A 133,805-nucleotide genomic window follows, 5' to 3' on the forward strand; every position below is an offset into this window, starting at 1 on the left:
TAGTGAGTGCAGAGTAGTGAGTAGTGAGTGCAGAGTAGTGAGTAGTGAGTGCAGAGTAGTGAGTAGTGAGTGCAGAGTAGTGAGTAGTGAGTGCAGAGTAGTGAGTAGTGAGTAGTGAGTGCAGAGTAGTGAGTAGTGAGTGCAGAGTAGTGAGTAGTGAGTGAAGAGTAGTGAGTAGTGAGTGCAGAGTAGTGAGTAGTGAGTAGTGAGTGCAGAGTAGCGAGTGCAGAGTGCAGAGTAGTGAGTGCAGAGTGGTGAGTGCAGAGTAGTGAGTGCAGAGTAGTGAGTAGTGAGTGCAGAGTAGTGAGTGCAGAGTAGTGAGTAGTGAGTGCAGAGTAGTGAGTAGTAAGTAGTGAGTGCAGAGTAGTGAGTAGTGAGTGCAAAGTAGTGAGTGCAGAGTAGTGAGTAGTGATTGCAGAGTAGTGAGTGCAGAGTAATGAGTGCAGAGTAGTGAGTGCAGAGTAGTGAACGCAGAGTAGAGAGTAGTGAGTGCAGAGTAGTGAGTAGTGAGTGCAGAGTAGTGAGTGCAGAGTAGTGAGTGCAGAGTAGTGAGTAGTGAGTGCAGAGTAGTGAGTGCAGAGTAGCGAGTAGTGAGTGCAGAGTAGTGAGTGCAGAGTAGTGAGTGCAGAGTAGTGAGTAGTGAGTGCAGAGTAGTGAGTGGAGAGTAGTGAGTGCAGAGTAGTGAGTAGTGAGTGCAGAGTAGTGAATAGTGAGTGCAGAGTAGTGAGTGCAGAGTAGTGAGTAGTGAGTGCAGAGTAGTGAGTAGTGAGTGCAGAGTAGTGAGTGCAGAGTAGTGAGTGCAGAGTAGTGAGTAGTGAGTGCAGAGTAGTGAGTAGTGAGTGCAGAGTAGTGAGTAGTGAGTGCAGAGTAGTGAGTGCAGAGTAGTGAGTGCAGAGTAGTGCGTAATGAGTGCTGAGTAGTGAGTAGTGAGTGCAGAGTAGTGAGTAGTGAGTAGTGAGTGCAGAGTAGTGAGTAGTGAGTGCAGAGTAGTGAGTAGTGAGTGCAGAGTAGTGAGTGCAGAGTAGTGAGTGCAGAGTAGTGAGTAGTGAGTGCAGAGTAGTGAGTAGTGAGTGCAGAGTAGTGAGTGCAGAGTGCAGAGTAGTGAGTAGTGAGTAGTGAGTGCAGAGTAGTGAGTAGTGAGTGCAGAGTAGTGAGTAGTGAGTGCAGAGTAGTGAGTGCAGAGTAGTGAGTGCAGAGTAGTGAGTAGTGAGTGCAGAATAGTGAGTAGTGAGTGCAGAGTAGTGAGTAGTGAGTAGTGAGTGCAGAGTAGTGAGTGCAGAGTGCAGAGTAGTGAGTGCAGAGTAGTGAGTGCAGGGTAGTGAGTGCAGAGTAGTGAGTGCAGAGTAGTGAGTAGTGAGTGCAGAGTAGTGAGTGCAGAGTAGTGAGTAGTGAGTGCAGAGTAGTGAGTAGTAAGTAGTGAGTGCAGAGTAGTGAGTAGTGAGTGCAGAGTAGTGAATGCAGAGTAGTGAGTGCAGAGTAGTGAGAGCAGAGTAGTGAGTGCAGAGTAGTGAGTGCAGAGTAGTGAGTGCAGAGTAGTGAGTAGTGATTGCAGAGTAGTGAGTGCAGAGTAATGAGTGCAGAGTAGTGAGTGCAGAGTAGTGAACGCAGAGTAGAGAGTGCAGAGTTGTGAGTGCAGAGTAGTGAGTGCAGAGTTTTGAGTGTGTAGAGTAGTGAGTGCACAGTGCAGAGTAGTGAGTGCAGAGTAGTGAGTGCAGAGTAGTGAGTAGTGAGTGCAGAGTAGTGAGTAGTGAGTGCAGAGTAGTGAGTAGTGAGTGCAGAGTAGTGGGTAGTGAGTAGTGAGTGCAGAGTAGTGAGTGCAGAGTAGTGAGTAGTGAGTGCAGAGTAGTGAGTGCAGAGTAGTGAGTGCAGAGGAGTGAGTGCAGAGTAGTGCGTACTGAGTGCTGAGTAGTGAGTAGTGAGTGCAGAGTAGTGAGTAGTGAGTGCAGAGTAGTGAGTAGTGAGTGCAGAGTAGTGAGTAGTGAGTGCAGAGTAGTGAGTAGTGAGTGCAGAGTAGTGAGTAGTGAGTAGTGAGTACAGAGTAGTGAGTGCAGAGTGCAGAGTAGTGAGTAGTGAGTAGTGAGTGCAGAGTAGTGAGTAGTGAGTGCAGAGTAGTGAGTAGTGAGTGCAGAGTAGTGAGTGCAGAGTAGTGAGTGCAGAGTAGTGAGTAGTGAGTACAGAGTAGTGGGTAGTGAGTGCAGAGTAGTGAGTAGTGAGTGCAGAGTAGTGAGTAGTGAGTGCAGAGTAGTGAGTGCAGAGTAGTGAGTGCAGAGTAGTGAGTAGTGAGTGCAGAGTAGTGAGTGGAGAGTAGTGAGTGCAGAGTTCTGAGTAGTGAGTGCAGAGTAGTGAGTGCAGAGTAGTGAGTGCAGAGTAGTGAGTAGTGAGTGCAGAGTAGTGAGTAGTGAGTGCAGAGTAGTGAGTAGTGAGTGCAGAGTAGTGAGTGCAGAGTAGTGAGTAGTGAGTGCAGAGTAGTGAATAGTGAGTGCAGAGTAGTGAGTGCAGAGTAGTGAGTAGTGAGTGCACAGTAGTGAGTAGTGAGTGCAGAGTAGTGAGTGCAGAGTAGTGAGTAGTGAGTGCAGAGTAGTGAGTAGTGAGTGCAGAGTAGTGAGTAGTGAGTGCAGAGTAGTGAGTAGTGAGTGCAGAGTAGTGAGTGTGGAGTAGTGAGTGCAGAGTAGTGAGTGCAGAGTAGTGAGTGCAGAGTAGTGAGTAGTGAGTGCAGAGTAGTGGGTAGTGAGTGCAGAGTAGTGAGTAGTGAGTGCAGAATAGTGAGTGCAGAGTAGTGAGTAGTGAGTGCAGAGTAGTGAGTAGTGAGTGCAGAGTAGTGAGTGCAGAGTAGTGAGTAGTGAGTGCAGAGTAGTGAGTGCAGAGTAGTGAGTGCAGAGTAGTGAGTGCAGAGTGCAGAGTAGTGAGTGCAGAGTAGTGAGTGCAGGGTAGTGAGTGCAGAGTAGTGAGTGCAGAGTAGTGAGTAGTGAGTGCAGAGTAGTGAGTGCAGAGTAGTGAGTAGTGAGTGCAGAGTAGTGAGTAGTAAGTAGTGAGTGCAGAGTAGTGAGTAGTGAGTGCAGAGTAGTGAATGCAGATTAGTGAGTGCAGAGTAGTGAGAGCAGAGTAGTGAGTGCAGAGTAGTGAGTGCAGAGTAGTGGGTAGTGAGTGCAGAGTAGTGAGTAGTGAGTGCAGAGTAGTGAGTAGTGAGTGCAGAGTAGTGAGTGCAGAGTAGTGAGTGCAGAGTAGTGCGTAATGAGTGCTGAGTAGTGAGTAGTGAGTGCAGAGTAGTGAGTAGTGAGTAGTGAGTGCAGAGTAGTGAGTAGTGAGTGCAGAGTAGTGAGTGCAGAGTAGTGAGTGCAGAGTAGTGAGTGCAGAGTAGTGAGTGCAGAGTAGTGAGTAGTGAGTGCAGAGTAGTGAGTAGTGAGTGCAGAGTAGTGAGTGCAGAGTGCAGAGTAGTGAGTAGTGAGTAGTGAGTGCAGAGTAGTGAGTAGTGAGTGCAGAGTAGTGAGTAGTGAGTGCAGAGTAGTGAGTGCAGAGTAGTGAGTGCAGAGTAGTGAGTGCAGAGTAGTGAGTAGTGAGTGCAGAATAGTGAGTAGTGAGTGCAGAGTAGTGAGTAGTGAGTAGTGAGTGCAGAGTAGTGAGTGCAGAGTGCAGAGTAGTGAGTGCAGAGTAGTGAGTGCAGGGTAGTGAGTGCAGAGTAGTGAGTGCAGAGTAGTGAGTAGTGAGTGCAGAGTAGTGAGTAGTGAGTGCAGAGTAGTGAGTAGTAAGTAGTGAGTGCAGAGTAGTGAGTAGTGAGTGCAGAGTAGTGAATGCAGAGTAGTGAGTGCAGAGTAGTGAGAGCAGAGTAGTGAGTGCAGAGTAGTGAGTGCAGAGTAGTGAGTGCAGAGTAGTGAGTAGTGATTGCAGAGTAGTGAGTGCAGAGTAATGAGTGCAGAGTAGTGAGTGCAGAGTAGTGAACGCAGAGTAGAGAGTGCAGAGTTGTGAGTGCAGAGTAGTGAGTGCAGAGTTTTGAGTGTGTAGAGTAGTGAGTGCACAGTGCAGAGTAGTGAGTGCAGAGTAGTGAGTGCAGAGTAGTGAGTAGTGAGTGCAGAGTAGTGAGTAGTGAGTGCAGAGTAGTGAGTAGTGAGTGCAGAGTAGTGGGTAGTGAGTAGTGAGTGCAGAGTAGTGAGTGCAGAGTAGTGAGTAGTGAGTGCAGAGTAGTGAGTGCAGAGTAGTGAGTGCAGAGGAGTGAGTGCAGAGTAGTGCGTACTGAGTGCTGAGTAGTGAGTAGTGAGTGCAGAGTAGTGAGTAGTGAGTGCAGAGTAGTGAGTAGTGAGTGCAGAGTAGTGAGTAGTGAGTGCAGAGTAGTGAGTAGTGAGTAGTGAGTACAGAGTAGTGAGTGCAGAGTGCAGAGTAGTGAGTAGTGAGTAGTGAGTGCAGAGTAGTGAGTAGTGAGTGCAGAGTAGTGAGTAGTGAGTGCAGAGTAGTGAGTGCAGAGTAGTGAGTGCAGAGTAGTGAGTAGTGAGTACAGAGTAGTGGGTAGTGAGTGCAGAGTAGTGAGTAGTGAGTGCAGAGTAGTGAGTAGTGAGTGCAGAGTAGTGAGTGCAGAGTAGTGAGTGCAGAGTAGTGAGTAGTGAGTGCAGAGTAGTGAGTGGAGAGTAGTGAGTGCAGAGTTCTGAGTAGTGAGTGCAGAGTAGTGAGTGCAGAGTAGTGAGTGCAGAGTAGTGAGTAGTGAGTGCAGAGTAGTGAGTAGTGAGTGCAGAGTAGTGAGTAGTGAGTGCAGAGTAGTGAGTGCAGAGTAGTGAGTAGTGAGTGCAGAGTAGTGAATAGTGAGTGCAGAGTAGTGAGTGCAGAGTAGTGAGTAGTGAGTGCACAGTAGTGAGTAGTGAGTGCAGAGTAGTGAGTGCAGAGTAGTGAGTAGTGAGTGCAGAGTAGTGAGTAGTGAGTGCAGAGTAGTGAGTAGTGAGTGCAGAGTAGTGAGTGTGGAGTAGTGAGTGCAGAGTAGTGAGTGCAGAGTAGTGAGTGCAGAGTAGTGAGTAGTGAGTGCAGGGTAGTGGGTAGTGAGTGCAGAGTAGTGAGTAGTGAGTGCAGAATAGTGAGTGCAGAGTAGTGAGTAGTGAGTGCAGAGTAGTGAGTAGTGAGTGCAGAGTAGTGAGTGCAGAGTAGTGAGTAGTGAGTGCAGAGTAGTGAGTGCAGAGTAGTGAGTGCAGAGTAGTGAGTGCAGAGTAGTGAGTAGTGAGTGCAGAGTAGTGAGTAGTGAGTGCAGAGTAGTGAGTAGTGAGTGCAGAGTAGTGAGTGCAGAGTAGTGAGTGCAGAGTAGTGCGTAATGAGTGCTGAGTAGTGAGTAGTGAGTGCAGAGTAGTGAGTAGTGAGTAGTGAGTGCAGAGTAGTGAGTAGTGAGTGCAGAGTAGTGAGTAGTGAGTGCAGAGTAGTGAGTGCAGAGTAGTGAGTGCAGAGTAGTGAGTGCAGAGTAGTGAGTAGTGAGTGCAGAGTAGTGAGTAGTGAGTGCAGAGTAGTGAGTGCAGAGTGCAGAGTAGTGAGTAGTGAGTAGTGAGTGCAGAGTAGTGAGTAGTGAGTGCAGAGTAGTGAGTAGTGAGTGCAGAGTAGTGAGTGCAGAGTAGTGAGTGCAGAGTAGTGAGTAGTGAGTGCAGAATAGTGAGTAGTGAGTGCAGAGTAGTGAGTAGTGAGTAGTGAGTGCAGAGTAGTGAGTGCAGAGTGCAGAGTAGTGAGTGCAGAGTAGTGAGTGCAGGGTAGTGAGTGCAGAATAGTGAGTGCAGAGTAGTGAGTAGTGAGTGCAGAGTAGTGAGTGCAGAGTAGTGAGTAGTGAGTGCAGAGTAGTGAGTAGTAAGTAGTGAGTGCAGAGTAGTGAGTAGTGAGTGCAGAGTAGTGAATGCAGATTAGTGAGTGCAGAGTAGTGAGTGCAGAGTAGTGAGTGCAGAGTAGTGAGTGCAGAGTAGTGAGTGCAGAGTAGTGAGTAGTGATTGCAGAGTAGTGAGTGCAGAGTAATGAGTGCAGAGTAGTGAGTGCAGAGTAGTGAACGCAGAGTAGAGAGTGCAGAGTTGTGAGTGCAGAGTAGTGAGTGCAGAGTTTTGAGTGTGTAGAGTAGTGAGTGCACAGTGCAGAGTAGTGAGTGCAGAGTAGTGAGTGCAGAGTAGTGAGTAGTGAGTGCAGAGTAGTGAGTAGTGAGTGCAGAGTAGTGAGTAGTGAGTGCAGAGTAGTGGGTAGTGAGTAGTGAGTGCAGAGTAGTGAGTGCAGAGTAGTGAGTAGTGAGTGCAGAGTAGTGAGTGCAGAGTAGTGAGTGCAGAGTAGTGAGTGCAGAGTAGTGCGTACTGAGTGCTGAGTAGTGAGTAGTGAGTGCAGAGTAGTGAGTAGTGAGTGCAGAGTAGTGAGTAGTGAGTGCAGAGTAGTGAGTAGTGAGTGCAGAGTAGTGAGTAGTGAGTGCAGAGTAGTGAGTAGTGAGTAGTGAGTACAGAGTAGTGAGTGCAGAGTGCAGAGTAGTGAGTAGTGAGTAGTGAGTGCAGAGTAGTGAGTAGTGAGTGCAGAGTAGTGAGTAGTGAGTGCAGAGTAGTGAGTGCAGAGTAGTGAGTGCAGAGTAGTGAGTAGTGAGTACAGAGTAGTGGGTAGTGAGTGCAGAGTAGTGAGTAGTGAGTGCAGAGTAGTGAGTACAGAGTAGTGAGTGCAGAGTAGTGAGTGCAGAGTAGTGAGTAGTGAGTGCAGAGTAGTGAGTAGTGAGTGCAGAGTAGTGAGTAGTGAGTGCAGAGTAGTGAGTGCAGAGTAGTGAGTAGTGAGTGCAGAGTAGTGAATAGTGAGTGCAGAGTAGTGAGTGCAGAGTAGTGAGTAGTGAGTGCACAGTAGTGAGTAGTGAGTGCAGAGTAGTGAGTGCAGAGTAGTGAGTAGTGAGTGCAGAGTAGTGAGTAGTGAGTGCAGAGTAGTGAGTAGTGAGTGCAGAGTAGTGAGTGTGGAGTAGTGAGTGCAGAGTAGTGAGTGCAGAGTAGTGAGTGCAGAGTAGTGAGTAGTGAGTGCAGAGTAGTGGGTAGTGAGTGCAGAGTAGTGAGTAGTGAGTGCAGAATAGTGAGTGCAGAGTAGTGAGTAGTGAGTGCAGAGTAGTGAGTAGTGAGTGCAGAGTAGTGAGTGCAGAGTAGTGAGTAGTGAGTGCAGAGTAGTGAGTGGAGAGTAGTGAGTGCAGAGTAGTGAGTGCAGAGTAGTGAGTGCAGAGTAGTGAGTGCAGAGAAGTGAGTAGTGAGTGCAGAGTAGTGAGTGGAGAGTAGTGAGTGCAGAGTAGTGAGTAGTGAGTGCAGAGTAGTGAGTGCAGAGTAGTGAGTGCAGAGTAGTGAGTAGTGAGTGCAGAGTAGTGAGTAGTGAGTGCAGAGTAGTGAGTAGTGAGTGCAGAGTAGTGAGTAGTGAGTGCAGAGTAGTGGGTAGTGAGTAGTGAGTGCAGAGTAGTGAGTGCAGAGTAGTGAGTAGTGAGTGCAGAGTAGTGAGTGCAGAGTAGTGAGTGCAGAGGAGTGAGTGCAGAGTAGTGCGTACTGAGTGCTGAGTAGTGAGTAGTGAGTGCAGAGTAGTGAGTAGTGAGTGCAGAGTAGTGAGTAGTGAGTGCAGAGTAGTGAGTAGTGAGTGCAGAGTAGTGAGTAGTGAGTGCAGAGTAGTGAGTAGTGAGTAGTGAGTACAGAGTAGTGAGTGCAGAGTGCAGAGTAGTGAGTAGTGAGTAGTGAGTGCAGAGTAGTGAGTAGTGAGTGCAGAGTAGTGAGTAGTGAGTGCAGAGTAGTGAGTGCAGAGTAGTGAGTGCAGAGTAGTGAGTAGTGAGTACAGAGTAGTGGGTAGTGAGTGCAGAGTAGTGAGTAGTGAGTGCAGAGTAGTGAGTAGTGAGTGCAGAGTAGTGAGTGCAGAGTAGTGAGTGCAGAGTAGTGAGTAGTGAGTGCAGAGTAGTGAGTGGAGAGTAGTGAGTGCAGAGTTCTGAGTAGTGAGTGCAGAGTAGTGAGTGCAGAGTAGTGAGTGCCGAGTAGTGAGTAGTGAGTGCAGAGTAGTGAGTAGTGAGTGCAGAGTAGTGAGTAGTGAGTGCAGAGTAGTGAGTGCAGAGTAGTGAGTAGTGAGTGCAGAGTAGTGAATAGTGAGTGCAGAGTAGTGAGTGCAGAGTAGTGAGTAGTGAGTGCACAGTAGTGAGTAGTGAGTGCAGAGTAGTGAGTGCAGAGTAGTGAGTAGTGAGTGCAGAGTAGTGAGTAGTGAGTGCAGAGTAGTGAGTAGTGAGTGCAGAGTAGTGAGTGTGGAGTAGTGAGTGCAGAGTAGTGAGTGCAGAGTAGTGAGTGCAGAGTAGTGAGTGCAGAGTAGTGAGTAGTGAGTGCAGGGTAGTGGGTAGTGAGTGCAGAGTAGTGAGTAGTGAGTGCAGAATAGTGAGTGCAGAGTAGTGAGTAGTGAGTGCAGAGTAGTGAGTAGTGAGTGCAGAGTAGTGAGTGCAGAGTAGTGAGTAGTGAGTGCAGAGTAGTGAATAGTGAGTGCAGAGTAGTGAGTGCAGAGTAGTGAGTAGTGAGTGCACAGTAGTGAGTAGTGAGTGCAGAGTAGTGAGTGCAGAGTAGTGAGTAGTGAGTGCAGAGTAGTGAGTAGTGAGTGCAGAGTAGTGAGTAGTGAGTGCAGAGTAGTGAGTGTGGAGTAGTGAGTGCAGAGTAGTGAGTGCAGAGTAGTGAGTGCAGAGTAGTGAGTAGTGAGTGCAGGGTAGTGGGTAGTGAGTGCAGAGTAGTGAGTAGTGAGTGCAGAATAGTGAGTGCAGAGTAGTGAGTAGTGAGTGCAGAGTAGTGAGTAGTGAGTGCAGAGTAGTGAGTGCAGAGTAGTGAGTAGTGAGTGCAGAGTAGTGAGTGCAGAGTAGTGAGTGCAGAGTAGTGAGTGCAGAGTAGTGAGTAGTGAGTGCAGAGTAGTGAGTAGTGAGTGCAGAGTAGTGAGTAGTGAGTGCAGAGTAGTGAGTGCAGAGTAGTGAGTGCAGAGTAGTGCGTAATGAGTGCTGAGTAGTGAGTAGTGAGTGCAGAGTAGTGAGTAGTGAGTAGTGAGTGCAGAGTAGTGAGTAGTGAGTGCAGAGTAGTGAGTAGTGAGTGCAGAGTAGTGAGTGCAGAGTAGTGAGTGCAGAGTAGTGAGTGCAGAGTAGTGAGTAGTGAGTGCAGAGTAGTGAGTAGTGAGTGCAGAGTAGTGAGTGCAGAGTGCAGAGTAGTGAGTAGTGAGTAGTGAGTGCAGAGTAGTGAGTAGTGAGTGCAGAGTAGTGAGTAGTGAGTGCAGAGTAGTGAGTGCAGAGTAGTGAGTGCAGAGTAGTGAGTAGTGAGTGCAGAATAGTGAGTAGTGAGTGCAGAGTAGTGAGTAGTGAGTAGTGAGTGCAGAGTAGTGAGTGCAGAGTGCAGAGTAGTGAGTGCAGAGTAGTGAGTGCAGGGTAGTGAGTGCAGAATAGTGAGTGCAGAGTAGTGAGTAGTGAGTGCAGAGTAGTGAGTGCAGAGTAGTGAGTAGTGAGTGCAGAGTAGTGAGTAGTAAGTAGTGAGTGCAGAGTAGTGAGTAGTGAGTGCAGAGTAGTGAATGCAGATTAGTGAGTGCAGAGTAGTGAGAGCAGAGTAGTGAGTGCAGAGTAGTGAGTGCAGAGTAGTGAGTGCAGAGTAGTGAGTAGTGATTGCAGAGTAGTGAGTGCAGAGTAATGAGTGCAGAGTAGTGAGTGCAGAGTAGTGAACGCAGAGTAGAGAGTGCAGAGTTGTGAGTGCAGAGTAGTGAGTGCAGAGTTTTGAGTGTGTAGAGTAGTGAGTGCACAGTGCAGAGTAGTGAGTGCAGAGTAGTGAGTGCAGAGTAGTGAGTAGTGAGTGCAGAGTAGTGAGTAGTGAGTGCAGAGTAGTGAGTAGTGAGTGCAGAGTAGTGGGTAGTGAGTAGTGAGTGCAGAGTAGTGAGTGCAGAGTAGTGAGTAGTGAGTGCAGAGTAGTGAGTGCAGAGTAGTGAGTGCAGAGTAGTGAGTGCAGAGTAGTGCGTACTGAGTGCTGAGTAGTGAGTAGTGAGTGCAGAGTAGTGAGTAGTGAGTGCAGAGTAGTGAGTAGTGAGTGCAGAGTAGTGAGTAGTGAGTGCAGAGTAGTGAGTAGTGAGTAGTGAGTACAGAGTAGTGAGTGCAGAGTGCAGAGTAGTGAGTAGTGAGTAGTGAGTGCAGAGTAGTGAGTAGTGAGTGCAGAGTAGTGAGTAGTGAGTGCAGAGTAGTGAGTGCAGAGTAGTGAGTGCAGAGTAGTGAGTAGTGAGTACAGAGTAGTGGGTAGTGAGTGCAGAGTAGTGAGTAGTGAGTGCAGAGTAGTGAGTACAGAGTAGTGAGTGCAGAGTAGTGAGTGCAGAGTAGTGAGTAGTGAGTGCAGAGTAGTGAGTAGTGAGTGCAGAGTAGTGAGTAGTGAGTACAGAGTAGTGAGTGCAGAGTAGTGAGTAGTGAGTGCAGAGTAGTGAATAGTGAGTGCAGAGTAGTGAGTAGTGAGTGCACAGTAGTGAGTAGTGAGTGCAGAGTAGTGAGTGCAGAGTAGTGAGTAGTGAGTGCAGAGTAGTGAGTAGTGAGTGCAGAGTAGTGAGTAGTGAGTGCAGAGTAGTGAGTGTGGAGTAGTGAGTGCAGAGTAGTGAGTGCAGAGTAGTGAGTGCAGAGTAGTGAGTAGTGAGTGCAGAGTAGTGGGTAGTGAGTGCAGAGTAGTGAGTAGTGAGTGCAGAATAGTGAGTGCAGAGTAGTGAGTAGTGAGTGCAGAGTAGTGAGTAGTGAGTGCAGAGTAGTGAGTGCAGAGTAGTGAGTAGTGAGTGCAGAGTAGTGAGTGGAGAGTAGTGAGTGCAGAGTAGTGAGTGCAGAGTAGTGAGTGCAGAGTAGTGAGTGCAGAGAAGTGAGTAGTGAGTGCAGAGTAGTGAGTGGAGAGTAGTGAGTGCAGAGTAGTGAGTAGTGAGTGCAGAGTAGTGAGTGCAGAGTAGTGAGTGCAGAGTAGTGAGTAGTGAGTGCAGAGTAGTGAGTAGTGAGTGCAGAGTAGTGAGTAGTGAGTGCAGAGTAGTGAGTAGTGAGTGCAGAGTAGTGAGTGCAGAGTAGTGAGTGCAGAGTAGTGAGTATTGAGTGCAGAGTAGTGAATAGTGAGTGCAGAGTAGTGAGTGCAGAGTAGTGAGTAGTGAGTGCAGAGTAGTGAGTAGTGAGTGCAGAGTAGTGAGTGCAGAGTAGTGAGTGCAGAGTAGTGAGTGCAGAGTAGTGCGTACTGAGTGCTGAGTAGTGAGTAGTGAGTGCAGAGTAGTGAGTAGTGAGTGCAGAGTAGTGAGTAGTGAGTGCAGAGTAGTGAGTGCAGAGTAGTGCGTGCAGAGTAGTGAGTGCAGAGTAGTGAGTAGTGAGTGCAGAGTAGTGAGTAGTGAGTAGTGAGTGCAGAGTAGTGAGTGCAGAGTGCAGAGTAGTGAGTAGTGAGTAGTGAGTGCAGAGTAGTGAGTAGTGAGTGCTGAGTAGTGAGTAGTGAGTGCAGAGTAGTGAGTAGTGAGTGCAGAGTAGTGAGTAGTGAGTGCAGAGTAGTGAGTGCAGAGTAGTGAGTGCAGAGTAGTGAGTGCAGAGTAGTGAGTGCAGAGTAGTGAGTAGTGAGTGCAGAGTAGTGAGTAGTGAGTAGTGAGTGCAGAGTAGTGAGTGCAGAGTGCAGAGTAGTGAGTAGTGAGTAGTGAGTGCAGAGTAGTGAGTAGTGAGTGCAGAGTAGTGAGTAGTGAGTGCAGAGTAGTGAGTGCAGAGTAGTGAGTGCAGAGTAGTGAGTAGTGAGTACAGAGTAGTGGGTAGTGAGTGCAGAGTAGTGAGTAGTGAGTGCAGAGTAGTGAGTAGTGAGTGCAGAGTAGTGAGTGCAGAGTAGTGAGTAGTGAGTGCAGAGTAGTGAGTGGAGAGTAGTGAGTGCAGAGTAGTGAGTAGTGAGTGCAGAGTAGTGAGTGCAGAGTAGTGAGTGCAGAGTAGTGAGTGCAGAGTAGTGAGTAGTGAGTGCAGAGTAGTGAGTAGTGAGTGCAGAGTAGTGAGTGCAGAGTAGTGAGTGCAGAGTAGTGAGTAGTGAGTGCAGAGTAGTGAATAGTGAGTGCAGAGTAGTGAGTGCAGAGTAGTGAGTAGTGAGTGCACAGTAGTGAGTAGTGAGTGCAGAGTAGTGAGTAGTGAGTGCAGAGTAGTGAGTAGTGAGTGCAGAGTAGTGAGTAGTGAGTGCAGAGTAGTGAGTAGTGAGTGCAGAGTAGTGAGTGTGGAGTAGTGAGTGCAGAGTAGTGAGTGCAGAGTAGTGAGTGCAGAGTAGTGAGTAGTGAGTGCAGAGTAGTGGGTAGTGAGTGCAGAGTAGTGAGTAGTGAGTGCAGAATAGTGAGTGCAGAGTAGTGAGTAGTGAGTGCAGAGTAGTGAGTAGTGAGTGCAGAGTAGTGAGTGCAGAGTAGTGAATGCAGAGTAGTGAGTAGTGAGTGCAGAGTAGTGAGTGGAGAGTTGTGAGTGCAGAGTAGTGAGTAGTGAGTGCAGAGTAGTGAGTGCAGAGTAGTGAGTGCAGAGTAGTGAGTAGTGAGTGCAGAGTAGTGAGTGGAGAGTAGTGAGTGCAGAGTAGTGAGTAGTGAGTGCAGAGTAGTGAGTGCAGAGTAGTGAGTGCAGAGTAGTGAGTAATGAGTGCAGAGTAGTGAGTAGTGAGTGCAGAGTAGTGAGTAGTGAGTGCAGAGTAGTGAGTAGTGAGTGCAGAGTAGTGAGTAGTGAGTAGTGAGTGCAGAGTAGTGAGTAGTGAGTGCAGAGTAGTGAGTGCAGAGTAGTGAGTGCAGAGTAGTGAGTATTGAGTGCAGAGTAGTGAATAGTGAGTGCAGAGTAGTGAGTGCAGAGTAGTGAGTAGTGAGTGCAGAGTAGTGAGTAGTGAGTGCAGAGTAGTGAGTGCAGAGTAGTGAGTGCAGAGTAGTGAGTGCAGAGTAGTGCGTACTGAGTGCTGAGTAGTGAGTAGTGAGTGCAGAGTAGTGAGTAGTGAGTGCAGAGTAGTGAGTAGTGAGTGCAGAGTAGTGAGTGCAGAGTAGTGAGTGCAGAGTAGTGAGTGCAGAGTAGTGAGTGCAGAGTAGTGAGTAGTGAGTGCAGAGTAGTGAGTAGTGAGTAGTGAGTGCAGAGTAGTGAGTGCAGAGTGCAGAGTAGTGAGTAGTGAGTAGTGAGTGCAGAGTAGTGAGTAGTGAGTGCAGAGTAGTGAGCAGTGAGTGCAGAGTAGTGAGTAGTGAGTGCAGAGTAGTGAGTGCAGATTAGTGAGTGCAGAGTAGTGAGTGCAGAGTAGTGAGTAGTGAGTGCAGAGTAGTGAGTAGTGAGTGCAGAGTAGTGAGTGCAGAGTAGTGAGTAGTGAGTGCACAGTAGTGAGTAGTGAGTGCAGAGTAGTGAGTGCAGAGTAGTGAGTAGTGAGTGCAGAGTAGTGAGTAGTGAGTGCAGAGTAGTGAGTAGTGAGTGCAGAGTAGTGAGTGTGGAGTAGTGAGTGCAGAGTAGTGAGTGCAGAGTAGTGAGTGCAGAGTAGTGAGTAGTGAGTGCAGGGTAGTGGGTTGTGAGTGCAGAGTAGTGAGTAGTGAGTGCAGAATAGTGAGTGCAGAGTAGTGAGTAGTGAGTGCAGAGTAGTGAGTAGTGAGTGCAGAGTAGTGAGTGCAGAGTAGTGAGTAGTGAGTGCAGAGTAGTGAGTGCAGAGTAGTGAGTGCAGAGTAGTGAGTGCAGAGTAGTGAGTAGTGAGTGCAGAGTAGTGAGTAGTGAGTGCAGAGTAGTGAGTAGTGAGTGCAGAGTAGTGAGTGCAGAGTAGTGAGTGCAGAGTAGTGCGTAATGAGTGCTGAGTAGTGAGTAGTGAGTGCAGAGTAGTGAGTAGTGAGTAGTGAGTGCAGAGTAGTGAGTAGTGAGTGCAGAGTAGTGAGTAGTGAGTGCAGAGTAGTGAGTGCAGAGTAGTGAGTGCAGAGTAGTGAGTGCAGAGTAGTGAGTAGTGAGTGCAGAGTAGTGAGTAGTGAGTGCAGAGTAGTGAGTGCAGAGTGCAGAGTAGTGAGTAGTGAGTAGTGAGTGCAGAGTAGTGAGTAGTGAGTGCAGAGTAGTGAGTAGTGAGTGCAGAGTAGTGAGTGCAGAGTAGTGAGTGCAGAGTAGTGAGTAGTGAGTGCAGAATAGTGAGTAGTGAGTGCAGAGTAGTGAGTAGTGAGTAGTGAGTGCAGAGTAGTGAGTGCAGAGTGCAGAGTAGTGAGTGCAGAGTAGTGAGTGCAGGGTAGTGAGTGCAGAATAGTGAGTGCAGAGTAGTGAGTAGTGAGTGCAGAGTAGTGAGTGCAGAGTAGTGAGTAGTGAGTGCAGAGTAGTGAGTAGTAAGTAGTGAGTGCAGAGTAGTGAGTAGTGAGTGCAGAGTAGTGAATGCAGATTAGTGAGTGCAGAGTAGTGAGAGCAGAGTAGTGAGTGCAGAGTAGTGAGTGCAGAGTAGTGAGTAGTGATTGCAGAGTAGTGAGTGCAGAGTAATGAGTGCAGAGTAGTGAGTGCAGAGTAGTGAACGCAGAGTAGAGAGTGCAGAGTTGTGAGTGCAGAGTAGTGAGTGCAGAGTTTTGAGTGTGTAGAGTAGTGAGTGCACAGTGCAGAGTAGTGAGTGCAGAGTAGTGAGTGCAGAGTAGTGAGTAGTGAGTGCAGAGTAGTGAGTAGTGAGTGCAGAGTAGTGAGTAGTGAGTGCAGAGTAGTGGGTAGTGAGTAGTGAGTGCAGAGTAGTGAGTGCAGAGTAGTGAGTAGTGAGTGCAGAGTAGTGAGTGCAGAGTAGTGAGTGCAGAGTAGTGAGTGCAGAGTAGTGCGTACTGAGTGCTGAGTAGTGAGTAGTGAGTGCAGAGTAGTGAGTAGTGAGTGCAGAGTAGTGAGTAGTGAGTGCAGAGTAGTGAGTAGTGAGTGCAGAGTAGTGAAGAGTAGTGAGTAGTGAGTGCAGAGTAGTGAGTAGTGAGTGCAGAGTAGTGAGTAGTGAGTGCAGAGTAGTGAGTAGTGAGTAGTGAGTACAGAGTAGTGAGTGCAGAGTGCAGAGTAGTGAGTAGTGAGTAGTGAGTGCAGAGTAGTGAGTAGTGAGTGCAGAGTAGTGAGTAGTGAGTGCAGAGTAGTGAGTGCAGAGTAGTGAGTGCAGAGTAGTGAGTAGTAAGTACAGAGTAGTGGGTAGTGAGTGCAGAGTAGTGAGTAGTGAGTGCAGAGTAGTGAGTACAGAGTAGTGAGTGCAGAGTAGTGAGTGCAGAGTAGTGAGTAGTGAGTGCAGAGTAGTGAGTAGTGAGTGCAGAGTAGTGAGTAGTGAGTGCAGAGTAGTGAGTGCAGAGTAGTGAGTAGTGAGTGCAGAGTAGTGAATAGTGAGTGCAGAGTAGTGAGTGCAGAGTAGTGAGTAGTGAGTGCACAGTAGTGAGTAGTGAGTGCAGAGTAGTGAGTGCAGAGTAGTGAGTAGTGAGTGCAGAGTAGTGAGTAGTGAGTGCAGAGTAGTGAGTAGTGAGTGCAGAGTAGTGAGTGTGGAGTAGTGAGTGCAGAGTAGTGAGTGCAGAGTAGTGAGTGCAGAGTAGTGAGTAGTGAGTGCAGAGTAGTGGGTAGTGAGTGCAGAGTAGTGAGTAGTGAGTGCAGAGTAGTGAGTAGTGAGTGCAGAGTAGTGAGTGCAGAGTAGTGAGTAGTGAGTGCAGAGTAGTGAGTGGAGAGTAGTGAGTGCAGAGTAGTGAGTAGTGAGTGCAGAGTAGTGAGTGCAGAGTAGTGAGTGCAGAGTAGTGAGTGCAGAGTAGTGAGTAGTGAGTGCAGAGTAGTGAGTAGTGAGTGCAGAGTAGTGAGTGCAGAGTAGTGAGTGCAGAGTAGTGAGTAGTGAGTGCAGAGTAGTGAATAGTGAGTAGTGAGTGGTGAGTAGTGAGTGCACAGTAGTGAGTAGTGAGTGCAGAGTAGTGAGTGCAGAGTAGTGAGTAGTGAGTGCAGAGTAGTGAGTAGTGAGTGCAGAGTAGTGAGTAGTGAGTGCAGAGTAGTGAGTAGTGAGTGCAGAGTAGTGAGTGTGGAGTAGTGAGTGCAGAGTAGTGAGTGCAGAGTAGTGAGTGCAGAGTAGTGAGTAGTGAGTGCAGAGTAGTGGGTAGTGAGTGCAGAGTAGTGAGTAGTGAGTGCAGAATAGTGAGTGCAGAGTAGTGAGTAGTGAGTGCAGAGTAGTGAGTAGTGAGTGCAGAGTAGTGAGTGCAGAGTAGTGAATGCAGAGTAGTGAGTAGTGAGTGCAGAGTAGTGAGTGGAGAGTTGTGAGTGCAGAGTAGTGAGTAGTGAGTGCAGAGTAGTGAGTGCAGAGTAGTGAGTGCAGAGTAGTGAGTAGTGAGTGCAGAGTAGTGAGTGGAGAGTAGTGAGTGCAGAGTAGTGAGTAGTGAGTGCAGAGTAGTGAGTGCAGAGTAGTGAGTGCAGAGTAGTGAGTAGTGAGTGCAGAGTAGTGAGTAGTGAGTGCAGAGTAGTGAGTAGTGAGTGCAGAGTAGTGAGTAGTGAGTGCAGAGTAGTGAGTAGTGAGTAGTGAGTGCAGAGTAGTGAGTAGTGAGTGCAGAGTAGTGAGTGCAGAGTAGTGAGTGCAGAGTAGTGAGTATTGAGTGCAGAGTAGTGAATAGTGAGTGCAGAGTAGTGAGTGCAGAGTAGTGAGTAGTGAGTGCAGAGTAGTGAGTAGTGAGTGCAGAGTAGTGAGTGCAGAGTAGTGAGTGCAGAGTAGTGAGTGCAGAGTAGTGCGTACTGAGTGCTGAGTAGTGAGTAGTGAGTGCAGAGTAGTGAGTAGTGAGTGCAGAGTAGTGAGTAGTGAGTGCAGAGTAGTGAGTGCAGAGTAGTGAGTGCAGAGTAGTGAGTGCAGAGTAGTGAGTGCAGAGTAGTGAGTAGTGAGTGCAGAGTAGTGAGTAGTGAGTAGTGAGTGCAGAGTAGTGAGTGCAGAGTGCAGAGTAGTGAGTAGTGAGTAGTGAGTGCAGAGTAGTGAGTAGTGAGTGCAGAGTAGTGAGCAGTGAGTGCAGAGTAGTGAGTAGTGAGTGCAGAGTAGTGAGTGCAGATTAGTGAGTGCAGAGTAGTGAGTGCAGAGTAGTGAGTAGTGAGTGCAGAGTAGTGAGTAGTGAGTGCAGAGTAGTGAGTGCAGAGTAGTGAGTAGTGAGTGCACAGTAGTGAGTAGTGAGTGCAGAGTAGTGAGTGCAGAGTAGTGAGTAGTGAGTGCAGAGTAGTGAGTAGTGAGTGCAGAGTAGTGAGTAGTGAGTGCAGAGTAGTGAGTGTGGAGTAGTGAGTGCAGAGTAGTGAGTGCAGAGTAGTGAGTGCAGAGTAGTGAGTAGTGAGTGCAGGGTAGTGGGTAGTGAGTGCAGAGTAGTGAGTAGTGAGTGCAGAATAGTGAGTGCAGAGTAGTGAGTAGTGAGTGCAGAGTAGTGAGTAGTGAGTGCAGAGTAGTGAGTGCAGAGTAGTGAGTAGTGAGTGCAGAGTAGTGAGTGCAGAGTAGTGAGTGCAGAGTAGTGAGTGCAGAGTAGTGAGTAGTGAGTGCAGAGTAGTGAGTAGTGAGTGCAGAGTAGTGAGTAGTGAGTGCAGAGTAGTGAGTGCAGAGTAGTGAGTGCAGAGTAGTGCGTAATGAGTGCTGAGTAGTGAGTAGTGAGTGCAGAGTAGTGAGTAGTGAGTAGTGAGTGCAGAGTAGTGAGTAGTGAGTGCAGAGTAGTGAGTAGTGAGTGCAGAGTAGTGAGTGCAGAGTAGTGAGTGCAGAGTAGTGAGTGCAGAGTAGTGAGTAGTGAGTGCAGAGTAGTGAGTAGTGAGTGCAGAGTAGTGAGTGCAGAGTGCAGAGTAGTGAGTAGTGAGTAGTGAGTGCAGAGTAGTGAGTAGTGAGTGCAGAGTAGTGAGTAGTGAGTGCAGAGTAGTGAGTGCAGAGTAGTGAGTGCAGAGTAGTGAGTAGTGAGTGCAGAATAGTGAGTAGTGAGTGCAGAGTAGTGAGTAGTGAGTAGTGAGTGCAGAGTAGTGAGTGCAGAGTGCAGAGTAGTGAGTGCAGAGTAGTGAGTGCAGGGTAGTGAGTGCAGAATAGTGAGTGCAGAGTAGTGAGTAGTGAGTGCAGAGTAGTGAGTGCAGAGTAGTGAGTAGTGAGTGCAGAGTAGTGAGTAGTAAGTAGTGAGTGCAGAGTAGTGAGTAGTGAGTGCAGAGTAGTGAATGCAGATTAGTGAGTGCAGAGTAGTGAGAGCAGAGTAGTGAGTGCAGAGTAGTGAGTGCAGAGTAGTGAGTGCAGAGTAGTGAGTAGTGATTGCAGAGTAGTGAGTGCAGAGTAATGAGTGCAGAGTAGTGAGTGCAGAGTAGTGAACGCAGAGTAGAGAGTGCAGAGTTGTGAGTGCAGAGTAGTGAGTGCAGAGTTTTGAGTGTGTAGAGTAGTGAGTGCACAGTGCAGAGTAGTGAGTGCAGAGTAGTGAGTGCAGAGTAGTGAGTAGTGAGTGCAGAGTAGTGAGTAGTGAGTGCAGAGTAGTGAGTAGTGAGTGCAGAGTAGTGGGTAGTGAGTAGTGAGTGCAGAGTAGTGAGTGCAGAGTAGTGAGTAGTGAGTGCAGAGTAGTGAGTGCAGAGTAGTGAGTGCAGAGTAGTGAGTGCAGAGTAGTGCGTACTGAGTGCTGAGTAGTGAGTAGTGAGTGCAGAGTAGTGAGTAGTGAGTGCAGAGTAGTGAGTAGTGAGTGCAGAGTAGTGAGTAGTGAGTGCGGAGTAGTGAAGAGTAGTGAGTAGTGAGTGCAGAGTAGTGAGTAGTGAGTGCAGAGTAGTGAGTAGTGAGTGCAGAGTAGTGAGTAGTGAGTAGTGAGTACAGAGTAGTGAGTGCAGAGTGCAGAGTAGTGAGTAGTGAGTAGTGAGTGCAGAGTAGTGAGTAGTGAGTGCAGAGTAGTGAGTAGTGAGTGCAGAGTAGTGAGTGCAGAGTAGTGAGTGCAGAGTAGTGAGTAGTGAGTACAGAGTAGTGGGTAGTGAGTGCAGAGTAGTGAGTAGTGAGTGCAGAGTAGTGAGTACAGAGTAGTGAGTGCAGAGTAGTGAGTGCAGAGTAGTGAGTAGTGAGTGCAGAGTAGTGAGTAGTGAGTGCAGAGTAGTGAGTAGTGAGTGCAGAGTAGTGAGTGCAGAGTAGTGAGTAGTGAGTGCAGAGTAGTGAATAGTGAGTGCAGAGTAGTGAGTGCAGAGTAGTGAGTAGTGAGTGCACAGTAGTGAGTAGTGAGTGCAGAGTAGTGAGTGCAGAGTAGTGAGTAGTGAGTGCAGAGTAGTGAGTAGTGAGTGCAGAGTAGTGAGTAGTGAGTGCAGAGTAGTGAGTGTGGAGTAGTGAGTGCAGAGTAGTGAGTGCAGAGTAGTGAGTGCAGAGTAGTGAGTAGTGAGTGCAGAGTAGTGGGTAGTGAGTGCAGAGTAGTGAGTAGTGAGTGCAGAATAGTGAGTGCAGAGTAGTGAGTAGTGAGTGCAGAGTAGTGAGTAGTGAGTGCAGAGTAGTGAGTGCAGAGTAGTGAGTAGTGAGTGCAGAGTAGTGAGTGGAGAGTAGTGAGTGCAGAGTAGTGAGTGCAGAGTAGTGAGTGCAGAGTAGTGAGTGCAGAGAAGTGAGTAGTGAGTGCAGAGTAGTGAGTGGAGAGTAGTGAGTGCAGAGTAGTGAGTAGTGAGTGCAGAGTAGTGAGTGCAGAGTAGTGAGTGCAGAGTAGTGAGTAGTGAGTGCAGAGTAGTGAGTAGTGAGTGCAGAGTAGTGAGTAGTGAGTGCAGAGTAGTGAGTAGTGAGTGCAGAGTAGTGGGTAGTGAGTAGTGAGTGCAGAGTAGTGAGTGCAGAGTAGTGAGTAGTGAGTGCAGAGTAGTGAGTGCAGAGTAGTGAGTGCAGAGGAGTAAGTGCAGAGTAGTGCGTACTGAGTGCTGAGTAGTGAGTAGTGAGTGCAGAGTAGTGAGTAGTGAGTGCAGAGTAGTGAGTAGTGAGTGCAGAGTAGTGAGTAGTGAGTGCAGAGTAGTGAGTAGTGAGTGCAGAGTAGTGAGTAGTGAGTAGTGAGTACAGAGTAGTGAGTGCAGAGTGCAGAGTAGTGAGTAGTGAGTAGTGAGTGCAGAGTAGTGAGTAGTGAGTGCAGAGTAGTGAGTAGTGAGTGCAGAGTAGTGAGTGCAGAGTAGTGAGTGCAGAGTAGTGAGCAGTGAGTACAGAGTAGTGGGTAGTGAGTGCAGAGTAGTGAGTAGTGAGTGCAGAGTAGTGAGTAGTGAGTGCAGAGTAGTGAGTGCAGAGTAGTGAGTGCAGAGTAGTGAGTAGTGAGTGCAGAGTAGTGAGTGGAGAGTAGTGAGTGCAGAGTTCTGAGTAGTGAGTGCAGAGTAGTGAGTGCAGAGTAGTGAGTGCAGAGTAGTGAGTAGTGAGTGCAGAGTAGTGAGTAGTGAGTGCAGAGTAGTGAGAAGTGAGTGCAGAGTAGTGAGTGCAGAGTAGTGAGTAGTGAGTGCAGAGTAGTGAATAGTGAGTGCAGAGTAGTGAGTGCAGAGTAGTGAGTAGTGAGTGCACAGTAGTGAGTAGTGAGTGCAGAGTAGTGAGTGCAGAGTAGTGAGTAGTGAGTGCAGAGTAGTGAGTAGTGAGTGCAGAGTAGTGAGTAGTGAGTGCAGAGTAGTGAGTGTGGAGTAGTGAGTGCAGAGTAGTGAGTGCAGAGTAGTGAGTGCAGAGTAGTGAGTAGTGAGTGCAGGGTAGTGGGTAGTGAGTGCAGAGTAGTGAGTAGTGAGTGCAGAATAGTGAGTGCAGAGTAGTGAGTAGTGAGTGCAGAGTAGTGAGTAGTGAGTGCAGAGTAGTGAGTGCAGAGTAGTGAGTAGTGAGTGCAGAGTAGTGAGTGCAGAGTAGTGAGTGCAGAGTAGTGAGCGCAGAGTAGTGAGTAGTGAGTGCAGAGTAGTGAGTAGTGAGTGCAGAGTAGTGAGTAGTGAGTGCAGAGTAGTGAGTGCAGAGTAGTGAGTGCAGAGTAGTGCGTAATGAGTGCTGAGTAGTGAGTAGTGAGTGCAGAGTAGTGAGTAGTGAGTAGTGAGTGCAGAGTAGTGAGTAGTGAGTGCAGAGTAGTGAGTAGTGAGTGCAGAGTAGTGAGTGCAGAGTAGTGAGTGCAGAGTAGTGAGTGCAGAGTAGTGAGTAGTGCGTGCAGAGTAGTGAGTAGTGAGTGCAGAGTAGTGAGTGCAGAGTGCAGAGTAGTGAGTAGTGAGTAGTGAGTGCAGAGTAGTGAGTAGTGAGTGCAGAGTAGTGAGTAGTGAGTGCAGAGTAGTGAGTGCAGAGTAGTGAGTGCAGAGTAGTGAGTAGTGAGTGCAGAATAGTGAGTAGTGAGTGCAGAGTAGTGAGTAGTGAGTAGTGAGTGCAGAGTAGTGAGTGCAGAGTGCAGAGTAGTGAGTGCAGAGTAGTGAGTGCAGGGTAGTGAGTGCAGAATAGTGAGTGCAGAGTAGTGAGTAGTGAGTGCAGAGTAGTGAGTGCAGAGTAGTGAGTAGTGAGTGCAGAGTAGTGAGTAGTAAGTAGTGAGTGCAGAGTAGTGAGTAGTGAGTGCAGAGTAGTGAATGCAGATTAGTGAGTGCAGAGTAGTGAGAGCAGAGTAGTGAGTGCAGAGTAGTGAGTGCAGAGTAGTGAGTGCAGAGTAGTGAGTAGTGATTGCAGAGTAGTGAGTGCAGAGTAATGAGTGCAGAGTAGTGAGTGCAGAGTAGTGAACGCAGAGTAGAGAGTGCAGAGTTGTGAGTGCAGAGTAGTGAGTGCAGAGTTTTGAGTGTGTAGAGTAGTGAGTGCACAGTGCAGAGTAGTGAGTGCAGAGTAGTGAGTGCAGAGTAGTGAGTAGTGAGTGCAGAGTAGTGAGTAGTGAGTGCAGAGTAGTGAGTAGTGAGTGCAGAGTAGTGGGTAGTGAGTAGTGAGTGCAGAGTAGTGAGTGCAGAGTAGTGAGTAGTGAGTGCAGAGTAGTGAGTGCAGAGTAGTGAGTGCAGAGTAGTGAGTGCAGAGTAGTGCGTACTGAGTGCTGAGTAGTGAGTAGTGAGTGCAGAGTAGTGAGTAGTGAGTGCAGAGTAGTGAGTAGTGAGTGCAGAGTAGTGAGTAGTGAGTGCAGAGTAGTGAGTAGTGAGTAGTGAGTACAGAGTAGTGAGTGCAGAGTGCAGAGTAGTGAGTAGTGAGTAGTGAGTGCAGAGTAGTGAGTAGTGAGTGCAGAGTAGTGAGTAGTGAGTGCAGAGTAGTGAGTGCAGAGTAGTGAGTGCAGAGTAGTGAGTAGTGAGTACAGAGTAGTGGGTAGTGAGTGCAGAGTAGTGAGTAGTGAGTGCAGAGTAGTGAGTACAGAGTAGTGAGTGCAGAGTAGTGAGTGCAGAGTAGTGAGTAGTGAGTGCAGAGTAGTGAGTAGTGAGTGCAGAGTAGTGAGTAGTGAGTGCAGAGTAGTGAGTGCAGAGTAGTGAGTAGTGAGTGCAGAGTAGTGAATAGTGAGTGCAGAGTAGTGAGTGCAGAGTAGTGAGTAGTGAGTGCACAGTAGTGAGTAGTGAGTGCAGAGTAGTGAGTGCAGAGTAGTGAGTAGTGAGTGCAGAGTAGTGAGTAGTGAGTGCAGAGTAGTGAGTAGTGAGTGCAGAGTAGTGAGTGTGGAGTAGTGAGTGCAGAGTAGTGAGTGCAGAGTAGTGAGTGCAGAGTAGTGAGTAGTGAGTGCAGAGTAGTGGGTAGTGAGTGCAGAGTAGTGAGTAGTGAGTGCAGAATAGTGAGTGCAGAGTAGTGAGTAGTGAGTGCAGAGTAGTGAGTAGTGAGTGCAGAGTAGTGAGTGCAGAGTAGTGAGTAGTGAGTGCAGAGTAGTGAGTGGAGAGTAGTGAGTGCAGAGTAGTGAGTGCAGAGTAGTGAGTGCAGAGTAGTGAGTGCAGAGAAGTGAGTAGTGAGTGCAGAGTAGTGAGTGGAGAGTAGTGAGTGCAGAGTAGTGAGTAGTGAGTGCAGAGTAGTGAGTGCAGAGTAGTGAGTGCAGAGTAGTGAGTAGTGAGTGCAGAGTAGTGAGTAGTGAGTGCAGAGTAGTGAGTAGTGAGTACAGAGTAGTGAGTAGTGAGTGCAGAGTAGTGAGTGCAGAGTAGTGAGTGCAGAGTAGTGAGTATTGAGTGCAGAGTAGTGAATAGTGAGTGCAGAGTAGTGAGTGCAGAGTAGTGAGTAGTGAGTGCAGAGTAGTGAGTAGTGAGTGCAGAGTAGTGAGTGCAGAGTAGTGAGTGCAGAGTAGTGAGTGCAGAGTAGTGCGTACTGAGTGCTGAGTAGTGAGTAGTGAGTGCAGAGTAGTGAGTAGTGAGTGCAGAGTAGTGAGTAGTGAGTGCAGAGTAGTGAGTGCAGAGTAGTGCGTGCAGAGTAGTGAGTGCAGAGTAGTGAGTAGTGAGTGCAGAGTAGTGAGTAGTGAGTAGTGAGTGCAGAGTAGTGAGTGCAGAGTGCAGAGTAGTGAGTAGTGAGTAGTGAGTGCAGAGTAGTGAGTAGTGAGTGCTGAGTAGTGAGTAGTGAGTGCAGAGTAGTGAGTAGTGAGTGCAGAGTAGTGAGTAGTGAGTGCAGAGTAGTGAGTGCAGAGTAGTGAGTGCAGAGTAGTGAGTGCAGAGTAGTGAGTGCAGAGTAGTGAGTAGTGAGTGCAGAGTAGTGAGTAGTGAGTAGTGAGTGCAGAGTAGTGAGTGCAGAGTGCAGAGTAGTGAGTAGTGAGTAGTGAGTGCAGAGTAGTGAGTAGTGAGTGCAGAGTAGTGAGTAGTGAGTGCAGAGTAGTGAGTGCAGAGTAGTGAGTGCAGAGTAGTGAGTAGTGAGTACAGAGTAGTGGGTAGTGAGTGCAGAGTAGTGAGTAGTGAGTGCAGAGTAGTGAGTAGTGAGTGCAGAGTAGTGAGTGCAGAGTAGTGAGTAGTGAGTGCAGAGTAGTGAGTGGAGAGTAGTGAGTGCAGAGTAGTGAGTAGTGAGTGCAGAGTAGTGAGTGCAGAGTAGTGAGTGCAGAGTAGTGAGTGCAGAGTAGTGAGTAGTGAGTGCAGAGTAGTGAGTAGTGAGTGCAGAGTAGTGAGTGCAGAGTAGTGAGTGCAGAGTAGTGAGTAGTGAGTGCAGAGTAGTGAATAGTGAGTGCAGAGTAGTGAGTGCAGAGTAGTGAGTAGTGAGTGCACAGTAGTGAGTAGTGAGTGCAGAGTAGTGAGTGCAGAGTAGTGAGTAGTGAGTGCAGAGTAGTGAGTAGTGAGTGCAGAGTAGTGAGTAGTGAGTGCAGAGTAGTGAGTAGTGAGTGCAGAGTAGTGAGTGTGGAGTAGTGAGTGCAGAGTAGTGAGTGCAGAGTAGTGAGTGCAGAGTAGTGAGTAGTGAGTGCAGAGTAGTGGGTAGTGAGTGCAGAGTAGTGAGTAGTGAGTGCAGAATAGTGAGTGCAGAGTAGTGAGTAGTGAGTGCAGAGTAGTGAGTAGTGAGTGCAGAGTAGTGAGTGCAGAGTAGTGAATGCAGAGTAGTGAGTAGTGAGTGCAGAGTAGTGAGTGGAGAGTTGTGAGTGCAGAGTAGTGAGTAGTGAGTGCAGAGTAGTGAGTGCAGAGTAGTGAGTGCAGAGTAGTGAGTAGTGAGTGCAGAGTAGTGAGTGGAGAGTAGTGAGTGCAGAGTAGTGAGTAGTGAGTGCAGAGTAGTGAGTGCAGAGTAGTGAGTGCAGAGTAGTGAGTAGTGAGTGCAGAGTAGTGAGTAGTGAGTGCAGAGTAGTGAGTAGTGAGTGCAGAGTAGTGAGTAGTGAGTGCAGAGTAGTGAGTAGTGAGTAGTGAGTGCAGAGTAGTGAGTAGTGAGTGCAGAGTAGTGAGTGCAGAGTAGTGAGTGCAGAGTAGTGAGTATTGAGTGCAGAGTAGTGAATAGTGAGTGCAGAGTAGTGAGTGCAGAGTAGTGAGTAGTGAGTGCAGAGTAGTGAGTAGTGAGTGCAGAGTAGTGAGTGCAGAGTAGTGAGTGCAGAGTAGTGAGTGCAGAGTAGTGCGTACTGAGTGCTGAGTAGTGAGTAGTGAGTGCAGAGTAGTGAGTAGTGAGTGCAGAGTAGTGAGTAGTGAGTGCAGAGTAGTGAGTGCAGAGTAGTGAGTGCAGAGTAGTGAGTGCAGAGTAGTGAGTGCAGAGTAGTGAGTAGTGAGTGCAGAGTAGTGAGTAGTGAGTAGTGAGTGCAGAGTAGTGAGTGCAGAGTGCAGAGTAGTGAGTAGTGAGTAGTGAGTGCAGAGTAGTGAGTAGTGAGTGCAGAGTAGTGAGCAGTGAGTGCAGAGTAGTGAGTAGTGAGTGCAGAGTAGTGAGTGCAGATTAGTGAGTGCAGAGTAGTGAGTGCAGAGTAGTGAGTAGTGAGTGCAGAGTAGTGAGTAGTGAGTGCAGAGTAGTGAGTGCAGAGTAGTTAGTAGTAAGTGCAGAGTAGTGAATAGTGAGTGCAGAGTAGTGAGTGCAGAGTAGTGAGTAGTGAGTGCACAGTAGTGAGTAGTGAGTGCAGAGTAGTGAGTAGTGAGTGCAGAGTAGTGAGTAGTGAGTGCAGAGTAGTGAGTAGTGAGTGCAGAGTAGTGAGTAGTGAGTGCAGAGTAGTGAGTAGTGAGTAGTGAGTGCAGAGTAGTGAGTAGTGAGTGCAGAGTAGTGAGTAGTGAGTGAAGAGTAGTGAGTGCAGAGTAGTGAGTAGTGAGTAGTGAGTGCAGAGTAGTGAGTGCAGAGTGCAGAGTAGTGAGTGCAGAGTGGTGAGTGCAGAGTAGTGAGTGCAGAGTAGTGAGTAGTGAGTGCAGAGTAGTGAGTGCAGAGTAGTGAGTAGTGAGTGCAGAGTAGTGAGTAGTAAGTAGTGAGTGCAGAGTAGTGAGTAGTGAGTGCAGAGTAGTGAGTGCAGAGTAGTGAGTGCAGAGTAGTGAGTAGTGATTGCAGAGTAGTGAGTGCAGAGTAATGAGTACAGAGTAGTGAGTGCAGAGTAGTGAACGCAGAGTAGAGAGTAGTGAGTGCAGAGTAGTGAGTAGTGAGTGCAGAGTAGTGAGTGCAGAGTAGTGAGTGCAGAGTAGTGAGTAGTGAGTGCAGAGTAGTGAGTGCAGAGTAGCGAGTAGTGAGTGCAGAGTAGTGAGTGCAGAGTAGTGAGTGCAGAGTAGTGAGTAGTGATTGCAGAGTAGTGAGTGGAGAGTAGTGAGTGCAGAGTAGTGAGTAGTGAGTGCAGAGTAGTGAGTGCAGAGTAGTGAGTGCAGAGTAGTGAGTGCAGAGTAGTGAGTAGTGAGTGCAGAGTAGTGAGTGCAGAGTAGTGAGTAGTGAGTGCAGAGTAGTGAGTGCAGAGTAGTGAGTGCAGAGTAGTGAGTGCAGAGTAGTGAGTGCAGAGTAGTGAGTAGTGAGTGCAGAGTAGTGAGTGCAGAGTAGTGAGTGCAGAGTAGTGAGTAGTGAGTGCAGAGTAGTGAGTGCAGAGTAGTGAGTAGTGAGTGCAGAGTAGTGAGTAGTAAGTAGTGAGTGCAGAGTAGTGAGTAGTGAGTGCAGAGTAGTGAATGCAGAGTAGTGAGTGCAGAGTAGTGAGAGCAGAGTAGTGAGTGCAGAGTAGTGAGTGCAGAGTAGTGAGTGCAGAGTAGTGAGTAGTGATTGCAGAGTAGTGAGTGCAGAGTAATGAGTGCAGAGTAGTGAGTGCAGAGTAGTGAACGCAGAGTAGAGAGTGCAGAGTTGTGAGTGCAGAGTAGTGAGTGCAGAGTTTTGAGTGTGTAGAGTAGTGAGTGCACAGTGCAGAGTAGTGAGTGCAGAGAAGTGAGTGCAGAGTAGTGAGTAGTGAGTGCAGAGTAGTGAGTAGTGAGTGCAGAGTAGTGAGTGCAGAGTAGTGGGTAGTGAGTAGTGAGTGCAGAGTAGTGAGTGCAGAGTAGTGAGTAGTGAGTGCAGAGTAGTGAGTGCAGAGTAGTGAGTGCAGAGTAGTGAGTGCAGAGTAGTGCGTACTGAGTGCTGAGTAGTGAGTAGTGAGTGCAGAGTAGTGAGTAGTGAGTGCAGAGTAGTGAGTAGTGAGTGCAGAGTAGTGAGTAGTGAGTGCAGAGTAGTGAGTAGTGAGTGCAGAGTAGTGAGTAGTGAGTAGTGAGTACAGAGTAGTGAGTGCAGAGTGCAGAGTAGTGAGTAGTGAGTAGTGAGTGCAGAGTAGTGAGTAGTGAGTGCAGAGTAGTGAGTAGTGAGTGCAGAGTAGTGAGTGCAGAGTAGTGAGTGCAGAGTAGTGAGTAGTGAGTAGTGAGTGCAGAGTAGTGAGTAGTGAGTGCAGAGTAGTGAGTGTGGAGTAGTGAGTGCAGAGTAGTGAGTGCAGAGTAGTGAGTGCAGAGTAGTGAGTAGTGAGTGCAGAGTAGTGGGTAGTGAGTGCAGAGTAGTGAGTAGTGAGTGCAGAGTAGTGAGTGCAGAGTAGTGAGTAGTGAGTGCAGAGTAGTGAGTAGTGAGTGCAGAGTAGTGAGTGCAGAGTAGTGAGTGCAGAGTAGTGAGTAGTGAGTGCAGAGTAGTGAGTGGAGAGTAGTGAGTGCAGAGTAGTGAGTAGTGAGTGCAGAGTAGTGAGTGCAGAGTAGTGAGTGCAGAGTAGTGAGTGCAGAGTAGTGAGTAGTGAGTGCAGAGTAGTGAGTAGTGAGTGCAGAGTAGTGAGTAGTGAGTGCAGAGTAGTGAGTGCAGAGTAGTGAGTAGTGAGTGCAGAGTAGTGAATAGTGAGTGCAGAGTAGTGAGTGCAGAGTAGTGAGTAGTGAGTGCACAGTAGTGAGTAGTGAGTGCAGAGTAGTGAGTGCAGAGTAGTGAGTAGTGAGTGCAGAGTAGTGAGTAGTGAGTGCAGAGTAGTGAGTATTGAGTGCAGAGTAGTGAGTGCAGAGTAGTGAGTGTGGAGTAGTGAGTGCAGAGTAGTGAGTGCAGAGTAGTGAGTGCAGAGTAGTGAGTAGTGAGTGCAGAGTAGTGGGTAGTGAGTGCAGAGTAGTGAGTAGTGAGTGCAGAGTAGTGAGTGCAGAGTAGTGAGTAGTGAGTGCAGAGTAGTGAGTAGTGAGTGCAGAGTAGTGAGTGCAGAGTAGTGAGTGCAGAGTAGTGAGTAGTGAGTGCAGAGTAGTGAGTGGAGAGTAGTGAGTGCAGAGTAGTGAGTAGTGAGTGCAGAGTAGTGAGTGCAGAGTAGTGAGTGCAGAGTAGTGAGTAGTGAGTGCAGAGTAGTGAGTGGAGAGTAGTGAGTGCAGAGTAGTGAGTAGTGAGTGCAGAGTAGTGAGTGCAGAGTAGTGAGTGCTGAGTAGTGAGTAGTGAGTGCAGAGTAGTGAGTGCAGAGTAGTGAGTGCAGAGTAGTGAGTAGTGAGTGCAGAGTAGTGAGTGGAGAGTAGTGAGTGCAGAGTAGTGAGTAGTGAGTGCAGAGTAGTGAGTGCAGAGTAGTGAGTGCAGAGTAGTGAGTAGTGAGTGCAGAGTAGTGAGTAGTGAGTGCAGAGTAGTGAGTAGTGAGTGCAGAGTAGTGAGTAGTGAGTGCAGAGTAGTGAGTAGTGAGTAGTGAGTGCAGAGTAGTGAGTAATGAGTGCAGAGTAGTCAGTGCAGAGTAGTGAGTGCAGAGTAGTGAGTGCAGAGTAGTGAGTATTGAGTGCAGAGTAGTGAATAGTGAGTGCAGAGTAGTGAGTGCAGAGTAGTGAGTAGTGAGTGCAGAGTAGTGAGTAGTGAGTGCAGAGTAGTGAGTGCAGAGTAGTGAGTGCAGAGTAGTGAGTGCAGAGTAGTGCGTACTGAGTGCTGAGTAGTGAATAGTGAGTGCAGAGTAGTGAGTAGTGAGTGCAGAGTAGTGAGTAGTGAGTGCAGAGTAGTGAGTAGTGAGTGCAGAGTAGTGAGTGCAGAGTAGTGAGTGCAGAGTAGTGAGTGCAAAGTAGTGAGTGCAGAGTAGTGAGTAGTGAGTGCAGAGTAGTGAGTAGTGAGTGGTGAGTGCAGAGTAGTGAGTGCAGAGTAGTGAGTAGTGAGTAGTGAGTGCAGAGTAGTGAGTAGTGAGTGCAGAGTAGTGAGTAGTGAGTGCAGAGTAGTGAGTAGTGAGTGCAGAGTAGTGAGTGCAGAGTAGTGAGTGCAGAGTAGTGAGTGCAGAGTAGTGAGTGCAGAGTAGTGAGTGCAGAGTTGTGAGTAGTGAGTGCAGAGTAGTGAGTAGTGAGTGCAGAGTAGTGAGTGCAGAGTAGTGAGTAGTGAGTGCAGAGTAGTGAATAGTGAGTGCAGAGTAGTGAGTGCAGAGTAGTGAGTAGTGAGTGCACAGTAGTGAGTAGTGAGTGCAGAGTAGTGAGTGCAGAGTAGTGAGTAGTGAGTGCAGAGTAGTGAGTAGTGAGTGCAGAGTAGTGAGTAGTGAGTGCAGAGTAGTGAGTAGTGAGTGCAGAGTAGTGAGTAGTGAGTAGTGAGTGCAGAGTAGTGAGTAGTGAGTGCAGAGTAGTGAGTAGTGAGTGAAGAGTAGTGAGTAGTGAGTGCAGAGTAGTGAGTAGTGAGTGCAGAGTAGTGAGTGCAGAGTAGTGAGTAGTGAGTGCAGAGTAGTGAGTAGTAAGTAGTGAGTGCAGAGTAGTGAGTAGTGAGTGCAGAGTAGTGAGTGCAGAGTAGTGAGTAGTGATTGCAGAGTAGTGAGTGCAGAGTAATGAGTGCAGAGTAGTGAGTGCAGAGTAGTGAACGCAGAGTAGAGAGTAGTGAGTGCAGAGTAGTGAGTAGTGAGTGCAGAGTAGTGAGTGCAGAGTAGTGAGTGCAGAGTAGTGAGTAGTGAGTGCAGAGTAGTGAGTGCAGAGTAGCGAGTAGTGAGTGCAGAGTAGTGAGTGCAGAGTAGTGAGTGCAGAGTAGTGAGTAGTGAGTGCAGAGTAGTGAGTGGAGAGTAGTGAGTGCAGAGTAGTGAGTAGTGAGTGCAGAGTAGTGAATAGTGAGTGCAGAGTAGTGAGTGCAGAGTAGTGAGTAGTGAGTGCAGAGTAGTGAGTAGTGAGTGCAGAGTAGTGAGTGCAGAGTAGTGAGTGCAGAGTAGTGAGTAGTGAGTGCAGAGTAGTGAGTAGTGAGTGCAGAGTAGTGAGTAGTGAGTGCAGAGTAGTGAGTGCAGAGTAGTGAGTGCAGAGTAGTGCGTAATGAGTGCTGAGTAGTGAGTAGTGAGTGCAGAGTAGTGAGTAGTGAGTAGTGAGTGCAGAGTAGTGAGTAGTGAGTGCAGAGTAGTGAGTAGTGAGTGCAGAGTAGTGAGTGCAGAGTAGTGAGTGCAGAGTAGTGAGTGCAGAGTAGTGAGTAGTGAGTGCAGAGTAGTGAGTAGTGAGTGCAGAGTAGTGAGTGCAGAGTGCAGAGTAGTGAGTAGTGAGTAGTGAGTGCAGAGTAGTGAGTAGTGAGTGCAGAGTAGTGAGTAGTGAGTGCAGAGTAGTGAGTGCAGAGTAGTGAGTGCAGAGTAGTGAGTGCAGAGTAGTGAGTAGTGAGTGCAGAATAGTGAGTAGTGAGTGCAGAGTAGTGAGTAGTGAGTAGTGAGTGCAGAGTAGTGAGTGCAGAGTAGTGAGTGCAGAGTAGTGAGTGCAGGGTAGTGAGTGCAGAGTAGTGAGTGCAGAGTAGTGAGTAGTGAGTGCAGAGTAGTGAGTGCAGAGTAGTGAGTAGTGAGTGCAGAGTAGTGAGTAGTAAGTAGTGAGTGCAGAGTAGTGAGTAGTGAGTGCAGAGTAGTGAATGCAGAGTAGTGAGTGCAGAGTAGTGAGAGCAGAGTAGTGAGTGCAGAGTAGTGAGTGCAGAGTAGTGAGTGCAGAGTAGTGAGTAGTGATTGCAGAGTAGTGAGTGCAGAGTAATGAGTGCAGAGTAGTGAGTGCAGAGTAGTGAATGCAGAGTAGAGAGTGCAGAGTTGTGAGTGCAGAGTAGTGAGTGCAGAGTTTTGAGTGTGTAGAGTAGTGAGTGCACAGTGCAGAGTAGTGAGTGCAGAGTAGTGAGTGCAGAGTAGTGAGTAGTGAGTGCAGAGTAGTGAGTAGTGAGTGCAGAGTAGTGAGTAGTGAGTGCAGAGTAGTGGGTAGTGAGTAGTGAGTGCAGAGTAGTGAGTGCAGAGTAGTGAGTAGTGAGTGCAGAGTAGTGAGTGCAGAGTAGTGAGTGCAGAGGAGTGAGTGCAGAGTAGTGCGTACTGAGTGCTGAGTAGTGAGTAGTGAGTGCAGAGTAGTGAGTAGTGAGTGCAGAGTAGTGAGTAGTGAGTGCAGAGTAGTGAGTAGTGAGTGCAGAGTAGTGAGTAGTGAGTGCAGAGTAGTGAGTAGTGAGTAGTGAGTACAGAGTAGTGAGTGCAGAGTGCAGAGTAGTGAGTAGTGAGTAGTGAGTGCAGAGTAGTGAGTAGTGAGTGCAGAGTAGTGAGTAGTGAGTGCAGAGTAGTGAGTGCAGAGTAGTGAGTGCAGAGTAGTGAGTAGTGAGTACAGAGTAGTGGGTAGTGAGTGCAGAGTAGTGAGTAGTGAGTGCAGAGTAGTGAGTAGTGAGTGCAGAGTAGTGAGTGCAGAGTAGTGAGTAGTGAGTGCAGAGTAGTGAGTGGAGAGTAGTGAGTGCAGAGTTCTGAGTAGTGAGTGCAGAGTAGTGAGTGCAGAGTAGTGAGTGCAGAGTAGTGAGTAGTGAGTGCAGAGTAGTGAGTAGTGAGTGCAGAGTAGTGAGTAGTGAGTGCAGAGTAGTGAGTGCAGAGTAGTGAGTAGTGAGTGCAGAGTAGTGAATAGTGAGTGCAGAGTAGTGAGTGCAGAGTAGTGAGTAGTGAGTGCACAGTAGTGAGTAGTGAGTGCAGAGTAGTGAGTGCAGAGTAGTGAGTAGTGAGTGCAGAGTAGTGAGTAGTGAGTGCAGAGTAGTGAGTAGTGAGTGCAGAGTAGTGAGTAGTGAGTGCAGCGTAGTGAGTGTGGAGTAGTGAGTGCAGAGTAGTGAGTGCAGAGTAGTGAGTGCAGAGTAGTGAGTAGTGAGTGCAGAGTAGTGGGTAGTGAGTGCAGAGTAGTGAGTAGTGAGTGCAGAACAGTGAGTGCAGAGTAGTGAGTAGTGAGTGCAGAGTAGTGAGTAGTGAGTGCAGAGTAGTGAGTAGTGAGTGCAGAGTAGTGAGTAGTGAGTGCAGAGTAGTGAGTGCAGAGTAGTGAGTAGTGAGTGCAGAGTAGTGAATAGTGAGTGCAGAGTAGTGAGTGCAGAGTAGTGAGTAGTGAGTGCACAGTAGTGAGTAGTGAGTGCAGAGTAGTGAGTGCAGAGTAGTGAGTAGTGAGTGCAGAGTAGTGAGTAGTGAGTGCAGAGTAGTGAGTAGTGAGTGCAGAGTAGTGAGTAGTGAGTGCAGAGTAGTGAGTGTGGAGTAGTGAGTGCAGAGTAGTGAGTGCAGAGTAGTGAGTTCAGAGTAGTGAGTAGTGAGTGCAGAGTAGTGGGTAGTGAGTGCAGAGTAGTGAGTAGTGAGTGCAGAACAGTGAGTGCAGAGTAGTGAGTAGTGAGTGCAGAGTAGTGAGTAGTGAGTGCAGAGTAGTGAGTGCAGAGTAGTGAGTAGTGAGTGCAGAGTAGTGAGTGCAGAGTAGTGAGTGCAGAGTAGTGAGTGCAGAGTAGTGAGTAGTGAGTGCAGAGTAGTGAGTGCAGAGTAGTGAGTGCAGAGTAGTGCGTAATGAGTGCTGAGTAGTGAGTAGTGAGTGCAGAGTAGTGAGTAGTGAGTAGTGAGTGCAGAGTAGTGAGTAGTGAGTGCAGAGAAGTGAGTGCAGAGTAGTGAGTGCAGAGTAGTGAGTGCAGAGTAGTGAGTAGTGAGTGCAGAGTAGTGAGTAGTGAGTGCAGAGTAGTGAGTGCAGAGTGCAGAGTAGTGAGTAGTGAGTAGTGAGTGCAGAGTAGTGAGTAGTGAGTGCAGAGTAGTGAGTAGTGAGTGCAGAGTAGTGAGTGCAGAGTAGTGAGTGCAGAGTAGTGAGTGCAGAGTAGTGAGTAGTGAGTGCAGAATAGTGAGTAGTGAGTGCAGAGTAGTGAGTGCAGAGTAGTGAGTGCAGAGTGCAGAGTAGTGAGTGCAGAGTAGTGAGTGCAGGGTAGTGAGTGCAGAGTAGTGAGTGCAGAGTAGTGAGTAGTGAGTGCAGAGTAGTGAGTGCAGAGTAGTGAGTAGTGAGTGCAGAGTAGTGAGTAGTAAGTAGTGAGTGCAGAGTAGTGAGTAGTGAGTGCAGAGTAGTGAATGCAGAGTAGTGAGTGCAGAGTAGTGAGAGCAGAGTAGTGAGTGCAGAGTAGTGAGTGCAGAGTAGTGAGTGCAGAGTAGTGAGTAGTGATTGCAGAGTAGTGAGTGCAGAGTAATGAGTGCAGAGTAGTGAGTGCAGAGTAGTGAACGCAGAGTAGAGAGTGCAGAGTTGTGAGTGCAGAGTAGTGAGTGCAGAGTTTTGAGTGTGTAGAGTAGTGAGTGCACAGTGCAGAGTAGTGAGTGCAGAGTAGTGAGTGCAGAGTAGTGAGTAGTGAGTGCAGAGTAGTGAGTAGTGAGTGCAGAGTAGTGAGTAGTGAGTGCAGAGTAGTGGGTAGTGAGTAGTGAGTGCAGAGTAGTGAGTGCAGAGTAGTGAGTAGTGAGTGCAGAGTAGTGAGTGCAGAGTAGTGAGTGCAGAGTAGTGAGTGCAGAGTAGTGCGTACTGAGTGCTGAGTAGTGAGTAGTGAGTGCAGAGTAGTGAGTAGTGAGTGCAGAGTAGTGAGTAGTGAGTGCAGAGTAGTGAGTAGTGAGTGCACAGTAGTGAGTAGTGAGTGCAGAGTAGTGAGTAGTGAGTAGTGAGTACAGAGTAGTGAGTGCAGAGTGCAGAGTAGTGAGTAGTGAGTAGTGAGTGCAGAGTAGTGAGTAGTGAGTGCAGAGTAGTGAGTAGTGAGTGCAGAGTAGTGAGTGCAGAGTAGTGAGTGCAGAGTAGTGAGTAGTGAGTACAGAGTAGTGGGTAGTGAGTGCAGAGTAGTGAGTAGTGAGTGCAGAGTAGTGAGTAGTGAGTGCAGAGTAGTGAGTGCAGAGTAGTGAGTGCAGAGTAGTGAGTAGTGAGTGCAGAGTAGTGAGTGGAGAGTAGTGAGTGCAGAGTTCTGAGTAGTGAGTGCAGAGTAGTGAGTGCAGAGTAGTGAGTGCAGAGTAGTGAGTAGTGAGTGCAGAGTAGTGAGTAGTGAGTGCAGAGTAGTGAGTAGTGAGTGCAGAGTAGTGAGTGCAGAGTAGTGAGTAGTGAGTGCAGAGTAGTGAATAGTGAGTGCAGAGTAGTGAGTGCAGAGTAGTGAGTAGTGAGTGCACAGTAGTGAGTAGTGAGTGCAGAGTAGTGAGTGCAGAGTAGTGAGTAGTGAGTGCAGAGTAGTGAGTAGTGAGTGCAGAGTAGTGAGTAGTGAGTGCAGAGTAGTGAGTGTGGAGTAGTGAGTGCAGAGTAGTGAGTGCAGAGTAGTGAGTGCAGAGTAGTGAGTGCAGAGTAGTGGGTAGTGAGTGCAGAGTAGTGAGTAGTGAGTGCAGAATAGTGAGTGCAGAGTAGTGAGTAGTGAGTGCAGAGTAGTGAGTAGTGAGTGCAGAGTAGTGAGTAGTGAGTGCAGAGTAGTGAGTGGAGAGTAGTGAGTGCAGAGTAGTGAGTAGTGAGTGCAGAGTAGTGAGTAGTGAGTGCAGAGTAGTGAGTGCAGAGTAGTGAGTGCAGAGTAGTGAGTGCAGAGTAGTGAGTAGTGAGTGCAGAGTAGTGAGTAGTGAGTGCAGAGTAGTGAGTGCAGAGTGCAGAGTAGTGAGTAGTGAGTAGTGAGTGCAGAGTAGTGAGTAGTGAGTGCAGAGTAGTGAGTAGTGAGTGCAGAGTAGTGAGTGCAGAGTAGTGAGTGCAGAGTAGTGAGTGCAGAGTAGTGAGTAGTGAGTGCAGAATAGTGAGTAGTGAGTGCAGAGTAGTGAGTAGTGAGTAGTGAGTGCAGAGTAGTGAGTGCAGAGTGCAGAGTAGTGAGTGCAGAGTAGTGAGTGCAGGGTAGTGAGTGCAGAGTAGTGAGTGCAGAGTAGTGAGTAGTGAGTGCAGAGTAGTGAGTGCAGAGTAGTGAGTAGTGAGTGCAGAGTAGTGAGTAGTAAGTAGTGAGTGCAGAGTAGTGAGTAGTGAGTGCAGAGTAGTGAATGCAGAGTAGTGAGTGCAGAGTAGTGAGAGCAGAGTAGTGAGTGCAGAGTAGTGAGTGCAGAGTAGTGAGTGCAGAGTAGTGAGTAGTGATTGCAGAGTAGTGAGTGCAGAGTAATGAGTGCAGAGTAGTGAGTGCAGAGTAGTGAATGCAGAGTAGAGAGTGCAGAGTTGTGAGTGCAGAGTAGTGAGTGCAGAGTTTTGAGTGTGTAGAGTAGTGAGTGCACAGTGCAGAGTAGTGAGTGCAGAGTAGTGAGTGCAGAGTAGTGAGTAGTGAGTGCAGAGTAGTGAGTAGTGAGTGCAGAGTAGTGAGTAGTGAGTGCAGAGTAGTGGGTAGTGAGTAGTGAGTGCAGAGTAGTGAGTGCAGAGTAGTGAGTAGTGAGTGCAGAGTAGTGAGTGCAGAGTAGTGAGTGCAGAGGAGTGAGTGCAGAGTAGTGCGTACTGAGTGCTGAGTAGTGAGTAGTGAGTGCAGAGTAGTGAGTAGTGAGTGCAGAGTAGTGAGTAGTGAGTGCAGAGTAGTGAGTAGTGAGTGCAGAGTAGTGAGTAGTGAGTGCAGAGTAGTGAGTAGTGAGTAGTGAGTACAGAGTAGTGAGTGCAGAGTGCAGAGTAGTGAGTAGTGAGTAGTGAGTGCAGAGTAGTGAGTAGTGAGTGCAGAGTAGTGAGTAGTGAGTGCAGAGTAGTGAGTGCAGAGTAGTGAGTGCAGAGTAGTGAGTAGTGAGTACAGAGTAGTGGGTAGTGAGTGCAGAATAGTGAGTAGTGAGTGCAGAGTAGTGAGTAGTGAGTGCAGAGTAGTGAGTGCAGAGTAGTGAGTGCAGAGTAGTGAGTAGTGAGTGCAGAGTAGTGAGTGGAGAGTAGTGAGTGCAGAGTTCTGAGTAGTGAGTGCAGAGTAGTGAGTGCAGAGTAGTGAGTGCAGAGTAGTGAGTAGTGAGTGCAGAGTAGTGAGTAGTGAGTGCAGAGTAGTGAGTAGTGAGTGCAGAGTAGTGAGTGCAGAGTAGTGAGTAGTGAGTGCAGAGTAGTGAATAGTGAGTGCAGAGTAGTGAGTGCAGAGTAGTGAGTAGTGAGTGCACAGTAGTGAGTAGTGAGTGCAGAGTAGTGAGTGCAGAGTAGTGAGTAGTGAGTGGAGAGTAGTGAGTAGTGAGTGCAGAGTAGTGAGTAGTGAGTGCAGAGTAGTGAGTAGTGAGTGCAGAGTAGTGAGTGTGGAGTAGTGAGTGCAGAGTAGTGAGTGCAGAGTAGTGAGTGCAGAGTAGTGAGTAGTGAGTGCAGAGTAGTGGGTAGTGAGTGCAGAGTAGTGAGTAGTGAGTGCAGAACAGTGAGTGCAGAGTAGTGAGTAGTGAGTGCAGAGTAGTGAGTAGTGAGTGCAGAGTAGTGAGTGCAGAGTAGTGAGTAGTGAGTGCAGAGTAGTGAGTGCAGAGTAGTGAGTGCAGAGTAGTGAGTGCAGAGTAGTGAGTAGTGAGTGCAGAGTAGTGAGTAGTGAGTGCAGAGTAGTGAGTAGTGAGTGCAGAGTAGTGAGTGCAGAGTAGTGAGTGCAGAGTAGTGCGTAATGAGTGCTGAGTAGTGAGTAGTGAGTGCAGAGTAGTGAGTAGTGAGTAGTGAGTGCAGAGTAGTGAGTAGTGAGTGCAGAGTAGTGAGTGCAGAGTAGTGAGTGCAGAGTAGTGAGTGCAGAGTAGTGAGTAGTGAGTGCAGAGTAGTGAGTAGTGAGTGCAGAGTAGTGAGTGCAGAGTGCAGAGTAGTGAGTAGTGAGTAGTGAGTGCAGAGTAGTGAGTAGTGAGTGCAGAGTAGTGAGTAGTGAGTGCAGAGTAGTGAGTGCAGAGTAGTGAGTGCAGAGTAGTGAGTGCAGAGTAGTGAGTAGTGAGTGCAGAATAGTGAGTAGTGAGTGCAGAGTAGTGAGTAGTGAGTAGTGAGTGCAGAGTAGTGAGTGCAGAGTGCAGAGTAGTGAGTGCAGAGTAGTGAGTGCAGGGTAGTGAGTGCAGAGTAGTGAGTGCAGAGTAGTGAGTAGTGAGTGCAGAGTAGTGAGTGCAGAGTAGTGAGTAGTGAGTGCAGAGTAGTGAGTAGTAAGTAGTGAGTGCAGAGTAGTGAGTAGTGAGTGCAGAGTAGTGAATGCAGAGTAGTGAGTGCAGAGTAGTGAGAGCAGAGTAGTGAGTGCAGAGTAGTGAGTGCAGAGTAGTGAGTGCAGAGTAGTGAGTAGTGATTGCAGAGTAGTGAGTGCAGAGTAATGAGTGCAGAGTAGTGAGTGCAGAGTAGTGAACGCAGAGTAGAGAGTGCAGAGTTGTGAGTGCAGAGTAGTGAGTGCAGAGTTTTGAGTGTGTAGAGTAGTGAGTGCACAGTGCAGAGTAGTGAGTGCAGAGTAGTGAGTGCAGAGTAGTGAGTAGTGAGTGCAGAGTAGTGAGTAGTGAGTGCAGAGTAGTGAGTAGTGAGTGCAGAGTAGTGGGTAGTGAGTAGTGAGTGCAGAGTAGTGAGTGCAGAGTAGTGAGTAGTGAGTGCAGAGTAGTGAGTGCAGAGTAGTGAGTGCAGAGTAGTGAGTGCAGAGTAGTGCGTACTGAGTGCTGAGTAGTGAGTAGTGAGTGCAGAGTAGTGAGTAGTGAGTGCAGAGTAGTGAGTAGTGAGTGCAGAGTAGTGAGTAGTGAGTGCACAGTAGTGAGTAGTGAGTGCAGAGTAGTGAGTAGTGAGTAGTGAGTACAGAGTAGTGAGTGCAGAGTGCAGAGTAGTGAGTAGTGAGTAGTGAGTGCAGAGTAGTGAGTAGTGAGTGCAGAGTAGTGAGTAGTGAGTGCAGAGTAGTGAGTGCAGAGTAGTGAGTGCAGAGTAGTGAGTAGTGAGTACAGAGTAGTGGGTAGTGAGTGCAGAGTAGTGAGTAGTGAGTGCAGAGTAGTGAGTAGTGAGTGCAGAGTAGTGAGTGCAGAGTAGTGAGTGCAGAGTAGTGAGTAGTGAGTGCAGAGTAGTGAGTGGAGAGTAGTGAGTGCAGAGTTCTGAGTAGTGAGTGCAGAGTAGTGAGTGCAGAGTAGTGAGTGCAGAGTAGTGAGTAGTGAGTGCAGAGTAGTGAGTAGTGAGTGCAGAGTAGTGAGTAGTGAGTGCAGAGTAGTGAGTGCAGAGTAGTGAGTAGTGAGTGCAGAGTAGTGAATAGTGAGTGCAGAGTAGTGAGTGCAGAGTAGTGAGTAGTGAGTGCACAGTAGTGAGTAGTGAGTGCAGAGTAGTGAGTGCAGAGTAGTGAGTAGTGAGTGCAGAGTAGTGAGTAGTGAGTGCAGAGTAGTGAGTAGTGAGTGCAGAGTAGTGAGTAGTGAGTGCAGAGTAGTGAGTGTGGAGTAGTGAGTGCAGAGTAGTGAGTGCAGAGTAGTGAGTGCAGAGTAGTGAGTGCAGAGTAGTGGGTAGTGAGTGCAGAGTAGTGAGTAGTGAGTGCAGAATAGTGAGTGCAGAGTAGTGAGTAGTGAGTGCAGAGTAGTGAGTAGTGAGTGCAGAGTAGTGAGTAGTGAGTGCAGAGTAGTGAGTGGAGAGTAGTGAGTGCAGAGTAGTGAGTAGTGAGTGCAGAGTAGTGAGTGCAGAGTAGTGAGTGCAGAGAAGTGAGTAGTGAGTGCAGAGTAGTGAGTGGAGAGTAGTGAGTGCAGAGTAGTGAGTAGTGAGTGCAGAGTAGTGAGTGCAGAGTAGTGAGTGCAGAGTAGTGAGTAGTGAGTGCAGAGTAGTGAGTAGTGAGTGCAGAGTAGTGAGTAGTGAGTGCAGAGTAGTGAGTAGTGAGTGCAGAGTAGTGAGTGCAGAGTAGTGAGTGCAGAGTAGTGAGTATTGAGTGCAGAGTAGTGAATAGTGAGTGCAGAGTAGTGAGTGCAGAGTAGTGAGTAGTGAGTGCAGAGTAGTGAGTAGTGAGTGCAGAGTAGTGAGTGCAGAGTAGTGAGTGCAGAGTAGTGAGTGCAGAGTAGTGCGTACTGAGTGCTGAGTAGTGAGTAGTGAGTGCAGAGTAGTGAGTAGTGAGTGCAGAGTAGTGAGTAGTGAGTGCAGAGTAGTGAGTGCAGAGTAGTGAGTGCAGAGTAGTGAGTGCAGAGTAGTGAGTAGTGAGTGCAGAGTAGTGAGTAGTGAGTAGTGAGTGCAGAGTAGTGAGTGCAGAGTGCAGAGTAGTGAGTAGTGAGTAGTGAGTGCAGAGTAGTGAGTAGTGAGTGCTGAGTAGTGAGTAGTGAGTGCAGAGTAGTGAGTAGTGAGTGCAGAGTAGTGAGTGCAGAGTAGTGAGTGCAGAGTAGTGAGTGCAGAGTAGTGAGTGCAGAGTAGTGAGTAGTGAGTGCAGAGTAGTGAGTAGTGAGTAGTGAGTGCAGAGTAGTGAGTAGTGAGTAGTGAGTGCAGAGTAGTGAGTAGTGAGTGCAGAGTAGTGAGTAGTGAGTGCAGAGTAGTGAGTGCAGAGTAGTGAGTGCAGAGTAGTGAGTAGTGAGTACAGAGTAGTGGGTAGTGAGTGCAGAGTAGTGAGTAGTGAGTGCAGAGTAGTGAGTAGTGAGTGCAGAGTAGTGAGTAGTGAGTGCAGAGTAGTGAGTGGAGAGTAGTGAGTGCAGAGTAGTGAGTGCAGAGTAAAGAGTGCAGAGTAGTGAGTACAGAGTAGTGGGTAGTGAGTGCAGAGTAGTGAGTAGTGAGTGCAGAGTAGTGAGTGCAGAGTAGTGAGTGCAGAGTAGTGAGTAGTGAGTGCAGAGTAGTGAGTAGTGAGTGCAGAGTAGTGAGTGCAGAGTAGTGAGTGCAGAGTAGTGAGTAGTGAGTGCAGAGTAGTGAATAGTGAGTGCAGAGTAGTGAGTGCAGAGTAGTGAGTAGTGAGTGCACAGTAGTGAGTAGTGAGTGCAGAGTAGTGAGTGCAGAGTAGTGAGTAGTGAGTGCAGAGTAGTGAGTAGTGAGTGCAGAGTAGTGAGTAGTGAGTGCAGAGTAGTGAGTAGTGAGTGCAGAGTAGTGAGTGTGGAGTAGTGAGTGCAGAGTAGTGAGTGCAGAATAGTGAGTGCAGAGTAGTGAGTAGTGAGTGCAGAGTAGTGGGTAGTGAGTGCAGAGTAGTGAGTAGTGAGTGCAGAATAGTGAGTGCAGAGTAGTGAGTAGTGAGTGCAGAGTAGTGAGTAGTGAGTGCAGAGTAGTGAGTGCAGAGTAGTGAATGCAGAGTAGTGAGTAGTGAGTGCAGAGTAGTGAGTGGAGAGTAGTGAGTGCAGAGTAGTGAGTAGTGAGTGCAGAGTAGTGAGTGCAGAGTAGTGAGTGCAGAGTAGTGAGTAGTGAGTGCAGAGTAGTGAGTGGAGAGTAGTGAGTGCAGAGTAGTGAGTAGTGAGTGCAGAGTAGTGAGTGCAGAGTAGTGAGTGCAGAGTAGTGAGTAGTGAGTGCAGAGTAGTGAGTAGTGAGTGCAGAGTAGTGAGTAGTGAGTGCAGAGTAGTGAGTAGTGACTGCAGAGTAGTGAGTAGTGAGTAGTGAGTGCAGAGTAGTGAGTAGTGAGTGCAGAGTAGTGAGTGCAGAGTAGTGAGTGCAGAGTAGTGAGTATTGAGTGCAGAGTAGTGAATAGTGAGTGCAGAGTAGTGAGTAGTGAGTGCAGAGTAGTGAGTAGTGAGTGCAGAGTAGTGAGTGCAGAGTAGTGAGTGCAGAGTAGTGAGTGCAGAGTAGTGCGTACTGAGTGCTGAGTAGTGAGTAGTGAGTGCAGAGTAGTGAGTAGTGAGTGCAGAGTAGTGAGTAGTGAGTGCAGAGTAGTGAGTGCAGAGTAGTGAGTGCAGAGTAGTGAGTGCAGAGTAGTGAGTAGTGAGTGCAGAGTAGTGAGTAGTGAGTAGTGAGTGCAGAGTAGTGAGTGCAGAGTGCAGAGTAGTGAGTAGTGAGTAGTGAGTGCAGAGTAGTGAGTAGTGAGTGCAGAGTAGTGAGCAGTGAGTGCAGAGTAGTGAGTAGTGAGTGCAGAGTAGTGAGTGCAGATTAGTGAGTGCAGAGTAGTGAGTGCAGAGTAGTGAGTGCAGAGTAGTGAGTAGTTAGTGCAGAGTAGTGAGTAGTGAGTGCAGAGTAGTGAGTGCAGAGTAGTGAGTAGTAAGTGCAGAGTAGTGAATAGTGAGTGCAGAGTAGTGAGTGCAGAGTAGTGAGTAGTGAGTGCAGAGTAGTGAGTAGTGAGTGCAGAGTAGTGAGTAGTGAGTGCAGAGTAGTGAGTAGTGAGTGCAGAGTAGTGAGTAGTGAGTGCAGAGTAGTGAGTAGTGAGTGCAGAGTAGTGAGTAGTGAGTAGTGAGTGCAGAGTAGTGAGTAGTGAGTGCAGAGTAGTGAGTAGTGAGTGAAGAGTAGTGAGTAGTGAGTGCAGAGTAGTGAGTAGTGAGTAGTGAGTGCAGAGTAGTGAGTGCAGAGTGCAGAGTAGTGAGTGCAGAGTGGTGAGTGCAGAGTAGTGAGTGCAGAGTAGTGAGTAGTGAGTGCAGAGTAGTGAGTGCAGAGTAGTGAGTAGTGAGTGCAGAGTAGTGAGTAGTAAGTAGTGAGTGCAGAGTAGTGAGTAGTGAGTGCAGAGTAGTGAGTGCAGAGTAGTGAGTGCAGAGTAGTGAGTAGTGATTGCAGAGTAGTGAGTGCAGAGTAATGAGTACAGAGTAGTGAGTGCAGAGTAGTGAACGCAGAGTAGAGAGTAGTGAGTGCAGAGTAGTGAGTAGTGAGTGCAGAGTAGTGAGTGCAGAGTAGTGAGTGCAGAGTAGTGAGTAGTGAGTGCAGAGTAGTGAGTGCAGAGTAGCGAGTAGTGAGTGCAGAGTAGTGAGTGCAGAGTAGTGAGTGCAGAGTAGTGAGTGGAGAGTAGTGAGTGCAGAGTAGTGAGTAGTGAGTGCAGAGTAGTGAGTGCAGAGTAGTGAGTGCAGAGTAGTGAGTGCAGAGTAGTGAGTGCAGAGTAGTGAGTGCAGAGTAGTGAGTAGTGAGTGCAGAGTAGTGAGTGCAGAGTAGTGAGTAGTGAGTGCAGAGTAGTGAGTGCAGAGTAGTGAGTGCAGAGTAGTGAGTGCAGAGTAGTGAGTAGTGAGTGCAGAGTAGTGAGTGCAGAGTAGTGAGTGCAGAGTAGTGAGTAGTGAGTGCAGAGTAGTGAGTAGTGAGTGCAGAGTAGTGAGTAGTGAGTAGTGAGCGCAGAGTAGTGAGTGCAGAGTGCTGAGTAGTGAGTGCAGAGTAGTGAGTGCAGAGTAGTGAGTAGTGAGTGCAGAGTAGTGAGTGCAGAGTAGTGAGTAGTGAGTGCAGAGTAGTGAGTAGTAAGTAGTGAGTGCAGAGTAGTGAGTAGTGAGTGCAGAGTAGTGAATGCAGAGTAGTGAGTGCAGAGTAGTGAGTGCAGAGTAGTGAGTGCAGAGTAGTGAGTGCAGAGTAGAGAGTGCAGAGTAGTGAGTAGTGATTGCAGAGTAGTGAATAGTGAGTGCAGAGTAGTGAGTGCAGAGTAGTGAGTAGTGAGTGCAGAGTAGTGAGTAGTGAGTGCAGAGTAGTGAGTGCAGAGTAGTGAGTGCAGAGTAGTGAGTAGTGAGTGCAGAGTAGTGAGTAGTGAGTGCAGAGTAGTGAGTAGTGAGTGCAGAGTAGTGAGTAGTGAGTGCAGAGTAGTGAGTGCAGAGTAGTGAGTGCAGAGTAGTGCGTAATGAGTGCTGAGTAGTGAGTAGTGAGTGCAGAGTAGTGAGTGCAGAGTAGTGAGTGCAGAGTAGTGAGTAGTGAGTGCAGAGTAGTGAGTAGTGAGTGCAGAGTAGTGAGTGCAGAGTAGTGAGTGCAGAGTAGTGAGTAGTGAGTGCAGAGTAGTGAGTAGTGAGTGCAGAGTATTGAGTGCAGAGTGCAGAGTAGTGAGTAGTGAGTAGTGAGTGCAGAGTAGTGAGCAGTGAGTGCAGAGTAGTGAGTAGTGAGTGCAGAGTAGTGAGTGCAGAGTAGTGAGTGCAGAGTAGTGAGTAGTGAGTGCAGAGTAGTGAGTAGTGAGTGCAGAGTAGTGAGTAGTGAGTAGTGAGTGCAGAGTAGTGAGTGCAGAGTGCAGAGTAGTGAGTGCAGAGTAGTGAGTGCAGAGTAGTGAGTGCAGAGTAGTGAGTAGTGAGTGCAGAGTAGTGAGTGCAGAGTAGTGAGTAGTGAGTGCAGAGTAGTGAGTAGTAAGTAGTGAGTGCAGAGTAGTGAATGCAGAGTAGTGAGTGCAGAGTAGTGAGTGCAGAGTAGTGAGTGCAGAGTAGTGAGTGCAGAGTAGTGAGTGCAGAGTAGTGAGTAGTGATTGCAGAGTAGTGAGTGCAGAGTAATGAGTGCAGAGTAGTGAGTGCAGAGTAGTGAACGCAGAGTAGAGAGTGCAGAGTTGTGAGTGCAGAGTAGTGAGTGCAGAGTTTTGAGTGTGTAGAGTAGTGAGTGCACAGTGCAGAGTAGTGAGTGCAGAGTAGTGAGTGCAGAGTAGTGAGTAGTGAGTGCAGAGTAGTGAGTAGTGAGTGCAGAGTAGTGAGTAGTGAGTGCAGAGTAGTGGGTAGTGAGTAGTGAGTGCAGAGTAGTGAGTGCAGAGTAGTGAGTAGTGAGTGCAGAGTAGTGAGTAGTGAGTGCAGAGTAGTGAGTAGTGAGTGCAGAGTAGTGAGTGCAGAGTAGTGAGTAGTGAGTGCAGAGTAGTGAGAAGTGAGTGCAGAGTAGTGAGTGCAGAGTAGTGAGTGCAGAGTAGTGAGTGCAGAGTAGTGAGTAGTGAGTGCAGAGTAGTGAGTGCTGAGTAGTGAGTGCTGAGTAGTGAGTGTAGAGTAGTGAGTGCAGAGTAGTGAGTAGTGAGTGCAGAGTAGTGAGTGCAGAGTAGTGAGTGCAGAGTAGCGAGTGCAGAGTAGTGAGTAGTGAGTGCATAGTAGTGAGTGCAGAGTAGTGAGTAGTGAGTGCAGAGTAGTGAGTGCAGAGTAGTGGGTAGTGAGTGCAGAGTAGTGAGTAGTGAGTAGTGAGTAGTGAGTAGTGAGTGCAGAGTAGTGAGTGCAGAGTAGTGAGTGCAGAGTAGTGAGTGCAGAGTAGTGAGTAGTGAGTAGTGAGTGCAGAGTAGTGAGTGCAGAGTAGTGAGTAGTGAGTGCAGATTAGTGAGTGCAGAGTAGTGAGTAGTATGTGCAGAGTAGTGAGTGCAGAGTAGTGAGTGCAGAGTAGTGAGTGCAGAGTAGTGAGTAGTGAGTGCAGAGTAGTGAGTAGTGAGTGCAGAGTAGTGGGTAGTGAGTGCAGAGTAGTGAGTAGTGAGTGCAGAGTAGTGAGTGCAGAGTAGTGAGTAGTGAGTGCAGAGTAGTGAGTAGTGAGTAGTATGTGCAGAGTAGTGAGTGCAGAGTAGTGAGTGCAGAGTAGTGAGTGCAGAGTAGTGAGTAGTGAGTGCAGAGTAGTGAGTAGTGAGTGCAGAGTAGTGGGTAGTGAGTGCAGAGTAGTGAGTAGTGAGTACAGAGTAGTGAGTGCAGAGTAGTGAGTGCAGAGTAGTGAGTGCAGAGTAGTGATTAGTGAGTGCAGAGTAGTGAGTGCAGAGTAGTGGGTAGTGAGTGCAGAGTAGTGAGTAGTGAGTGCAGAGTGCAGAGTAGTGAGTGCAGAGTGCAGAGTAGTGAGTGCAGAGTAGTGAGTGCAGTGTAGTGAGTGCAGAGTAGTGAGTGCGGAGTAGTGAGTGCAGAGTAGTGAGTAGTGAGTGCAGAGTAGTGAGTAGTGAGTGCAGAGTAGTGAGTGCAGAGTAGTGAGTAGTGAGTGCAGAATAGTGAGTAGTGAGTGCAGAGTAGTGAGTAGTGAGTGCACAGTAGTGAGTGCAGAGTAGTGGGTAGTGAGTGCAGAGTAGTGAGTGCAGAGTAGTGAGTAGTGAGTAGTATGTGCAGAGTAGTGAGTGCAGAGTAGTGAGTGCAGAGTAGTGAGTGCAGAGTAGTGAGTAGTGAGTGCAGAGTAGTGAGTAGTGAGTGCAGAGTAGTGGGTAGTGAGTGCAGAGTAGTGAGTAGTGAGTGAAGAGTGCAGAGTAGTGAGTGCAGAGTAGTGAGTAGTGAGTGCAGAGTAGTGAGTGCAGAGTAGTGAGTAGTATGTGCAGAGTAGTGAGTGCAGAGTAGTGAGTGCAGAGTAGTGAGTGCAGAGTAGTGAGTAGTGAGTGCAGAGTAGTGAGTAGTGAGTGCAGAGTAGTGAGTGCAGAGTAGTGAGTAGTGAGTGCAGAGTAGTGAATAGTGAGTGCAGAGTAGTGAGTGCAGAGTAGTGAGTAGTGAGTGCAGAGTAGTGAGTAGTGAGTGCAGAGTAGTGAGTGCAGAGTAGTGAGTGCAGAGTAGTGAGTAATGAGTGCTGAGTAGTGAGTAGTGAGTGCAGAGTAGTGAGTAGTGAGTAGTGAGTGCAGAGTAGTGAGTGCAGAGTAGTGAGTGCAGAGTAGTGCGTAATGAGTGCTGAGTAGTGAGTAGTGAGTGCAGAGTAGTGAGTAGTGAGTAGTGAGTGCAGAGTAGTGAGTAGTGAGTGCAGAGTAGTGAGTAGTGAGTGCAGAGTAGTGAGTGCAGAGTAGTGAGTGCAGAGTACTGAGTGCAGAGTAGTGAGTGCAGAGTAGTGAGTAGTGAGTGCAGAGTAGTGAGTAGTGAGTGCAGAGTAGTGAGTAGTGAGTAGTGAGTGCAGAGTAGTGAGTAGTGAGTGCAGAGTAGTGAGTAGTGAGTGCATAGTAGTGAGTGCAGAGTAGTGAGTAGTGAGTGCAGAGTAGTGAGTGCAGAGTAGTGAGTGCAGAGTAGTGAGTGCAGAGTAGCGAGTGCAGAGTAGTGAGTAGTGAGTGCATAGTAGTGACTGCAGAGTAGTGAGTAGTGAGTGCAGAGTAGTGAGTGGAGAGTAGTGAGTGCAGAGTAGTGAGTAGTGAGTGCAGAGTAGTGAGTGCAGAGTAGTGAGTGCAGAGTAGTGAGTGCAGAGTAGTGAGTGCAGAGTAGTGAGTGCAGAGTAGTGAGTAGTGAGTGCAGAGTAGTGAGTAGTGAGTGCAGAGTAGTGAGTGCAGAGTAGTGAGTAGTGAGTGCAGAGTAGTGAGTAGTGAGTGCAGAGTAGTGAGTAGTGAGTGCAGAGTAGTGAGTAGTGAGTGCAGAGTAGTGAGTGCAGAGTAGTGAGTAGTGAGTGCAGAGAAGTGAATAGTGAGTGCAGAGTAGTGAGAGCAGAGTAGTGAGTAGTGAGTGCAGAGTAGTGAGTACTGAGTGCAGAGTACTGAGTGCAGAGTAGTGAGTGCAGAGTAGTGAGTGCAGAGTAGTGAGTGCAGAGTAGTGCGTACTGAGTGCTGAGTAGTGAGTAGTGAGTGCAGAGTAGTGAGTAGTGAGTGCAGAGTAGTGAGTAGTGAGTGCAGAGTAGTGAGTGCAGAGTAGTGAGTGCAGAGTAGTGAGTGCAGAGTAGTGAGTGCAGAGTAGTGAGTAGTGAGTGCAGAGAAGTGAGTAGTGAGTAGTGAGTGCAGAGTAGTGAGTGCAGAGTGCAGAGTAGTGAGTAGTGAGTAGTGAGTGCAGAGTAGTGAGTAGTGAGTGCAGAGTAGTGAGTAGTGAGTGCAGAGTAGTGAGTGTGGAGTAGTGAGTGCAGAGTAGTGAGTGCAGAGTAGTGAGTGCAGAGTAGTGAGTGCAGAGTAGTGAGTGCAGAGTAGTGAGTAGTGAGTGCAGAGTAGTGAGTGCAGAGTAGTGAGTAGTGAGTGCAGAGTAGTGAGTAGTGAGTGCAGAGTAGTGAGTGCAGAGTAGTGAGTGCAGAGTAGTGAGTAGTGAGTGCAGAGTAGTGAGTGCAGAGTAGTGAGTGCAGAGTAGTGAATAGTGAGTGCAGAGTAGTGAGTAGTGAGTGCAGAGTAGTGAGTAGTGAGTGCAGAGTAGTGAGTGCAGAGTAGTGAGTAGTGAGTGCAGAGTAGTGAATAGTGAGTGCAGAGTAGTGAGTGCAGAGTAGTGAGTAGTGAGTGCACAGTAGTGAGTAGTGAGTGCAGAGTAGTGAGTGCAGAGTAGTGAGTAGTGAGTGCAGAGTAGTGAGTAGTGAGTGCAGAGTAGTGAGTAGTGAGTGCAGAGTAGTGAGTAGTGAGTGCAGAGTAGTGAGTAGTGAGTAGTGAGTGCAGAGTAGTGAGTAGTGAGTGCAGAGTAGTGAGTGCAGAGTAGTGAGTGCAGAGTAGTGAGTGCAGAGTAGTGAGTAGTGAGTGCAGAGTAGTGAATAGTGAGTGCAGAGTAGTGAGTGCAGAGTAGTGAGTAGTGAGTGCAGAGTAGTGAGTAGTGAGTGCAGAGTAGTGAGTGCAGAGTAGTGAGTGCAGAGTAGTGAGTGCAGAGTAGTGAGTGCAGAGTAGTGCGTACTGAGTGCTGAGTAGTGAGTAGTGAGTGCAGAGTAGTGAGTGCAGAGTAGTGAGTAGTGAGTGCAGAGTAGTGAGTAGTGAGTGCAGAGTAGTGAGTGCAGAGTAGTGAGTGCAGAGTAGTGAGTGCAGAGTAGTGAGTAGTGAGTGCAGAGTAGTGAGTAGTGAGTAGTGAGTGCAGAGTAGTGAGTGCAGAGTGCAGAGTAGTGAGTAGTGAGTAGTGAGTGCAGAGTAGTGAGTAGTGAGTGCAGAGTAGTGAGTAGTGAGTGCAGAGTAGTGAGTAGTGAGTGCAGAGTAGTGAGTGCAGAGTAGTGAGTGCAGAGAAGTGAGTGCAGAGTAGTGAGTGTAGAGTAGTGAGTAGTGAGTGCAGAGTAGTGAGTAGTGAGTGCAGAGTAGTGAGTAGTGAGTGCAGAGTAGTGAGTGCAGAGTAGTGAGTAGTGAGTGCAGAGTAGTGAATAGTGAGTGCAGAGTAGTGAGTGCAGAGTTGTGAGTAGTGAGTGCACAGTAGTGAGTAGTGAGTGCAGAGTAGTGAGTGCAGAGTAGTGAGTAGTGAGTGCAGAGTAGTGAGTAGTGAGTGCAGAGTAGTGAGTAGAAAGTGCAGAGTAGTGAGTAGTGAGTAGTGAGTGCAGAGTAGTGAGTAGTGAGTGCAGAGTAGTGAGTGCAGAGTAGTGAGTGCAGAGTAGTGAGTGCAGAGTAGTGAGTGCAGAGTAGTGAGTAGTGAGTGCAGAGTAGTGAGTAGTGAGTGCAGAGTAGTGGGTAGTGAGTGCAGAGTAGTGAGTAGTGAGTGCAGAGTAGTGAGTGCAGAGTAGTGAGTAGTGAGTGCAGAGTAGTGAGTAGTGAGTAGTATGTGCAGAGTAGTGAGTGCAGAGTAGTGAGTGCAGAGTAGTGAGTGCAGAGTAGTGACTAGTGAGTGCAGAGTAGTGAGTAGTGAGTGCAGAGTAGTGGGTAGTGAGTGCAGAGTAGTGAGTAGTGAGTACAGAGTAGTGAGTGCAGAGTAGTGAGTGCAGAGTAGTGAGTGCAGAGTAGTGATTAGTGAGTGCAGAGTAGTGAGTGCAGAGTAGTGGGTAGTGAGTGCAGAGTAGTGAGTAGTGAGTGCAGAGTGCAGAGTAGTGAGTGCAGAGTGCAGAGTAGTGAGTGCAGAGTAGTGAGTGCAGTGTAGTGAGTGCAGAGTAGTGAGTGCGGAGTAGTGAGTGCAGAGTAGTGAGTAGTGAGTGCAGAGTAGTGAGTAGTGAGTGCAGAGTAGTGAGTGCAGAGTAGTGAGTAGTGAGTGCAGAATAGTGAGTAGTGAGTGCAGAGTAGTGAGTAGTGAGTGCACAGTAGTGAGTGCAGAGTAGTGGGTAGTGAGTGCAGAGTAGTGAGTGCAGAGTAGTGAGTAGTGAGTAGTATGTGCAGAGTAGTGAGTGCAGAGTAGTGAGTGCAGAGTAGTGAGTGCAGAGTAGTGAGTAGTGAGTGCAGAGTAGTGAGTAGTGAGTGCAGAGTAGTGGGTAGTGAGTGCAGAGTAGTGAGTAGTGAGTGAAGAGTGCAGAGTAGTGAGTGCAGAGTAGTGAGTAGTGAGTGCAGAGTAGTGAGTGCAGAGTAGTGAGTAGTATGTGCAGAGTAGTGAGTGCAGAGTAGTGAGTGCAGAGTAGTGAGTGCAGAGTAGTGAGTAGTGAGTGCAGAGTAGTGAGTAGTGAGTGCAGAGTAGTGAGTGCAGAGTAGTGAGTAGTGAGTGCAGAGTAGTGAATAGTGAGTGCAGAGTAGTGAGTGCAGAGTAGTGAGTAGTGAGTGCAGAGTAGTGAGTAGTGAGTGCAGAGTAGTGAGTGCAGAGTAGTGAGTGCAGAGTAGTGAGTAATGAGTGCTGAGTAGTGAGTAGTGAGTGCAGAGTAGTGAGTAGTGAGTAGTGAGTGCAGAGTAGTGAGTGCAGAGTAGTGAGTGCAGAGTAGTGCGTAATGAGTGCTGAGTAGTGAGTAGTGAGTGCAGAGTAGTGAGTAGTGAGTAGTGAGTGCAGAGTAGTGAGTAGTGAGTGCAGAGTAGTGAGTAGTGAGTGCAGAGTAGTGAGTGCAGAGTAGTGAGTGCAGAGTACTGAGTGCAGAGTAGTGAGTGCAGAGTAGTGAGTAGTGAGTGCAGAGTAGTGAGTAGTGAGTGCAGAGTAGTGAGTAGTGAGTAGTGAGTGCAGAGTAGTGAGTAGTGAGTGCAGAGTAGTGAGTAGTGAGTGCATAGTAGTGAGTGCAGAGTAGTGAGTAGTGAGTGCAGAGTAGTGAGTAGTGAGTGCAGAGTAGTGAGTAGTGAGTGCAGAGTAGTGAGTGCAGAGTAGTGAGTGCAGAGTAGTGAGTGCAGAGTAGTGAGTAGTGAGTGCAGAGTAGTGAGTAGTGAGTAGTGAGTGCAGAGTAGTGAGTGCAGAGTGCAGAGTAGTGAGTAGTGAGTAGTGAGTGCAGAGTAGTGAGTAGTGAGTGCTGAGTAGTGAGTAGTGAGTGCAGAGTAGTGAGTAGTGAGTGCAGAGTAGTGAGTGCAGAGTAGTGAGTGCAGAGTAGTGAGTGCAGAGTAGTGAGTGCAGAGTAGTGAGTAGTGAGTGCAGAGTAGTGAGTAGTGAGTAGTGAGTGCAGAGTAGTGAGTAGTGAGTAGTGAGTGCAGAGTAGTGAGTAGTGAGTGCAGAGTAGTGAGTAGTGAGTGCAGAGTAGTGAGTGCAGAGTAGTGAGTGCAGAGTAGTGAGTAGTGAGTACAGAGTAGTGGGTAGTGAGTGCAGAGTAGTGAGTAGTGAGTGCAGAGTAGTGAGTAGTGAGTGCAGAGTAGTGAGTAGTGAGTGCAGAGTAGTGAGTGGAGAGTAGTGAGTGCAGAGTAGTGAGTGCAGAGTAAAGAGTGCAGAGTAGTGAGTACAGAGTAGTGGGTAGTGAGTGCAGAGTAGTGAGTAGTGAGTGCAGAGTAGTGAGTGCAGAGTAGTGAGTGCAGAGTAGTGAGTAGTGAGTGCAGAGTAGTGAGTAGTGAGTGCAGAGTAGTGAGTGCAGAGTAGTGAGTGCAGAGTAGTGAGTAGTGAGTGCAGAGTAGTGAATAGTGAGTGCAGAGTAGTGAGTGCAGAGTAGTGAGTAGTGAGTGCACAGTAGTGAGTAGTGAGTGCAGAGTAGTGAGTGCAGAGTAGTGAGTAGTGAGTGCAGAGTAGTGAGTAGTGAGTGCAGAGTAGTGAGTAGTGAGTGCAGAGTAGTGAGTAGTGAGTGCAGAGTAGTGAGTGTGGAGTAGTGAGTGCAGAGTAGTGAGTGCAGAATAGTGAGTGCAGAGTAGTGAGTAGTGAGTGCAGAGTAGTGGGTAGTGAGTGCAGAGTAGTGAGTAGTGAGTGCAGAATAGTGAGTGCAGAGTAGTGAGTAGTGAGTGCAGAGTAGTGAGTAGTGAGTGCAGAGTAGTGAGTGCAGAGTAGTGAATGCAGAGTAGTGAGTAGTGAGTGCAGAGTAGTGAGTGGAGAGTAGTGAGTGCAGAGTAGTGAGTAGTGAGTGCAGAGTAGTGAGTGCAGAGTAGTGAGTGCAGAGTAGTGAGTAGTGAGTGCAGAGTAGTGAGTGGAGAGTAGTGAGTGCAGAGTAGTGAGTAGTGAGTGCAGAGTAGTGAGTGCAGAGTAGTGAGTGCAGAGTAGTGAGTAGTGAGTGCAGAGTAGTGAGTAGTGAGTGCAGAGTAGTGAGTAGTGAGTGCAGAGTAGTGAGTAGTGACTGCAGAGTAGTGAGTAGTGAGTAGTGAGTGCAGAGTAGTGAGTAGTGAGTGCAGAGTAGTGAGTGCAGAGTAGTGAGTGCAGAGTAGTGAGTATTGAGTGCAGAGTAGTGAATAGTGAGTGCAGAGTAGTGAGTAGTGAGTGCAGAGTAGTGAGTAGTGAGTGCAGAGTAGTGAGTGCAGAGTAGTGAGTGCAGAGTAGTGAGTGCAGAGTAGTGCGTACTGAGTGCTGAGTAGTGAGTAGTGAGTGCAGAGTAGTGAGTAGTGAGTGCAGAGTAGTGAGTAGTGAGTGCAGAGTAGTGAGTGCAGAGTAGTGAGTGCAGAGTAGTGAGTGCAGAGTAGTGAGTAGTGAGTGCAGAGTAGTGAGTAGTGAGTAGTGAGTGCAGAGTAGTGAGTGCAGAGTGCAGAGTAGTGAGTAGTGAGTAGTGAGTGCAGAGTAGTGAGTAGTGAGTGCAGAGTAGTGAGCAGTGAGTGCAGAGTAGTGAGTAGTGAGTGCAGAGTAGTGAGTGCAGATTAGTGAGTGCAGAGTAGTGAGTGCAGAGTAGTGAGTGCAGAGTAGTGAGTAGTTAGTGCAGAGTAGTGAGTAGTGAGTGCAGAGTAGTGAGTGCAGAGTAGTGAGTAGTAAGTGCAGAGTAGTGAATAGTGAGTGCAGAGTAGTGAGTGCAGAGTAGTGAGTAGTGAGTGCAGAGTAGTGAGTAGTGAGTGCAGAGTAGTGAGTAGTGAGTGCAGAGTAGTGAGTAGTGAGTGCAGAGTAGTGAGTAGTGAGTGCAGAGTAGTGAGTAGTGAGTGCAGAGTAGTGAGTAGTGAGTAGTGAGTGCAGAGTAGTGAGTAGTGAGTGCAGAGTAGTGAGTAGTGAGTGAAGAGTAGTGAGTAGTGAGTGCAGAGTAGTGAGTAGTGAGTAGTGAGTGCAGAGTAGTGAGTGCAGAGTGCAGAGTAGTGAGTGCAGAGTGGTGAGTGCAGAGTAGTGAGTGCAGAGTAGTGAGTAGTGAGTGCAGAGTAGTGAGTGCAGAGTAGTGAGTAGTGAGTGCAGAGTAGTGAGTAGTAAGTAGTGAGTGCAGAGTAGTGAGTAGTGAGTGCAGAGTAGTGAGTGCAGAGTAGTGAGTGCAGAGTAGTGAGTAGTGATTGCAGAGTAGTGAGTGCAGAGTAATGAGTACAGAGTAGTGAGTGCAGAGTAGTGAACGCAGAGTAGAGAGTAGTGAGTGCAGAGTAGTGAGTAGTGAGTGCAGAGTAGTGAGTGCAGAGTAGTGAGTGCAGAGTAGTGAGTAGTGAGTGCAGAGTAGTGAGTGCAGAGTAGCGAGTAGTGAGTGCAGAGTAGTGAGTGCAGAGTAGTGAGTGCAGAGTAGTGAGTGGAGAGTAGTGAGTGCAGAGTAGTGAGTAGTGAGTGCAGAGTAGTGAGTGCAGAGTAGTGAGTGCAGAGTAGTGAGTGCAGAGTAGTGAGTGCAGAGTAGTGAGTAGTGAGTGCAGAGTAGTGAGTGCAGAGTAGTGAGTAGTGAGTGCAGAGTAGTGAGTGCAGAGTAGTGAGTGCAGAGTAGTGAGTGCAGAGTAGTGAGTGCAGAGTAGTGAGTAGTGAGTGCAGAGTAGTGAGTGCAGAGTAGTGAGTGCAGAGTAGTGAGTAGTGAGTGCAGAGTAGTGAGTAGTGAGTGCAGAGTAGTGAGTAGTGAGTAGTGAGCGCAGAGTAGTGAGTGCAGAGTGCTGAGTAGTGAGTGCAGAGTAGTGAGTGCAGAGTAGTGAGTAGTGAGTGCAGAGTAGTGAGTGCAGAGTAGTGAGTAGTGAGTGCAGAGTAGTGAGTAGTAAGTAGTGAGTGCAGAGTAGTGAGTAGTGAGTGCAGAGTAGTGAATGCAGAGTAGTGAGTGCAGAGTAGTGAGTGCAGAGTAGTGAGTGCAGAGTAGTGAGTGCAGAGTAGAGAGTGCAGAGTAGTGAGTAGTGATTGCAGAGTAGTGAATAGTGAGTGCAGAGTAGTGAGTGCAGAGTAGTGAGTAGTGAGTGCAGAGTAGTGAGTAGTGAGTGCAGAGTAGTGAGTGCAGAGTAGTGAGTGCAGAGTAGTGAGTAGTGAGTGCAGAGTAGTGAGTAGTGAGTGCAGAGTAGTGAGTAGTGAGTGCAGAGTAGTGAGTAGTGAGTGCAGAGTAGTGAGTGCAGAGTAGTGAGTGCAGAGTAGTGCGTAATGAGTGCTGAGTAGTGAGTAGTGAGTGCAGAGTAGTGAGTGCAGAGTAGTGAGTGCAGAGTAGTGAGTAGTGAGTGCAGAGTAGTGAGTAGTGAGTGCAGAGTAGTGAGTGCAGAGTAGTGAGTGCAGAGTAGTGAGTAGTGAGTGCAGAGTAGTGAGTAGTGAGTGCAGAGTATTGAGTGCAGAGTGCAGAGTAGTGAGTAGTGAGTAGTGAGTGCAGAGTAGTGAGCAGTGAGTGCAGAGTAGTGAGTAGTGAGTGCAGAGTAGTGAGTGCAGAGTAGTGAGTGCAGAGTAGTGAGTAGTGAGTGCAGAGTAGTGAGTAGTGAGTGCAGAGTAGTGAGTAGTGAGTAGTGAGTGCAGAGTAGTGAGTGCAGAGTGCAGAGTAGTGAGTGCAGAGTAGTGAGTGCAGAGTAGTGAGTGCAGAGTAGTGAGTAGTGAGTGCAGAGTAGTGAGTGCAGAGTAGTGAGTAGTGAGTGCAGAGTAGTGAGTAGTAAGTAGTGAGTGCAGAGTAGTGAATGCAGAGTAGTGAGTGCAGAGTAGTGAGTGCAGAGTAGTGAGTGCAGAGTAGTGAGTGCAGAGTAGTGAGTGCAGAGTAGTGAGTAGTGATTGCAGAGTAGTGAGTGCAGAGTAATGAGTGCAGAGTAGTGAGTGCAGAGTAGTGAACGCAGAGTAGAGAGTGCAGAGTTGTGAGTGCAGAGTAGTGAGTGCAGAGTTTTGAGTGTGTAGAGTAGTGAGTGCACAGTGCAGAGTAGTGAGTGCAGAGTAGTGAGTGCAGAGTAGTGAGTAGTGAGTGCAGAGTAGTGAGTAGTGAGTGCAGAGTAGTGAGTAGTGAGTGCAGAGTAGTGGGTAGTGAGTAGTGAGTGCAGAGTAGTGAGTGCAGAGTAGTGAGTAGTGAGTGCAGAGTAGTGAGTAGTGAGTGCAGAGTAGTGAGTAGTGAGTGCAGAGTAGTGAGTGCAGAGTAGTGAGTAGTGAGTGCAGAGTAGTGAGAAGTGAGTGCAGAGTAGTGAGTGCAGAGTAGTGAGTGCAGAGTAGTGAGTGCAGAGTAGTGAGTAGTGAGTGCAGAGTAGTGAGTGCTGAGTAGTGAGTGCTGAGTAGTGAGTGTAGAGTAGTGAGTGCAGAGTAGTGAGTAGTGAGTGCAGAGTAGTGAGTGCAGAGTAGTGAGTGCAGAGTAGCGAGTGCAGAGTAGTGAGTAGTGAGTGCATAGTAGTGAGTGCAGAGTAGTGAGTAGTGAGTGCAGAGTAGTGAGTGCAGAGTAGTGGGTAGTGAGTGCAGAGTAGTGAGTAGTGAGTAGTGAGTAGTGAGTAGTGAGTGCAGAGTAGTGAGTGCAGAGTAGTGAGTGCAGAGTAGTGAGTGCAGAGTAGTGAGTAGTGAGTAGTGAGTGCAGAGTAGTGAGTGCAGAGTAGTGAGTAGTGAGTGCAGATTAGTGAGTGCAGAGTAGTGAGTAGTATGTGCAGAGTAGTGAGTGCAGAGTAGTGAGTGCAGAGTAGTGAGTGCAGAGTAGTGAGTAGTGAGTGCAGAGTAGTGAGTAGTGAGTGCAGAGTAGTGGGTAGTGAGTGCAGAGTAGTGAGTAGTGAGTGCAGAGTAGTGAGTGCAGAGTAGTGAGTAGTGAGTGCAGAGTAGTGAGTAGTGAGTAGTATGTGCAGAGTAGTGAGTGCAGAGTAGTGAGTGCAGAGTAGTGAGTGCAGAGTAGTGAGTAGTGAGTGCAGAGTAGTGAGTAGTGAGTGCAGAGTAGTGGGTAGTGAGTGCAGAGTAGTGAGTAGTGAGTACAGAGTAGTGAGTGCAGAGTAGTGAGTGCAGAGTAGTGAGTGCAGAGTAGTGATTAGTGAGTGCAGAGTAGTGAGTGCAGAGTAGTGGGTAGTGAGTGCAGAGTAGTGAGTAGTGAGTGCAGAGTGCAGAGTAGTGAGTGCAGAGTGCAGAGTAGTGAGTGCAGAGTAGTGAGTGCAGTGTAGTGAGTGCAGAGTAGTGAGTGCGGAGTAGTGAGTGCAGAGTAGTGAGTAGTGAGTGCAGAGTAGTGAGTAGTGAGTGCAGAGTAGTGAGTGCAGAGTAGTGAGTAGTGAGTGCAGAATAGTGAGTAGTGAGTGCAGAGTAGTGAGTAGTGAGTGCACAGTAGTGAGTGCAGAGTAGTGGGTAGTGAGTGCAGAGTAGTGAGTGCAGAGTAGTGAGTAGTGAGTAGTATGTGCAGAGTAGTGAGTGCAGAGTAGTGAGTGCAGAGTAGTGAGTGCAGAGTAGTGAGTAGTGAGTGCAGAGTAGTGAGTAGTGAGTGCAGAGTAGTGGGTAGTGAGTGCAGAGTAGTGAGTAGTGAGTGAAGAGTGCAGAGTAGTGAGTGCAGAGTAGTGAGTAGTGAGTGCAGAGTAGTGAGTGCAGAGTAGTGAGTAGTATGTGCAGAGTAGTGAGTGCAGAGTAGTGAGTGCAGAGTAGTGAGTGCAGAGTAGTGAGTAGTGAGTGCAGAGTAGTGAGTAGTGAGTGCAGAGTAGTGAGTGCAGAGTAGTGAGTAGTGAGTGCAGAGTAGTGAATAGTGAGTGCAGAGTAGTGAGTGCAGAGTAGTGAGTAGTGAGTGCAGAGTAGTGAGTAGTGAGTGCAGAGTAGTGAGTGCAGAGTAGTGAGTGCAGAGTAGTGAGTAATGAGTGCTGAGTAGTGAGTAGTGAGTGCAGAGTAGTGAGTAGTGAGTAGTGAGTGCAGAGTAGTGAGTGCAGAGTAGTGAGTGCAGAGTAGTGCGTAATGAGTGCTGAGTAGTGAGTAGTGAGTGCAGAGTAGTGAGTAGTGAGTAGTGAGTGCAGAGTAGTGAGTAGTGAGTGCAGAGTAGTGAGTAGTGAGTGCAGAGTAGTGAGTGCAGAGTAGTGAGTGCAGAGTACTGAGTGCAGAGTAGTGAGTGCAGAGTAGTGAGTAGTGAGTGCAGAGTAGTGAGTAGTGAGTGCAGAGTAGTGAGTAGTGAGTAGTGAGTGCAGAGTAGTGAGTAGTGAGTGCAGAGTAGTGAGTAGTGAGTGCATAGTAGTGAGTGCAGAGTAGTGAGTAGTGAGTGCAGAGTAGTGAGTGCAGAGTAGTGAGTGCAGAGTAGTGAGTGCAGAGTAGCGAGTGCAGAGTAGTGAGTAGTGAGTGCATAGTAGTGACTGCAGAGTAGTGAGTAGTGAGTGCAGAGTAGTGAGTGGAGAGTAGTGAGTGCAGAGTAGTGAGTAGTGAGTGCAGAGTAGTGAGTGCAGAGTAGTGAGTGCAGAGTAGTGAGTGCAGAGTAGTGAGTGCAGAGTAGTGAGTGCAGAGTAGTGAGTAGTGAGTGCAGAGTAGTGAGTAGTGAGTGCAGAGTAGTGAGTGCAGAGTAGTGAGTAGTGAGTGCAGAGTAGTGAGTAGTGAGTGCAGAGTAGTGAGTAGTGAGTGCAGAGTAGTGAGTAGTGAGTGCAGAGTAGTGAGTGCAGAGTAGTGAGTAGTGAGTGCAGAGAAGTGAATAGTGAGTGCAGAGTAGTGAGAGCAGAGTAGTGAGTAGTGAGTGCAGAGTAGTGAGTACTGAGTGCAGAGTACTGAGTGCAGAGTAGTGAGTGCAGAGTAGTGAGTGCAGAGTAGTGAGTGCAGAGTAGTGCGTACTGAGTGCTGAGTAGTGAGTAGTGAGTGCAGAGTAGTGAGTAGTGAGTGCAGAGTAGTGAGTAGTGAGTGCAGAGTAGTGAGTGCAGAGTAGTGAGTGCAGAGTAGTGAGTGCAGAGTAGTGAGTGCAGAGTAGTGAGTAGTGAGTGCAGAGAAGTGAGTAGTGAGTAGTGAGTGCAGAGTAGTGAGTGCAGAGTGCAGAGTAGTGAGTAGTGAGTAGTGAGTGCAGAGTAGTGAGTAGTGAGTGCAGAGTAGTGAGTAGTGAGTGCAGAGTAGTGAGTGTGGAGTAGTGAGTGCAGAGTAGTGAGTGCAGAGTAGTGAGTGCAGAGTAGTGAGTGCAGAGTAGTGAGTGCAGAGTAGTGAGTAGTGAGTGCAGAGTAGTGAGTGCAGAGTAGTGAGTAGTGAGTGCAGAGTAGTGAGTAGTGAGTGCAGAGTAGTGAGTGCAGAGTAGTGAGTGCAGAGTAGTGAGTAGTGAGTGCAGAGTAGTGAGTGCAGAGTAGTGAGTGCAGAGTAGTGAATAGTGAGTGCAGAGTAGTGAGTAGTGAGTGCAGAGTAGTGAGTAGTGAGTGCAGAGTAGTGAGTGCAGAGTAGTGAGTAGTGAGTGCAGAGTAGTGAATAGTGAGTGCAGAGTAGTGAGTGCAGAGTAGTGAGTAGTGAGTGCACAGTAGTGAGTAGTGAGTGCAGAGTAGTGAGTGCAGAGTAGTGAGTAGTGAGTGCAGAGTAGTGAGTAGTGAGTGCAGAGTAGTGAGTAGTGAGTGCAGAGTAGTGAGTAGTGAGTGCAGAGTAGTGAGTAGTGAGTAGTGAGTGCAGAGTAGTGAGTAGTGAGTGCAGAGTAGTGAGTGCAGAGTAGTGAGTGCAGAGTAGTGAGTGCAGAGTAGTGAGTAGTGAGTGCAGAGTAGTGAATAGTGAGTGCAGAGTAGTGAGTGCAGAGTAGTGAGTAGTGAGTGCAGAGTAGTGAGTAGTGAGTGCAGAGTAGTGAGTGCAGAGTAGTGAGTGCAGAGTAGTGAGTGCAGAGTAGTGAGTGCAGAGTAGTGCGTACTGAGTGCTGAGTAGTGAGTAGTGAGTGCAGAGTAGTGAGTGCAGAGTAGTGAGTAGTGAGTGCAGAGTAGTGAGTAGTGAGTGCAGAGTAGTGAGTGCAGAGTAGTGAGTGCAGAGTAGTGAGTGCAGAGTAGTGAGTAGTGAGTGCAGAGTAGTGAGTAGTGAGTAGTGAGTGCAGAGTAGTGAGTGCAGAGTGCAGAGTAGTGAGTAGTGAGTAGTGAGTGCAGAGTAGTGAGTAGTGAGTGCAGAGTAGTGAGTAGTGAGTGCAGAGTAGTGAGTAGTGAGTGCAGAGTAGTGAGTGCAGAGTAGTGAGTGCAGAGAAGTGAGTGCAGAGTAGTGAGTGTAGAGTAGTGAGTAGTGAGTGCAGAGTAGTGAGTAGTGAGTGCAGAGTAGTGAGTAGTGAGTGCAGAGTAGTGAGTGCAGAGTAGTGAGTAGTGAGTGCAGAGTAGTGAATAGTGAGTGCAGAGTAGTGAGTGCAGAGTTGTGAGTAGTGAGTGCACAGTAGTGAGTAGTGAGTGCAGAGTAGTGAGTGCAGAGTAGTGAGTAGTGAGTGCAGAGTAGTGAGTAGTGAGTGCAGAGTAGTGAGTAGAAAGTGCAGAGTAGTGAGTAGTGAGTAGTGAGTGCAGAGTAGTGAGTAGTGAGTGCAGAGTAGTGAGTGCAGAGTAGTGAGTGCAGAGTAGTGAGTGCAGAGTAGTGAGTGCAGAGTAGTGAGTAGTGAGTGCAGAGTAGTGAGTAGTGAGTGCAGAGTAGTGGGTAGTGAGTGCAGAGTAGTGAGTAGTGAGTGCAGAGTAGTGAGTGCAGAGTAGTGAGTAGTGAGTGCAGAGTAGTGAGTAGTGAGTAGTATGTGCAGAGTAGTGAGTGCAGAGTAGTGAGTGCAGAGTAGTGAGTGCAGAGTAGTGACTAGTGAGTGCAGAGTAGTGAGTAGTGAGTGCAGAGTAGTGGGTAGTGAGTGCAGAGTAGTGAGTAGTGAGTACAGAGTAGTGAGTGCAGAGTAGTGAGTGCAGAGTAGTGAGTGCAGAGTAGTGATTAGTGAGTGCAGAGTAGTGAGTGCAGAGTAGTGGGTAGTGAGTGCAGAGTAGTGAGTAGTGAGTGCAGAGTGCAGAGTAGTGAGTGCAGAGTGCAGAGTAGTGAGTGCAGAGTAGTGAGTGCAGTGTAGTGAGTGCAGAGTAGTGAGTGCGGAGTAGTGAGTGCAGAGTAGTGAGTAGTGAGTGCAGAGTAGTGAGTAGTGAGTGCAGAGTAGTGAGTGCAGAGTAGTGAGTAGTGAGTGCAGAATAGTGAGTAGTGAGTGCAGAGTAGTGAGTAGTGAGTGCACAGTAGTGAGTGCAGAGTAGTGGGTAGTGAGTGCAGAGTAGTGAGTGCAGAGTAGTGAGTAGTGAGTAGTATGTGCAGAGTAGTGAGTGCAGAGTAGTGAGTGCAGAGTAGTGAGTGCAGAGTAGTGAGTAGTGAGTGCAGAGTAGTGAGTAGTGAGTGCAGAGTAGTGGGTAGTGAGTGCAGAGTAGTGAGTAGTGAGTGAAGAGTGCAGAGTAGTGAGTGCAGAGTAGTGAGTAGTGAGTGCAGAGTAGTGAGTGCAGAGTAGTGAGTAGTATGTGCAGAGTAGTGAGTGCAGAGTAGTGAGTGCAGAGTAGTGAGTGCAGAGTAGTGAGTAGTGAGTGCAGAGTAGTGAGTAGTGAGTGCAGAGTAGTGAGTGCAGAGTAGTGAGTAGTGAGTGCAGAGTAGTGAATAGTGAGTGCAGAGTAGTGAGTGCAGAGTAGTGAGTAGTGAGTGCAGAGTAGTGAGTAGTGAGTGCAGAGTAGTGAGTGCAGAGTAGTGAGTGCAGAGTAGTGAGTAATGAGTGCTGAGTAGTGAGTAGTGAGTGCAGAGTAGTGAGTAGTGAGTAGTGAGTGCAGAGTAGTGAGTGCAGAGTAGTGAGTGCAGAGTAGTGCGTAATGAGTGCTGAGTAGTGAGTAGTGAGTGCAGAGTAGTGAGTAGTGAGTAGTGAGTGCAGAGTAGTGAGTAGTGAGTGCAGAGTAGTGAGTAGTGAGTGCAGAGTAGTGAGTGCAGAGTAGTGAGTGCAGAGTACTGAGTGCAGAGTAGTGAGTGCAGAGTAGTGAGTAGTGAGTGCAGAGTAGTGAGTAGTGAGTGCAGAGTAGTGAGTAGTGAGTAGTGAGTGCAGAGTAGTGAGTAGTGAGTGCAGAGTAGTGAGTAGTGAGTGCATAGTAGTGAGTGCAGAGTAGTGAGTAGTGAGTGCAGAGTAGTGAGTGCAGAGTAGTGAGTGCAGAGTAGTGAGTGCAGAGTAGCGAGTGCAGAGTAGTGAGTAGTGAGTGCATAGTAGTGACTGCAGAGTAGTGAGTAGTGAGTGCAGAGTAGTGAGTGGAGAGTAGTGAGTGCAGAGTAGTGAGTAGTGAGTGCAGAGTAGTGAGTGCAGAGTAGTGAGTGCAGAGTAGTGAGTGCAGAGTAGTGAGTGCAGAGTAGTGAGTGCAGAGTAGTGAGTAGTGAGTGCAGAGTAGTGAGTAGTGAGTGCAGAGTAGTGAGTGCAGAGTAGTGAGTAGTGAGTGCAGAGTAGTGAGTAGTGAGTGCAGAGTAGTGAGTAGTGAGTGCAGAGTAGTGAGTAGTGAGTGCAGAGTAGTGAGTGCAGAGTAGTGAGTAGTGAGTGCAGAGAAGTGAATAGTGAGTGCAGAGTAGTGAGAGCAGAGTAGTGAGTAGTGAGTGCAGAGTAGTGAGTACTGAGTGCAGAGTACTGAGTGCAGAGTAGTGAGTGCAGAGTAGTGAGTGCAGAGTAGTGAGTGCAGAGTAGTGCGTACTGAGTGCTGAGTAGTGAGTAGTGAGTGCAGAGTAGTGAGTAGTGAGTGCAGAGTAGTGAGTAGTGAGTGCAGAGTAGTGAGTGCAGAGTAGTGAGTGCAGAGTAGTGAGTGCAGAGTAGTGGGTGCAGAGTAGTGAGTAGTGAGTGCAGAGAAGTGAGTAGTGAGTAGTGAGTGCAGAGTAGTGAGTGCAGAGTGCAGAGTAGTGAGTAGTGAGTAGTGAGTGCAGAGTAGTGAGTAGTGAGTGCAGAGTAGTGAGTAGTGAGTGCAGAGTAGTGAGTGTGGAGTAGTGAGTGCAGAGTAGTGAGTGCAGAGTAGTGAGTGCAGAGTAGTGAGTGCAGAGTAGTGAGTGCAGAGTAGTGAGTAGTGAGTGCAGAGTAGTGAGTGCAGAGTAGTGAGTAGTGAGTGCAGAGTAGTGAGTAGTGAGTGCAGAGTAGTGAGTGCAGAGTAGTGAGTGCAGAGTAGTGAGTAGTGAGTGCAGAGTAGTGAGTGCAGAGTAGTGAGTGCAGAGTAGTGAATAGTGAGTGCAGAGTAGTGAGTAGTGAGTGCAGAGTAGTGAGTAGTGAGTGCAGAGTAGTGAGTGCAGAGTAGTGAGTAGTGAGTGCAGAGTAGTGAATAGTGAGTGCAGAGTAGTGAGTGCAGAGTAGTGAGTAGTGAGTGCACAGTAGTGAGTAGTGAGTGCAGAGTAGTGAGTGCAGAGTAGTGAGTAGTGAGTGCAGAGTAGTGAGTAGTGAGTGCAGAGTAGTGAGTAGTGAGTGCAGAGTAGTGAGTAGTGAGTGCAGAGTAGTGAGTAGTGAGTAGTGAGTGCAGAGTAGTGAGTAGTGAGTGCAGAGTAGTGAGTGCAGAGTAGTGAGTGCAGAGTAGTGAGTGCAGAGTAGTGAGTAGTGAGTGCAGAGTAGTGAATAGTGAGTGCAGAGTAGTGAGTGCAGAGTAGTGAGTAGTGAGTGCAGAGTAGTGAGTAGTGAGTGCAGAGTAGTGAGTGCAGAGTAGTGAGTGCAGAGTAGTGAGTGCAGAGTAGTGAGTGCAGAGTAGTGCGTACTGAGTGCTGAGTAGTGAGTAGTGAGTGCAGAGTAGTGAGTGCAGAGTAGTGAGTAGTGAGTGCAGAGTAGTGAGTAGTGAGTGCAGAGTAGTGAGTGCAGAGTAGTGAGTGCAGAGTAGTGAGTGCAGAGTAGTGAGTAGTGAGTGCAGAGTAGTGAGTAGTGAGTAGTGAGTGCAGAGTAGTGAGTGCAGAGTGCAGAGTAGTGAGTAGTGAGTAGTGAGTGCAGAGTAGTGAGTAGTGAGTGCAGAGTAGTGAGTAGTGAGTGCAGAGTAGTGAGTAGTGAGTGCAGAGTAGTGAGTGCAGAGTAGTGAGTGCAGAGAAGTGAGTGCAGAGTAGTGAGTGTAGAGTAGTGAGTAGTGAGTGCAGAGTAGTGAGTAGTGAGTGCAGAGTAGTGAGTAGTGAGTGCAGAGTAGTGAGTGCAGAGTAGTGAGTAGTGAGTGCAGAGTAGTGAATAGTGAGTGCAGAGTAGTGAGTGCAGAGTTGTGAGTAGTGAGTGCACAGTAGTGAGTAGTGAGTGCAGAGTAGTGAGTGCAGAGTAGTGAGTAGTGAGTGCAGAGTAGTGAGTAGTGAGTGCAGAGTAGTGAGTAGAAAGTGCAGAGTAGTGAGTAGTGAGTAGTGAGTGCAGAGTAGTGAGTAGTGAGTGCAGAGTAGTGAGTGCAGAGTAGTGAGTGCAGAGTAGTGAGTGCAGAGTAGTGAGTAGTGAGTGAAGAGTAGTGAGTAGGGAGTGCAGAGTAGTGAGTAGTGAGTAGTGAGTGCAGAGTAGTGAGTGCAGAGTGCAGAGTAGTGAGTGCAGAGTAGTGAGTGCAGAGTAGTGAGTGCAGAGTAGTGAGTGTAGAGTAGTGAGTGCAGAGTAAGTGAGTGCAGAGTAGTGAGTAGTGAGTGCAGAATAGTGAGTAGTGAGTGCAGAGTAGTGAGTGCAGAGTAGTGAGTGCAGAGCAGTGAGTGCAGAGTAGTGCGTAATGAGTGCTGAGTAGTGAGTAGTGAGTGCAGAGTAGTGAGTAGTGAGTAGTGAGTGCAGAGTAGTGAGTAGTGAGTGCAGAGTAGTGAGTGCAGAGTAGTGAGTGCAGAGTAGTGAGTAATGAATGCAGAGTAGTGAGTGCAGAGTAGTGATTGCAGAGTAGTGAGTAGTGAGTGCAGAGTAGTGAGTGCAGAGTAGTGAGTAGTGAGTGCAGAGTAGTGAGTGCAGAGTAGTGAGTGCAGAGTAGTGAGTGCAGAGTAGTGAGTAGTGAGTGCAGAGTAGTGAGTAGTGAGTGCAGAGTAGTGAGTGCAGAGTAGTGAGTAGTGAGTGCAGAGTAGTGAGTAGTGAGTGCAGAGTAGTGAGTAGTGAGTGCAGCGTAGTGAGTAGTGAGTGCAGAGTAGTGAGTGCAGAGTAGTGAGTAGTGAGTGCAGAGTAGTGAGTAGTACGTAGTGAGTGCAGAGTAGTGAGTAGTGAGTGCAGAGTAGTGAGTGCAGAGTAGTGAGTGCAGAGTAGTGAGTAGTGATTGCAGAGTAGTGAGTGCAGAGTAATGAGTGCAGAGTAGTGAGTGCAGAGTAGTGAACGCAGAGTAGAGAGTAGTGAGTGCAGAGTAGTGAGTAGTGAGTGCAGAGTAGTGAGTGCAGAGTAGTGAGTAAAGAGTAGTGAGTAGTGAGTGCAGAGTAGTGAGTGCAGAGTAGCGAGTAGTGAGTGCAGAGTAGTGAGTGCAGAGTAGTGAGTGCAGAGTAGTGAGTAGTGAGTGCAGAGTAGTGAGTGGAGAGTAGTGAGTGCAGAGTAGTGAGTAGTGAGTGCAGAGTAGTGAGTGCACAGTAGTGAGTGCAGAGTAGTGAGTGCAGAGTAGTGAGTAGTGAGTGCAGAGTAGTGAGTGCAGAGTAGTGAGTAGTGAGTGCAGAGTAGTGAATAGTGAGTGCAGAGTAGTGAGTGCAGAGTAGTGATTAGTGAGTGCAGAGTAGTGAGTAGTGAGTGCAGAGTAGTGAGTGCAGAGTAGTGAGTGCAGAGTAGTGAGTAGTGAGTGCAGAGTAGTGAGTAGTGAGTGCAGAGTAGTGAGTGCAGAGTAGTGAGTGCAGAGCAGTGAGTGCAGAGTAGTGCGTAATGAGTGCTGAGTAGTGAGTAGTGAGTGCAGAGTAGTGAGTAGTGAGTGCAGAGTAGTGAGTAGTGAGTGCAGAGTAGTGAGTAGTGAGTGCAGAGTAGTGAGTGCAGAGTAGTGAGTACAGAGTAGTGAGTGCAGAGTAGTGAGTAGTGGGTGCAGAGTAGTGAGTAGTGAGTAGTGAGTGCAGAGTAGTGAGTGCAGAGTGCAGAGTAGTGAGTAGTGAGTAGTGAGTGCAGAGTAGTGAGTAGTGAGTGCAGAGTAGTGAGTGCAGTGTAGTGAGTGCAGAGTAGTGAGTAGTGAGTGCAGAGTAGTGAGTAGTGAGTGCAGAGTAGTGAGTAGTGAGTGCAGAGTAGTGAGTGCAGAGTGCAGAGTAGTGAGTGCAGAGTAGGGAGTGCAGAGTAGAGAGTGCAGAGTAGTGAGTGCAGAGTAGTGAGTGCAGAGTAGTGAGTGCAGAGTAGTGAGTAGTGAGTGCAGAGTAGTGAGTAGTAAGTAGTGAGTGCAGAGTAGTGAGTAGTGAGTGCAGAGTAGTGAGTGCAGAGTAGTGAGTGCAGAGTAGTGAGTGCAGAGTAGTGAGTGCAGAGTAGTGAGTGCAGAGTAGTGAGTAGTGATTGCAGAGTAGTGAGTGCAGAGTAATGAGTGCAGAGTAGTGAGTGCAGAGTAGTGAACGCAGAGTAGAGAGTGCAGAGTAGTGAGTGCAGAGTAGTGAACGCAGAGTAGAGAGTGCAGAGTTGTGAGTGCAGAGTAGAGAGTGCAGAGTTTTGAGTGTGTAGAGTAGTGAGTGCACAGTGCAGAGTAGTGAGTGCAGAGTAGTGAGTGCAGAGTAGTGAGTAGTGAGTGCAGAGTAGTGAGTAGTGAGTGCAGAGTAGTGGGTAGTGAGTAGTGAGTGCAGAGTAGTGAGTGCAGAGTAGTGAGTAGTAAGTGCAGAGTAGTGAGTAGTGAGCGCAGAGTAGTGAGTAATGAGTGCAGAGTAGTGAGTGCAGAGTAGTGAGTAGTGAGTGCAGAGTAGTGAGAAGTGAGTGCAGAGTAGTGAGTGCAGAGTAGTGAGTGCAGAGTAGTGCATGCAGAGTAGTGAGTAGTGAGTGCAGAGTAGTGAGTGCTGAGTAGTGAGTGCTGAGTAGTGAGTGTAGAGTAGTGAGTGCAGAGTAGTGAGTAGTGAGTGCAGAGTAGTGAGTGCAGAGTAGTGAGTAGTGAGTGCAGAGTAGTGAGTAGTGAGTGCAGAGTAGTGAGTAGTGAGTGCATAGTAGTGAGTGCAGAGTAGTGAGTAGTGAGTGCAGAGTAGCGAGTGCAGAGTAGTGAGTAGTGAGTGCATAGTAGTGAGTGCAGAGTAGTGAGTAGTGAGTGCAGAGTAGTGAGTGCAGAGTAGTGAGTAGTGAGTAGTGAGTGCAGAGTAGTGAGTGCAGAGTAGTGAGTGCAGATTAGTGAGTGCAGAGTAGTGAGTAGCATGTGCAGAGTAGTGAGTGCAGAGTAGTGAGTGCAGAGTAGTGAGTGCAGAGTAGTGAGTAGTGAGTGCAGAGTAGTGAGTAGTGAGTGCAGAGTAGTGGGTAGTGAGTGCAGAGTAGTGAGTAGTGAGTGCAGAGTGCAGAGTAGTGAGTGCAGAGTAGTGAGTAGTGAGTGCAGAGTAGTGAGTGCAGAGTAGTGAGTAGTGAGTAGTATGTGCAGAGTAGTGAGTGCAGAGTAGTGAGTGCAGAGTAGTGAGTGCAGAGTAGTGAGTAGTGAGTGAAGAGTAGTGAGTAGTGAGTGCAGAGTAGTGAGTAGTGAGTAGTGAGTGCGGAGTAGTGAGTGCAGAGTGCAGAGTAGTGAGTGCAGAGTAGTGAGTGCAGAGTAGTGAGTGCAGAGTAGTGAGTAGTGAGTGCAGAGTAGTGAGTGCAGAGTAGTGAGTAGTGAGAGCAGAGTAGTGAGTGCAGAGTAGTGAGTGCAGAGTAGTGAGTGCAGAGTAGTGAGTAGTGATTGCAGAGTAGTGAGTGCAGAGTAATGAGTGCAGAGTAGTGAGTGCAGAGTAGTGAGTAGTGAGTACACAGTAGTGAGTAGTGAGTGCAGAGTAGTGAGTGCAGAGTAGTGAGTAGTGAGTGCAGAGTAGTGAGTAGTGAGTGCAGAGTAGTGAGTAGTGAGTGCAGAGTAGTGAGTAGTGAGTAGTGAGTGCAGAGTAGTGAGTAGTGAGTGCAGAGTAGTGAGTGCAGAGTAGTGAGTGCAGAGTAGTTAGTGCAGAGTAGTGAGTAGTGAGTGAAGAGTAGTGAGTAGTGAGTGCAGAGTAGTGAGTAGTGAGTAGTGAGTGCAGAGTAGTGAGTGCAGAGTGCAGAGTAGTGAGTGCAGAGTAGTGAGTGCAGAGTAGTGAGTGCAGAGTAGTGAGTGGTGAGTGCAGAGTAGTGAGTAGTGAGTGCAGAGTAGTGAGTAGTAAGTGGTGAGTGCAGAGTAGTGAGTAGTGAGTGCAGAGTAGTGAGTGCAGAGTAGTGAGTGCAGAGTAGTGAGTAGTGATTGCAGAGTAGTGAGTGCAGAGTAATGAGTGCAGAGTAGTGAGTGCAGAGTAGTGAACGCAGAGTAGAGAGTAGTGAGTGCAGAGTAGTGAGTAGTGAGTGCAGAGTAGTGAGTGCAGAGTAGTGAGTGCAGAGTAGTGAGTAGTGAGTGCAGAGTAGTGAGTGCAGAGTAGCGAGTAGTGAGTGCAGAGTAGTGAGTGCAGAGTAGTGAGTGCAGAGTAGTGAGTAGTGAGTGCAGAGTAGTGAGTGGAGAGTAGTGAGTGCAGAGTAGTGAGTAGTGAGTGCAGAGTAGTGAGTGCAGAGTAGTGAGTGCAGAGTAGTGAGTAGTGAGTGCAGAGTAGTGAGTGCAGAGTAGTGAGTAGTGAGTGCAGAGTAGTGAATAGTGAGTGCAGAGTAGTGAGTGCAGAGTAGTGAGTAGTGAGTGCAGAGTAGTGAGTGCAGAGTAGTGAGTAGTGAGTGCAGAGTAGTGAGTAGTGAGTGCAGAGTAGTGAGTAGTGAGTGCAGAGTAGTGAGTGCAGAGTAGTGAGTGCAGAGTAGTGCGTAATGAGTGCTGAGTAGTGAGTAGTGAGTGCAGAGTAGTGAGTAGTGAGTAGTGAGTGCAGAGTAGTGAGTAGTGAGTGCAGAGTAGTGAGTAGTGAGTGCAGAGTAGTGAGTGCAGAGTAGTGAGTGCAGAGTAGTGAGTAGTGAGTGCAGAGTAGTGAGTAGTGAGTAGTGAGTGCAGAGTAGTGAGTGCAGAGTGCAGAGTAGTGAGTAGTGAGTAGTGAGTGCAGAGTAGTGAGTAGTGAGTGCAGAGTAGTGAGTAGTGAGTGCAGAGTAGTGAGTGCAGTGTAGTGAGTGCAGAGTAGTAAGTAGTGAGTGCAGCGTAGTGAGTAGTGAGTGCAGAGTAGTGAGTAGTGAGTGCAGAGTAGTGAGTGCAGAGTGCAGAGTAGTGAGTGCAGAGTAGGGAGTGCAGAGTAGTGAGTGCAGAGTAGTGAGTGCAGAGTAGTGAGTGCAGAGTAGTGAGTGCAGAGTAGTGAGTAGTGAGTGCATAGTAGTGAGTGCAGAGTAGTGAGTAGTGAGTGCAGAGTAGTGAGTGCAGAGTAGTGAGTAGTGAGTAGTGAGTGCAGAGTAGTGAGTGCAGAGTAGTGAGTGCAGATTAGTGAGTGCAGAGTAGTGAGTAGCATGTGCAGAGTAGTGAGTGCAGAGTAGTGAGTGCAGAGTAGTGAGTGCAGAGTAGTGAGTAGTGAGTGCAGAGTAGTGAGTAGTGAGTGCAGAGTAGTGAGTAGTGAGTGCAGAGTGCAGAGTAGTGAGTGCAGAGTAGTGAGTAGTGAGTGCAGAGTAGTGAGTGCAGAGTAGTGAGTAGTGAGTAGTATGTGCAGAGTAGTGAGTGCAGAGTAGTGAGTGCAGAGTAGTGAGTGCAGAGTAGTGAGTAGTGAGTGAAGAGTAGTGAGTAGTGAGTGCAGAGTAGTGAGTAGTGAGTAGTGAGTGCGGAGTAGTGAGTGCAGAGTGCAGAGTAGTGAGTGCAGAGTAGTGAGTGCAGAGTAGTGAGTGCAGAGTAGTGAGTAGTGAGTGCAGAGTAGTGAGTGCAGAGTAGTGAGTAGTGAGAGCAGAGTAGTGAGTGCAGAGTAGTGAGTGCAGAGTAGTGAGTGCAGAGTAGTGAGTAGTGATTGCAGAGTAGTGAGTGCAGAGTAATGAGTGCAGAGTAGTGAGTGCAGAGTAGTGAGTAGTGAGTACACAGTAGTGAGTAGTGAGTGCAGAGTAGTGAGTGCAGAGTAGTGAGTAGTGAGTGCAGAGTAGTGAGTAGTGAGTGCAGAGTAGTGAGTAGTGAGTGCAGAGTAGTGAGTAGTGAGTGCAGAGTAGTGAGTAGTGAGTAGTGAGTGCAGAGTAGTGAGTAGTGAGTGTAGAGTAGTGAGTGCAGAGTAGTGAGTGCAGAGTAGTTAGTGCAGAGTAGTGAGTAGTGAGTGAAGAGTAGTGAGTAGTGAGTGCAGAGTAGTGAGTAGTGAGTAGTGAGTGCAGAGTAGTGAGTGCAGAGTGCAGAGTAGTGAGTGCAGAGTAGTGAGTGCAGAGTAGTGAGTGCAGAGTAGTGAGTGGTGAGTGCAGAGTAGTGAGTAGTGAGTGCAGAGTAGTGAGTAGTAAGTAGTGAGTGCAGAGTAGTGAGTAGTGAGTGCAGAGTAGTGAGTGCAGAGTAGTGAGTGCAGAGTAGTGAGTAGTGATTGCAGAGTAGTGAGTGCAGAGTAATGAGTGCAGAGTAGTGAGTGCAGAGTAGTGAACGCAGAGTAGAGAGTAGTGAGTGCAGAGTAGTGAGTAGTGAGTGCAGAGTAGTGAGTGCAGAGTAGTGAGTGCAGAGTAGTGAGTAGTGAGTGCAGAGTAGTGAGTGCAGAGTAGCGAGTAGTGAGTGCAGAGTAGTGAGTGCAGAGTAGTGAGTGCAGAGTAGTGAGTAGTGAGTGCAGAGTAGTGAGTGGAGAGTAGTGAGTGCAGAGTAGTGAGTAGTGAGTGCAGAGTAGTGAGTGCAGAGTAGTGAGTGCAGAGTAGTGAGTAGTGAGTGCAGAGTAGTGAGTGCAGAGTAGTGAGTAGTGAGTGCAGAGTAGTGAATAGTGAGTGCAGAGTAGTGAGTGCAGAGTAGTGAGTAGTGAGTGCAGAGTAGTGAGTGCAGAGTAGTGAGTAGTGAGTGCAGAGTAGTGAGTAGTGAGTGCAGAGTAGTGAGTAGTGAGTGCAGAGTAGTGAGTAGTGAGTGCAGAGTAGTGAGTGCAGAGTAGTGAGTGCAGAGTAGTGCGTAATGAGTGCTGAGTAGTGAGTAGTGAGTGCAGAGTAGTGAGTAGTGAGTAGTGAGTGCAGAGTAGTGAGTAGTGAGTGCAGAGTAGTGAGTAGTGAGTGCAGAGTAGTGAGTGCAGAGTAGTGAGTGCAGAGTAGTGAGTAGTGAGTGCAGAGTAGTGAGTAGTGAGTAGTGAGTGCAGAGTAGTGAGTGCAGAGTGCAGAGTAGTGAGTAGTGAGTAGTGAGTGCAGAGTAGTGAGTAGTGAGTGCAGAGTAGTGAGTAGTGAGTGCAGAGTAGTGAGTGCAGTGTAGTGAGTGCAGAGTAGTAAGTAGTGAGTGCAGCGTAGTGAGTAGTGAGTGCAGAGTAGTGAGTAGTGAGTGCAGAGTAGTGAGTGCAGAGTGCAGAGTAGTGAGTGCAGAGTAGGGAGTGCAGAGTAGTGAGTGCAGAGTAGTGAGTGCAGAGTAGTGAGTAGTGAGTGCAGAGTAGTGAGTGCAGAGTAGTGAGTAGTGAGTGCAGAGTAGTGAGTAGTAAGTAGTGAGTGCAGAGTAGTGAGTAGTGAGTGCAGAGTAGTGAGTGCAGAGTAGTGAGTACACAGTAGTGAGTGCAGAGTAGTGAGTGCAGAGTAGTGAGTGCAGAGTAGCGAGTAGTGATTGCAGAGTAGTGAGTGCAGAGTAATGAGTGCAGAGTAGTGAGTGCAGAGTAGTGAACGCAGAGTAGAGAGTGCAGAGTTGTGAGTGCAGAGTAGTGAGTGCAGAGTTTTGAGTGTGTAGAGTAGTGAGTGCACAGTGCAGAGTAGTGAGTGCAGAGTAGTGAGTAGTGAGTGCAGAGTAGTGAGTAGTGAGTGCAGAGTAGTGAGTAGTGAGTGCAGAGTAGTGGGTAGTGAGTAGTGAGTGCAGAGTAGTGAGTGCAGAGTAGTGAGTGCAGAGTAGTGAGTAGTGAGTGCAGAGTAGTGAGTAGTGAGTGCAGAGTAGTGAGTGCAGAGTAGTGAGTAGTGAGTGCAGAGTAGTGAGAAGTGAGTGCAGAGTAGTGAGTGCAGAGTAGTGAGTGCAGAGTAGTGAGTGCAGAGTAGTGAGTAGTGAGTGCAGAGTAGTGAGTGCAGAGTAGTGAGTACTGAGTAGTGAGTATAGAGTAGTGAGTGCAGAGTAGTGAGTAGTGAGTGCAGAGTAGTGAGTGCAGAGTAGTGAGTAGTGAGTGCAGAGTAGTGAGTAGTGAGTGCAGAGTAGTGAGTAGTGAGTGCAGAGTAGTGAGTAGTGAGTAGTGAGTGCAGAGTAGTGAGTAGTGAGTGCAGAGTAGTGAGTGCAGAGTAGTGAGTGCAGAGTAGTTAGTGCAGAGTAGTGAGTAGTGAGTGAAGAGTAGTGAGTAGTGAGTGCAGAGTAGTGAGTAGTGAGTAGTGAGTGCAGAGTAGTGAGTGCAGAGTGCAGAGTAGTGAGTGCAGAGTAGTGAGTGCAGAGTAGTGAGTGCAGAGTAGTGAGTGGTGAGTGCAGAGTAGTGAGTAGTGAGTGCAGAGTAGTGAGTAGTAAGTAGTGAGTGCAGAGTAGTGAGTAGTGAGTGCAGAGTAGTGAGTGCAGAGTAGTGAGTGCAGAGTAGTGAGTGCAGAGTAGTGAGTAGTGATTGCAGAGTAGTGAGTGCAGAGTAATGAGTGCAGAGTAGTGAGTAGTGAGTGCAGAGTAGTGAGTGCAGAGTAGTGAGTAGTGAGTAGTATGTGCAGAGTAGTGAGTGCAGAGTAGTGAGTGCAGAGTAGTGAGTGCAGAGTAGTGAGTAGTGAGTGAAGAGTAGTGAGTAGTGAGTGCAGAGTAGTGAGTAGTGAGTAGTGAGTGCGGAGTAGTGAGTGCAGAGTGCAGAGTAGTGAGTGCAGAGTAGTGAGTGCAGAGTAGTGAGTAGTGAGTGCAGAGTAGTGAGTGCAGAGTAGTGAGTAGTGAGTGCAGAGTAGTGAGTGCAGAGTAGTGAGTGCAGAGTAGTGAGTGCAGAGTAGTGAGTAGTGATTGCAGAGTAGTGAGTGCAGAGTAATGAGTGCAGAGTAGTGAGTGCAGAGTAGTGAGTAGTGAGTACACAGTAGTGAGTAGTGAGTGCAGAGTAGTGAGTGCAGAGTAGTGAGTAGTGAGTGCAGAGTAGTGAGTAGTGAGTGCAGAGTAGTGAGTAGTGAGTGCAGAGTAGTGAGTAGTGAGTAGTGAGTGCAGAGTAGTGAGTAGTGAGTGCAGAGTAGTGAGTGCAGAGTAGTGAGTGCAGAGTAGTTAGTGCAGAGTAGTGAGTAGTGAGTGAAGAGTAGTGAGTAGTGAGTGCAGAGTAGTGAGTAGTGAGTAGTGAGTGCAGAGTAGTGAGTGCAGAGTGCAGAGTAGTGAGTGCAGAGTAGTGAGTGCAGAGTAGTGAGTGCAGAGTAGTGAGTGGTGAGTGCAGAGTAGTGAGTAGTGAGTGCAGAGTAGTGAGTAGTAAGTAGTGAGTGCAGAGTAGTGAGTAGTGAGTGCAGAGTAGTGAGTGCAGAGTAGTGAGTGCAGAGTAGTGAGTGCAGAGTAGTGAGTAGTGATTGCAGAGTAGTGAGTGCAGAGTAATGAGTGCAGAGTAGTGAGTGCAGAGTAGTGAACGCAGAGTAGAGAGTAGTGAGTGCAGAGTAGTGAGTAGTGAGTGCAGAGTAGTGAGTGCAGAGTAGTGAGTGCAGAGTAGTGAGTAGTGAGTGCAGAGTAGTGAGTGCAGAGTAGCGAGTAGTGAGTGCAGAGTAGTGAGTGCAGAGTAGTGAGTGCAGAGTAGTGAGTAGTGAGTGCAGAGTAGTGAGTGGAGAGTAGTGAGTGCAGAGTAGTGAGTAGTGAGTGCAGAGTAGTGAGTGCAGAGTAGTGAGTGCAGAGTAGTGAGTAGTGAGTGCAGAGTAGCGAGTGCAGAGTAGTGAGTAGTGAGTGCAGAGTAGTGAATAGTGAGTGCAGAGTAGTGAGTGCAGAGTAGTGAGTAGTGAGTGCAGAGTAGTGAGTGCAGAGTAGTGAGTAGTGAGTGCAGAGTAGTGAGTAGTGAGTGCAGAGTAGTGAGTAGTGAGTGCAGAGTAGTGAGTAGTGAGTGCAGAGTAGTGAGTGCAGAGTAGTGAGTGCAGAGTAGTGCGTAATGAGTGCTGAGTAGTGAGTAGTGAGTGCAGAGTAGTGAGTAGTGAGTAGTGAGTGCAGAGTAGTGAGTAGTGAGTGCAGAGTAGTGAGTAGTGAGTGCAGAGTAGTGAGTGCAGAGTAGTGAGTGCAGAGTAGTGAGTAGTGAGTGCAGAGTAGTGAGTAGTGAGTAGTGAGTGCAGAGTAGTGAGTGCAGAGTGCAGAGTAGTGAGTAGTGAGTAGTGAGTGCAGAGTAGTGAGTAGTGAGTGCAGAGTAGTGAGTAGTGAGTGCAGAGTAGTGAGTGCAGTGTAGTGAGTGCAGAGTAGTAAGTAGTGAGTGCAGCGTAGTGAGTAGTGAGTGCAGAGTAGTGAGTAGTGAGTGCAGAGTAGTGAGTGCAGAGTGCAGAGTAGTGAGTGCAGAGTAGGGAGTGCAGAGTAGTGAGTGCAGAGTAGTGAGTGCAGAGTAGTGAGTAGTGAGTGCAGAGTAGTGAGTGCAGAGTAGTGAGTAGTGAGTGCAGAGTAGTGAGTGCAGAGTAGTGAGTGCACAGTAGTGAGTGCAGAGTAGTGAGTGCAGAGTAGTGAGTGCAGAGTAGCGAGTAGTGATTGCAGAGTAGTGAGTGCAGAGTAATGAGTGCAGAGTAGTGAGTGCAGAGTAGTGAACGCAGAGTAGAGAGTGCAGAGTTGTGAGTGCAGAGTAGTGAGTGCAGAGTTTTGAGTGTGTAGAGTAGTGAGTGCACAGTGCAGAGTAGTGAGTGCAGAGTAGTGAGTAGTGAGTGCAGAGTAGTGAGTAGTGAGTGCAGAGTAGTGAGTAGTGAGTGCAGAGTAGTGGGTAGTGAGTAGTGAGTGCAGAGTAGTGAGTGCAGAGTAGTGAGTGCAGAGTAGTGAGTAGTGAGTGCAGAGTAGTGAGTAGTGAGTGCAGAGTAGTGAGTGCAGAGTAGTGAGTAGTGAGTGCAGAGTAGTGAGAAGTGAGTGCAGAGTAGTGAGTGCAGAGTAGTGAGTGCAGAGTAGTGAGTGCAGAGTAGTGAGTAGTGAGTGCAGAGTAGTGAGTGCAGAGTAGTGAGTACTGAGTAGTGAGTGTAGAGTAGTGAGTGCAGAGTAGTGAGTAGTGAGTGCAGAGTAGTGAGTGCAGAGTAGTGAGTAGTGAGTGCAGAGTAGTGAGTAGTGAGTGCAGAGTAGTGAGTAGTGAGTGCAGAGTAGTGAGTAGTGAGTAGTGAGTGCAGAGTAGTGAGTAGTGAGTGCAGAGTAGTGAGTGCAGAGTAGTGAGTGCAGAGTAGTTAGTGCAGAGTAGTGAGTAGTGAGTGAAGAGTAGTGAGTAGTGAGTGCAGAGTAGTGAGTAGTGAGTAGTGAGTGCAGAGTAGTGAGTGCAGAGTGCAGAGTAGTGAGTGCAGAGTAGTGAGTGCAGAGTAGTGAGTGCAGAGTAGTGAGTGGTGAGTGCAGAGTAGTGAGTAGTGAGTGCAGAGTAGTGAGTAGTAAGTAGTGAGTGCAGAGTAGTGAGTAGTGAGTGCAGAGTAGTGAGTGCAGAGTAGTGAGTGCAGAGTAGTGAGTGCAGAGTAGTGAGTAGTGATTGCAGAGTAGTGAGTGCAGAGTAATGAGTGCAGAGTAGTGAGTGCAGAGTAGTGAACACAGAGTAGAGAGTAGTGAGTGCAGAGTAGTGAGTAGTGAGTGCAGAGTAGTGAGTGCAGAGTAGTGAGTGCAGAGTAGTGAGTAGTGAGTGCAGAGTAGTGAGTGCAGAGTAGCGAGTAGTGAGTGCAGAGTAGTGAGTGCAGAGTAGTGAGTGCAGAGTAGTGAGTAGTGAGTGCAGAGTAGTGAGTGGAGAGTAGTGAGTGCAGAGTAGTGAGTAGTGAGTGCAGAGTAGTGAGTGCAGAGTAGTGAGTGCAGAGTAGTGAGTGCAGAGTAGTGAGTAGTGAGTGCAGAGTAGTGAGTGCAGAGTAGTGAGTAGTGAGTGCAGAGTAGTGAATAGTGAGTGCAGAGTAGTGAGTGCAGAGTAGTGAGTAGTGAGTGCAGAGTAGTGAGTGCAGAGTAGTGAGTGCAGAGTAGTGAGTAGTGAGTGCAGAGTAGTGAGTAGTGAGTAGTGAGTGCAGAGTAGTGAGTGCAGAGTGCAGAGTAGTGAGTAGTGAGTGCAGAGTAGTGAGTAGTGAGTGCAGAGTAGTGAGTGCAGAGTGCAGAGTAGTGAGTAGTGAGTGCAGAGTAGTGAGTAGTGAGTGCAGAGTAGTGAGTAGTGAGTGCAGAGTAGTGAGTGCAGAGTAGTGAGTGCAGAGTAGTGCGTAATGAGTGCTGAGTAGTGAGTAGTGAGTGCAGAGTAGTGAGTAGTGAGTAGTGAGTGCAGAGTAGTGAGTAGTGAGTGCAGAGTAGTGAGTAGTGAGTGCAGAGTAGTGAGTGCAGAGTAGTGAGTGCAGAGTAGTGAGTAGTGAGTGCAGAGTAGTGAGTAGTGAGTAGTGAGTGCAGAGTAGTGAGTGCAGAGTGCAGAGTAGTGAGTAGTGAGTAGTGAGTGCAGAGTAGTGAGTAGTGAGTGCAGAGTAGTGAGTAGTGAGTGCAGAGTAGTGAGTGCAGTGTAGTGAGTGCAGAGTAGTAAGTAGTGAGTGCAGCGTAGTGAGTAGTGAGTGCAGAGTAGTGAGTAGTGAGTGCAGAGTAGTGAGTGCAGAGTGCAGAGTAGTGAGTGCAGAGTAGGGAGTGCAGAGTAGTGAGTGCAGAGTAGTGAGTGCAGAGTAGTGAGTAGTGAGTGCAGAGTAGTGAGTGCAGAGTAGTGAGTAGTGAGTGCAGAGTAGTGAGTAGTAAGTAGTGAGTGCAGAGTAGTGAGTAGTGAGTGCAGAGTAGTGAGTGCAGAGTAGTGAGTGCACAGTAGTGAGTGCAGAGTAGTGAGTGCAGAGTAGTGAGTGCAGAGTAGCGAGTAGTGATTGCAGAGTAGTGAGTGCAGAGTAATGAGTGCAGAGTAGTGAGTGCAGAGTAGTGAACGCAGAGTAGAGAGTGCAGAGTTGTGAGTGCAGAGTAGTGAGTGCAGAGTTTTGAGTGTGTAGAGTAGTGAGTGCACAGTGCAGAGTAGTGAGTGCAGAGTAGTGAGTAGTGAGTGCAGAGTAGTGAGTAGTGAGTGCAGAGTAGTGAGTAGTGAGTGCAGAGTAGTGGGTAGTGAGTAGTGAGTGCAGAGTAGTGAGTGCAGAGTAGTGAGTGCAGAGTAGTGAGTAGTGAGTGCAGAGTAGTGAGTAGTGAGTGCAGAGTAGTGAGTGCAGAGTAGTGAGTAGTGAGTGCAGAGTAGTGAGAAGTGAGTGCAGAGTAGTGAGTGCAGAGTAGTGAGTGCAGAGTAGTGAGTGCAGAGTAGTGAGTAGTGAGTGCAGAGTAGTGAGTGCTGAGTAGTGAGTACTGAGTAGTGAGTGTAGAGTAGTGAGTGCAGAGTAGTGAGTAGTGAGTGCAGAGTAGTGAGTGCAGAGTAGTGAGTAGTGAGTGCAGAGTAGTGAGTAGTGAGTGCAGAGTAGTGAGTAGTGAGTGCATAGTAGTGAGTGCAGAGTAGTGAGTAGTGAGTGCAGAGTAGTGAGTGCAGAGTAGTGCGTGCAGAGTAGCGAGTGCAGAGTAGTGAGTAGTGAGTGCATAGTAGTGATTGCAGAGTAGTGAGTAGTGAGTGCAGAGTAGTGAGTGCAGAGTAGTGAGTAGTGAGTGCAGAGTAGTGAGTAGTGAGTGCAGAGTAGTGAGTGCAGAGTAGTGAGTGCAGAGTAGTGAGTGCAGAGTAGTGAGTAGTGAGTGCAGAGTAGTGAGTGCAGAGTAGTGAGTAGTGAGTGCAGATTAGTGAGTGCAGAGTAGTGAGTAGTATGTGCAGAGTAGTGAGTGCAGAGTAGTGAGTGCAGAGTAGTGAGTGCAGAGTAGTGAGTAGTGAGTGCAGAGTAGTGAGTAGTGAGTGCAGAGTAGTGGGTAGTGAGTGCAGAGTAGTGAGTAGTGAGTGCAGAGTGCAGAGTAGTGAGTGCAGAGTAGTGAGTAGTGAGTGCAGAGTAGTGAGTGCAGAGTAGTGAGTAGTGAGTAGTATGTGCAGAGTAGTGAGTGCAGAGTAGTGAGTGCAGAGTAGTGAGTAGTGAGTGCAGAGTAGTGAGTAGTGAGTGCAGAGTAGTGGGTAGTGAGTGCAGAGTAGTGAGTAGTGAGTACAGAGTAGTGAGTGCAGAGTAGTGAGTGCAGAGTGGTGAGTGCAGAGTAGTGAGTAGTGAGTGCAGAGTAGTGAGTAGTGAGTGCAGAGTAGTGGGTAGTGAGTGCAGAGTAGTGAGTAGTGAGTGCAGAGTGCAGAGTAGTGAGTGCAGAGTGCAGAGTAGTGAGTGCAGAGTAGTGAGTGCAGAGTAGTGAGTGCGGAGTAGTGAGTGCAGAGTAGTGAGTAGTGAGTGCAGAGTAGTGAGTACAGAGTAGTGAGTGCAGAGTAGTGAGTAGTGAGTGCAGAATAGTGAGTAGTGAGTGCAGAGTAGTGAGTAGTGAGTGCAGAGTAGTGAGTGCAGAGTAGTGAGTAGTGAGTGCAGAGTAGTGAGTGCAGAGTAGTGAGTAGTGAGTAGTATGTGCAGAGTAGTGAGTGCAGAGTAGTGAGTGCAGAGTAGTGAGTGCAGAGTAGTGAGTAGTGAGTGCAGAGTAGTGGGTAGTGAGTGCAGAGTAGTGAGTGCAGAGTAGTGAGTAGTGAGTAGTATGTGCAGAGTAGTGAGTGCAGAGTAGTGAGTGCATCGTAGTGAGTGCAGAGTAGTGAGTAGTGAGTGCAGAGTAGTGAGTAGTGAGTGCAGAGTAGTGAGTGCAGAGTAGTGAGTAGTGAGTAGTATGTGCAGAGTAGTGAGTGCAGAGTAGTGAGTGCATCGTAGTGAGTGCAGAGTAGTGAGTAGTGAGTGCAGAGTAGTGAGTAGTGAGTGCAGAGTAGTGAGTGCAGAGTAGTGAGTAGTGAGTGCAGAGTAGTGAGTGCAGAGTAGTGATTAGTGAGTGCAGAGTAGTGAGTGCAGAGTAGTGAGTGCAGAGTAGTGAGTAGTGAGTGCAGAGTAGTGAGTAGTGAGTGCCGGGTAGTGAGTAGTGAGTGCAGAGTAGTGAGTAGTGAGTGCAGAGTAGTGAGTGCAGAGTAGTGAGTAATGAGTGCTGAGTAGTGAGTAGTGAGTGCAGAGTAGTGAGTAGTGAGTAGTGAGTGCAGAGTAGTGAGTGCAGAGTAGTGAGTGCAGAGTAGTGCGTAATGAGTGCTGAGTAGTGAGTAGTGAGTGCAGAGTAGTGAGTAGTGAGTAGTGAGTGCAGAGTAGTGAGTAGTGAGTGCAGAGTAGTGAGTAGTGAGCGCAGAGTAGTGAGTGCAGAGTAGTGAGTGCAGAGTAGTGAGTGCAGAGTAGTGAGTGCAGAGTAGTGAGTGCAGAGTAGTGAGTAGTGAGTGCAGAGTAGTGAGTAGTGAGTGCAGAGTAGTGAGTAGTGAGTAGTGAGTGCAGAGTAGTGAGTAGTGAGTGCAGAGTAGTGAGTAGTGAGTGCATAGTAGTGAGTGCAGAGTAGTGAGTAGTGAGTGCAGAGTAGTGAGTGCAGAGTAGTGAGTGCAGAGTAGTGAGTGCAGAGTAGCGAGTGCAGAGTAGTGAGTAGTGAGTGCATAGTAGTGACTGCAGAGTAGTGAGTAGTGAGTGCAGAGTAGTGAGTGCAGAGTAGTGAGTAGTGAGTGCAGAGTAGTGAGTAGTGAGTAGTGAGTAGTGAGTGCAGAGTAGTGAGTGCAGAGTAGTGAGTGCAGAGTAGTGAGTGCAGAGTAGTGAGTAGTGAGTAGTGAGTAGTGAGTGCAGAGTAGTGAGTGCAGAGTAGTGAGTAGTGAGTGCAGATTAGTGAGTGCAGAGTAGTGAGTAGTGAGTAGTATGTGCAGAGTAGTGAGTGCAGAGTAGTGAGTAGTGAGCACAGAGTAGTGAGTGCAGAGTAGTGAGTAGTGAGTGCAGAGTAGTGAGTAGTGAGTGCAGAGTAGTTAGTGCAGAGTAGTGAGTAGTGAGTGCAGAGTAGTGAGTACAGAGTAGTGAGTGCAGAGTAGTGAGTAGTGAGTGCAGAGTAGTGAGTGCAGAGTAGTGATTGCAGAGTAGTGAGTAGTGAGTGCAGAGTAGTGAGTGCAGAGTAGTGAGTGCAGAGTAGTGAGTAGTGAGTAGTGAGTGCAGAGTAGTGAGTGCAGAGTAGTGAGTGCAGAATAGTGAGTAGTGAGTAGTGAGTGCAGAGTAGTGAGTAGTGAGTGCAGAGTAGTGAGTGCAGAGTAGTGAGTGCAGAGTAGTGAGTAGTGAGTGCAGAGTAGTGAGTAGTGAGTGCAGAGTAGTGAGTGCAGAGTAGTGAGTAGTGAGTGCAGAGTAGTGAGTGCAGAGTAGTGAGTAGTGAGTGCAGAGTAGTGAGTGCTGAGTAGTGAGTACTGAGTAGTGAGTGTAGAGTAGTGAGTGCAGAGTAGTGAGTAGTGAGTGCAGAGTAGTGAGTGCAGAGTAGTGAGTAGTGAGTGCAGAGTAGTGAGTAGTGAGTGCAGAGTAGTGAGTAGTGAGTGCATAGTAGTGAGTGCAGAGTAGTGAGTAGTGAGTGCAGAGTAGTGAGTGCAGAGTAGTGAGTGCAGAGTAGCGAGTGCAGAGTAGTGAGTAGTGAGTGCATAGTAGTGATTGCAGAGTAGTGAGTAGTGAGTGCAGAGTAGTGAGTGCAGAGTAGTGAGTAGTGAGTGCAGAGTAGTGAGTAGTGAGTGCAGAGTAGTGAGTGCAGAGTAGTGAGTGCAGAGTAGTGAGTGCAGAGTAGTGAGTAGTGAGTGCAGAGTAGTGAGTGCAGAGTAGTGAGTAGTGAGTGCAGATTAGTGAGTGCAGAGTAGTGAGTAGTATGTGCAGAGTAGTGAGTGCAGAGTAGTGAGTGCAGAGTAGTGAGTGCAGAGTAGTGAGTAGTGAGTGCAGAGTAGTGAGTAGTGAGTGCAGAGTAGTGGGTAGTGAGTGCAGAGTAGTGAGTAGTGAGTGCAGAGTGCAGAGTAGTGAGTGCAGAGTAGTGAGTAGTGAGTGCAGAGTAGTGAGTGCAGAGTAGTGAGTAGTGAGTAGTATGTGCAGAGTAGTGAGTGCAGAGTAGTGAGTGCAGAGTAGTGAGTAGTGAGTGCAGAGTAGTGAGTAGTGAGTGCAGAGTAGTGGGTAGTGAGTGCAGAGTAGTGAGTAGTGAGTACAGAGTAGTGAGTGCAGAGTAGTGAGTGCAGAGTGGTGAGTGCAGAGTAGTGAGTAGTGAGTGCAGAGTAGTGAGTAGTGAGTGCAGAGTAGTGGGTAGTGAGTGCAGAGTAGTGAGTAGTGAGTGCAGAGTGCAGAGTAGTGAGTGCAGAGTGCAGAGTAGTGAGTGCAGAGTAGTGAGTGCAGAGTAGTGAGTGCAGAGTAGTGAGTGCGGAGTAGTGAGTGCAGAGTAGTGAGTAGTGAGTGCAGAGTAGTGAGTACAGAGTAGTGAGTGCAGAGTAGTGAGTAGTGAGTGCAGAATAGTGAGTAGTGAGTGCAGAGTAGTGAGTAGTGAGTGCAGAGTAGTGAGTGCAGAGTAGTGAGTAGTGAGTGCAGAGTAGTGAGTGCAGAGTAGTGAGTAGTGAGTAGTATGTGCAGAGTAGTGAGTGCAGAGTAGTGAGTGCAGAGTAGTGAGTGCAGAGTAGTGAGTAGTGAGTGCAGAGTAGTGGGTAGTGAGTGCAGAGTAGTGAGTGCAGAGTAGTGAGTAGTGAGTAGTATGTGCAGAGTAGTGAGTGCAGAGTAGTGAGTGCATCGTAGTGAGTGCAGAGTAGTGAGTAGTGAGTGCAGAGTAGTGAGTAGTGAGTGCAGAGTAGTGAGTGCAGAGTAGTGAGTAGTGAGTAGTATGTGCAGAGTAGTGAGTGCAGAGTAGTGAGTGCATCGTAGTGAGTGCAGAGTAGTGAGTAGTGAGTGCAGAGTAGTGAGTAGTGAGTGCAGAGTAGTGAGTGCAGAGTAGTGAGTAGTGAGTGCAGAGTAGTGAGTGCAGAGTAGTGATTAGTGAGTACAGAGTAGTGAGTGCAGAGTAGTGAGTGCAGAGTAGTGAGTAGTGAGTGCAGAGTAGTGAGTAGTGAGTGCCGGGTAGTGAGTAGTGAGTGCAGAGTAGTGAGTAGTGAGTGCAGAGTAGTGAGTGCAGAGTAGTGAGTAATGAGTGCTGAGTAGTGAGTAGTGAGTGCAGAGTAGTGAGTAGTGAGTAGTGAGTGCAGAGTAGTGAGTGCAGAGTAGTGAGTGCAGAGTAGTGCGTAATGAGTGCTGAGTAGTGAGTAGTGAGTGCAGAGTAGTGAGTAGTGAGTAGTGAGTGCAGAGTAGTGAGTAGTGAGTGCAGAGTAGTGAGTAGTGAGTGCAGAGTAGTGAGTGCAGAGTAGTGAGTGCAGAGTAGTGAGTGCAGAGTAGTGAGTAGTGAGTGCAGAGTAGTGAGTAGTGAGTGCAGAGTAGTGAGTAGTGAGTAGTGAGTGCAGAGTAGTGAGTAGTGAGTGCAGAGTAGTGAGTAGTGAGTGCATAGTAGTGAGTGCAGAGTAGTGAGTAGTGAGTGCAGAGTAGTGAGTGCAGAGTAGTGAGTGCAGAGTAGTGAGTGCAGAGTAGCGAGTGCAGAGTAGTGAGTAGTGAGTGCATAGTAGTGACTGCAGAGTAGTGAGTAGTGAGTGCAGAGTAGTGAGTGCAGAGTAGTGAGTAGTGAGTGCAGAGTAGTGAGTAGTGAGTAGTGAGTAGTGAGTGCAGAGTAGTGAGTGCAGAGTAGTGAGTGCAGAGTAGTGAGTGCAGAGTAGTGAGTAGTGAGTAGTGAGTGCAGAGTAGTGAGTGCAGAGTAGTGAGTAGTGAGTGCAGATTAGTGAGTGCAGAGTAGTGAGTAGTGAGTAGTATGTGCAGAGTAGTGAGTGCAGAGTAGTGAGTAGTGAGCACAGAGTAGTGAGTGCAGAGTAGTGAGTAGTGAGTGCAGAGTAGTGAGTAGTGAGTGCAGAGTAGTGAGTGCAGAGTAGTGAGTAGTGAGTGCAGAGTAGTGAGTACAGAGTAGTGAGTGCAGAGTAGTGAGTAGTGAGTGCAGAGTAGTGAGTAGTGAGTGCAGAGTAGTGAGTGCAGAGTAGTGAGTAGTGAGTGCAGAGTAGTGAGTACAGAGTAGTGAGTGCAGAGTAGTGAGTAGTGAGTGCAGAGTAGTGAGTGCAGAGTAGTGATTGCAGAGTAGTGAGTAGTGAGTGCAGAGTAGTGAGTGCAGAGTAGTGAGTGCAGAGTAGTGAGTGCAGAGTAGTGAGTAGTGAGTGCAGAGTAGTGAGTGCAGAGTAGTGAGTGCAGAATAGTGAGTAGTGAGTAGTGAGTGCAGAGTAGTGAGTAGTGAGTGCAGAGTAGTGAGTGCAGAGTAGTGAGTGCAGAGTAGTGAGTAGTGAGTGCAGAGTAGTGAGTAGTGAGTGCAGAGTAGTGAGTGCAGAGTAGTGAGTAGTGAGTGCAGAGTAGTGAGTGCAGAGTAGTGAGTAGTGAGTGCAGAGTAGTGAGTGCTGAGTAGTGAGTACTGAGTAGTGAGTGTAGAGTAGTGAGTGCAGAGTAGTGAGTAGTGAGTGCAGAGTAGTGAGTGCAGAGTAGTGAGTAGTGAGTGCAGAGTAGTGAGTAGTGAGTGCAGAGTAGTGAGTAGTGAGTGCATAGTAGTGAGTGCAGAGTAGTGAGTAGTGAGTGCAGAGTAGTGAGTGCAGAGTAGTGAGTGCAGAGTAGCGAGTGCAGAGTAGTGAGTAGTGAGTGCATAGTAGTGATTGCAGAGTAGTGAGTAGTGAGTGCAGAGTAGTGAGTGCAGAGTAGTGAGTAGTGAGTGCAGAGTAGTGAGTAGTGAGTGCAGAGTAGTGAGTGCAGAGTAGTGAGTGCAGAGTAGTGAGTGCAGAGTAGTGAGTAGTGAGTGCAGAGTAGTGAGTGCAGAGTAGTGAGTAGTGAGTGCAGATTAGTGAGTGCAGAGTAGTGAGTAGTATGTGCAGAGTAGTGAGTGCAGAGTAGTGAGTGCAGAGTAGTGAGTGCAGAGTAGTGAGTAGTGAGTGCAGAGTAGTGAGTAGTGAGTGCAGAGTAGTGGGTAGTGAGTGCAGAGTAGTGAGTAGTGAGTGCAGAGTGCAGAGTAGTGAGTGCAGAGTAGTGAGTAGTGAGTGCAGAGTAGTGAGTGCAGAGTAGTGAGTAGTGAGTAGTATGTGCAGAGTAGTGAGTGCAGAGTAGTGAGTGCAGAGTAGTGAGTAGTGAGTGCAGAGTAGTGAGTAGTGAGTGCAGAGTAGTGGGTAGTGAGTGCAGAGTAGTGAGTAGTGAGTACAGAGTAGTGAGTGCAGAGTAGTGAGTGCAGAGTGGTGAGTGCAGAGTAGTGAGTAGTGAGTGCAGAGTAGTGAGTAGTGAGTGCAGAGTAGTGGGTAGTGAGTGCAGAGTAGTGAGTAGTGAGTGCAGAGTGCAGAGTAGTGAGTGCAGAGTGCAGAGTAGTGAGTGCAGAGTAGTGAGTGCAGAGTAGTGAGTGCAGAGTAGTGAGTGCGGAGTAGTGAGTGCAGAGTAGTGAGTAGTGAGTGCAGAGTAGTGAGTACAGAGTAGTGAGTGCAGAGTAGTGAGTAGTGAGTGCAGAATAGTGAGTAGTGAGTGCAGAGTAGTGAGTAGTGAGTGCAGAGTAGTGAGTGCAGAGTAGTGAGTAGTGAGTGCAGAGTAGTGAGTGCAGAGTAGTGAGTAGTGAGTAGTATGTGCAGAGTAGTGAGTGCAGAGTAGTGAGTGCAGAGTAGTGAGTGCAGAGTAGTGAGTAGTGAGTGCAGAGTAGTGGGTAGTGAGTGCAGAGTAGTGAGTGCAGAGTAGTGAGTAGTGAGTAGTATGTGCAGAGTAGTGAGTGCAGAGTAGTGAGTGCATCGTAGTGAGTGCAGAGTAGTGAGTAGTGAGTGCAGAGTAGTGAGTAGTGAGTGCAGAGTAGTGAGTGCAGAGTAGTGAGTAGTGAGTAGTATGTGCAGAGTAGTGAGTGCAGAGTAGTGAGTGCATCGTAGTGAGTGCAGAGTAGTGAGTAGTGAGTGCAGAGTAGTGAGTAGTGAGTGCAGAGTAGTGAGTGCAGAGTAGTGAGTAGTGAGTGCAGAGTAGTGAGTGCAGAGTAGTGATTAGTGAGTGCAGAGTAGTGAGTGCAGAGTAGTGAGTGCAGAGTAGTGAGTAGTGAGTGCAGAGTAGTGAGTAGTGAGTGCCGGGTAGTGAGTAGTGAGTGCAGAGTAGTGAGTAGTGAGTGCAGAGTAGTGAGTGCAGAGTAGTGAGTAATGAGTGCTGAGTAGTGAGTAGTGAGTGCAGAGTAGTGAGTAGTGAGTAGTGAGTGCAGAGTAGTGAGTGCAGAGTAGTGAGTGCAGAGTAGTGCGTAATGAGTGCTGAGTAGTGAGTAGTGAGTGCAGAGTAGTGAGTAGTGAGTAGTGAGTGCAGAGTAGTGAGTAGTGAGTGCAGAGTAGTGAGTAGTGAGTGCAGAGTAGTGAGTGCAGAGTAGTGAGTGCAGAGTAGTGAGTGCAGAGTAGTGAGTGCAGAGTAGTGAGTAGTGAGTGCAGAGTAGTGAGTAGTGAGTGCAGAGTAGTGAGTAGTCAGTAGTGAGTGCAGAGTAGTGAGTAGTGAGTGCAGAGTAGTGAGTAGTGAGTGCATAGTAGTGAGTGCAGAGTAGTGAGTAGTGAGTGCAGAGTAGTGAGTGCAGAGTAGTGAGTGCAGAGTAGTGAGTGCAGAGTAGCGAGTGCAGAGTAGTGAGTAGTGAGTGCATAGTAGTGACTGCAGAGTAGTGAGTAGTGAGTGCAGAGTAGTGAGTGCAGAGTAGTGAGTAGTGAGTGCAGAGTAGTGAGTAGTGAGTAGTGAGTAGTGAGTGCAGAGTAGTGAGTGCAGAGTAGTGAGTGCAGAGTAGTGAGTGCAGAGTAGTGAGTAGTGAGTAGTGAGTGCAGAGTAGTGAGTGCAGAGTAGTGAGTAGTGAGTGCAGATTAGTGAGTGCAGAGTAGTGAGTAGTGAGTAGTATGTGCAGAGTAGTGAGTGCAGAGTAGTGAGTAGTGAGCACAGAGTAGTGAGTGCAGAGTAGTGAGTAGTGAGTGCAGAGTAGTGAGTAGTGAGTGCAGAGTAGTGAGTGCAGAGTAGTGAGTAGTGAGTGCAGAGTAGTGAGTACAGAGTAGTGAGTGCAGAGTAGTGAGTAGTGAGTGCAGAGTAGTGAGTGCAGAGTAGTGATTGCAGAGTAGTGAGTAGTGAGTGCAGAGTAGTGAGTGCAGAGTAGTGAGTGCAGAGTAGTGAGTGCAGAGTAGTGAGTAGTGAGTGCAGAGTAGTGAGTGCAGAGTAGTGAGTGCAGAATAGTGAGTAGTGAGTAGTGAGTGCAGAGTAGTGAGTAGTGAGTGCAGAGTAGTGAGTGCAGAGTAGTGAGTGCAGAGTAGTGAGTAGTGAGTGCAGAGTAGTGAGTAGTGAGTGCAGAGTAGTGAGTGCAGAGTAGTGAGTAGTGAGTGCAGAGTAGTGAGTAGTGAGTGTGGAGTAGTGAGTGCAGAGTAGTGAGTGCAGAGTAGTGAGTTGTGATTGCAGAGTAGTGAGTAGTGAGTGCAGAGTAGTGAGTTCAGAGTAGTGAGTGCAGAGTAGTGAGTAGTGAGTACAGAGTAGTGAGTGCAGAGTAGTGAGTGCAGAGTAGTGAGTAGTGAGTAGTGAGTGCAGAGTAGTGAGTAGTGAGTGCAGAGTAGTGAGTGCAGAGTAGTGAGTGCAGAGTAGTGAGTAGTGAGTGCAGAGTAGTGAGTAGTGAGTGCAGAGTAGTGAGTGCATAGTAGTGAGTAATGAGTGCAGAGTAGTGAGTGCAGAGTAGTGAGTAGTGAGTAGTGAGTGCAGAGTAGTGAGTAGTGAGTGCAGAGTAGTGATTGCAGAGTAGTGAGTGCAGAGTAGTGAGTAGTGAGTGCAGCGTAGTGAGTGCAGAGTAGTGAGTGCATAGTAGTGAGTAGTGAGTGCAGAGTAGTGAGTACAGAGTAGTGATTGCAGAGTAGTGAGTAGTGCGTGCAGAGTAGTGAGTGCAGAGTAGTGAGTGCAGGGTAGTGAGTAGTGAGTGCAGAGTAGTGAGTGCAGAGTAGTGAGTGCAGAGTAGTGAGTAGTGAGTAGTGAGTGCAGAGTAGTGAGTAGTGAGTGCAGAGTAGTGAGTGCAGAGTAGTGAGTGCAGAGCAGTGAGTAGTGAGTGCAGAGTAGTGAGTGCAGAGTAGTGATTGCAGAGTAGTGAGTAGTGAGTGCAGAGTAGTGAGTGGAGAGTAGTGAGTGCAGAGTAGTGAGTAGTGAGTGCAGAGTAGTGAGTGCAGAGTAGTGAGTGCAGAGTAGTGAGTAGTGAGTGCAGAGTAGTGAGTAGTGAGTGCAGAGTAGTGGGTAGTGAGTGCAGAGTAGTGAGTAGTGAGTGCAGAGTGCAGAGTAGTGAGTGCAGAGTAGTGAGTGCGGAGTAGTGAGTAGTGAGTGCAGAGTAGTGAGTAGTGAGTGCAGAGTATGAGTGCAGAGTAGTGAGTGCAGAGTAGTGAGTGCAGAGTAGTGAGTAGTGAGTGCAGAGTAGTGAGTAGTGAGTAGTGAGTGCAGAGTAGTGAGTGCAGAGTGCAGAGTAGTGAGTAGTGAGTAGTGAGTGCAGAGTAGTGAGTAGTGAGTGCAGAGTAGTGAGTAGTGAGTGCAGAGTAGTGAGTGTGGAGTAGTGAGTGCAGAGTAGTGAGTGCAGAGTAGTGAGTGCAGAGTAGTGAGTGCAGAGTAGTGAGTAGTGAGTGCAGAGTAGTGAGTAGTGAGTGCAGAGTAGTGAGTGCAGAGTAGTGAGTAGTGAGTGCAGAGTAGTGAGTAGTGAGTGCAGAGTAGTGAGTGCAGAGTAGTGAGTGCAGAGTAGTGAGTAGTGAGTGCAGAGTAGTGAGTGCAGAGTAGTGAGTGCAGAGTAGTGAGTAGTGAGTGCAGAGTAGTGAGTAGTGAGTGCAGAGTAGTGAGTAGTGAGTGCAGAGTAGTGAGTGCAGAGTAGTGAGTAGTGAGTGCAGAGTAGTGAATAGTGAGTGCAGAGTAGTGAGTGCAGAGTAGTGAGTAGTGAGTGCACAGTAGTGAGTGGTGAGTGCAGAGTAGTGAGTGCAGAGTAGTGAGTAGTGAGTGCAGAGTAGTGAGTAGTGAGTGCAGAGTAGTGAGTAGTGAGTGCAGAGTAGTGAGTAGTGAGTAGTGAGTGCAGAGTAGTGAGTAGTGAGTGCAGAGTAGTGAGTGCAGAGTAGTGAGTGCAGAGTAGTGAGTGCAGAGTAGTGAGTAGTGAGTGCAGAGTAGTGAATAGTGAGTGCAGAGTAGTGAGTGCAGAGTAGTGAGTAGTGAGTGCAGAGTAGTGAGTAGTGAGTGCAGAGTAGTGAGTGCAGAGTAGTGAGTGCAGAGTAGTGAGTGCAGAGTAGTGCTTACTGAGTGCTGAGTAGTGAGTAGTGAGTGCAGAGTAGTGAGTGCAGAGTAGTGAGTAGTGAGTGCAGAGTAGTGAGTAGTGAGTGCAGAGTAGTGAGTGCAGAGTAGTGAGTGCAGAGTAGTGAGTGCAGAGTAGTGAGTAGTGAGTGCAGAGTAGTGAGTAGTGAGTAGTGAGTGCAGAGTAGTGAGTGCAGAGTGCAGAGTAGTGAGTAGTGAGTAGTGAGTGCAGAGTAGTGAGTAGTGAGTGCAGAGTAGTGAGTAGTGAGTGCAGAGTAGTGAGTAGTGAGTGCAGAGTAGTGAGTGCAGAGTAGTGAGTGCAGAGAAGTGAGTGCAGAGTAGTGAGTGCAGAGTAGTGAGTAGTGAGTGCAGAGTAGTGAGTAGTGAGTGCAGAGTAGTGAGTAGTGAGTGCAGAGTAGTGAGTGCAGAGTAGTGAGTAGTGAGTGCAGAGTAGTGAATAGTGAGTGCAGAGTAGTGAGTGCAGAGTAGTGAGTAGTGAGTGCACAGTAGTGAGTAGTGAGTGCAGAGTAGTGAGTGCAGAGTAGTGAGTAGTGAGTGCAGAGTAGTGAGTAGTGTAGGAAATGGGACCCCCGGCCGGCCAGGGCTTGCGCCACAGCCAGTCAGAGACCGCCACTCCTATTTAAAGTCGACCCCTGCTCGCCCTCTAGGTAACGCGGCGCGGGCAGTCAGGCCTATCTCGGAGGACATGTGTGAAGCATTTGCGCACGCACCCACCAACAGCAACATCCCAGGCCTCCCACAAAAGGAACTCCACACGAAGTATATATGAAAATAGTCTTTGTATTAGACAGGACACATAGGAACATACACTTTACAAGGTGCTCCAGGCACAGCAGGGGTTACCAGGGAAAAGGTACAGGGCAGGGCCAAGGGACCACTGCCAGTGGTACACATCTGATGGAACTGGCATTTAGAACATATAACACTGGGAGCTTCCCCGGACTAGGACTAGAACACATAATTACCAGGAGCTTAGCATTAGAATACGTCACGCCCCGGGGTCTCATAGGACTAGCACTAGAACTCACTCTAACCAGCATGGACATACATGAGGCAAGGTACATAACACAACAGAGGCCCCCATCAGCAGGGCAACACATAATAATTCTCAGCATCACATGGATATTAGGCAGTAGCACCCCCTAGGCCAGATGACCGTCCTGGGGAAGGGGCGCCTTAGAGTCTCGGTGTCCAAAGTGGCCTGAAAGGGCCCGGGCAGACCTAAACGTGGCAGCGGCCCACGAAGTGCTGGGCCGCTGAGGGACTTGGGTGGAGCCTTGCAGGCTCAGGGGGACAGGAGGGCGATGGTGGAGCCTCTCGGGGCTCAGGGAAACATGGTGGGGCCTCTCAGGGCCCAGGCAGGGCCAGGGACACGTGGTGGGGCCTCTCGGGGCCCAGGCAGGGCCAGGGACACGTGGTGGGGCCTCTCAGGGCCCAGGCAGGGCCGGGGCACGTTGGAGCCTCCTCGGGGCTCAGGGGCAAATGGGCCCGGGGTGGAGCCTCCTCGGGGCCCAGGGAATTTAGATGGAGCCTCTCGGGGCTCCTGGGAAGATAGTGCAGGTGGAGCCTCTCGGGGCTCAGGGGACGAGGGATGGCCAGGCGGGATCCCCCTCGGGGGACCCAGCATCAATAGGGGCCGTGATGGAGCCTCGCGGGCTCAGGAAGGAAGTTGAGGGCAGGTGGGGTCCCCCTCGGGGGACCCGGCATCACTGGGGGCCCCCCGCGGGCCTCTGTGCACACGCGTGCTCGCGCTGGAGGGGAGGGGCGAGCACCGGCAATGTGCTCCGACGCCCCGCCTCCCCTCCTGCAGCACTCACCGGTCGGCGGCCAGACGCGCTGGTCTCTCCTCGCTCTCCGGGGCTCCCGTTCGCTCCTGGGGGCCCCGGGGGGGAACGGCACTTCTGTTGGGGGGACGCAGGGGCACGGAGTTGGCTCCCGCTGCCCCCTGCATGGCTCGGCTCTCTCTTCTGTGTGTGCAGCTCCCCGGGCCGCCGGCCAATCAGAGCGCGGCCCGGGGGAAACGTCATCGGGCCAGCCGCCTATCAGAGCGCGGCCCGGGGGCGGGCTTCACGCGGGGTCCCGGGCTGCGGCGGTGAATACAGGGGAAATTGATGAGGGCCCGGCTCCCTCGATAAGGCAGCCAGGGAGGGGATAACGCGAGGTAGGCACTCGCTGGGGTTGTAGAGCCTCGGTAGCACGAGGCAGCCGCCGGGGGGGGGCACCGGTCTTGTTGGGTATAGCGCTCCCAGCGCGAGGGGATGAATGAAGCGCCCCAAGGCGCAAGAGAGTGCTCCCGAGCGCTAGGAGCATAGATGAAGCGCCCCAGGGCGCTAGGACCGCAGGGAAGCGCTCCCACGGGCTAGGGCATGGAAAGCAGAAGCCCTAGGAAGTTCAGGGAGTCCGTAGTCCAGGAGCAGAGCAGGGCCCAGGGGGGCACGCCCTTCCCTGAGCCCAAGCAGCAGCACGACCCAGGCAGGGTCCCAAGCAGGAAGGAGAAGAGAGAGAGAAAAGGGCCCACCCTCCTTTTATACAGGAGCTCCCTTTGTCTCCAAAAGGGGCAGGCAGGGAGAGAACCAGCTGGAACTGGTTATAAGGAATTTCTTGGTGCTGGCCAGGCCAGGGACACTGGACGCACCCCCGGGGGGTGGGGCCAGCCTGGTGGGGGAAGGCCCAGCCGGCTTCAGCCAATCACGCGCCAGCACACCTACTGCACACACACACCAAGGTCTAGAAGGGGCCCTTCCCTTCTAGCCACACGCATGCCGCATATGTCATCTTGTAGCATTCAACCTCACGAGCACACACATACCAAACACGGCCCGGCACGCCCCACGCATCAGGAACTGCCAGAGCCACATACATCCCCCATGCATTCCTATGGGAGGCAGGTCTCTCTCACCACACACACACTCAGGAGGGGAATCACCATCCCCCGGACACATATAATAAGCACAAAACTTCAGGGGTGGACCTGCCAGACGGGCCAAGTCCAACACATGCCCCTCCCAGCCCAAACGCAGGGCAGACCAATCACTACCGTGATGGACTTCCCTGCGGCAGGGTGATAGGGCGTGGACGCGGCCCGCACTGCCGGACCAATAGACATACCCAGATTAAAAATAATAAAAGTTAAAACAAAAAAACAAAAACAACAAAAAAATAAAGAAATGAAGACATAGGCCCAACCAGGCTACCCGCCTGGTACTCCTTAGTTGCCCATGACTAGGACCAGGCCCTAAGCCATCCAGATACCACTGGTCCCTGCTAATCCGAAGTGGGGGGCGGTACCCCTGGCCCACAATAGCCATTCTCCACTCCCTTTCTCAGTGTAGTCACGACTACCACTGTTCCTTCCGCCTAGGGTCCGCACCTCAGGCTTGGCAGAGGTCACGGGTAAGAGTGCCCCACCCTACCTCTACTTCTGAGGTTCCGTGTTCTCCCAGGAGAAACACCCTCAGAACACACTTTCCTACCAGTCTTGGAACTTCCTCCATCCACTGGTCTTCCACCTGGGAACTAACTTCACCGGATCATCTTGAAGACAAAACCGGCCAGGACACTGGCTACAGTCGCCCCGACGTCCAGATCCGGAAACACCGACTACTGGCTCCCCAACCGCGGGCAGTACCCTACCGGCCAGATGCCTGGCGCACCAGGACTTTTTACAAGAAAAAAAATGGAATCTAACACTTCCTCTCCTCCCTCCGCAGGCAGGAGTTCCCTCTTGTACTAGGATGAGCCGTGGCAGCGCCAGCAGGTCTCAGTGTTCAGCTCTCCCCAAGGCAAGCCGCGGCAGCGCCAGCAGGTCTTCCTTGTCCGGGATACAACTCAACATAAATTCAGCCAGGGCGACACCTGACACCTAGAACACAACAAGATGAGCCGCGGCAGCGCCAGCAGGTCTCAGTACAACGCAACATAAATTCAGCCAGGGCGACACCTGACACCTAGAACACTACACGATGAGCCGCGGCAGCGCCAGCAGGTCTCAGTACAACGCAACCTAAATTCAGCCAGGGCGACACCTGACACCTAGAACACTACAAGATGAGCCGCGGCAGCGCCAGCAGGTCTCAGTACAACTCAACCTAAATTCAGCCAGCGGGGTAAGGGAACCGGATGCATCCAATACATTCAGCGGGGTAAGGAAGGACAGGATTATCGTTGATTCAGCAAGCTCCCCATCCCAGAGAACTTACACCCCCTTACTCAGCACACCTCAACATTCAGCCACCCATTGTCCCTTAGACTGGTAAGACAGTTTCCTACCGCCCAGATTCCTCAACCTGACCCTTGTGGCACAGGTACCATTACTCTAGGGGAGGGACAAGGACCATACACATTTGAACACAACTACGCAGACACCACTGGATCCCCCCCTTCTGGTGAATCCAGAAAACCATCTTGTACTAGGGAGATGATTTACCCTCCCAAGCTAGGGGCAACTAACTAACAGGGTACACGCACACTTTTTCCACAGAACAGACATTTCCATTGATCATAACACATTTCCATAGAGCAGACATTTTTAGCAACCTGACCTGACCCCATGTGGCGCAGGTATCATTACTCCAGGGAAGGAACAGGGACAATACACATTGAACACAATTACGCCGCCACCACTGGATCCCACCCTTCTGGTGAATCCAGAAAACACATTGCACTAGGGGGTTGATCTACCCTCCCGGGCTAGGGTCACCTAACCAGAACACATTTTTCACAGAACGGACATTTAAGTAACCTCCTAAAACAATAATCTCCTTTCTTTGCGACCAGTTACAATACAGAGTTTTTGTAGGGAGGCCAGTTATCGTTGTGGTACTGCGCAAACACAAGTCCGGATCCCACCGCTAGCCACCAGTGTAGGAAATGGGACCCCCGGCCGGCCAGGGCTTGCGCCACAGCCAGTCAGAGACCGCCACTCCTATTTAAAGTCGACCCCTGCTCGCCCTCTAGGTAACGCGGCGCGGGCAGTCAGGCCTATCTCGGAGGACATGTGTGAAGCATTTGCGCACGCACCCACCAACAGCAACATCCCAGGCCTCCCACAAAAGGAACTCCACACGAAGTATATATGAAAATAGTCTTTGTATTAGACAGGACACATAGGAACATACACTTTACAAGGTGCTCCAGGCACAGCAGGGGTTACCAGGGAAAAGGTACAGGGCAGGGCCAAGGGACCACTGCCAGTGGTACACATCTGATGGAACTGGCATTTAGAACATATAACACTGGGAGCTTCCCCGGACTAGGACTAGAACACATAATTACCAGGAGCTTAGCATTAGAATACGTCACGCCCCGGGGTCTCATAGGACTAGCACTAGAACTCACTCTAACCAGCATGGACATACATGAGGCAAGGTACATAACACAACAGAGGCCCCCATCAGCAGGGCAACACATAATAATTCTCAGCATCACATGGATATTAGGCAGTAGCACCCCCTAGGCCAGATGACCGTCCTGGGGAAGGGGCGCCTTAGAGTCTCGGTGTCCAAAGTGGCCTGAAAGGGCCCGGGCAGACCTAAACGTGGCAGCGGCCCACGAAGTGCTGGGCCGCTGAGGGACTTGGGTGGAGCCTTGCAGGCTCAGGGGGACAGGAGGGCAATGGTGGAGCCTCTCGGGGCTCAGGGAAACATGGTGGGGCCTCTCAGGGCCCAGGCAGGGCCAGGGACACGTGGTGGGGCCTCTCGGGGCCCAGGCAGGGCCAGGGACACGTGGTGGGGCCTCTCGGGGCCCAGGCAGGGCCAGGGCACGTTGGAGCCTCCTCGGGGCTCAGGGGCAAATGGGCCCGGGGTGGAGCCTCCTCGGGGCCCAGGGAATTTAGATGGAGCCTCTCGGGGCTCCTGGGAAGATAGTGCAGGTGGAGCCTCTCGGGGCTCAGGGGACGAGGGATGGCCAGGCGGGATCCCCCTCGGGGGACCCAGCATCAATAGGGGCCGTGATGGAGCCTCGCGGGCTCAGGAAGGAAGTTGAGGGCAGGTGGGGTCCCCCTCGGGGGACCCGGCATCACTGGGGGCCCCCCGCGGGCCTCTGTGCACACGCGTGCTCGCGCTGGAGGGGAGGGGCGAGCACCGGCAATGTGCTCCGACGCCCCGCCTCCCCTCCTGCAGCACTCACCGGTCGGCGGCCAGACGCGCTGGTCTCTCCTCGCTCTCCGGGGCTCCCGTTCGGTCCTGGGGGCCCCGGGGGGGGAACGGCACTTCTGTTGGGGGGACGCAGGGGCGCGGAGTTGGCTCCCGCTGCCCCCTGCATGGCTCGGCTCTCTCTTCTGTGTGTGCAGCTCCCCGGGCCGCCGGCCAATCAGAGCGCGGCCCGGGGGAAACGTCATCGGGCCAGCCGCCTATCAGAGCGCGGCCCGGGGGCGGGCTTCACGCGGGGTCCCGGGCTGCGGCGGTGAATACAGGGGAAATTGACGAGGGCCCGGCTCCCTCGATAAGGCAGCCAGGGAGGGGATAACGCGAGGTAGGCACTCGCTGGGGTTGTAGAGCCTCGGTAGCACGAGGCAGTCGCCGGGGGGGGGCACCGGTCTTGTTGGGTATAGCGCTCCCAGCGCGAGGGCATGAATGAAGCGCCCCAAGGCGCAAGAGAGTGCTCCCGAGCGCTAGGAGCATAGATGAAGCGCCCCAGGGCGCTAGGACCGCAGGGAAGCGCTCCCACGGGCTAGGGCATGGAAAGCAGAAGCCCTAGGAAGTTCAGGGAGTCCGTGGTCCAGGAGCAGAGCAGGGCCCAGGGGGGCACGCCCTTCCCTGAGCCCAAGCAGCAGCACGACCCAGGCAGGGTCCCAAGCAGGAAGGAGAAGAGAGAGAGAAAAGGGCCCACCCTCCTTTTATACAGGAGCTCCCTTTGTCTCCAAAAGGGGCAGGCAGGGAGAGAACCAGCTGGAACTGGTTATAAGGAATTTCTTGGTGCTGGCCAGGCCAGGGACACTGGACGCACCCCCGGGGGGTGGGGCCAGCCTGGTGGGGGAAGGCCCAGCCGGCTTCAGCCAATCACGCGCCAGCACACCTACTGCACACACACACCAAGGTCTAGAAGGGGCCCTTCCCTTCTAGCCACACGCATGCCGCATATGTCATCTTGTAGCATTCAACCTCACGAGCACACACATACCAAACACGGCCCGGCACGCCCCACGCATCAGGAACTGCCAGAGCCACATACATCCCCCATGCATTCCTATGGGAGGCAGGTCTCTCTCACCACACACACACTCAGGAGGGGAATCACCATCCCCCGGACACATATAATAAGCACAAAACTTCAGGGGTGGACCTGCCAGACGGGCCAAGTCCAACACATGCCCCTCCCAGCCCAAACGCAGGGCAGACCAATCACTACCGTGATGGACTTCCCTGCGGCAGGGCGATAGGGCGTGGACGCGGCCCGCACTGCCGGACCAATAGACATACCCAGATTAAAAATAATAAAAGTTAAAACAAAAAAACAAAAACAACAAAAAAATAAAGAAATGAAGACATAGGCCCAACCAGGCTACCCGCCTGGTACTCCTTAGTTGCCCATGACTAGGACCAGGCCCTAAGCCATCCAGATACCACTGGTCCCTGCTAATCCGAAGTGGGGGGCGGTACCCCTGGCCCACAATAGCCATTCTCCACTCCCTTTCTCAGTGTAGTCACGACTACCACTGTTCCTTCCGCCTAGGGTCCGCACCTCAGGCTTGGCAGAGGTCACGGGTAAGAGTGCCCCACCCTACCTCTACTTCTGAGGTTCCGCGTTCTCCCAGGAGAAACACCCTCAGAACACACTTTCCTACCAGTCTTGGAACTTCCTCCATCCACTGGTCTTCCACCTGGGAACTAACTTCACCGGATCATCTTGAAGACAAAACCGGCCAGGACACTGGCTACAGTCGCCCCGACGTCCAGATCCGGAAACACCGACTACTGGCTCCCCAACCGCGGGCAGTACCCTACCGGCCAGATGCCTGGCGCACCAGGACTTTTTACAAGAAAAAAAATGGAATCTAACACTTCCTCTCCTCCCTCCGCAGGCAGGAGTTCCCTCTTGTACTAGGATGAGCCGTGGCAGCGCCAGCAGGTCTCAGTGTTCAGCTCTCCCCAAGGCAAGCCGCGGCAGCGCCAGCAGGTCTTCCTTGTCCGGGATACAACGCAACATAAATTCAGCCAGGGCGACACCTGACACCTAGAACACTACACGATGAGCCGCGGCAGCGCCAGCAGGTCTCAGTACAACGCAACCTAAATTCAGCCAGGGCGACACCTGACACCTAGAACACTACAAGATGAGCCGCGGCAGCGCCAGCAGGTCTCAGTACAACTCAACCTAAATTCAGCCAGCGGGGTAAGGGAACCGGATGCATCCAACACATTCAGCGGGGTAAGGAAGGACAGGATTATCGTTGATTCAGCAAGCTCCCCATCCCAGAGAACTTACACCCCCTTACTCAGCACACCTCAACATTCAGCCACCCATTGTCCCTTAGACTGGTAAGACAGTTTCCTACCGCCCAGATTCCTCAACCTGACCCTTGTGGCACAGGTACCATTACTCTAGGGGAGGGACAAGGACCATACACATTTGAACACAACTACGCAGACACCACTGGATCCCCCCCTTCTGGTGAATCCAGAAAACCATCTTGTACTAGGGAGATGATTTACCCTCCCAAGCTAAGGGCAACTAACTAACAGGGTACACGCACACTTTTTCCACAGAACAGACATTTCCATTGATCATAACACATTTCCATAGAGCAGACATTTTTAGCAACCTGACCTGACCCCATGTGGCGCAGGTATCATTACTCCAGGGAAGGAACAGGGACAATACACATTGAACACAATTACGCCGCCACCACTGGATCCCACCCTTCTGGTGAATCCAGAAAACACATTACACTAGGGGGTTGATCTACCCTCCCGGGCTAGGGTCACCTAACCAGAACACATTTTTCACAGAACGGACATTTAAGTAACCTCCTAAAACAATAATCTCCTTTCTTTGCGACCAGTTACAATACAGAGTTTTTGTAGGGAGGCCAGTTATCGTTGTGGTACTGCGCAAACACAAGTCCGGATCCCACCGCTAGCCACCAGTGTAGGAAATGGGACCCCCGGCCGGCCAGGGCTTGCGCCACAGCCAGTCAGAGACCGCCACTCCTATTTAAAGTCGACCCCTGCTCGCCCTCTAGGTAACGCTGAGGAAAAGTAGAAAATGACTCACTCTCCCCACCATGGATCTATCCAGCAGTTTGCATAATAAAGCAGCAAAGGAATTGACAGGCAATCTGTAAAATTAAAAGACATCTTTATTATAATTAATTATGAGGCTTCGTCGTCCAACCGTAGTTTTACAATTGAAAGAGGGAGCCTGCCTGAGCTTTCTCAGGCAGGCTTTTTATACAAAAAGTTTGCCCCTAGGCTCACATTCTTGCTGTGACACACATCATTGTAGGTCGCTCCCATGGTACCATAACAAAGCAGGCTATAATTATGAATTCCATTCTACTTGCCCAAACTGACCAACCCATCTTCCATCATGAACATATGTCAAACTTCACATATTTTCCTGTGCAGGCCGGAGAAGCTCACAATAGAACTGGTTTCCTCCCCATCATATAAACAGTCACCTCCCCATTGTAAAAGCCCAGAAGCAGAGAAACAGAGCCAGGTGTGGAAGATAGAAATGTAGGATAAGGGGTGCTTGTGGGTCATAAACAGGCATGGCTACTGTATTCGGCCTTCTAATCTTGCTCAGGCCAATGTACACAACAAGTTGCTCAGATCTATAATATAGATTGACTAGAGGGCATGGACTGGTTTGGTGAGGCCAACATCACGTAGGCAGATTCAGCCTGTTCAGGTCAAATGGGAGTCAGGAAGAACTCAAGCTAAGGAATACGTGTCCTTTAAGAATCATTGGCTCATGTATATGCCTATGTAAAGGGCAACAACTAAAATGGACGCTGCTCACAACCTGGAGACCTGTGGGCTCAGAATGAATTTGTCAATAACTTCTGCATTCATCATTGTATCGTGATGAAAATACACACACATATAAAACTTGCCATTTTCGTTTCTCTGATATCAAAATCATAGCAGAATAATGATATTTTAAACACAGGTTCAGATTTCAAAGAACCTCAGACGCCCCTTTTGCCCTTACATAGGCAATAACCTATACTCACGCTAGTCTGGGTCCAGATCTATATTTTATAAAAATCCTCAAGATGTTACTGAAGCATAATCCTATTACCTAGCGTCTCTCTCTCGGGACAGGTCTCCCTACACACGCGGTAGAACAAAGGCCATATATGGCAGGACAAAAATAGGGAGTGCCTCTATCTGTAGTATGTGGTACAAGGCCACATACCCAACAATAAGTGATGTCCAACTACTAACTGGTGTTGATGAAAACGATACAAAAGGAATTATCAGTAAACTCTGATCTCCTAACTATCCGTGTTCGGGAAACATCTGGAAAGATGCAAAGAAGTAGAAGAAAGACATAGGTGTGGGAGGTGGGTGCAGATGTGAATTGGGCAGAGAAAAAAAAACCAAACAATCCTACCCATAAAAGACAACGCCATGTTTAAAACACACTAGAAAACACGTCATTAGGAACATATAAACAAAGCAGTGACCGCTATTACAAATGAATCATAATTTTCCACAACCCTAAGCAAACGTAAATCCTAAAATTATCTAGTACATTTTAGGTATTCTTATGCATTTCTGTAATTCATCATATGTTCAAGTGAAACAGTGGTGACTCTCATTAATGCTCTGAGGTGAAAAGGGGGTACTCTTTCACAGAAAATGGACGTTATTCTGCTTCAACTCAAGGGAATAGTACTTTAAAATAATGCTAGCAAAGCTGCAAAAATTAGTTTCCAAACTCCAATTCTAGACAAGCTCACAGAAAATACCCAGAGTCCGTCAAAGCCTCTAGTGGTAGGCTTCTATTGTCCATCAAATCCGCTTCCAGTGTCTTCTTCGCGTTGGGCCTCTCCATTCAGGCTCTTCATGACTCAGTATCCTGTTGGAGTGCCCTCTTGGCAAACACTCATAGCTCAATTACAAAGTCTCAATGTCTCAAGGCAGTGCACCAGTGTCTCTTCTTCGTGGCAGATACTACAGATGATGCGCCCTTCATTGATCAAGGGCACAAAGCATTTCATGCAGATCCAAGCACTACTGAAAAACAAGCCAGCAAGATCAGCAGCACTTTCAGACTCCAACACTCATTATTTAGTGTCAGAGGACGCTCAAGCTGCTCTCTCACGGGCACCAGAATGTAGTGCCTTTTTCCAAACTCATATTCTCAGGTGCACTGCCTTTCCGCTGGAGCAAAGAAAAAGAGGTGTGTGTGGGGAAAGGCCAAAAACTCAGGCCAAGGGGGGTCAGGGGACCGCGCGCTGTCAGAGGTTCAAGCACATGACAGTTTGAACAAGTTGAACAAAGTAGATGACAGTTCTGCCATCAGAAGCAGGGATCCTCCGCATCTTTGCACTGAACTTCTGAGGCAAAACAGAAAATCAGCTCCTTTTTTTTTTCTTCTCTTTTTACAACGCCTTCTGATGAAACAAATGGCTTGCTTAGGAGGTACCACTGAAGGCACGCTGATGATCGCTGTCCATGCTGATGACCGCTGCCCACGCTGCTGATTGCTGTTCACGCTGCTGATTGCTGTCACGCTGCTGATTGCTGTCAGGAATTGCAAGGCCAAGAAGTCTGTAGTCGTCTGCCATGTTTACTGATGGGGACCAGACTTTTTCTTGATCACCGGTCTGCAGGGTAACATTCTTCCTTTTTGACTCTGGAAGATTCCCGCAGAACCTAGTGATATAGGAAGTGTAACACAATTGTTAGTTTCCTTCAAGTCAGATATAAAAACAGTTCATGGGTTGGCTTTTTTGGCAAGAGGACTGCAAGCAAGTGGCCTGTAATCTGCAAAGGAGTGGCAATACGTCATGGGAACCTAAATGGATGCCCTCACACAGTGGCATTATCTAATGGGATACATTATTTAATGGGGTAAATACATATTCTCCTTAATGATGAAGCCTAGGTGTTCCTAAACTCCTTATCTAGAACATCTCAAATAGAGAAATGACATAATGCACATTATCAAGGACATGAAGAAAAGTCCCGTTTTAAAACAATGTGCATCAGGTGCGCTATGTAATACAAAGGCTACTGATCAACTGTGCAGTCAAAAGGACAAGAACTAGAGATTCCTGGTATCTGCATGATTAGAACACATCTAATTAAAAAAATTTGAGGCAGCAGAAACAAAACTGGGGGTATCTCCTATTGAGATGGAAAACTTGTATTGGGTCAATCAACCAGGCTATCACTATCCTGACAGTCAGACTGAAAAGGCATTTGAAGTAGGCCTAAAGAAAATTCTTGAGAACCAGTCTGGTCACACAAAAGGGAATAGTATGTAGCATAAGGGGGGTTCCTAATACATCACTGCAGTCTAGAAGTGTGAACATGAACAATACACCCATAATAATAAATGGGCTGACTGGTGAAAGGAAGATGGAGAAGGGAAAATGGACGTAGAACACAGCTAAAATCTTCAATAAATAAACATGATGCAACATTGGTCAGGTAAGAAGCAAAAAGAAAAATCTATAGGAAGGACAAGAGTTTGCCTGGGTGGCCTAAGGCGTGTGACGCAGCACCAAGAGCACGGGGATACATGAAAGACCAATGTTACAGAAATTTAACTCTACCGCTGACAATCTATACCCTACACGGTAATTCCAACTAATGTTCAGTTGTCTCTTCAGGGAAAGAGAAAAAAAATGAATCCATAGGCTAATAAAAAAAAATGCGATCAAAAAATGCGATATCGAAATTAGGCCACCTTTAGTCACGGATCTATAATTCCATCCTTAGGCCCAATCAAGGATACATAAATGCAGAGCTGCCTGTCCTTAAGGAAAAAGGGCAGTTAAGTGACTAACAACGGATGGCACACTTTGATCCAGTATATCATTTTAGTTTTCTTAAATATCATTACAGCCAAATTTAGGCATGCACTAGAAAATCTGCTGCCTTACTCGCTCACAGTATGAGGTCCATATCTGTGAAATTTATCTTAATAAAATATTCATCCAATTTATTGTGAAATAACACATATCGTCATATGTGTTCCTTCACAGCACAGGGGATAAAAAAAAATACACATATCAAGCCATCTCAAGCCATAAGATATACTTGCTGTATATCAAGCACAAGGAAAAAAAAAACAGCCCAGACAAACAAACAGCATATATGAATAAGCGGTCATGCATAATACCATGGCACATGTACTGTATTACTATAAACCTGCAGCCCAATCTCAATTGTCAAGTCTAAAATCCTATACCCTACTTTTGACAGCAGGGCATCAGGTAATTGATACTCTGCTGTAAAAATATAATGTCGCTGTGTCAAATAACGCGTTTCAGTGGACCAAATGTATAAATGAAACATAAACACACATTTTTTTTTCTTAAAGAAATTACGCAAAAAAAACATTTCTCTTCAACCAGCCAACTCACGTGTCTTGTGAATTAATCCATGAATTATCTGTAGGAAGAAGCAGAAAAGATACACAACACACACATTTCTCATAATACAATATCAATTATAACCCTTTTTATCAGACTACATAACATGACACAATGTGACATACAAAAAAAAACTTCTCATTATTTACCTGTAACTTTTTGTCCATGTACCTTGCAAAAACGCCCATTCTCACTCAGGCCTAAGGCCTTTAAGTTGCAGAATTTTGGGGAAGGGCTTCTACTTATTGCCTATCTAAAACTCAATGTAACACTTCGTTTTTCTTTTTGTCAAATAAACTTAACTAAAAAAAATCATTAGTTCCTAGCATGGAGACACACATATACCAGTTCTACAGATCATTTAGCAGAATGTTTGATATATTTTTTTTAAAGAAATCACTTTTGCATTTACCTTTTCTAAATCATGTTCCCTCATTTTACACAGTGCTTAATTTGTAAGACATGAAGTGCAGGTGCTACAATTTTGCATGAGGAATACCTTTCCTATTTGTTTATTATCTCAGATGTGCGCTTTTAACGCAGATGTAATGTGAATGCGGCAAATGAGAACAAGCCAGCCTGCAATGAATGAAGGTTACAGATTTAAATCATATACAATCAACTACATCTCATATAAAGCGCTTGTGTGCAGCATTTTGAAAGCAACTGGGAGCTATGCAAACCACGTGTGGGCTCTAGAATCCTTCAGGGTATTGACAAATGAGGCTGCAGTTTTTCAAATTAAATAGTGTTCCTTTTATTATTATTAGCGGGATGCAATGCTGTGTCAGCCCTGCCGTATTTCTAATTTGAGATAAATGTGTTGATGACATAATTTACCGAACAACAAGCGTTTTGTGGGAACATGCTGGAGCTATTATTTATTCTTTGGCTAAAATGCAATCATCATTTGCTGTACATGTGCCCTGCATCCTCTGCTCATTTTAGTTCAAAAACAAAAACCCCATCCCAGCTAATGTCAAATTTGTAACGCTTTAAGAAGACACTTTTAAATTATGGACATGAGCAGGAATTAAATTTATTGGAGCAAGTCAGGCTATTCAAGTGACCTCAGGTCAGGACCGTGGCAGGGGCAGGGATTCAAATACAAAGAGGCAGCTGAAGTTAGCATCAGATGCATGTTTAACCATGTCATGCTGCATTCCACAGGCGAGGCCCTAATTAAAAGGTCACAAATGTCAACAAGACAGCCTTGCAAGATAACATCTCGGCCGCTACTGCTGGAACACATTATACAGGTTCTGCCAGTCCCCTGCTCGTGGTAACTGAAGCTGACAAAGCCAGTAGGTTTAACCACTTCCACATAACCTGCAATATTTCACTATATTTAAAACAATTTCTATGACACATTGACTCGCTGAATCATAAGAAGGCACAACCTGCAAACATATATTATGACCTAAATGTATGCATTTTACTGAAGTGACGCTTTAAAAAGGGGCCCTGAAACCATTCAAAACAGTCTATTTATCTGAAAATCGACTTTTGCATTCTGGATACTAAGAAATAAATATCCTACAATTTTTTTTGCATAATGGGTATTACTAGAATGTCTAATATCAAATTTAGGAGTCATACATTTGAAAATAATTATTTATACCTTATAGAAATGAGCTTGTTTGCGCCTAGGGTAAGGGAAATTGCGCACAGAAGTGTTTGGTCATTTTCGTGGTACAACATAACTTAAATCAAACATTTTATTGCTAGGGGGTCATAGTATGAGTGTTAAGCTTCACAAATATTAAAAAACGATTTTTGTAGCACTTGTTTTTAATTATTATTTTTCATAATTAATAATTTTTTTCTCCTAATGAAGCCTAATTATTGCTATTTGTGACTGTTCTACATGTAAAACGCTCACTACATCCCTAGTTTATTATTTAGATACATATTAACACACAAACCTAGGCGCAGCTGCCTAACTGGGAATGCGTGAGATTACTGCGCCATATTTATTTAAAAAGGACTGTTTGCAAAATTCCACCACCCGTGTTTAACTAAAGAGGTGCTGGCTGAATGAACATTCTTATTAGATATACTGCAGCTGAAAAGACTTGGCTGTGAACATCTAACTCCGTGCATCTAAAGAACAGGCAATTTCGTTTTTTCATTTTTTTTTCTTTGGAGCCTTATTTACATCTATTGGACCTGACCCATACACATACATACATTGAGCTCATTCCAGACACAAGACAGAAGGGGGGTCAAACACTCAGGCCACACAAAACAGCGTGCTCTAACCATTTCTTGTAAATAGCGCCGTCGCAATTTACAACAAAATCCACAAACAACATAGACATTTAAACACACATTTTAACCCATAGGTCAACACTTAGGACAGAAACAAGGAACAGCCTACAGACTGTGCTCAAAATAACCTGCCAATATTAGTTGTAAACCATATTTACAACAAAAACGTTTTTGTTCCTATTTTTTTTTGTTTTTTTTTTAAATTCTTCAACAGATTTCCAGAAGGCTGCAAAAGGGACAGCCTCACAGACCTTTAGAGAGAGCTCATAAATTGGAGTTCCAACCGGAGGTATCAGACGCGAATCCTCCAACCGGGAATCCTTTGTTGCAACCTAGTCAATACTAATACAAAACAAAATACCGCGACCAGGCATCTGCGCTCACTAGTCGGGTTTCAGACTTCATGGGGCTATCTCCAACGATATACACGCAAATTTACGTGACCCACGGTTTTTGAATACTGCAGTGTTCAAATAATACTAAGGAACCAATACTGAGGAAGATTATCCAACTACAGCAACCTGCGATAATCTGAACCACAGCAACCAAAGGCCTACCGAACGAACCAAATGTACCGATACCCGAACTGAACCGAATGATTATCGTAACCAGAATAACCAGTGATAATCTTACGAAGGACTGCGTCACATTTCTGCGACCAATAAATAACCAAGGACTGCGTCACATTTCCGCGACCAATAAATAACTAAGGACTCAGAACCAAAAAGGAGTGGGAGCGACCCACTTATTCTTCAATTAAAGCAGATGGAGAAAATATCTCTTCATTAACTGCCTATACAAATTGCAATTTGCATATACACAAATATTTGTCCAAATTATAACTGTCAATTCCCCACTGCACTAACAGTCTGTTAAAAAATACTTACAGCAAAAAAAAAGAATGGGTTCCTTAGTCAGGAGTGACATCTTTAGGAGAGTTTTAAGTCAGAAAAATCCAAAAACATACTGGGCCACAGAGACAGATAATCCCCCAGAAAACCCTGTGCCCAGAGTACCTCTTTTTGGTAGAATTCTGTCTTGTCTTCCCCAGCAGTTTTTCCATCCTTTGACAAAACACTACTGAAGATAACCACTCCATTATAAGGCCCACAGTTGGATGCGCCATTTGAGGAAAAGTAGAAAATGACTCACTCTCCCCACCAGGGATCTATCCAGCAGTTTGCATAATAAAGCAGCAAAGGAATTGACAGGCAATCTGTAAAATTAAAAGACATCTTTATTATAATTAATTATGAGGCTTCGTCGTCCAACCGTAGTTTTACAATTGAAAGAGGGAGCCTGCCTGAGCTTTCTCAGGCAGGCTTTTTATACAAAAAGTTTGCCCCTAGGCTCACATTCTTGCTGTGACACACATCATTGTAGGTCGCTCCCATGGTACCATAACAAAGCAGGCTATAATTATGAATTCCATTCTACTTGCCCAAACTGACCAACCCATCTTCCATCATGAACATATGTCAAACTTCACATATTTTCCTGTGCAGGCCGGAGAAGCTCACAATAGAACTGGTTTCCTCCCCATCATATAAACAGTCACCTCCCCATTGTAAAAGCCCAGAAGCAGAGAAACAGAGCCAGGTGTGGAAGATAGAAATGTAGGATAAGGGGTGCTTGTGGGTCATAAACAGGCATGGCTACTGTATTCGGCCTTCTAATCTTGCTCAGGCCAATGTACACAACAAGTTGCTCAGATCTATAATATAGATTGACTAGAGGGCATGGACTGGTTTGGTGAGGCCAACATCACGTAGGCAGATTCAGCCTGTTCAGGTCAAATGGGAGTCAGGAAGAACTCAAGCTAAGGAATACGTGTCCTTTAAGAATCATTGGCTCATGTATATGCCTATGTAAAGGGCAACAACTAAAATGGACGCTGCTCACAACCTGGAGACCTGTGGGCTCAGAATGAATTTGTCAATAACTTCTGCATTCATCATTGTATCGTGATGAAAATACACACACATATAAAACTTGCCATTTTCGTTTCTCTGATATCAAAATCATAGCAGAATAATGATATTTTAAACACAGGTTCAGATTTCAAAGAACCTCAACGCGGCGCGGGCAGTCAGGCCTATCTCGGAGGACATGTGTGAAGCATTTGCGCACGCACCCACCAACAGCAACATCCCAGGCCTCCCACAAAAGGAACTCCCCACGAAGTATATATGAAAATAGTCTTTGTATTAGACAGGACACATAGGAACATACACTTTACAAGGTGCTCCAGGCACAGCAGGGGTTACCAGGGAAAAGGTACAGGGCAGGGCCAAGGGACCACTGCCAGTGGTACACATCTGATGGAACTGGCATTTAGAACATATAACACTGGGAGCTTCCCCGGACTAGGACTAGAACACATAATTACCAGGAGCTTAGCATTAGAATACGTCACGCCCCGGGGTCTCATAGGACTAGCACTAGAACTCACTCTAACCAGCATGGACATACATGAGGCAAGGTACATAACACAACAGAGGCCCCCATCAGCAGGGCAACACATAATAATTCTCAGCATCACATGGATATTAGGCAGTAGCACCCCCTAGGCCAGATGACCGTCCTGGGGAAGGGGCGCCTTAGAGTCTCGGTGTCCAAAGTGGCCTGAAAGGGCCCGGGCAGACCTAAACGTGGCAGCGGCCCACGAAGTGCTGGGCCGCTGAGGGACTTGGGTGGAGCCTTGCAGGCTCAGGGGGACAGGAGGGCGATGGTGGAGCCTCTCGGGGCTCAGGGAAACATGGTGGGGCCTCTCAGGGCCCAGGCAGGGCCAGGGACACGTGGTGGGGCCTCTCGGGGCCCAGGCAGGGCCAGGGACACGTGGTGGGGCCTCTCGGGGCCCAGGCAGGGCCGGGGCACGTTGGAGCCTCCTCGGGGCTCAGGGGCAAATGGGCCCGGGGTGGAGCCTCCTCGGGGCCCAGGGAATTTAGATGGAGCCTCTCGGGGCTCCTGGGAAGATAGTGCAGGTGGAGCCTCTCGGGGCTCAGGGGACGAGGGATGGCCAGGCGGGATCCCCCTCGGGGGACCCAGCATCAATAGGGGCCGTGATGGAGCCTCGCGGGCTCAGGAAGGAAGTTGAGGGCAGGTGGGGTCCCCCTCGGGGGACCCGGCATCACTGGGGGACCCCCGCGGGCCTCTGTGCACACGCGTGCTCGCGCTGGAGGGGAGGGGCGAGCACCGGCAATGTGCTCCGACGCCCCGCCTCCCCTCCTGCAGCACTCACCGGTCAGCGGCCAGACGCGCTGGTCTCTCCTCGCTCTCCGGGGCTCTCGTTCGCTCCTGGGGGCCCCGGGGGGGGAACGGCACTTCTGTTGGGGGGACGCAGGGGTGCGGAGTTGGCTCCCGCTGCCCCCTGCATGGCTCGGCTCTCTCTTCTGTGTGTGCAGCTCCCCGGGCCACCGGCCAATCAGAGCGCCGCCCGGGGGAAACGTCATCGGGCCAGCCGCCTATCAGAGCGCGGCCCGGGGGCGGGCTTCACGCGGGGTCCCGGGCTGCGGCGGTGAATACAGGGGAAATTGACGAGGGCCCGGCTCCCTCGATAAGGCAGCCAGGGAGGGGATAACGCGAGGTAGGCACTCGCTGGGGTTGTAGAGCCTCGGTAGCACGAGGCAGCCGCCGGGGGGGGGCACCGGTCTTGTTGGGTATAGCGCTCCCAGCGCGAGGGCATGAATGAAGCGCCCCAAGGCGCAAGAGAGTGCTCCCGAGCGCTAGGAGCATAGATGAAGCGCCCCAGGGCGCTAGGACCGCAGGGAAGCGCTCCCACGGGCTAGGGCATGGAAAGCAGAAGCCCTAGGAAGTTCAGGGAGTCCGTAGTCCAGGAGCAGAGCAGGGCCCAGGGGGGCACGCCCTTCCCTGAGCCCAAGCAGCAGCACGACCCAGGCAGGGTCCCAAGCAGGAAGGAGAAGAGAGAGAGAAAAGGGCCCACCCTCCTTTTATACAGGAGCTCCCTTTGTCTCCAAAAGGGGCAGGCAGGGAGAGAACCAGCTGGAACTGGTTATAAGGAATTTCTTGGTGCTGGCCAGGCCAGGGACACTGGACGCACCCCCGGGGGGTGGGGCCAGCCTGGTGGGGGAAGGCCCAGCCGGCTTCAGCCAATCACGCGCCAGCACACCTACTGCACACACACACCAAGGTCTAGAAGGGGCCCTTCCCTTCTAGCCACACGCATGCCGCATATGTCATCTTGTAGCATTCAACCTCACGAGCACACACATACCAAACACGGCCCGGCACGCCCCACGCATCAGGAACTGCCAGAGCCACATACATCCCCCATGCATTCCTATTGGAGGCAGGTCTCTCTCACCACACACACACTCAGGAGGGGAATCACCATCCCAGGACACATATAATAAGCACAAAACTTCAGGGGTGGACCTGCCAGACGGGCCAAGTCCAACAAGTAGTGAGTGCAGAGTAGTGAGTAGTGAGTGCAGAGTAGTGAGTAGAAAGTGCAGAGTAGTGAGTAGTGAGTAGTGAGTGCAGAGTAGTGAGTAGTGAGTGCAGAGTAGTGAGTGCAGAGTAGTGAGTGCAGAGTAGTGAGTGCAGAGTAGTGAGTAGTGAGTGAAGAGTAGTGAGTAGGGAGTGCAGAGTAGTGAGTAGTGAGTAGTGAGTGCAGAGTAGTGAGTGCAGAGTGCAGAGTAGTGAGTGCAGAGTAGTGAGTGCAGAGTAGTGAGTGCAGAGTAGTGAGTAGTGAGTGCAGAGTAGTGAGTGCAGAGTAGTGAGTAGTGAGTGCAGAGTAGTGAGTAGTAAGTAGTGAGTGCAGAGTAGTGAGTAGTGAGTGCAGAGTAGTGAGTGCAGAGTAGTGAGTGCAGAGTAGTGAGTGCAGAGTAGTGAGTAGTGATTGCAGAGTAGTGAGTGCAGAGTAATGAGTGCAGAGTAGTGAGTGCAGAGTAGTGAACGCAGAGTAGAGAGTAGTGAGTGCAGAGTAGTGAGTAGTGAGTGCAGAGTAGTGAGTGCAGAGTAGTGAGTGCAGAGTAGTGAGTAGTGAGTGCAGAGTAGTGAGTGCAGAGTAGCGAGTAGTGAGTGCAGAGTAGTGAGTGCAGAGTAGTGAGTGCAGAGTAGTGAGTAGTGAGTGCAGAGTAGTGAGTGGAGAGTAGTGAGTGCAGAGTAGTGAGTAGTGAGTGCAGAGTAGTGAGTGCAGAGTAGTGAGTGCAGAGTAGTGAGTGCAGAGTAGTGAGTGCAGAGTAGTGAGTAGTGAGTGCAGAGTAGTGAGTGCAGAGTAGTGAGTAGTGAGTGCAGAGTAGTGAATAGTGAGTGCAGAGTAGTGAGTGCAGAGTAGTGAGTAGTGAGTGCAGAGTAGTGAGTAGTGAGTGCAGAGTAGTGAGTGCAGAGTAGTGAGTGCAGAGTAGTGAGTAGTGAGTGCAGAGTAGTGAGTGCAGAGTAGTGAGTGCAGAGCAGTGAGTGCAGAGTAGTGCGTAATGAGTGCTGAGTAGTGAGTAGTGAGTGCAGAGTAGTGAGTAGTGAGTAGTGAGTGCAGAGTAGTGAGTAGTGAGTGCAGAGTAGTGAGTAGTGAGTGCAGAGTAGTGAGTGCAGAGTAGTGAGTGCAGAGTAGTGAGTGCAGAGTAGTGAGTAGTGGGTGCAGAGTAGTGAGTAGTGAGTAGTGAGTGCAGAGTAGTGAGTGCAGAGTGCAGAGTAGTGAGTAGTGAGTAGTGAGTGCAGAGTAGTGAGTAGTGAGTGCAGAGTAGTGAGTGCAGTGTAGTGAGTGCAGAGTAGTGAGTAGTGAGTGCAGAGTAGTGAGTAGTGAGTGCAGAGTAGTGAGTGCAGAGTGCAGAGTAGTGAGTGCAGAGTAGGGAGTGCAGAGTAGTGAGTGCAGAGTAGTGAGTGCAGAGTAGTGAGTAGTGAGTGAAGAGTAGTGAGTGCAGAGTAGTGAGTAGTGAGTGCAGAGTAGTGAGTAGTAAGTAGTGAGTGCAGAGTAGTGAGTAGTGAGTGCAGAGTAGTGAGTGCAGAGTAGTGAGTGCAGAGTAGTGAGTGCAGAGTAGTGAGTGCAGAGTAGTGAGTAGTGATTGCAGAGTAGTGAGTGCAGAGTAATGAGTGCAGAGTAGTGAGTGCAGAGTAGTGAACGCAGAGTAGAGAGTGCAGAGTAGTGAGTGCAGAGTAGTGAACGCAGAGTGGAGAGTGCAGAGTTGTGAGTGCAGAGTAGTGAGTGCAGAGTTTTGAGTGTGTAGAGTAGTGAGTGCACAGTGCAGAGTAGTGAGTGCAGAGTAGTGAGTAGTGAGTGCAGAGTAGTGAGTAGTGAGTGCAGAGTAGTGGGTAGTGAGTAGTGAGTGCAGAGTAGTGAGTGCAGAGTAGTGAGTAGTGAGTGCAGAGTAGTGAGTAGTGAGCGCAGAGTAGTGAGTAGTGAGTGCAGAGTAGTGAGTGCAGAGTAGTGAGTAGTGAGTGCAGAGTAGTGAGAAGTGAGTGCAGAGTAGTGAGTGCAGAGTAGTGAGTGCAGAGTAGTGCGTGCAGAGTAGTGAGTAGTGAGTGCAGAGTAGTGAGTGCTGAGTAGTGAGTGCTGAGTAGTGAGTGTAGAGTAGTGAGTGCAGAGTAGTGAGTAGTGAGTGCAGAGTAGTGAGTGCAGAGTAGTGAGTAGTGAGTGCAGAGTAGTGAGTAGTGAGTGCAGAGTACTGAGTAGTGAGTGCATAGTAGTGAGTGCAGAGTAGTGAGTAGTGAGTGCAGAGTAGTGAGTGCAGAGTAGTGAGTGCAGAGTAGCGAGTGCAGAGTAGTGAGTAGTGAGTGCATAGTAGTGAGTGCAGAGTAGTGAGTAGTGAGTGCAGAGTAGTGAGTGCAGAGTAGTGAGTAGTGAGTGCAGAGTAGTGAGTAGTGAGTAGTGAGTGCAGAGTAGTGAGTGCAGAGTAGTGAGTGCAGAGTAGTGAGTGCAGAGTAGTGAGTAGTGAGTAGTGAGTGCAGAGTAGTGAGTGCAGAGTAGTGAGTAGTGAGTGCAGATTAGTGAGTGCAGAGTAGTGAGTAGTATGTGCAGAGTAGTGAGTGCAGAGTAGTGAGTGCAGAGTAGTGAGTGCAGAGTAGTGAGTAGTGAGTGCAGAGTAGTGAGTAGTGAGTGCAGAGTAGTGGGTAGTGAGTGCAGAGTAGTGAGTAGTGAGTGCAGAGTGCAGAGTAGTGAGTGCAGAGTAGTGAGTAGTGAGTGCAGAGTAGTGAGTGCAGAGTAGTGAGTAGTGAGTAGTATGTGCAGAGTAGTGAGTGCAGAGTAGTGAGTGCAGAGTAGTGAGTGAAGAGTAGTGAGTGCAGAGTAGTGAGTAGTGAGTAGTGAGTGCAGAGTAGTGAGTGCAGAGTGCAGAGTAGTGAGTGCAGAGTAGTGAGTGCAGAGTAGTGAGTGCAGAGTAGTGAGTAGTGAGTGCAGAGTAGTGAGTGCAGAGTAGTGAGTAGTGAGTGCAGAGTAGTGAGTGCAGAGTAGTGAGTGCAGAGTAGTGAGTGCAGAGTAGTGAGTAGTGATTGCAGAGTAGTGAGTGCAGAGTAATGAGTGCAGAGTAGTGAGTGCAGAGTAGTGAGTAGTGAGTACACAGTAGTGAGTAGTGAGTGCAGAGTAGTGAGTGCAGAGTAGTGAGTAGTGAGTGCAGAGTAGTGAGTAGTGAGTGCAGAGTAGTGAGTAGTGAGTGCAGAGTAGTGAGTAGTGAGTGCAGAGTAGTGAGTAGTGAGTAGTGAGTGCAGAGTAGTGAGTAGTGAGTGCAGAGTAGTGAGTGCAGAGTAGTGAGTGCAGAGTAGTTAGTGCAGAGTAGTGAGTAGTGAGTGAAGAGTAGTGAGTAGTGAGTGCAGAGTAGTGAGTGCAGAGTGCAGAGTAGTGAGTGCAGAGTAGTGAGTGCAGAGTAGTGAGTAGTGAGTGCAGAGTAGTGAGTAGTGAGTGCAGAGTAGTGAGTAGTAAGTAGTGAGTGCAGAGTAGTGAGTAGTGAGTGCAGAGTAGTGAGTGCAGAGTTGTGAGTGCAGAGTAGTGAGTGCAGAGTAGTGAGTAGTGATTGCAGAGTAGTGAGTGCAGAGTAATGAGTGCAGAGTAGTGAGTGCAGAGTAGTGAACGCAGAGTAGAGAGTAGTGAGTGCAGAGTAGTGAGTAGTGAGTGCAGAGTAGTGAGTGCAGAGTAGTGAGTGCAGAGTAGTGAGTAGTGAGTGCAGAGTAGTGAGTGCAGAGTAGCGAGTAGTGAGTGCAGAGTAGTGAGTGCAGAGTAGTGAGTGCAGAGTAGTGAGTAGTGAGTGCAGAGTAGTGAGTGGAGAGTAGTGAGTGCAGAGTAGTGAGTGCAGAGTAGTGAGTGCAGAGTAGTGAGTAGTAAGTGCAGAGTAGTGAGTGCAGAGTAGTGAGTAGTGAGTGCAGAGTAGTGAGTAGTGAGTGCAGAGTAGTGAGTGCAGAGTAGTGAGTGCAGAGTAGTGAGTGCAGAGTAGTGAGTAGTGAGTGAAGAGTAGTGAGTAGGGAGTGCAGAGTAGTGAGTAGTGAGTAGTGAGTGCAGAGTAGTGAGTGCAGAGTGCAGAGTAGTGAGTGCAGAGTAGTGAGTGCAGAGTAGTGAGTGCAGAGTAGTGAGTAGTGAGTGCAGAGTAGTGAGTGCAGAGTAGTGAGTAGTGAGTGCAGAGTAGTGAGTAGTAAGTAGTGAGTGCAGAGTAGTGAGTAGTGAGTGCAGAGTAGTGAGTGCAGAGTAGTGAGTGCAGAGTAGTGAGTGCAGAGTAGTGAGTAGTGATTGCAGAGTAGTGAATGCAGAGTAATGAGTGCAGAGTAGTGAGTGCAGAGTAGTGAACGCAGAGTAGAGAGTAGTGAGTGCAGAGTAGTGAGTAGTGAGTGCAGAGTAGTGAGTGCAGAGTAGTGAGTGCAGAGTAGTGAGTAGTGAGTGCAGAGTAGTGAGTGCAGAGTAGCGAGTAGTGAGTGCAGAGTACTGAGTGCAGAGTACTGAGTGCAGAGTAGTGAGTAGTGAGTGCAGAGTAGTGAGTGGAGAGTAGTGAGTGCAGAGTAGTGAGTAGTGAGTGCAGAGTAGTGAGTGCAGAGTAGTGAGTGCAGAGTAGTGAGTGCAGAGTAGTGAGTGCAGAGTAGTGAGTAGTGAGTGCAGAGTAGTGAGTGCAGAGTAGTGAGTAGTGAGTGCAGAGTAGTGAATAGTGAGTGCAGAGTAGTGAGTGCAGAGTAGTGAGTAGTGAGTGCAGAGTAGTGAGTAGTGAGTGCAGAGTAGTGAGTGCAGAGTAGTGAGTGCAGAGTAGTGAGTAGTGAGTGCAGAGTAGTGAGTGCAGAGTAGTGAGTGCAGAGCAGTGAGTGCAGAGTAGTGCGTAATGAGTGCTGAGTAGTGAGTAGTGAGTGCAGAGTAGTGAGTAGTGAGTGCAGAGTAGTGAGTAGTGAGTGCAGAGTAGTGAGTAGTGAGTGCAGAGTAGTGAGTGCAGAGTAGTGAGTGCAGAGTAGTGAGTGCAGAGTAGTGAGTAGTGGGTGCAGAGTAGTGAGTAGTGAGTAGTGAGTGCAGAGTAGTGAGTGCAGAGTGCAGAGTAGTGAGTAGTGAGTAGTGAGTGCAGAGTAGTGAGTAGTGAGTGCAGAGTAGTGAGTGCAGTGTAGTGAGTGCAGAGTAGTGAGTAGTGAGTGCAGAGTAGTGAGTAGTGAGTGCAGAGTAGTGAGTGCAGAGTGCAGAGTAGTGAGTGCAGAGTAGGGAGTGCAGAGTAGTGAGTGCAGAGTAGTGAGTGCAGAGTAATGAGTAGTGAGTGCAGAGTAGTGAGTGCAGAGTAGTGAGTAGTGAGTGCAGGGTAGTGAGTAGTAAGTAGTGAGTGCAGAGTAGTGAGTAGTGAGTGCAGAGTAGTGAGTGCAGAGTAGTGAGTGCAGAGTAGTGAGTGCAGAGTAGTGAGTGCAGAGTAGTGAGTAGTGATTGCAGAGTAGTGAGTGCAGAGTAATGAGTGCAGAGTAGTGAGTGCAGAGTAGTGAACGCAGAGTAGAGAGTGCAGAGTAGTGAGTGCAGAGTAGTGAACGCAGAGTAGAGAGTGCAGAGTTGTGAGTGCAGAGTAGTGAGTGCAGAGTTTTGAGTGTGTAGAGTAGTGAGTGCACAGTGCAGAGTAGTGAGTGCAGAGTAGTGAGTAGTGAGTGCAGAGTAGTGAGTAGTGAGTGCAGAGTAGTGGGTAGTGAGTAGTGAGTGCAGAGTAGTGAGTGCAGAGTAGTGAGTAGTGAGTGCAGAGTAGTGAGTAGTGAGCGCAGAGTAGTGAGTAGTGAGTGCAGAGTAGTGAGTGCAGAGTAGTGAGTAGTGAGTGCAGAGTAGTGAGTAGTGAGTGCAGAGTAGTGAGTAGTGAGTGCAGAGTAGTGAGTAGTGAGTGCAGAGTAGTGAGTAGTGAGTAGTGAGTGCAGAGTAGTGAGTAGTGAGTGCAGAGTAGTGAGTGCAGAGTAGTGAGTGCAGAGTAGTTAGTGCAGAGTAGTGAGTAGTGAGTGAAGAGTAGTGAGTAGTGAGTGCAGAGTAGTGAGTGCAGAGTGCAGAGTAGTGAGTGCAGAGTAGTGAGTGCAGAGTAGTGAGTGCAGAGTAGTGAGTAGTGAGTGCAGAGTAGTGAGTAGTAAGTAGTGAGTGCAGAGTAGTGAGTAGTGAGTGCAGAGTAGTGAGTGCAGAGTTGTGAGTGCAGAGTAGTGAGTGCAGAGTAGTGAGTAGTGATTGCAGAGTAGTGAGTGCAGAGTAATGAGTGCAGAGTAGTGAGTGCAGAGTAGTGAACGCAGAGTAGAGAGTAGTGAGTGCAGAGTAGTGAGTAGTGAGTGCAGAGTAGTGAGTGCAGAGTAGTGAGTGCAGAGTAGTGAGTAGTGAGTGCAGAGTAGTGAGTGCAGAGTAGCGAGTAGTGAGTGCAGAGTAGTGAGTGCAGAGTAGTGAGTGCAGAGTAGTGAGTAGTGAGTGCAGAGTAGTGAGTGGAGAGTAGTGAGTGCAGAGTAGTGAGTAGTGAGTGCAGAGTAGTGAGTGCAGAGTAGTGAGTGCAGAGTAGTGAGTGCAGAGTAGTGAGTAGTAAGTGCAGAGTAGTGAGTGCAGAGTAGTGAGTAGTGAGTGCAGAGTAGTGAGTAGTGAGTGCAGAGTAGTGAGTGCAGAGTAGTGAGTGCAGAGTAGTGAGTGCAGAGTAGTGAGTAGTGAGTGAAGAGTAGTGAGTAGGGAGTGCAGAGTAGTGAGTAGTGAGTAGTGAGTGCAGAGTAGTGAGTGCAGAGTGCAGAGTAGTGAGTGCAGAGTAGTGAGTGCAGAGTAGTGAGTGCAGAGTAGTGAGTAGTGAGTGCAGAGTAGTGAGTGCAGAGTAGTGAGTAGTGAGTGCAGAGTAGTGAGTAGTAAGTAGTGAGTGCAGAGTAGTGAGTAGTGAGTGCAGAGTAGTGAGTGCAGAGTAGTGAGTGCAGAGTAGTGAGTAGTGATTGCAGAGTAGTGAATGCAGAGTAATGAGTGCAGAGTAGTGAGTGCAGAGTAGTGAACGCAGAGTAGAGAGTAGTGAGTGCAGAGTAGTGAGTAGTGAGTGCAGAGTAGTGAGTGCAGAGTAGTGAGTGCAGAGTAGTGAGTAGTGAGTGCAGAGTAGTGAGTGCAGAGTAGCGAGTAGTGAGTGCAGAGTAGTGAGTGCAGAGTAGTGAGTGCAGAGTAGTGAGTAGTGAGTGCAGAGTAGTGAGTGGAGAGTAGTGAGTGCAGAGTAGTGAGTAGTGAGTGCAGAGTAGTGAGTGCAGAGTAGTGAGTGCAGAGTAGTGAGTGCAGAGTAGTGAGTGCAGAGTAGTGAGTAGTGAGTGCAGAGTAGTGAGTGCAGAGTAGTGAGTAGTGAGTGCAGAGTAGTGAATAGTGAGTGCAGAGTAGTGAGTGCAGAGTAGTGAGTAGTGAGTGCAGAGTAGTGAGTAGTGAGTGCAGAGTAGTGAGTGCAGAGTAGTGAGTGCAGAGTAGTGAGTAGTGAGTGCAGAGTAGTGAGTGCAGAGTAGTGAGTGCAGAGCAGTGAGTGCAGAGTAGTGCGTAATGAGTGCTGAGTAGTGAGTAGTGAGTGCAGAGTAGTGAGTAGTGAGTAGTGAGTGCAGAGTAGTGAGTAGTGAGTACAGAGTAGTGAGTAGTGAGTGCAGAGTAGTGAGTGCAGAGTAGTGAGTGCAGAGTAGTGAGTGCAGAGTAGTGAGTAGTGGGTGCAGAGTAGTGAGTAGTGAGTAGTGAGTGCAGAGTAGTGAGTGCAGAGTGCAGAGTAGTGAGTAGTGAGTAGTGAGTGCAGAGTAGTGAGTAGTGAGTGCAGAGTAGTGAGTGCAGTGTAGTGAGTGCAGAGTAGTGAGTAGTGAGTGCAGAGTAGTGAGTAGTGAGTGCAGAGTAGTGAGTGCAGAGTGCAGAGTAGTGAGTGCAGAGTAGGGAGTGCAGAGTAGTGAGTGCAGAGTAGTGAGTGCAGAGTAATGAGTAGTGAGTGCAGAGTAGTGAGTGCAGAGTAGTGAGTAGTGAGTGCAGAGTAGTGAGTAGTAAGTAGTGAGTGCAGAGTAGTGAGTAGTGAGTGCAGAGTAGTGAGTGCAGAGTAGTGAGTGCAGAGTAGTGAGTGCAGAGTAGTGAGTGCAGAGTAGTGAGTAGTGATTGCAGAGTAGTGAGTGCAGAGTAATGAGTGCAGAGTAGTGAGTGCAGAGTAGTGAACGCAGAGTAGAGAGTGCAGAGTAGTGAGTGCAGAGTAGTGAACGCAGAGTAGAGAGTGCAGAGTTGTGAGTGCAGAGTAGTGAGTGCAGAGTTTTGAGTGTGTAGAGTAGTGAGTGCACAGTGCAGAGTAGTGAGTGCAGAGTAGTGAGTAGTGAGTGCAGAGTAGTGAGTAGTGAGTGCAGAGTAGTGGGTAGTGAGTAGTGAGTGCAGAGTAGTGAGTGCAGAGTAGTGAGTAGTGAGTGCAGAGTAGTGAGTAGTGAGCGCAGAGTAGTGAGTAGTGAGTGCAGAGTAGTGAGTGCAGAGTAGTGAGTAGTGAGTGCAGAGTAGTGTGAAGTGAGTGCAGAGTAGTGAGTGCAGAGTAGTGAGTGCAGAGTAGTGCGTGCAGAGTAGTGAGTAGTGAGTGCAGAGTAGTGAGTGCTGAGTAGTGAGTGCTGAGTAGTGAGTGTAGAGTAGTGAGTGCAGAGTAGTGAGTAGTGAGTGCAGAGTAGTGAGTGCAGAGTAGTGAGTAGTGAGTGCAGAGTAGTGAGTAGTGAGTGCAGAGTAGTGAGTAGTGAGTGCATAGTAGTGAGTGCAGAGTAGTGAGTAGTGAGTGCAGAGTAGTGAGTGCAGAGTAGTGAGTGCAGAGTAGCGAGTGCAGAGTAGTGAGTAGTGAGTGCATAGTAGTGAGTGCAGAATAGTGAGTAGTGAGTGCAGAGTAGTGAGTGCAGAGTAGTGAGTAGTGAGTGCAGAGTAGTGAGTAGTGAGTAGTGAGTGCAGAGTAGTGAGTGCAGAGTAGTGAGTGCAGAGTAGTGAGTGCAGAGTAGTGAGTAGTGAGTAGTGAGTGCAGAGTAGTGAGTGCAGAGTAGTGAGTAGTGAGTGCAGATTAGTGAGTGCAGAGTAGTGAGTAGTATGTGCAGAGTAGTGAGTGCGGAGTAGTGAGTGCAGAGTAGTGAGTGCAGAGTAGTGAGTAGTGAGTGCAGAGTAGTGAGTAGTGAGTGCAGAGTAGTGGGTAGTGAGTGCAGAGTAGTGAGTAGTGAGTGCAGAGTGCAGAGTAGTGAGTGCAGAGTAGTGAGTAGTGAGTGCAGAGTAGTGAGTGCAGAGTAGTGAGTAGTGAGTAGTATGTGCAGAGTAGTGAGTGCAGAGTAGTGAGTGCAGAGTAGTGAGTGCAGAGTAGTGAGTGAAGAGTAGTGAGTAGTGAGTGCAGAGTAGTGAGTAGTGAGTAGTGAGTGCAGAGTAGTGAGTGCAGAGTGCAGAGTAGTGAGTGCAGAGTAGTGAGTGCAGAGTAGTGAGTGCAGAGTAGTGAGTAGTGAGTGCAGAGTAGTGAGTGCAGAGTAGTGAGTAGTGAGTGCAGAGTAGTGAGTGCAGAGTAGTGAGTGCAGAGTAGTGAGTGCAGAGTAGTGAGTAGTGATTGCAGAGTAGTGAGTGCAGAGTAATGAGTGCAGAGTAGTGAGTGCAGAGTAGTGAGTAGTGAGTACACAGTAGTGAGTAGTGAGTGCAGAGTAGTGAGTGCAGAGTAGTGAGTAGTGAGTGCAGAGTAGTGAGTAGTGAGTGCAGAGTAGTGAGTAGTGAGTGCAGAGTAGTGAGTAGTGAGTAGTGAGTGCAGAGTAGTGAGTAGTGAGTGCAGAGTAGTGAGTGCAGAGTAGTGAGTGCAGAGTAGTTAGTGCAGAGTAGTGAGTAGTGAGTGAAGAGTAGTGAGTAGTGAGTGCAGAGTAGTGAGTAGTGAGTAGTGAGTGCAGAGTAGTGAGTGCAGAGTGCAGAGTAGTGAGTGCAGAGTAGTGAGTGCAGAGTAGTGAGTGCAGAGTAGTGAGTAGTGAGTGCAGAGTAGTGAGTAGTGAGTGCAGAGTAGTGAGTAGTAAGTAGTGAGTGCAGAGTAGTGAGTAGTGAGTGCAGAGTAGTGAGTGCAGAGTAGTGATTGCAGAGTAGTGAGTGCAGAGTAATGAGTGCAGAGTAGTGAGTGCAGAGTAGTGAACGCAGAGTAGAGAGTAGTGAGTGCAGAGTAGTGAGTAGTGAGTGCAGAGTAGTGAGTGCAGAGTAGTGAGTGCAGAGTAGCGAGTAGTGAGTGCAGAGTAGTGAGTGCAGAGTAGTGAGTGCAGAGTAGTGAGTAGTGAGTGCAGAGTAGTGAGTGGAGAGTAGTGAGTGCAGAGTAGTGAGTAGTGAGTGCAGAGTAGTGAGTGCAGAGTAGTGAGTGCAGAGTAGTGAGTAGTAAGTGCAGAGTAGTGAGTGCAGAGTAGTGAGTAGTGAGTGCAGAGTAGTGAATAGTGAGTGCAGAGTAGTGAGTGCAGAGTAGTGAGTAGTGAGTGCAGAGTAGTGAGTGCAGAGTAGTGAGTGCAGAGTAGTGAGTAGTGATTGCAGAGTAGTGAGTAGTGAGTGCAGAGTAGTGAGTAGTGAGTGCAGAGTAGTGAGTAGTGAGTGCAGAGTAGTGAGTGCAGAGTAGTGAGTGCAGAGTAGTGCGTAATGAGTGCTGAGTAGTGAGTAGTGAGTGCAGAGTAGTGAGTAGTGAGTAGTGAGTGCAGAGTAGTGAGTAGTGAGTGCAGAGTAGTGAGTAGTGAGTGCAGAGTAGTGAGTGCAGAGTAGTGAGTGCAGAGTAGTGAGTGCAGAGTAGTGAGTAGTGAGTGCAGAGTAGTGAGTAGTGAGTAGTGAGTGCAGAGTAGTGAGTGCAGAGTGCAGAGTAGTGAGTAGTGAGTAGTGAGTGCAGAGTAGTGAGTAGTGAGTGCAGAGTAGTGAGTAGTGAGTGCAGAGTAGTGAGTGCAGTGTAGTGAGTGCAGAGTAGTAAGTAGTGAGTGCAGCATAGTGAGTAGTGAGTGCAGAGTAGTGAGTAGTGAGTGCAGAGTAGTGAGTGCAGAGTGCAGAGTAGTGAGTGCAGAGTAGGGAGTGCAGAGTAGTGAGTGCAGAGTAGTGAGTGCAGAGTAGTGAGTAGTGAGTGCAGAGTAGTGAGTGCAGAGTAGTGAGTAGTGAGTGCAGAGTAGTGAGTAGTAAGTAGTGAGTGCAGAGTAGTGAGTAGTGAGTGCAGAGTAGTGAGTGCAGAGTAGTGAGTGCAGAGTAGTGAGTGCAGAGTAGTGAGTGCAGAGTAGTGAGCAGTGATTGCAGAGTAGTGAGTGCAGAGTAATGAGTGCAGAGTAGTGAGTGCAGAGTAGTGAACGCAGAGTAGAGAGTGCAGAGTTGTGAGTGCAGAGTAGTGAGTGCAGAGTTTTGAGTGTGTAGAGTAGTGAGTGCACAGTGCAGAGTAGTGAGTGCAGAGTAGTGAGTGCAGAGTAGTGAGTAGTGAGTGCAGAGTAGTGAGTGCAGAGTAGTGAGTAGTGAGTGCAGAGTAGTGAGTAGTAAGTAGTGAGTGCAGAGTAGTGAGTAGTGAGTGCAGAGTAGTGAGTGCAGAGTAGTGAGTGCAGAGTAGTGAGTGCAGAGTAGTGAGTGCAGAGTAGTGAGCAGTGATTGCAGAGTAGTGAGTGCAGAGTAATGAGTGCAGAGTAGTGAGTGCAGAGTAGTGAACGCAGAGTAGAGAGTGCAGAGTTGTGAGTGCAGAGTAGTGAGTGCAGAGTTTTGAGTGTGTAGAGTAGTGAGTGCACAGTGCAGAGTAGTGAGTGCAGAGTAGTGAGTAGTGAGTGCAGAGTAGTGAGTAGTGAGTGCAGAGTAGTGAGTAGTGAGTGCAGAGTAGTGAGTGCAGAGTAGTGAGTAGTGAGTGCAGAGTAGTGAGTAGTGAGTGCAGAGTAGTGAGTGCAGAGTAGTGAGTAGTGAGTAGTGAGTGCAGAGTAGTGAGTAGTGAGTGCAGAGTAGTGAGTGCAGAGTAATGAGTGCAGAGTAGTGAGTGCAGAGTAGTGAACGCAGAGTAGAGAGTAGTGAGTGCAGAGTAATGAGTGCAGAGTAGTGAGTGCAGAGTAGTGAATGCAGAGTAGAGAGTAGTGAGTGCAGAGTAGTGAGTAGTGAGTGCAGAGTAGTGAGTGCAGAGTAGTGAGTGCAGAGTAGTGAGTAGTGAGTGCAGAATAGTGAGTGCAGAGTAGTGAGTAGTGATTGCAGAGTAGTGAGTGCAGAGTAATGAGTGCAGAGTAGTGAGTGCAGAGTAGTGAACGCAGAGTAGAGAGTAGTGAGTGCAGAGTAGTGAGTAGTGAGTGCAGAGTAGTGAGTGCAGAGTAGTGAGTGCAGAGTAGTGAGTAGTGAGTGCAGAGTAGTGAGTGCAGAGTAGCGAGTAGTGAGTGCAGAGTAGTGAGTGCAGAGTAGTGAGTGCAGAGTAGTGAGTAGTGAGTGCAGAGTAGTGAGTGGAGAGTAGTGAGTGCAGAGTAGTGAGTAGTGAGTGCAGAGTAGTGAGTGCAGAGTAGTGAGTGCAGAGTAGTGAGTGCAGAGTAGTGAGTAGTAAGTGCAGAGTAGTGAGTGCAGAGTAGTGAGTAGTGAGTGCAGAGTAGTGAGTAGTGAGTGAAGAGTAGTGAGTGCAGAGTAGTGAGTGCAGAGTAGTGAGTGCAGAGTAGTGAGTAGTGAGTGAAGAGTAGTGAGTAGGGAGTGCAGAGTAGTGAGTAGTGAGTAGTGAGTGCAGAGTAGTGAGTGCAGAGTGCAGAGTAGTGAGTGCAGAGTAGTGAGTGCAGAGTAGTGAGTGCAGAGTAGTGAGTAGTGAGTGCAGAGTAGTGAGTGCAGAGTAGTGAGTAGTGAGTGCAGAGTAGTGAGTGCAGAGTAGTGAGTGCAGAGTAGTGAGTAGTGATTGCAGAGTAGTGAGTGCAGAGTAATGAGTGCAGAGTAGTGAGTGCAGAGTAGTGAACGCAGAGTAGAGAGTAGTGAGTGCAGAGTAGTGAGTAGTGAGTGCAGAGTAGTGAGTGCAGAGTAGTGAGTGCAGAGTAGTGAGTAGTGAGTGCAGAGTAGTGAGTGCAGAGTAGCGAGTAGTGAGTGCAGAGTAGTGAGTGCAGAGTAGTGAGTGCAGAGTAGTGAGTAGTGAGTGCAGAGTAGTGAGTGGAGAGTAGTGAGTGCAGAGTAGTGAGTAGTGAGTGCAGAGTAGTGAGTGCAGAGTAGTGAGTGCAGAGTAGTGAGTGCAGAGTAGTGAGTGCAGAGTAGTGAGTAGTGAGTGCAGAGTAGTGAGTGCAGAGTAGTGAGTAGTGAGTGCAGAGTAGTGAATAGTGAGTGCAGAGTAGTGAGTGCAGAGTAGTGAGTAGTGAGTGCAGAGTAGTGAGTAGTGAGTGCAGAGTAGTGAGTGCAGAGTAGTGAGTGCAGAGTAGTGAGTAGTGAGTGCAGAGTAGTGAGTGCAGAGTAGTGAGTGCAGAGCAGTGAGTGCAGAGTAGTGCGTAATGATTGCTGAGTAGTGAGTAGTGAGTGCAGAGTAGTGAGTAGTGAGTAGTGAGTGCAGAGTAGTGAGTAGTGAGTGCAGAGTAGTGAGTGCAGAGTAGTGAGTGCAGAGTAGTGAGTAGTGGGTGCAGAGTAGTGAGTAGTGAGTGCAGAGTAGTGAGTGCAGAGTGCAGAGTAGTGAGTAGTGAGTAGTGAGTGCAGAGTAGTGAGTAGTGAGTGCAGAGTAGTGAGTGCAGTGTAGTGAGTGCAGAGTAGTGAGTAGTGAGTGCAGAGTAGTGAGTAGTGAGTGCAGAGTAGTGAGTGCAGAGTGCAGAGTAGTGAGTGCAGAGTAGGGAGTGCAGAGTAGTGAGTGCAGAGTAGTGAGTGCAGAGTAATGAGTAGTGAGTGCAGAGTAGTGAGTGCAGAGTAGTGAGTAGTGAGTGCAGAGTAGTGAGTAGTAAGTAGTGAGTGCAGAGTAGTGAGTAGTGAGTGCAGAGTAGTGAGTGCAGAGTAGTGAGTGCAGAGTAGTGAGTGCAGAGTAGTGAGTGCAGAGTAGTGAGTAGTGATTGCAGAGTAGTGAGTGCAGAGTAATGAGTGCAGAGTAGTGAGTGCAGAGTAGTGAACGCAGAGTAGAGAGTGCAGAGTAGTGAGTGCAGAGTAGTGAACGCAGAGTAGAGAGTGCAGAGTTGTGAGTGCAGAGTAGTGAGTGCAGAGTTTTGAGTGTGTAGAGTAGTGAGTGCACAGTGCAGAGTAGTGAGTGCAGAGTAGTGAGTAGTGAGTGCAGAGCAGTGAGTAGTGAGTGCAGAGTAGTGGGTAGTGAGTAGTGAGTGCAGAGTAGTGAGTGCAGAGTAGTGAGTAGTGAGTGCAGAGTAGTGAGTAGTGAGCGCAGAGTAGTGAGTAGTGAGTGCAGAGTAGTGAGTGCAGAGTAGTGAGTAGTGAGTGCAGAGTAGTGAGAAGTGAGTGCAGAGTAGTGAGTGCAGAGTAGTGAGTGCAGAGTAGTGCGTGCAGAGTAGTGAGTAGTGAGTGCAGAGTAGTGAGTGCTGAGTAGTGAGTGCTGAGTAGTGAGTGTAGAGTAGTGAGTGCAGAGTAGTGAGTAGTGAGTGCAGAGTAGTGAGTGCAGAGTAGTGAGTAGTGAGTGCAGAGTAGTGAGTAGTGAGTGCAGAGTAGTGAGTAGTGAGTGCATAGTAGTGAGTGCAGAGTAGTGAGTAGTGAGTGCAGAGTAGTGAGTGCAGAGTAGTGAGTGCAGAGTAGCGAGTGCAGAGTAGTGAGTAGTGAGTGCATAGTAGTGAGTGCAGAGTAGTGAGTAGTGAGTGCAGAGTAGTGAGTGCAGAGTAGTGAGTAGTGAGTGCAGAGTAGTGAGTAGTGAGTAGTGAGTGCAGAGTAGTGAGTGCAGAGTAGTGAGTGCCGAGTAGGAAGTGCAGAGTAGTGAGTAGTGAGTAGTGAGTGCAGAGTAGTGAGTGCAGAGTAGTGAGTAGTGAGTGCAGATTAGTGAGTGCAGAGTAGTGAGTAGTATGTGCAGAGTAGTGAGTGCAGAGTAGTGAGTGCAGAGTAGTGAGTGCAGAGTAGTGAGTAGTGAGTGCAGAGTAGTGAGTAGTGAGTGCAGAGTAGTGGGTAGTGAGTGCAGAGTAGTGAGTAGTGAGTGCAGAGTGCAGAGTAGTGAGTGCAGAGTAGTGAGTAGTGAGTGCAGAGTAGTGAGTGCAGAGTAGTGAGTAGTGAGTAGTATGTGCAGAGTAGTGAGTGCAGAGTAGTGAGTGCAGAGTAGTGAGTGCAGAGTAGTGAGTGAAGAGTAGTGAGTAGTGAGTGCAGAGTAGTGAGTAGTGAGTAGTGAGTGCAGAGTAGTGAGTGCAGAGTGCAGAGTAGTGAGTGCAGAGTAGTGAGTGCAGAGTAGTGAGTGCAGAGTAGTGAGTAGTGAGTGCAGAGTAGTGAGTGCAGAGTAGTGAGTAGTGAGTGCAGAGTAGTGAGTGCAGAGTAGTGAGTGCAGAGTAGTGAGTGCAGAGTAGTGAGTAGTGATTGCAGAGTAGTGAGTGCAGAGTAATGAGTGCAGAGTAGTGAGTGCAGAGTAGTGAGTAGTGAGTACACAGTAGTGAGTAGTGAGTGCAGAGTAGTGAGTGCAGAGTAGTGAGTAGTGAGTGCAGAGTAGTGAGTAGTGAGTGCAGAGTAGTGAGTAGTGAGTGCAGAGTAGTGAGTAGTGAGTAGTGAGTGCAGAGTAGTGAGTAGTGAGTGCAGAGTAGTGAGTGCAGAGTAGTGAGTGCAGAGTAGTTAGTGCAGAGTAGTGAGTAGTGAGTGAAGAGTAGTGAGTAGTGAGTGCAGAGTAGTTAGTAGTGAGTAGTGAGTGCAGAGTAGTGAGTGCAGAGTGCAGAGTAGTGAGTGCAGAGTAGTGAGTGCAGAGTAGTGAGTGCAGAGTAGTGAGTAGTGAGTGCAGAGTAGTGAGTAGTGAGTGCAGAGTAGTGAGTAGTAAGTAGTGAGTGCAGAGTAGTGAGTAGTGAGTGCAGAGTAGTGAGTGCAGAGTAGTGATTGCAGAGTAGTGAGTGCAGAGTAATGAGTGCAGAGTAGTGAGTGCAGAGTAGTGAACGCAGAGTAGAGAGTAGTGAGTGCAGAGTAGTGAGTAGTGAGTGCAGAGTAGTGAGTGCAGAGTAGTGAGTGCAGAGTAGTGAGTAGTGAGTGCAGAGTAGTGAGTGCAGAGTAGCGAGTAGTGAGTGCAGAGTAGTGAGTGCAGAGTAGTGAGTGCAGAGTAGTGAGTAGTGAGTGCAGAGTAGTGAGTGGAGAGTAGTGAGTGCAGAGTAGTGAGTAGTGAGTGCAGAGTAGTGAGTGCAGAGTAGTGAGTGCAGAGTAGTGAGTAGTAAGTGCAGAGTAGTGAGTGCAGAGTAGTGAGTAGTGAGTGCAGAGTAGTGAATAGTGAGTGCAGAGTAGTGAGTGCAGAGTAGTGAGTAGTGAGTGCAGAGTAGTGAGTGCAGAGTAGTGAGTGCAGAGTAGTGAGTAGTGAGTGCAGAGTAGTGAGTAGTGAGTGCAGAGTAGTGAGTAGTGAGTGCAGAGTAGTGAGTAGTGAGTGCAGAGTAGTGAGTGCAGAGTAGTGAGTGCAGAGTAGTGCGTAATGAGTGCTGAGTAGTGAGTAGTGAGTGCAGAGTAGTGAGTAGTGAGTAGTGAGTGCAGAGTAGTGAGTAGTGAGTGCAGAGTAGTGAGTAGTGAGTGCAGAGTAGTGAGTGAAGAGTAGTGAGTGCAGAGTAGTGAGTAGTGAGTGCAGAGTAGTGAGTAGTGAGTAGTGAGTGCAGAGTAGTGAGTGCAGAGTGCAGAGTAGTGAGTAGTGAGTAGTGAGTGCAGAGTAGTGAGTAGTGAGTGCAGAGTAGTGAGTAGTGAGTGCAGAGTAGTGAGTGCAGTGTAGTGAGTGCAGAGTAGTAAGTAGTGAGTGCAGCATAGTGAGTAGTGAGTGCAGAGTAGTGAGTAGTGAGTGCAGAGTAGTGAGTGCAGAGTGCAGAGTAGTGAGTGCAGAGTAGGGAGTGCAGAGTAGTGAGTGCAGAGTAGTGAGTGCAGAGTAGTGAGTAGTAAGTGCAGAGTAGTGAGTGCAGAGTAGTGAGTAGTGAGTGCAGAGTAGTGAGTAGTAAGTAGTGAGTGCAGAGTAGTGAGTAGTGAGTGCAGAGTAGTGAGTGCAGAGTAGTGAGTGCAGAGTAGTGAGTGCAGAGTAGTGAGTGCAGAGTAGTGAGTGCAGAGTAGTGAGCAGTGATTGCAGAGTAGTGAGTGCAGAGTAATAAGTGCAGAGTAGTGAGTGCAGAGTAGTGAACGCAGAGTAGAGAGTGCAGAGTTGTGAGTGCAGAGTAGTGAACGCAGAGTAGAGAGTGCAGAGTTGTGAGTGCAGAGTAGTGAGTGCAGAGTTTTGAGTGTGTAGAGTAGTGAGTGCACAGTGCAGAGTAGTGAGTGCAGAGTAGTGAGTGCAGAGTAGTGAGTAGTGAGTGCAGAGTAGTGAGTAGTGAGTGCAGAGTAGTGAGTAGTGAGTGCAGAGTAGTGAGTGCAGAGTAGTGAGTAGTGAGTGCAGAGTAGTGAGAAGTGAGTGCAGAGTAGTGAGTGCAGAGTAGTGAGTGCAGAGTAGTGAGTTCAGAGTAGTGAGTAGTGAGTGCAGAGTAGTGAGTGCTGAGTAGTGAGTACTGAGTAGTGAGTGCAGAGTAGTGAGTGCAGAGTAGTGAGTGCAGAGTAGTGAGTAGTGAGTGCAGAGTAGTGAGTAGTGAGTGCAGAGTAGTGAGTAGTGAGTGCATAGTAGTGAGTGCAGAGTAGTGAGTAGTGAGTGCAGAGTAGTGAGTGCAGAGTAGTGAGTGCAGAGTAGCGAGTGCAGAGTAGTGAGTAGTGAGTGCATAGTAGTGAGTGCAGAGTAGTGAGTAGTGAGTGCAGAGTAGTGAGTGCAGAGTAGTGAGTAGTGAGTGCAGAGTAGTGAGTAGTGAGTAGTGAGTGCAGAGTAGTGAGTGCAGAGTAGTGAGTGCAGAGTAGTGAGTGCAGAGTAGTGAGTAGTGAGTGCAGAGTAGTGAGTAGTGAGTGCAGAGTAGTGGGTAGTGAGTGCAGAGTAGTGAGTAGTGAGTGCAGAGTGCAGAGTAGTGAGTGCAGAGTGCAGAGTAGTGAGTGCAGAGTAGTGAGTGCACAGTAGTGAGTGCGGAGTAGTGAGTGCAGAGTAGTGAGTAGTGAGTGCAGAGTAGTGAGTACAGAGTAGTGAGTGCAGAGTAGTGAGTAGTGAGTGCAGAATAGTGAGTAGTGAGTGCAGAGTAGTGAGTAGTGAGTGCAGAGTAGTGAGTAGTGAGTGCAGAGTAGTGAGTGCAGAGTAGTGAGTAGTGAGTAGTATGTGCAGAGTAGTGAGTGCAGAGTAGTGAGTGCAGAGTAGTGAGTGCAGAGTAGTGAGTAGTGAGTGCAGAGTAGTGAGTAGTGAGTGCAGAGTAGTGGGTAGTGAGTGCAGAGTAGTGAGTAGTGAGTGAAGAGTGCAGAGTAGTGAGTGCAGAGTAGTGAGTAGTGAGTGCAGAGTAGTGAGTGCAGAGTAGTGAGTAGTGAGTAGTATGTGCAGAGTAGTGAGTGCAGAGTAGTGTTGCAGGGTTTCTGTACTCACACAGAACTGTGCACAGAGGAGTGGAACCTCGGCAAATTAGGGTGTCCCAAAACTTACCTTAGCAACCAACTCACCCCTTACCGAGCTAGCTACAGTGTCTCATTGGACATATCAAACTCCCAATGTTTAGAAAAACCAGAACATGAACTTACAGTACCTCAGGGTACGTGGGACTCATGAACACTCTTTCGTTATATTATCATTACAAACCAGAACATGGAGTAAAGAAGACACATGTGCATTTGAAATGTTTATTTACTAATGCCGTCTTCTCAGGCGCAGTATCTTAGATAATACAAGTATACTTATTATCAGTATCAAAATTATCAGCATAGTTACTAAGACATAAAAAGCGAATGGTGACAGCATGTTAACATGCTGTAATGAATAAGAGTTAACAACACTTATATCTCACCCTCCCTAACACATATATTATATTATTAGCTAAGAAGGTCTCTTTGGGTTGTTTTAGGGCGGGCCCATACCTTAGTGTCCTAGCATGAAGGAATCACATCAGCATACACCAGCTCTCTCTGCATGTGCACCGCATCAAGTGTGTTAACTATTCTCCTGCAAAGCAATATCAATCCCGCCTCAAGCCCAAGTTGGCAAAGGCTGCACTTGTGTTATGACTATGAAGGCGTGGAGATCAGACCTCATAACAATTCCATATCGTGTTGCTCCTGAAACTTCAGCACTCTCCGTGCAGACATGGTTTATTAAACAAAACTGATATCAGAGCAATAACATATTATTCTCACATACACCACGGCAAACCACTAGGTTGAAAGCTAAGTCAACAATTAAGGGTCGTGTGCAGAAGTTGCAAGAAAGGAAAAATGGCGTTTAAATCTCAAATGTACCTATGCTAACTTAACACGATATAAGGATATATAGGAGCTATACAACACCCCCCCATGATCCGAGAACGGACTAAATAAGATAACAGAAGTGCCATCACATGAGAGCAGAATCCAATTATAAACGAGCATGAATAAAAATTCAATTATAAAAGCTAATGCTAAAAATTAGCCCACAAGTACAATGTGGCTCTGTCGTGTTTTGGCAGCTCCTGTATTAGCGTTTAGCACAGCTACACGGTCTTTTCTGTTAACTTGACCAAAACGAACGGGGGCCATTTTGAATCCCTCTGACTTCCGTTTCAATGAACACGCTGCCTCGTGGTCAGTGTGCCCTTTTGTCCTTTCTCGATACCCATGGTCACTAGTCTGCTCGGCAACAGGCTATTTTTAGTACTGGTCAAGCGCACATGCGCATTACGCACCAATTGGTCACTCTTCAGGAATGTTCATGCTAACTGACCAGTGCTGTTGAAACTCCTCCCACATGTTGGCTGTGTTCCAAAAATGACCTTATATGTACCTAAAATGTGTAACTTGTAACCGCCTATCTTTTTATTGCTATTAAACTATATAAAAGAGGTCGCGCACCGATGTTCGGGGTGCTACTTCTTACATTACCGAAGGGTGCTGTAGGAATGTATCACCACCCCATGGGGTCTTAATAAACTTGTCTTTTACCTTTTCCAGTGTCCGTGCCAACTTCTATACTAAGGTGTTCGAGAGTTTAGCAGAGTATGTAGGCCTGATTTGAACCCAATACCACAATTGGCGACCACGAAGGGACTCATCGGCGACTCGGATGCCCGAAGGAAAGGTCGTGACGAAGGTTAGGAAACTCGCCATGGACGCGATCGCTGCCATTGAGTGACCCGAGTCTCGGCACCCACGGTGTGTTTTCCCGTCCTTCCGATCTGACCTTCCAGGTGGCGCCGGTCCTCGACTGAGATTCTGATCTTGGATTGTCGTGATGTGCCGTTTTGGCTGATTCGACCACAGAACTTGGCAGTTGGACTTTGGACGTTTGAAAAGAAAATTGGTAAGCTTTTGAGTGGTGAGGTAGTCTACTGACACTTACTGTGGCTTTTTGAAACTTTGATTTTGAATTTGAATTTGTTAGCTAACGTTTTGAATCTATGAATTTGAATTTGAATATGTGAAGTGCACCTCACATAGGCAGGCATGTAGGGATATTTCTCTGATTTATTTGATTTGAATAGTGCACCGTGTTAGGTGTCATTTTGTAGTATCGCGGTTTCGTGGTACTTTTTGAAACATGCCTGTTTTTAGCACACTCCGTAGGATGTGCTGTTCTGAAAATGGTACCAATTATCGATTAAGTGAAACACAGCCGGCTCCCCCAGAGGGGACTCCAAATCGTGAAATGTATGTTAAATACGGTATTCCACCTATAATGTATAGTGCATTATGGCATAAGTATACTAAGACTGATCGTGAATTACAGTGGCCACTATATGGGTCGTTTGACCTTCGAAAGGTACAATATGTAGAGCAGTGCTTGTTTCAGCGAAGGTCTAGACAAGATATGTTTGATTGTGTGCGTACGTGGGAGAAAGAGGTGCGTGAACGAGCGAAGCGTGAGGAAGCCTTGGCGGAGAAAGTGCAGCGGAAGGCTGCACATGACAAAGCTTTACAGCTACAGGAGAAGGAATTACAGGAAAAGAAAGAGAGGGAGAGACGAGAACGTAATCTACAGGTTAATGGTCAATTCCCTATCAGGCGTCCTCTCTATCCAGTCCTTACTAATGAAACGGATGATTTTTCCTTACTAGATCGTTGTCCGCCTCCGTACGTCGCACCAACGGCTCCGAACGAGGACTCGGACGAGGATAGTGATCGAACACAGCGTACCAGGTTATATACGGAACGAGCTACGGAATTGCGCTCGATTGCGCGAAAGCTAAATAGTAATACTGTTACTGTTTCTGATGTTACTAAACAAATGGAACAGTGGTCTGATAAGGAACGACTGTATTTTTTAGATCATTTTGGAGATGAAGTTGTTGAGCGATATAGAAAATATTCTCTCGAGTTAGAACCTAAGGAGATATCCAAGGATCGTGAGAATTTTCGTAAAGGTCTTTTTGTTCTTTCAGATGCGGACGACTTCTTCAAGCGTTTGCTTGAACTGCGTAATGAGACGACACGGCTACGGGAGTTGGAAAAGTCGAAGAATTCGTCTACGTCCGGAGCAACGGGGATATCCAAAGAATGCCCTATCTTTGAAACAGATAAGATCGCTGCGATTAATGTTAGACCTATGCGAGAAGCTGCGCCTTTATATGTCCCTCATAAAGGGGATGGCACAGATGATGATAAAAGCTCCAAAGACGCGAAAGGGTATTTTGTATATAATTGGGTTTATACGCCTTGGAATAGAGCAGATGTTATGGCGCTTAAGAATGCGTTACCTGATCCCCGTAAAAACCCTGCGGCTTTTTATGAAAATGTTGAAAGCGCAATCTCTTCATGTATCATGACGTTAGTTGATATTGATCTATTTTTCGGGTTGATATTGCCCCCTGATATGTGGAGAGCCATTCGTAGGTTTGATGACCAGACGACTCTCGGGGCCACTTGGAAAGATATTGTCCAGGCTGATTTAGATAGAGAACCAGCATGTAAACCGTGTAAATTAATATTAGACCTTCCAGGTGCCATACTAACAAAATTAAAGACTCTTGCTCCCGCTAAAAAGATTGATTGGACTATATTAGCCTCTTGTAAGCAGAAAGCGGATGAATCAGTTTCCGATTTTTTCTCTCGCTTCGAGGAAGCGTTCCATGATTACAGTGGTCAATTATTGACAGAAGATACTGGCAGGCATCTATTCGTTGATAAGTATGTAGCTAATCTCCTACCGGAGATTGCGAAACGATTAAAAGCGAGTGAAAGTTCATGGACCACAGCAACCCCTGCTTCTTTATTGACTATGGCTCAATATTATGAAAGACAGGAATTGGAGGCGAAAGAAAGTAGTGAAAAGAAGGCGAAGGAATTGAAACCGAAGGTAATGTTAGCTCAGGTTCAGGCTACGAGAGGGACCAATAGAGGAGGGCGAGGATCGTACAGTAATGCTCCTCCCCCTCGTTCTGACATTTCTGTGAATCAATGTGCATACTGCAAACAGTTTGGGCATTGGATTGCAGACTGTCCGGTGTTTCGAGAGCAGCGTAATTTGAGGGGACGAGGAAGTGGGAGATCTAGGAATTATTATGGAGGGTCAAGAGGAGGTTATGGCACGAACGATCGTGGAGGATATGGAGCAAGGGGTCGTGGTCAGTCAGATTATAATACGTTTGATAACCGCAATCAATATCAGATAAATGAGGGTGATCCTGCTGAACCACGGGATGAGCATTACGCATAGGATTGCGTAGGATGGGGTGTGGAATCGGTTGAGGTACCAGTTGATCAGAGGGGTCCATACATAGAAGCACATGTTTTGGGTTCTACTGATCAATTTCTGGTCGATACAGGAGCTACTCGTAGCGCTTTGTCCAAACACTTGGTTCCAAGGGCTCCCCTGTCTGGCGAGGTAATTACAGCAATAGGGTTCGATGGAACACCTACTTCTGGCCCACTGTCTCAACCTGTTGCATTTCATGTTGATAAATTTGCTGCCCCTTGTCCCTTTTTGTTGTCCCCAAATACACCCGATAATATTATTGGACTCGATATGTTAAAACACTTTCGAGCTACTATTCGCTGTGCCCCAGAAGGAGTGCGAGTTGTGCTGAATGAGAATTACCCAGACTTTGAGCGAGTGTGTTTTCTCCATGAATCTGAAGTATTGGCCTCCTTACCAAATACGTTATGGGCCACTTCTGACACGGATGTGGGCCAGATGTTAATCCCTCCAGTACGAATTACTGTAAAGGAGGGAGTATCTCTACCACGTGTCCCGCAATATAAGATTTCTAGAGAAGGTGAACTTGCTTTAATACACATTGTAACTGATTTAATTTCGGCAGGAGTAGTCGAGGAAGTTCCTTACAATGTTTGTAATAGTCCAATTTTACCGATCCTTAAGAGAGATACCGATACTAAAGTTTACCGTTTCATTATTGATTTGAGGGAAATAAACAAGATAGTAGTGCCTCAGTATCCAGTGGTATCTGACATCACCACATTGCTTACGTTGGTTCCACCGACAGCGACTACTTTTACGGTCATTGATTTGAAGAATGCCTTCTTTTCGATCCCTGTACATCCTGACAGTCGATATCTATTCGGCTTTACATTAAATAATAAATCGTACAGATTCTGTCGAATTCCTCAAGGCTATACTGAAAGTCCTAGCATTTATAGTCAAGCATTAAAAAGACAGCTTGATTCTTTTGACTTACAAGAGGGAGTGGTTCTCATTCAATATGTAGACGATATCTTACTTGCTGCAGACACGCCAGAACAATGTGAGAAGAGCACCTTTGCTTTGCTTTCCTTCCTGGCCAAACATAATCATAAAGTTTCGAAGAAAAAGCTGCAATATTGTAGACCAAAGGTGACCTACCTCGGTCATCTTTTGTCTAAGGAGGGCCGTGCATTGACACCAGATCGAATTCAAGCAATCCTAGATACTCCAGTCCCTCGCACTCAGAAGGATGTTCGCGCCTTTATAGGTTTGACGTCTTTTTGTAGGCAATGGATATTGGGTTTTTCACATATCGTTAAACCATTGTTAGCATTGTTGTCTAAAGATACACCGATTCCCATTGAATGGACGGATGAATGTCAGAATGCTTTTGAGCAATTGAGACAAGCTCTTTGTTCTGCACCAGTGTTAGGTACACCTGATTACACGAAGATTTTTACATTATATGTACACGAGAAGGATGGGTGTGCATTGTCAATGTTAGTGCAGACACACGGAGATAAACAGAGGCCTTGTGCATACTTCTCGGCGGTACTCGACCCTGTGGCTCGAGGATTGCCTGGATGTTTTCGAGCAGTTGCAGCAACAGCAGTTGCGATACGACAAAGTGAGGGAATAGTTTTGTCACACAAATTGTTGGTGCTAGTTCCCCATGCGGTAGATGCGTTACTAAATCAAACGAAAACACAGCATCTAACCAGTGCCCGTCTGACAGGATATGAGCTAACGTTGTTGGCGCCGCACATCACACTAAAACGATGTGCAGCACTAAATCCTGCTACTTTACTGCCGGATCCTGTTGCTGAGACCCAGAAGGAAGAACAACATGATTGTGTTTTTCTGACTGAGGAACAGACAAAGGGTCGTATCGATTTACAGGATACGCCATTTCCAGATGTGGATGGGGAACTGTGGGTTGATGGGTCGTGTGTGAGGCTACCAGATGGTACGACTTCCGCAGCTTATGCGATCACGACACTTAAGACTGTGGTAGAAGCAGCACGGATACCCCAAAAATCGGCTCAAGCGGCTGAGTTGATAGCCTTAACGAAGGCATGTGAGTTAAGTGCTGGGTTATGTGTGAACATTTACACGGATAGTCGTTACGCTTTTGGAGTAGTGCATGATTTTGGCCTACTTTGGAAGGAACGAGGATTCCTGACTTCACACGGAGTACACATCATGCATGGAGAGTTGGTGCGCGATCTCCTGAATGCACTGTTATGCCCAAAGAAAGTTGCAATAGTCAAGTGCAGTGCACATAGAAAGGTGACGGACAAAATAGGGCAAGGCAATGCCTTTGCAGACCGCATTGCGAGAGAGACCGCTATGCTGCAAAATAATTGCCCCATGTATGTGGTGAAGTCACAAGCTGAGCGGTGGCATGATGCTAGAGAAGAAATACTAGATATACAGAAGTCAGCATCAGAGGCAGAACTTGCGAAATGGGCCACTGAAGGAGTATTGGATGATGAGGGTTGCTGGCGTAGTAAAGATATGGAGAAATGGAAACTACCCATGGCCTATTTACAAACAATGGTGCAAATGACACATGGACTGGCACACATTGGAGCTCTCGCAATTACTAAATTGCTTACACGAGTTTGGGAAAATGCTGACATTGCTAGCACGGCTAAGAGAGTAGTGCAGACCTGTCTGATATGTTTGCAGCACAATCCTGGACAAGGGACTTATACTCCTAAAGGTGGGTTTGTTCCACCTACTGCACCATTCGAAGTACTACAAATGGATTACATCCAGCTGGAACGCTGTAATAATCTCAAGTATGTTCTAGTAGTGGTGTGTGCCTTCAGCAAATGGATTGAGGCTTACCCTACGAAAGACAATACAGCGTTGACAACAGCTAAGGTGTTACTGAAGGAGTACTTCCCGCGCTACGGTGTTTGTAAACTTATGTGGAGTGATAATGGCCCTCATTTCATTGGAAAAGTAGTGGAATATGTCCTGAAAGGATTGGGAATCAAACAACGATTCCATGCTGTCTTTCATCCGCAATCAGCAGGTTTAGTAGAACGATACAATGCAACTCTGAAGCTGAAGCTAGCAAAGATAGTGGCATCTACATCTCTGAAATGGCCGGACGCTTTGCCTCTGGCATTGCTGTCCATTCGATCAGTGCCACATTCTCGATCTGGCCTCACACCCTATGAAGTAGTGTTTGGAAGGCCTATGAATATCTGGGGAGTTCCGAAACCTCGTTTGATACATGATATGCCTTGTATAATGATGAACGATTATCTGGCACGATTAACAAATGATTTGCTTTCTATTCATCAACAGGTTCGAGAGGCGCTCCCTGATAACTCCGCTGGTGAGGCTCACGATCTCCGTCCTGGGGACCACGTGATGGTCAATATCTTTGAGCGATCCAGCAGTTTGGAACCGAGATGGCATGGCCCTGAGCAAGTGCTGCTGGCTACGCGAACTGCGGTGAGAGTCACTAACAAGAAGCGGTGGATACATTCAACGCACTGCCGACGCGTCTCTCCGGATCTGGTGAGCCCTGTGGTGCTATCCGACTACAGAAAGATTTTGGATACAGAAAAGAGCCCAGCTGTCACGCCTGATGAATTGGAGGGAGCCTTCCCGGACCACGTTGTTTCTGATAAAGTGAAGTACAATCTACGACCCAGGAAATAAGATTCCTTTTGTGTTTTTGAAACTGGTTGGTAACCGCTCTGAGGTTTGTGAAACGGAAGCCGGGAATATCAAGGGGGGGGGATCAGTTCTGCCCAGTGTAGCGACACCCGTCTTGAATCCCGGAGAACAAATCAACGGCAGCCTCGGTTCAGAACCATCGTTTTATTTTTTCTCGCTTAGTGTTGCTTTTTGAAGAGTATTGTTTTATGAACTATGGCATCTCCTTCGACACGAAAAGGGAGAATTCTTGGTGCTGTTTTGTTTGTCTTGACCGTAGTGGTGATCGCAGTATTAGCTTGGACTATAGAACTGTTGTTTCCTGCACGAGAACATTTACTGCCCACCACTCCAAGTCCGTCTGAACATTTTCATTTCACTCTGCCTTTTCACGAAGAAAGACATAGGCAGACTTATTTGAATAACAGTTTTATTAAGATTCTGCATCATACTCATAACATGACCAACACGTCCAATTGTTGGGTATGTGGAATGTTGCCCGGACACCAGAAGAAGGGAGGAACACCACTCATTCCTCTCCCGTTTTCTCATAATGGTTCTTGTCATGCTTGGTACACTCTTCTTTTTACTTTGCGATGGCCAACGAAAGGTGGATTACTTTTTCGGTTGAATAAAATATGCTATAACGATAAAGATGGCTATCCACACGCTGAAGGAACTAAATTTGAATGGGAAGAATATCGTCCGGACAATGTTTCTACACCTCGTGTGTATACGAATCAAAGATTTATAAATGTTACGAACATGCATATAATAACCGTCATCGATACAAAAGCAGATTTGTGTATTAGAAATAAAGGTACAATCCCCGTAGGTCGCAGTGAATGTAATATTACACTTACCTTTGATACACCAACTGGAATTGCATTTGTAGCTTCGCATAACACATATTTCATTTGTGGAAATAAGGGATACCATCGTCTACCATTGGGTTGGTTAGGAACGTGTTATGTAGCATTTGTATTACCACCTGTGTTTATCGCTCCTCCCATGTATCACAATGATTATGTTTTGTACCATGATTTCATATTGAATAGAGTGAAACGATCAATAGACCTTGATGAAATAGACCAGACTGATACCACTTTACAACAATATGTAGATTTCAATTTGGGGTTATTTTCATTCGTAGGAGCTGCATTAAATAGTAGAAAGATAAGGCGGCTTACACGTGTGGTGGAAGCCGTTGCCAACGAAACTGCGTCTGCTTTAGGGAACATTACTGAGGAATTGCAAATTACCAGAATTGTAGCGCTCCAGAATAGAATGGTTCTAGATGTGATACTAGCTGATAGAGGTGGAGCATGCCGCGTCATCGGAAGTAGTTGCTGCGTGTACGTACCAGATAACTCACCTTCTGTATATGATTCGATTACAAAATTACACAAGATAGCTGCTGAGATCCACCCAGAGAATGGAACATGGACCTTTTCTGGTTGGTTCTGGACCCTGCTTAGTACTTGGGGCTGGAAATTGTTAACGATTCTCTGTGTTTTTATTGGAGTACTAT

Source organism: Lissotriton helveticus, chromosome 3_2 (assembly GCF_964261635.1).
Source record: "Lissotriton helveticus chromosome 3_2, aLisHel1.1, whole genome shotgun sequence".
Lineage (NCBI taxonomy): Eukaryota > Metazoa > Chordata > Amphibia > Caudata > Salamandridae > Lissotriton > Lissotriton helveticus.